Source organism: Salmo salar, chromosome 26 (genome assembly GCF_965601325.2).
Source record: "Salmo salar chromosome 26, fSalSal1, whole genome shotgun sequence".
Classification (NCBI taxonomy): Eukaryota; Metazoa; Chordata; class Actinopteri; order Salmoniformes; family Salmonidae; genus Salmo; species Salmo salar.
The window spans coordinates 30,615,170-30,737,065 of record NC_138316.1 but is presented as its reverse complement, the minus strand read 5'-3'; the positions used below and the strand labels follow the sequence as shown (position 1 = coordinate 30,737,065).

At 43.6% G+C, this 121,896-nt stretch overlaps 2 protein-coding genes across 2 annotated transcripts; both read right to left on the bottom strand.

Moving 5' to 3' along the window:
- Positions 1–18,280: 18,280 nt before the first annotated feature.
- On the bottom strand, positions 18,281–29,614 carry pcat2 (Lysophosphatidylcholine acyltransferase 2). Its single transcript, NM_001173913.1, is given in 13 exon segments — positions 18,281–19,817; positions 20,279–20,420; positions 20,734–20,832; positions 21,236–21,389; positions 21,652–21,777; positions 21,874–21,956; positions 22,170–22,224; positions 22,513–22,606; positions 23,856–23,916; positions 24,659–24,771; positions 25,799–26,016; positions 28,764–28,906; positions 29,401–29,614. Coding segments are annotated over 13 exon segments (1,575 nt in total). The 5' UTR covers positions 29,512–29,614; the 3' UTR covers positions 18,281–19,641.
- Positions 29,615–30,925: 1,311 nt separating this feature from the next.
- LOC106562416 (72 kDa type IV collagenase) lies at positions 30,926–53,928 on the bottom strand. The gene is made up of 13 exons (XM_014127292.3): positions 53,325–53,928; positions 52,655–52,881; positions 51,512–51,660; positions 50,851–50,979; positions 50,449–50,622; positions 49,481–49,654; positions 44,963–45,136; positions 44,523–44,678; positions 44,163–44,289; positions 38,549–38,685; positions 34,713–34,872; positions 34,196–34,305; positions 30,926–31,969 (listed from the first exon to the last, which is right to left on the bottom strand). Exons 1-13 carry the CDS (start codon positions 53,478–53,480, stop codon positions 31,863–31,865), a joined length of 1,980 nt encoding a protein of 659 aa, XP_013982767.1. The 5' UTR covers positions 53,481–53,928; the 3' UTR covers positions 30,926–31,862.
- Positions 53,929–121,896: the final 67,968 nt, after the last annotated feature.

Genomic DNA, 121,896 nt, shown 5'->3' with positions numbered 1-121,896 from the left:
CATATGATGCCAATAGATCTTCTTTTACATGTTTTTTTCTTCTTAGAAATGAATCAGAAAATGACACAAAGCCAGTCAGTATAATAATGGTTGACTTTTTTGGATTTTACCTGCTATTTACAGACGTTTATTTCAACTACTTAGAAAGAATATTAAACCAGCCCATGCCTGAACTTGTAGCACCCAGAACTGAGAAATGGCTGTGCCAGGAAATCACTTCTAAGCAAGTCAAAAGCCCACCAGGATACAGGGTATTCTGCATGCTGCTGTGAAGCAAATTTGTCCTTCAAAGTGTTGCACATAAGGGTCTAGCAAATGTGTACTCGTACACACAGCAGTGTTCTAGAATATTGGATCGTTGGCTTTCATACTTATCGAACTCTCAGCGCAGCTCAAGCAACTTCTCCAGCTGTCAACACATTGAAATGAATAGAGGACTTGTGGGGAGGTGCGTGTTCTTGCGTGGGACTCCGGCCAGACTATTGCATCTCAGAACCATGATTTACGCTTTATCGAAGATTCACATTCTTTTGAAGCTCTGACATATTAAACTACTGGTATGCTAAGTGTACAGTTGTATTTATGTTTGTGTACAGGAAGCAGAGAGTCTGCTTTCTGTATGAGCCCTATGCACTCTCCTTGTGTCACATGTGCTCCCTCTCCGGCCTCTAGGTCACCAGGCTGCTTGTTATGGCGCTGTAACGGCCGTCGAAGGGAGTAGACCAAGGCACAGCGTGTTGAGTGCTCATCATGAATTTATTGTACTGAGAACACATAAACAAAGAAACAAGAAACCGACAGCCAAACAGTTCTGTCCAGTTAGCAACACCAAACAGAAATTAACCACCCACCAAACCCAAAGGAAAACAGGCTGCCTAAGTATGGCTCCCAATCAGAGACAACGATATACAGCTGTCCCTGATTGAGAACCATACCCGGCCAAAACAAAGATATACAAAACAGAAAAAAGGACATAGAATGCCCACCCTAGTCACACCCTGGCCTAACCAAAATAGAGAATAAAACCCTCTCTATGGCCAGGGCGTGACAGTACCCCCGCCCAAAGGTGCGGACTCCAGCCGCAAAACCTGACTCTAAAGGGGAGGGTCCGTGTGGGCCTTCCTTACGGCAGTGGCTCTGGTGCGAGACGTGGACCCCGCTCCACCTTCGGCTTGGCCCACTTAGGTGGCGCCTCTGGAGTGGGTACCCTCGCCGCCGACCCCGGACTGGGGACCCTCACAGTGGGCCCCGGACAGGCGGGTGACTCTGGCGACTCCGGACTGGAGGGCGACTCTGGTGGCTCCGGACAGGCGTCAGGCACAGGACTCACCAGGCTGAGGAGACTTGCAGGAGGCCTGGCTCTGGGCGCAGGCACAGGACTCACCAGGCTGGGGAGACTTGCAGGAGGCCTGGCTCTGGGAGCAGGCACCGGATAGACCGGATCCTGGAGACGCACTGCAGGTCTGGAGCGCACGGCCTTCAGGCACAGGGTAGGCTGGACCTAGGAGACGCACTGGTGGCCAGATGTGCTGCGCCAGCGCACTTCTCTCTGGCTGAGTGCCAACTCTAGCACGGCAACGCTGAGGAGCCCGTATCGACCGCACTGGGCTATAGCTGCGCACTGGTGAAACAGTGCGTAACTCAGCATAACAGGGCGCCTGCTTGATCCATCGCTCCCCATAATAAGTACGGGGAGTTGGCTCAGGTCTCCAACCTGACTTACCCCAACTCCCCGTGTGCCCCCCCCCCCAAAAAAATGTTGGGGCTGCCTCTCAGGCTCCTGTAGCTCCCTTAACTTGTCCTCCCAGAATCGACGTTCCGACTTCCATGTCCATCCTTCTCCCCGGTGCTCCAATCCACGCTACTTGGTCTTCTTTTGGTCGGTGGTTCTGTAACGGCCGTCGAAGGGAGTAGACCAAGGCGCAGCGTGTTGAGTGCTCATCATGAATTTATTGTACTGAGAACACATAAACAAAGAAACAAGAAACCGACAGCCAAACAGTTCTGTCAGGTTAGCAACACCAAACAGAAATTAACCACCCACCAAACCCAAAGGAAAACAGGCTGCCTAAGTATGGCTCCCAATCAGAGACAACGATATACAGCTGTCCCTGATTGAGAACCATACCCGGCCAAAACAAAGAAACACAAAACCTAGAAAAAAGGACATAGAATGCCCACCCTAGTCACACCCTGGCCTAACCAAAATAGAGAATAAAACCCTCTCTATGGCCAGGGCATGAGAGGCGCACACCTGTCACCATCGTTATGCGCACCTGCGCATCATCGGACTCACCTGGACTTCATCACTTCCCTGATTACCTTCCCTATATATGTCACAACCGTCAAAAGGAGTGGACCAAAGCGCAGCGTGGTAAGTGTTCATCGTAGTATTTATTTCCCTCAGAACACTACAAACAAAAGGAACACATAATGAATACGACCGTAACGTCTTGTAGGCTTAACAAGCAGTACAAAATAAAGATCCCACAACTACAGGTGGGGAACAGGCTGCCTAAGTATGATTCCTAATCAGAGACAACGATAGACAGCTGCCTCTGATTAGGAACCATACTTGGCTCAAAACAAAGAAATAGACATCATAGAATGCCCACCCCACACCCTGACCTAACCACATAGAGAAACAAACCCTCTCTCTCAGGTCAGGGGGTGACAATATATCTCACTTATTGTTTCTGTTTCTTGTCTGTGCATTGTTTGTGTTTCTTGTTTTGTATTATGTTTTCATTTATTTATTAAATGATTCACTCCCTGAACTTGCTTCCCGACTCCCAGTGCACACGTTACACCTTGGTATAATAGTCCCATGGGAACCCTCCTGTGCGATATGACCAGTCCACCTGGTTCCCTGCAGTATTCAGTAAATATTATCAGGGGACTTCAAAAGACAGATATCAAAAGGCACGCACGAACACACACCACACACACACACACACACACACACACACACACACACACACACACACACACACACACACACACACACACACACACACACACACACACACACACACACACACACACACACACACACACACACACACACACACACACACAATTGAGGAGACTTGCATAGACTGATATAAGAGGAAAGGTCATGCTGGGGTTCTTTCTCCCGTACTGGGGAGTATTTAGGGTGTGATAAAAAACATGAGCTGGGGCACACCGAGAAACATGATTTAATGTGGAGGTGCTGACTAACGGTGAATAAACTTTAAAATAAAGCACAGTGATGCTGAGACGTTGGTGATTTACCCAATAAATGACTGGGAGGTGATATATGGAGTGTGCGACTCTCTTTATTTTGATCGTTTATGGAGTATTTAGGGTGTAACACAGGAAGTCAGGCATCAATAGTCTTCGTTAGTTCAGTAAATATTCCCTGTGGTTGTTTTTGTTGGACAGGGGAGGAAAGCTTATTGAAGGATGAGTGTTTTTCCTCTGCGGTCGGCAATCTCCAGGAAAGACACACATGTTGGATCAGTCTCAATGGCAGACGTTTGCTGTTGCTTATAAGACCAATACTGTTTATCTATTTGATATATATAATATGCCGTTAGCTTTTCCACCGGCATGTGCCGAAACATATTGCGTACCTTACGATGTCACAACACTAGAATAGGCAGCAGAGTTGTTGTTGTGAGATTACTGCAGGTCATTATCTCTTAGGCAAGTGAAGAGACAGGAAACTTTAGAACATCAGTCAGTGTGTATGTCACGACTTCCGCCGAAGTCGGTTCCTCTCCTTGTTCGGGCGGCACTCGGCGGTCGGCATCGCCGGTCTTCTAGCCATCATCGATCCACTTTTCATTTCCATTTGTTTTGTCTTGTCTTCTCACACACCTGGTCTCAATTTCCCTCATTACATGTTGTGTATTTAACCCTCTGTTCCCCCCATGTCTTTGTGCGGAATTGTTTATTGTAAGTGCATGTGCACGTTTTCTCTGGTGCGCGACGGGTTTTGTACCCATTTGTTTGTGATTCTGGTTACCGGTAGTTTTATGAATAAAACTTCTCCGTTGATTACCAAGTTTTGCTCTCCTGCGCCTGACTTCCCTGCCGCCAGTTACGCACTCCCTTACAGTGTAATGGTAGTGATAGTACAGTATGTTCCATACATCCAACATTCTGGGATTAAGGGGGTGGGGTCCAGTAGGACCACATTCCATTTTTATTCAGTGAGGGTCACAACACCAGCGGTTGTAGCCGAGGCAAAAGGCAAGTCATGATGACAACGTTGTGGGTCTAACCAAGGCTAAACATGACCACATGACCAATATGACCATTAGACTCAGAGGAACCAATGAGAGCAGCTTGTGGGCACCGAGGGTGCAGTTAACAGCTAGACCAGCATTCCTTTCTGCTACAAAACACTTATTGTCACATGGGCACACTCCAGGGAGGATGTGCCTGCCTCAGTGCACATGTTTCCTGTTTTCTCCCTGGACCACGGCAGTAACTCTCCCCCCACCCCCATTACAACCATCATAACCACCACCACCAGCAGACCTACACTGGACCCTGCCCTACCCCATAAGCAACCACATAGATGAGGGCTTTGAAGATGAGGTGTCCAAAAGATGGCTAGGGTGTCCACAGTGGATTGTTTTGTCCTGTCCCCAAAGCTAGTGTAGTGGGCCACACAGGTATCTAATCATAGCAGTAACCTAGCAACTGGACATCTTCTTGATTAAGCTGAACACAAGACTAAACTTTATTTTCAAATATCTAAACTTTAATTTGCTGGAAATGTTGTTTCCATCAATCATGTATTTCCATGACCTGAGGTTAAACATTAACAGCTCATAGTAACCACAGACATTTAAACCAGACATCTCTTTATTCAAGTATCCTGCAAGGATTTAATAGACCTGATGAAAACTATATTTCCTGCAAATTGAAGTTTGGTTATATGAAAATAAATGAGCAATATGCACAATTTCCCATGCAGTTCTGCTTCTTCTGTGAATTGATTGTGCACTTTGTCAAAGCCAGGTGTCCGTTGTCTCTGATACAATAGAGTCTTCCCCTTATCTCTATACAGAGGCTGATAATAAGAACAGTGTAATTAGCAGAGAGAGACAGACAATGAGAGTGAGAGAAAGCAAAATAGAGAAAGAGACGGGAAGAGAGAAAGAAATGTAGATATGAAGAGAGTGAGACTGAGAGAGAGCGAAAGAGAGAGAAAGAGAGAGAACGAAAGAAAGAAGACTGATCCAACATGTGTGTCTTTCCTGGAGATTGCCGACCGCAGAGAAAGTACAGATGTATCTCCTCCTCCTCTCAGAGGACACCAGATGCTCTCCAAGGTTGTCCAGCCTCTTTAATGATCAGGCCTGGATTCATCTGTCATCTGACTTTACCACATTGACACGGTCTAGGACTCTAGGTCCCTTTGTCTTTCTGTGGCACAGTGTGAATGACAGTATACTGTAGGTCAGGTATTCCCAAACTGGGGTACGCACAATGACGTCGGGGGTACGCCAAATAAAAATGTGATTCACATAAAAAATTGAAAATAAACATTCTTATTTTTTTTCTTCACATTTTCAAACAGTCCATTTATATTTCCCATCGGGGCTATACATTTGGGTGAGGTTTTATTCTCGCCTGAGTAGCCTCGTTTCACTGCCAAAAATAAAATTAAACCATCTAGTGTTCAGAGACGTAACAACACAAATACAGGTAGCCTAGTGAAATTATTAACATCCAATCACATTAACCGTTACTCTCTCACGGGAATTCCACTAACGGTCCGTATGTAGCCAAACATAGCTGCTGCTCATTCCGTTTGCTCGAAAATGGATAAATGGTTCAGTAAAGTAAGGCCCACGTCCATAGAAACACATACCAGCTCTACTGGTTGTATTGCTACTGCCAGCAGTACTACACACAGTACTGCATCAGTGACATGGCAGGAGATGTTTTGAAACAATTACTGCTTCGCATACAAGCCAGTGAATTTTATGCGTTACAGCTGTGCGTTACAGACGTGGCGGGCCTGGCACAGCTCCTGGTATATGTCCATTACGTTTATGCGGGGTCAATTAAGGAAGACATCTTCTTCTGCAAACCACTGGAAACCAGGACAACAGGAGAGGATATTTTTTAGGTACTGGACAGCTTTGTGACATCAGATGGACTTTGGTGATCAAGATGTGTTGGTATCTGTACTGATGGCGCAAAAGCCATGACAGGGAGACATAGTAGAGTGGTAATGAGCGTGCAAGCAGTTGCTCCCGACGCCACTTGGGTACACTGCAGCATCCACTGAGAGGCTCTTGCTGCCAAGGGAATGTCTGACAGCTTGAAAAACGTTTAGGACACTACAGTGAAAATTGTTAACTTTATTAAATCAAGGTCCCTGAGCTCTTGTGTATTTTCTGCACTATGCAATGATATGGGCAGTGACCATGTAACACTTTTACAACATACAGAAGTGCGCTGGTTATCAAGGGGCAAAGTATTGACACGTTTTTTTGAATTGAGAGACAAGCTTAAAGTTTTCTTTACTGACCATAATTTTCACTTGTCTGACCACTTGCATGATGACGAGTTTCTCACACGACTAGCCTATCTGGGTGATGTTTTTTCTCACCTGAACGATCTGAATATAGGATTACAGGGACTCTCTGCAACTATAATCAATGTGCGGGACAAAATTGAGGCTATGATTTAGAAGTTGGAGCTCTTCTCTGTCTGCATTAAGAAGGACAACACACAGGTCTTTCCATCATTGTATGATTTTTTTGTGTGCAAATGAACTCAAGCTGTCATATAGCGAAGCACCTGAGTGAGTTGGGTCCTCAATTACGCAGGTACTTTCCCCGAAACGGATGAAACAAACAACTGGATTCGTTATCCCTTTCATGCTCTGCCTCCAGTCCACTTACCGATATCTGAACAAGAGAGCCTCATCGAAATTGCAACAAGCGGTTCTGTGAAAATTGAATTTAATCAGAAGTCACTGCCAGATTTCTGGATTGGGCTGTGCTCAGAGTATCCTGCCTTGGAACACTAATGCCCTTTGCAACCACGTACCTACACAACCGTTCAAAAGTTTGGGGTCACTGAGAAATGTCCTTATTTTTGAAAGAAAAGCTATTTTTTTGTCCATTTAAATAACATCAAATTGATCAGAAATACAGTGTAGACATTGTTAATGTTGTAAATGACTATTGTAGCTGGAAACGGCAGATTTTTTTATGGAATATCTACATAGGCGTACAGAGGCCCATTATCAGCAACCATCACTCCTGTGTTCCAATGGCACGTTGTGTTAGTTAATCCAAGTTTATCATTTTAAAAGGCTAATTCATCATTAGAAAACCCTTTTGCAATTATGTTAACACAGCTGAAAACTGTTGTTCTGATTAAAGAAGCAATAAAACTGGACTTCTTTAGACTTGTTGAGTATCTGGAGCATCAGCATTTGTGAGTTCGATTACAGGCTCAAAATGGCCAGAAACAAAGAACTTTCTTCTGAAACTCAGTTTATTCTTGTTCTGAGAAATGAAGGCTATTCCATGCGAGAAATTGCCAAGAAACTGAAGATCTCGTATAACGCTGTGTACTACTCCCTTCACAGAACAGCGCAAACTGGCTCTAACCAGAATAGAAAGAGAAGTGGGAGGCCCTGGTGCACAACTGAACAAGAGGACAAGTACATTAGAGTGTCTAGTTTGAGAAACAGACGCCTCACAAATCCTCAACTGGCAGCTTTATTAAATAGTACCCGCTAAACACCAGTCTCAACGTTAACAGTGAAGCGGCGACTCCGGGATGCTGGCCTTCTAGGCAGAGTTTCTCTGCCCAGTGTCTGTGTTCTTTTGCCCATCTTAGTCTTTTTATTGGCAGTCTGAGATATGGCTTTTTCTTTGCAATTCTGCCGAGAAGGCCAGCATCCCGGAGTCGCCTCTTCACTGTTGATGTTGAGACTGGTGTTTTGCGGGTACTATTTAAGGAAGCTGCCCCCAAAAAATATCTGCTATAATTTTCTTTGTTGGGTTGCTAAGAGCAGGCCAGCCTTAAAAATTGACAGGACAGAGATTGGTACTCATTCTAGTTAAATAAAGGTTAAATAAAAAAATAAAAATCTATAAACATGTTTTTATAGAATGAACTGGCAAATGATTGAGGGAGATGTCTTTCCAACTAAGAGAAGTAACTCTTTCCATTAGATAGTGGGACACATGCATGACGAAATATGTTCCATTGATTTTTGTTATTCCCAATGTATGTACTTCAAAGGGACAGAAGGCTGTGTATTGCATTGTGGATGGCCAGATAGCTAGCAACAATGACTATAAACTGCCATGTAGTGAATTGTAAGTGGAACGTTGCAGCTAGTTTGGTCTTGTTATTGATACCATGTCTTGTTTTGAGGTGTTTTGGCTGATGTCACATCTATGCAAATATGGCTTAAATTTGCAAACTAGCTAACCAACAACTGTAACAATGTATTTAAGAGACAAGTGCTCATTGTGCAACTTAATGTATGTTTTCAATAAACATTGGAGATGAAATATAGTCTACATGTTACCAACAATCTAAGCCAACCTACAGGTACTATCATTTTGAGACATATAGTTAGTAATGGAATAGACATTCAACATCCATATTGTTATTATTTCATTACTGCAATCTTTTAAGTCGTAGAAGTTAAGCAATGCTCTCTGACATAGCCAGACATGTCTGTCTACAACACCAAAGTTAGATAAATATAGACATCCCTGTACAATTTATTGTTGTGATTCTATAAGATACTTAAGAATGAACTCTTGGCCCTCTCCTTAACATTTGTGTTTGCAACGACAATGGCTTCTAATAATATTACAACTGTTCTGCTTAACTGTTCCCAGTTAATGTCTCCTTGCCAGAACAATGTCTTCTTTCACCATCAGACTACTATAACACATGATGTCACTGTTTGGAATAACATTGTAGGATTTTCACAGAAGACAGATCCAGTAGAAAATGAATTGGCAACGGCTCCTAAATCTTGTGGACCTGAGCTTGAACTTGGAGAGTCTCACGGCAGAAAAAACCCTCTGATATGATATAACATATTAGACATAATCGATTTATTAGACTTAACCTCCAGAGAGGTTTGACTTTTGGCATATTATAGACAGAGTTCAAACATAAATGATGTTCATTTAGAGATGATATGATCCACCTACACAAGGCTCAGGTCACAACCCTATCAATTTACTGGAATATTAGTATTAGGCTCTGGACTTTCACAAACATGACAGACAGAAACTCCTGTCAGACATATTACATATAACGTATAACATGACATGAAGCACAACAATATTGAATAGTGCTGTTTCATTATGCTGAGAAAGTACATGGTGAACGTTATCTGGGTAAAAAGTTACCCCCTTAATTTCATAACTAAGGGCTGGATTTAATCCAATCCGCATTAAAATGCGATTGAGCCGACATATGCTGCATTTACTGTGAATGCAGTCCGCGAGACCGCGGCAACATTGCCTTTAATTGTCAATCAAGCTATAAAGTGGATCTTCAGCACTATGGATTGAATAGAGCCCTAAAAATATATATCTCTAGTAGGAAAAACTGCATTTCATGGAGATGCAATAATGCAAAGAGGATTCTTAAAAAATTATCTGATTGATTGCTTCTGCGGACATGTGTCTTTTATACAGGTAACAAGCTGAGATTAGGAGCAATCCCTTTAAGAGTGTGCTCCTAATCTCAGCTCGTTACCTGTATAAAAGACACCTGGGAGCCAGAAATCTTTCTGATTGAGAGGGGGTCAAATACTTATTTCCCTCATTAAAATGCAAATCATTATATAACATTTTTGACATTAGTTTTTCTGGATTTTTTTGTTGTTATTCTGTCTCCCACTGTTCAAATAAACCTACCATTAAAATTATAGACGGATCATTTATTTGTCAGTGGGCAAACGTACAAAATCAGCAGGGGATCAAATACTTTTTTCCCTCACTGTATTATTTTGAGATGAGAATGCCTATGAGATGATATGCATAAACAGAGTGAGATCACAACTTGGATACACAATTGCTGCTGCTCAGCTCTGTGTTGCCAGCCAGCGGGCCATGGGCAGTCCTCACTCAGTCACTCCTCAGCTCTTCTAAGAGTTTGTTAACGGTTCAAGTATGTTTCCTCCACAGCTGTTTTTTGTTCTGCAGTACCGTGTCTTGTTTTTTCTGCTGCCAGGGTGCGTTGACGTCTTTCAGAGGTCAAGCGGGTATCTGCTTGACCTTGCCATATGGGGTTACATGTGTGTGAGCAGGGATTCAACTCTTGCAGATTTGACCATGCGTTTCCTGTGCTGGTACAGTACTACTGTACTGGAAGTGTCACTGTCTTGAGACATTGAGTTGAAGTACATTCTCTTGCCAGCCATAGAGCCCTCTGTGGAGAAAGAATAGGGTGAAGTGACCACATGAGCCCAGGTGAGGAGAGGTCTAGCTTCTGAAATGCTGCATAAAGGCATGATGACTGTGCAACAAAATAAGAAGACAATGGGTTGCTATCTTCCAACCCGTTCTGCTGTCAAGTAAAGATAAGTATCAACAGGAAATTCAATTTTCTCTTGATTTCTCATTGACGTACACCAACTGTGATTATCAAAAAATAGAATCCTGAGTCAGGGTGAGTCAGGGGGGTTGTGTAAGTTTGTAGGCATATGTCTTTGCTGTTCATTTTCCATTGAAACATATCAATATATCAAGTCAGAATACAATGAAGTCTTACGTGACACGGCATCATAATGCTCGTACTCCAGTGTTCAGGTAAGAAAAGCAGTCTGTTCAGTCTAAAAAGCTACTGTAGCCCAATTATTGTTGTTTATTATGATGAGTGAGTTACAGTGCGTCATTGAAACTGAACCCACAATGAACTCTAGTTATCTGGCTATTTATCCCTCCTATGATAACAAACCCTAGCTTTTTTGTATTAGAAATTAAGATACAGTAGGTCCTCAGAGCCTCTTGTGTCCTATATTCACATGGTAAATTAATGTGTTGTAGCCTATTGTCATCAAGAACCAATATACAGGACTATCTTTACTCAATCTTGACATCATGCACATAATAACAATGAGAAGCTGTTTCCTAAACAGTTCTAGGAGTTTCTTTCATCAACGTCTACAACAGTATATCATCTATGTCTGTAGGCTATATGAGACGTCTGTGGAACAGTTGAAGACCTCAGAACAAAGAATTTATGGACTTAACCTCCAAAACAATGACAAGTAAATCCATGACCAATGCCTGGTAAGTCAGTTCTAGGAATATAAGTACAGTAAACCATTTTTGTAGCTTAAACCTTAACCCTACTCTACACATCTTGTAGTTATACAGTTACAGCATCATCTCCCCTATGGCCATGCATAATATCATTGCACTTGCACTATGAGGAAGCCCTTTGAAATCCAATGAACTCATGAGCAAGGAGAAGTGGCGCTTCAGCAATTTGCTAAAAATGTTGACCTCAGGGTACAGTATGACTAGAAAAGCTTCTGCCCAAGAAGACGCAATGTACATTCAGGAACCAGAAGAACACACTAACAGAAGGTTATAGTTACGTAAAACATTGGTTGTGTCCCAAATTACAACCTATTCCATATATAGTGCACTACTTCTGACCAGGGCCGTTTGGGACACAGACTGTTTGAACACTTTGAACCCAGTCAGAGTGGTGGTGGTCACAACACCGGTGCTAGTTCCCACCATGTGCAACACTGCAACAACATCCGTGATATCGCTGCCAACACACAACACAAACAAGAGGAGGGAGGTGGAGAGAGACAGGGAAGGGGGGAAAGGCGGAGACGTGGGCAGAGGGGATATGTGGCTACCGCACGCACATACACACACACAGAGAGAGAGAGAGAGAGACACAGAGAGAGAGAGAGACAGAGAGAGAGAGAGAGACAGAGAGAGAGAGAGAGCGCTCTGTAGTGTTTGTTTCCCTGACTCAGAGTTATGGAGTATACTGTAGATCGTATCTCTCCCTCTTCTCTAATCCTTTCTAGTTCTCGTCCTCTGCTCAGCAGCGTTTCTCTCTGGGATCTGTTACAGCCATACCACAGGCTTGAGGAAGTGGACTTGATGTTATCCTGTCCATCTGCAGCGGATTTCCTGGGAGGCCGAGGCGAGGACCGGCGATGTGTGTGTGTGTGTGAGGCCCCTGGAGCATCGTCCGACCAGGCTCTCTCTCTCTCTGTGTGTGTGTGTGTGTGTGTGTGTGTGTGTGTGTGTGTGTGTGTGTGTGTGTGTGTGTGTGTGTGTGTGTGTGTGTGTGTGTGTGTGTGTGTGTGTGTGTGTGTGTGTGTGTGTGTGTGTGTGTGTGTGTGTGTGTGTATTGACAGGCATCGGTCTGTCCATACCACTTACACCTGCAGGCAGGCAATACAATATTGTGAAATAAAAGTACAAAGACAAAACATGGAGGGGTTCATATGCATGTTTTTCATTTCAAGCATTTGTGAAACACATGCAGTGCTATTATAGTAGTACTACTATATGAATCAAGGGAGAAACAATAAGAATACATAAAGTAGCTATTAGATAATGTAAAATATGTGTTTGTTCTCTGAAAGAGTTACAAAAACCCAGGGATGGGAGTACAATAGGATGCTTCTGTCAAAGAAGGAAACAATCCATCTATAAGCACTGTTTTATCCTGTATTTTACAGGGAGGTCTTTTCATGTTACAATTAGTTACATACTCTGTAAAGTCCCTAAGTGTGTTATCCTGTGGCAGAGTGTTTTCGTGATCTGATAAAAAAGTGCAATAGGTGTTTGTGCCAAGACTTGAGTAGGATTTCCGTATTCCTTATCTGGTAGATTTCTATCCATGTCAGGGCATCTGGTTATGGTAGCTCTGAGCTCTATTCTGCTGTTCTACAGTGGCCATACAGAAGATGGAGTGGCACAGAGAATACGATTAGATAGAAAAAAACAGTAGACCCTTGGTCCTTAAAGTAACTACTATATTCACTACATTCCAGCTGTCAGTCCCCCCACACACTTACAGTATTATAGGCTTACACCCTGCACACCCTGCATAAACTACCTGCACATCCTGCATAAACTACCTGCATACTCTGCATAAACTACCCGCACACCCTGCATAAACTACCTGCACACCCTGCATAAACTACCTGCACACCCTGCATAAACTACCTGCACACCCTGCACAAACTACCTGCACACCCTGCATAAACTACCTGCATACCCTGGGTAAACTACCTGCACACCCTGCATAAACTACCTAAACACCCTGCATAACTACCTGCACACCCTGCATAAACTACCTAAACACCCTGCATAACTACCTGCACACCCTGCATAAACGGCCTAAACACCCTGCATAATCTACCTAAACACCCTGCATAAACTACCTGCACACCCTGCATAAACTACCTAAACACCCTGCATAAACTACCTAAACACCCTGCATTAACTACCTGCACACCCTGCATAAACTACCTAAACACCCCTCATACAATATATGATTCTAACCCTAAACACCTGTCAGCCAATTCAAGCAATTCTACTGAAATTCATGCAATTTTGCATATTCTCACCTGTTCTGTCTTATTTAACCCTTATTTTAACTGGTCAATTGAGCTGAGAACATTCTCTTATACAGCAACAACCTAGAGAATTGCAGGGAAGACAAGAGACTTTGAATGGGTCAATAGTAAGCTTGGCCAGAGCCCAGTTGGAGCTTGCCCTGTCCATCCAACAGGTGCAAAGTCAGTCGGTTAGGGTATGTGTTGGCCCTTTGATGGATTGGGTATTAACCTGTCCGTCCCTGACCACCTTAGTTTACCATACTCAAACTTAGATGTGAAAAGGAGGCAGCATGTTTTAGTAGCCTAGAGAGACAAAAAGGTCCAAACCCACAATCTATGGTCCAAACAGAGAATATACATGTGTAACGGCTGTGTTTGGAGAGAGTGGACCAAGGCGCAGCGTGGTAAGTGCTCATCATGAATTTATTAAAGATCGAACACTTTAAACACTTTAAACAAGAAACCGACAGCCAAACAGTTCTGTCAGGTGCAAAACACTAAACAGAAAATATCTACCCACAAAACCCAAAGGAAAAACATGCTGCCTAAGTATGACTCCCAATAAGCAACAACGATGTACAGCTGTTCCTGATTTGGAGCCATACCCGGCCGAAACAAAGCAATCCCCAACATAGAAATACAGACATAGAATGCCCACCCAAATCACACCCTGACCAAACCTAAATAGAGACATAAAAAGGCTCTCTCAGGTCAGGGCGTGACAGTACCCCCCCCCCCCCCCCCCTCCAAAGGTGCGGACTCCGGCCGCAAAACCTGAACCTATAGGGGAGGGTCTGGGTGGGCATTTCTCCACGGTGGAGGCTCTGGAGCGGGACGCAGACCCCGCTCCACCACTGGCTCACCCCACTTCACTGGCTCCCCTAGAGCGTGATCTCCTGCCGCCGACCATGGACTGGGGACCCTCGCAGCGGGCCCCGGACTGGAGGGTGACTCTGGCTGCTCCGGACAGGCGGGCGGCTCCGGCGGCTCCGGGACAGGCGGGTGGCTCCGGTGGTTCCGGACAGGCGGGCGGCTCCGGCGGCTCCGGACAGGTGGGCAGCTCTGGCGGCTCCGGACATGCGGGCGGCTCCGGACAGGCGGGCGGCTCCGGACAGGCGGGTGGCTCCGGACAGGCAGGCGGCTCCGGCGGCTCCGGACTGGCGGGCGGCTCCGGCGGCTCTGGACTGGCGGGCGGCTCCGGCGGCTCCGGACTGGCGGGCGGCTCCGGCGGCTCCGGCGGCTCCGGACTGGCGGGCGGCTCCGGACTGGCGGGCAGCTCTGGCGGCTCCGGACTGGCTCTGGGCGCAGGCACAGGACTCACCAGGCTGGGGAGACATGCAGGAGGCCTGGCTCTGGGCGCAGGCACAGGACTCACCAGGCTGGGGAGACATGCAGGAGGCCTGGGTCTGGGCGCAGGCACAGGATTCCCCCGGCTGAGGAGACATGCATGAGGCCTGGCTCTGGGCGTAGGCACAGGACTCACCAGGCTGGCGAGACATGCAGGAGGCCTAGCTCTGGGCGCAGTTACAGGACTCACCAGGCTGGGAAGACATGCAGGAGGCCTGGCTCTGGGCGCAGGCACAGGACTCACCAGGCTGGGAAGACATGCAGGAGGCCTGGTTCTGGGCGCAGGCACAGGATAGACCGGGTCCTGAAGACGCACTGGAGGTCTAGAGCGCTCGGCCTGCACAACCCGTCCTGGCTCGATGCCCATTCTAGCATGGCACTTGCGGGGGGCTGGGATGTTTTGCTTTATCTTGGCCAGGTCGCAGTTGTAAATGAGAATTTGTTCTCAACTGGCCTACCTGGTTAAATAAAGGTGAAATAAATAAATGTAAAAGTCCCACAGCCCACAGAAGAGATTGGTAAAACAGCTTTAGTTGAGAGGAGAGGTATTACCCTAGTAGAGGTTTTACATTGGAGGTATTACCATACCCATACCCAGCCAGCAGCCTCTAATTAGGACCATCTCACTGCATGGCAGCCATTGTCCCTGTGTTTGGCATCTCAGTAAGACAGACAATAGGGGCCGACTGGCTAGAGGGCCCGTCAAGCTAACGATGGTGGCAGCCGAAGGTAATTGGATAGACTTTAGCCTCCTTAGGCCAGATATTAGAGAATGGTAATCAATGCTATACTTTTCTTTCACAAACGATTAGATTTTCTTCTGCAGTTAGGTTTTGTCACGATCGTCGTAATGAGCAGACCAAGACGCAGCGTGAGTATAGTTCCACATATTTTGAATCTCTGTGAAACAAACAAAACCATAAAGAAACAACGAAACGTGAAGTCATGACGTGCACACAGGCAACCAAACACAAACAATATCCCACAAAACACAGGTGGGGAAATGGCTACCTAAATATGATCCCCAATCAGAGGCAACGATAAACAGCTGCCTCTAATTGGGAACCATATTAGAACACCCCCTAGTCATACTAGAACACCCCCTAGTCACGCCCTGACCTACTACACCATAGAGAACCAAGGGCTCTCTATGGTCAGGGCGTGACAGGTTTAAATCCCATTCATTTAAATCCCCTTCTTTTCTGAGGGACAAATCTTCAGAAAGTATTTTTTGGTCCATAGTCAACTGAGAGATTTACACAGAAAGAAGAGAGTAAAAAACAAACTACACGGAGCTAACTAATGCCCCTGACTGTGGGAAAAGAAGAGCAATTAATAAGGTATCAACCGTATCAACAGCATAGCTATCCAGCACAATGTGAAGAAATAGGCCAAAACATTAATTTACAATTAAAAGAAAACTCTCTATTATATATATATATATATTGTGGTAATCTGGACACTAGTAAAAATGAAATTGAAATAGTTAACTAAAATGCATGTTGGTAAATAGATGGCAGTGAAAAGATGTTGGGCCAGTTTGGCTGCGTCTACACAGCCAGCCCAATTCAGATAACTTTTTCTACCAATTGATCTGTTGACCAATCACATCAGATCTTTTCACATCAGATCCCCTTTGGGCTCCCGAGTGGCACAGCGGTCTAAGGCATTGCATCTCAGTGCTAGAGGCGTCACTACAGACTCTGGTTCTATCCCGGGCTGTATCACAACCGGCCATTATCGGGAGTCCCATAGGCGAGCACACAATTGGCCGGTGTCGTCCGGATTAGGGGAGGGTTTGGCCAGGTAAGGCCGTCATTGTAAAATAAGAATTGGTTCCTAACTGACTTGCCTAGTGAAATAAATAAATAAATACATGTGCTGATCTGATTGCTCAAAATAACAATTAGTGAAGAAATATTAGCTGGGCTGCCTGTGTAAACGCAGCCATTGTGTGATACATACATCAGTATCTCCATCATGGGGTTAAAAGGTTGTATTTGTCTCCCAGTTTACAATAAATGTTGTAAGTAAGAATCAAGTAACAAAAGCTAAAAGCAAGCATTTTGTAGATGTGCACTGCACCACCTCTGCTGACATGAATCTTAATTATAGCCACAATCATCCCGCGGCCATCATACAATAAGAAATTTAATCATCCCCAGCTTCCAATTGGCTTGTTCAACTCCTATCCTCTTCCCTTGGAGAGAGGGATGATGCTGGTCAAGTGGATGACTGCTGTCACCTGGTGGTGGGTTGCAGAACAGAACATGCAGATAAACCACTGAACCAAAATATAAACGCAACATGTAAAGTGTTGGTCCCATGTTTAATGAGTTGAAATAAAAAAAATCCCAGGAATGTTCCATATGCACAAAAAGCTTATTTTTCTAAAATGTTGTGCACAAATTTGTTTACATGCCTGTTATTCAGCATTTTTTCCTTTGCCAAGATAATCCATCCACCTGACAGATGTGGCATATCAATAAACTGATTAAAGAGCATGATCATTACACAGGTGCACCTTGTTCTGGGGACAATAAAAGGCCACTTTAAAATGTGTAGTTTTGTCACATAACACAACGCTACAGATTCTCAAGTTTTGAGGGAGAGTTCTTTTGGCATGCTGACTGCAGAAATGTCCATCAGAGCTGTTGTCAGAGAATTGAATGTTCATTTCTCTATCAAAGGCTGCCTCCAATGTCGTTTTAGATAATTTGGTAGTATGTCCAACCGGCCTCACTGCAGACCACGTGTAACCACGCCAGCCCAGGACCTCTAATCCTGGCTTCTTCGCCTGTGGGGGACTGGGGATGCTTTGGAGTATTTCTGTTTGTAATAGAGCCCTTTTGTGGGGAAAAAACACTGGCTCCCCAGTGGCTGGACCTATGCCCTCACAGGCCCACCCATGGCTGCACCCCTGCTCAGTCATGTGAAATCCACAGATTAGGGCCTAATGAATTTATTTCAATTGACTGATTTCCTTATATGAACTGTAACTCAGTAAAATCTTTACAATTGTTGCATGTTGTGTTTATATTTTTGTTTAGTATATACGCCATCCAGCAGACACTTTTTATACAACGAGATTTACAGTAAAGTGAGTGCACACATGTATAGTATGTGTATGTGATCCCTACAGGAATTGAACCCCCAACCTTGGAGTTTCTCATGCCAAGCTCGAATCAACTGAGTCAAACAACCATACATTTACATACACACAAGTCAGTACACTAACAGGGAGAATACACATAATTAGAACAAGAAAGTTGAAAGCAAAAAGACTAATTACAGAAGTTTAAAAGCTATAAAATACAAGTCATCGAAGAGTTAAAATTGTACTAGATTTTATTGCAAAAAAAGAAAGTTTGCTGTGTTCACAAAAATTAACATAATTGCAACAACGCGCTCTGCTAAATAAATAACAATGCACACTAGTTAACTTGAAACCATACATACCCCCTGGAATACACTGTTGTATTACTAGGCACACTTGCCTTTTTGCTCACAAATTGCCTTATTTTTCACTAGATGCTTGGGCTTTAGTTTGGCTAAAGCCATAAGGATCCACTGCTGCCTCAGCAACATCATTCTTCAATGGAAATGCAAATAGAAACAGATGCAAAGCAAAACCTTTAGCTAATTATACAGCAGCACTACTTACAGTGTGTGTCCCTGAGCAGTGGAAAAACTGTAAAGCGCAGCATGTATCGTTATAGCTTGTATTACTGCTCCTTTGCTAAGGTTGCCAGATTGGGTTGATATCATTAGAAAAATGTATTAATGACGTTTTCTGCAATCCAGTCATACATTAAAGACTTTCAACTCATACAAAAGCAATGTTTGGCAGCCTTTCCAGTTATCTTCAAAGAAACTCTGTAAAAAACAGAGGTGAACAGGAAGTCACATTAAAGAGTATAGGATACAGTCATCTCAGAAGGGTATCCAGGTCATTTACATACATTATGGGCTGGCACTAGGTAGTTTTCATCTGAAGAGGCAAAACTATGACAAAACAATGGGATGCCTTAAATCAAAAATCAGCAGGGGAATCTACAAAAAGAATTGGTAAAAAGTTCAACATTGCTATGAGCAACTTCCTAAAAGCATTAGGATTAAGTGGATATCCGTATATTGCTCATCCTTCCTATGACCACATTACTGACATCAACAAGGATCTGAAAAAATATACTTGGAGGTCTATGATTCCACCCCATCTGTACATAAACACAAACACTAGCTCTCACAAACCTTGCTTACAAATCTTTTTAAGGCACTAAAAAATCATAGAAAGAATTTAAGCAAAAAATATATAATTTATTTTGCAAAAAAGCAACATTATTTTAAACATACATCATCCTATTTCCTATGTGGTCAACACAATACTTTGCTATGCTGTCAAAATGAGGTTCCAGCTCTCTAAAATCAGTGCAATAGAAAAGACTGTTGTGGTTCATCAGACTCAGTAGTCCATCTGTCTGTGTATTCAACTGAGAGCTCCGTCTCTGTACATGATCTAGATCGACAACATTGCAGTCAGCAAGTACAGACTTACTGATCAACAAATCACCTTGGATCTTAAATAACCGTATTATTAACAGTAGATCAGCCAGTTTGCTCCGTCCGTGATCAGCTACTGAGCAAAATGTATGGTAATGCTCTCGAACACAACGACAGTCTCTGCCTCAGACTTAGTCGTCCTTCTTGTCAGAGATGCTCTCTTCCTGGTTGTCCTCAGAGCAGATGTGATTGGTGGAGGAGAGTTCTGACTCCACCCCCTGGAGGGCCTGGTACCGCTGGAGCTCCAGATAGGTGGTGAACAGCTTGGCATACTCTGGGTGGTTCAGGGCAAATGCCTGGAACTCGGCTGGTGAGAGAAATGGAGAGACAGAGGATCAAATCAGAACTTACAGTAGTATATCTGGTATATTATCAATGCTCACAATACCTGGAATTCAGTTTCAGAGAGGATCAAATCAGAACGATATTCAAATTGTCAGTGACTAAAGAAGCTATTCTGTTACATCATAAAAATTCAACTAAAATTCAACAAAGTTGTTGTTTAAAATGGGCTACTTTTGGTGAAAGTAATGTTAACTTCCCATGGCAATTAAAAACAAAGGATAAAAAAAAAAACGAAACAAATATTAATATCCCACTTTCAAATCCATATAGTATCTCTCTTTCTATATTTCTAGAATGGAGAGATCCAAGGCTCAACCTGGCCTTTTCTATGGTGTTCCGTCAAGGCAAGCAGTCAGCTTCCTTTAGTTCATGCTGGAGTCCTCCACTTCAGATAACCTTTGACCTTCACAAGGGTCTACTTACAGAAAGTGATGAATTCAGAGCTGTCTGTATCTATCTCCTTAAAGAGTTTGGAGACATTGAGGTCACACACGCCTAGAGCAGAGCGAAGCATGGAGGAGAACTCTTCATGAGTGATTCTTTGGTCCTCGTCAGTGTCAAACAGCTGAGAGGAGAGGGAGACAATTAGTTAAGCAATGACAACACATAGGCTTGCTTATTGACATCGAGATTGCTCTTATGACCATGTGGCTTTCAAATCTACTTCATTTTCCTCTCAGACAACTACAAAACACAGTAGTTGTCACACATATTTGACTTTATCATAGCCACTGATTGCTCCTCTATTGCTTCCAAACCACGGGTAGACCTCACAGACAGTCTGCGTCAGCTACATACCAACACCCCAATGTCATGTGTTGGACAGCTAAATGTGACACGGCAACATTCGCAACAAGCAGGGTTTTTATTGGCCGAACCTGGAAAGCTGTGCGGAGGACCTCTTCAGTGTTAGCTGGCCGACATAAGATGGTTACACCGATGACATACTCTCTGAAGTCAATGGTGCCACCTCCATCCTAGAGAGAGACAGAGTGACAGCTAAGTGTCACTTAACAAAGCCAGACTACACATTGCATTCAGTGGACTACAATACTCTTCAAATACAGTATGTTTTTTCCTTTATTTCTTCAGACAGTTTGTTTACCCTCTCTATGAACAAAGCAGTGGGGGACAGCATACTAAATCCTCGGTTACTTAGCCCATCCAGTCACAGGTTGGAGAGAACAGACAGAATAGCTGTGGTCTGATTCTCTACGCTTTAAAAGATTAGTGCAGTCGTCAACTTCCCTTTGTGGATTTCAAAGGAATGTTGCAAGAAATATGGTGTAGACTTCCTCCAGCCAAGCTTGCACCAATCCAACACAACCTAGGAAAGCCTCGAAGAGAGATTGAACCGAACTAGATGTGACTGGCTCTCACCCTGTCAAAGAGAGCAAACAGCTCCTGCAGGGCGGGGCTGATGGGCAGCTTGAGGAAGCTGGCGAACTCCTGGATGGTGATGCGGCCTCCTTTACAGGAGCAGGCCACGGCTGCAAAGCCCTCCAGCTCCTTCTTCACGTTGTCCCACTTCAGGCTGAGGGGGACCGGGGAGGAAAGGAGGAGGGCAGGACACAAGGACTTACTCAGGGGAGGAAGAGGGTGTAGGTCTGTGTGTGTGTGTCCAACTATTACCAATTGCCGGTGTAGCAGTTAGCCAAATAAAGCAGTATTGTCTAAGGCAGTGTTACTTCAGTGTGGAGTTTGCCAGTGGGTGACACAACAGTACATAACAGGACATAGTGTGTTGCCACAGTGGCAATAGCACAGTATTAGAGCGGCAGAGGAGCCAGTCTTACTCAAGTTTTTGGCTGATCTTAGTGAACTCCACTAGACCAGCCTCCATGGGCAGGGTGAGCTCCCCAGCCGAGATCATCAGTCTACAGTCCTCATATGTGTGGTCCGTCACTGGCACACCCAGGGCCCTGCACACACATAGGGATAGCATTGAAGAGATGGGTAAGAATAGACATAAGGAAGCTACTATTAAATGCTGTAATACCATTCACACACACACTTACTGGGCCATAACATTTCGTACTGTCCTGGCAAACAGCACAGGTGTTTTCTTTTCCTCCTCAGTAGGGGTAACTGGAGGAAGAAACTGGAGGAGAGGGCAAAGGTCAAAACAGGGACTAACCAGGAAGTACAGGCTAACTGGGGGGCTACCTAGATAATGTCTTTATAACCCATTCATAAGCCATACATAACACCTTTATAAACCATACATAACACATAGGTACTGCTAATGAATGTGTTATGAAGTCATTATCTCTTGGCCTAAGTAAGTATTCCTGTGTAGTGTGTTAATACTAACCTCTATCTCTACATTGGTGTAGAGCTGAGACAGAGTGAGAAGCAGCAGGGTTTTCCTGAAAGAACGTCACCACGAATCATCATCACCTCTATTCAAAGGGCATAACGGTAATCCCATACAACAAGATTGAAATGTAAGCCTACTAAACTGAAAAACAATTCATCGCTCAACAGTGAAAATCTCTATTCCCAGAGTTTGAGGCCTAACTATGGCCCATGAGGAGAAGTTACAGGAACATAGTTGCAATCTGAGAGACTGTACAGAAAACAACAGGGGAAATGTAGCGTTGAAGCGTTGAGGCAACACTGATGATTGTAATCCACTGAGTGCACTGCAGACTTACGAGCTGAAGCCTTGCCAAGTCCAAGTCACAGTGTCCAGTCTGTTGGGATACCTCATGACCACAGGCTGCACCGGGACCCCAGGGACGAAGGCACCTGACGGGGAGAGAGGGACAGAGTGAGACCCTACTGACTACTATTCTAACTTAATGAGCACACACGACCTATATGTGCAAACACAGGAGCACAGACAGCCTACTAATTGGACAGAGTGCAGCCGATGACAACTCATTTACCCAGAGTACATGTCCAACCAATAACAAGACCAGAAGCTGGATTCATCTAACCCTGATCAATATACCAATCAGTACTGTAAGGAAGCCACTAGTATTAGGTCTGTGGGTTTGGCTATTGGCACTTTAGTAGAACAAAGTAATTCAGTTAGGTGCAAATGTCTATGCAAAAAGTGTAACATGCCATAGAGTGTAATTGATGGTCTTGTATGCTGTTATTTGCATTGATTATTAGATGCATTCTCAGGTTTACAGCTTTAGGATTTAACTGTAGCAATTGCTACTGTACAATTCACTCAGATCCTAATAGCCTAGTTATTTGTATTGAGTGAAGATAATCAGTCACTCATTTCCTTCTGAAGTTCATTATCACATCGTGCAATCTATTCCATGTCGCTATGGCTACTGTTCTGTTTCAGGAAGTAATGGATACACTCAGGCCTCTTCACTCTGGAGAAGGCCATTGTGTGTGCATCAGGTGACTGACCACACAATGAGGCACATAGCATGTAGCATACTGGGAGTAAATGAAGAGGTGTTGTGTCAAAACAGTTGTAACAGTATTACTTCCGTCCCGCTCCTCGCCCCAACCTGGGCTTGAACCAGGAACCCTCTGCACACATCGACAACAGTCACCCTCGAAGCATCGTTACCTACCGCTCCACAAAAGCCACAGCCCTTGCAGAGCAATGAAAACAACTACTTCAAGGTCTCAGAGCGGGTGAAGTCACTGATTGAAACTCTACTAGCGTGCACAGCTAACTAGCTAGTCATTTCACACCGGCTACACAAGCACCCCAGAAAGAAGCTAAATGAACACCATTCTGCAACCACATGATGGCCCTATCTCTGCTATTTGTTTACAAGTGAATTTGCATTAAGTAAATGACACCACTAGTGTGGATGGTACTGTGTGTCTCTCCCAGCAGAATGTCTGGAAGGCTGTCTGTCTCCACTATAAACAAATGACAACCAGCCTGTTAAATGGGAATACAACATGGACATTGTAGGGTCCCACATGATTTTCATACCCTATCAACGGTACACTGTTTGGTATAAGTTGATACCCTTGATCTATTTAAAAACAAACATGGTAGTGAAGTTCAACCTACCTTGTTTGAAAGTGATGAGACATGAGCGATTTGTACAAGTCCCCTCAGGGAAGACCAGGATCTGGAACATAAATAACTAAATGTTTCTTTTAGGAAAGAGAGATACCTAGTCAGCTGTACAACTGAAATGTGTCTTCTGCATTTAACCTAACCCCTCTGAATTAGAGAGGTGCGGTGGGCTGCCTTAATCCACATCCACGTCGCCGGTGCCCAGGGAACAGTGGGTTAACTGCCTTGCTCAGTGGCAGAACGACAGATTTTTACCTTGTCAGCTCGGGGATTCGATCCAGCAACCTTTTGGTTACTAGTCCAACGCTCTAACCACTAGGCTACTGACAATGTAGGTGGATCTAGTCCAGTGTTTCATTCTATGCTGAATGAAGCAGACTTTCTATAACAAAGAAGTAGCAACAGAAATTGTGTTTGAAGGATATGTCACACGAGAGGAAGTTTACAAGGCAAATTCTTGGTGTGAAAAGGCGTGATGTTTCATTCACAAGCTCCTTGTCAGACTACAAGCTAGACAAGACATGATAAATTATGATACAAAATGTCAAATAACTGTGTGTATGTGTGGATGTGTTTAACTATACTTGTGGGGAACAGAAGTCCCCATAAGATCAAATGGTATTTATGGGGGGTTTAGGGTTAAGATCAGAATTAGTGTTAGGGTTAGAATTAGGTTGAGGGTTAGGAGCTAGAGTTAGGGAAAATAGGATTTTGAATGGGACTGAATAGTGTGTCCCCACAAGGTTAGTTATTCAAGACTGTGTGTGTGGTGTGTGTGTGTGTATGCGACAGACCTGTGGCCAGAGGCCTCCAGACTTGGCTCTGCTGTCTATCTCCATAATGGTGTTCTTACGGGAGTCTGGGTCCTGTCTGGAGACCAGCACCGGCTGGAGACACCGCACAAACCCTGGATGGAGAAAGGAAACACACATCAGATAAACTCACACACTAGTGCTGAGCAATTAGTGTTTTTTAGTGTTTCGATTATGATTATTTTTTGAAAGATTCAATGCACTATGCATTATGTGGGTTGAATGCTGTTACACAGAATAAAACAATTATTAAAAGTCCCATGATGGTAGTGACTGCACATTACTGCTTATCACTTATTAACCATAATTTATTCACATTACTTTACTTTAATAAAATATTTCAGTTGTGTATATTACATTTGTTTTATTTGATGGCTTCATTATTTCATTTGAAGTCTTCATCTCATCTCTATAGAGCTGCTACCTATGCTGTCTGACAAAATCACTATTTTGTAGTTCTTCAAAGTAAATAAGGCATACTTTATGACTGCTGAATACCAATCACTAAGATTATGTATTTTTAGTTAGAGATGCCTCACGAAGCATCATCTGCTCTCTATATCACCTCCCGATCACGCATTCTTCTGTCTTCCGCTGCAGGCGTAAAAGAAACACAGACCGGACAAGCAGACGCGCAATAGATTATGGTCGTTGTAGTTAATTACCACGGTTTATGCACTAAACTACAAATAATATTGGCCTGTTGGAAACTACAACTCCCTACTACATCACACAGTTCAGGTTGGATCTGATTTCTCTCTAGAGAATGTATGAGAATGTGTGCAATGTACGCAGTGAGCTCACAGAAGAAAAAAATAACTAAATGGAAATGAAATAATTGAGCCGCTGTTGGTCAATTAGTTGTTTAAAAATGTCAGTTAATCGCTCAGCACTAACACACCATTACAGGCTGGAGGCACCGCACAAACCCTGGAGAGAGGAAACACACACATCAGATAAACACTAACGGAAATTAAATCTGCAAACAGAATCAGCATAAATACCCACACTTATCGTTGACAGACCCACCCACACTGATCGCTCACTCACAAACACACACTCTAAAAAAAGAACCTGACCCTAACCCTCTACTAAAAAAACCCAGACAGAAACAACACTCACTGCCGAATATAGGAGTGGCGAGGTTCTCAGTGCGGGACACAGTGGAGGGCAGGCCTGCTACGATGCACACAATGCCATCAAAGAAGGTGGAGTGTGGGGCCACAGCCAGAATGGGGGCCTCTGCACTGCTCACCTGCTGGCCCTTCACCACCACCCTGAAGCCCATGAAGAAGTAGTAAGACCTCCCCAGGAACGCCATCACACGCCGACACATGAACCTGGGGAACCAGAGAGTCAAACATCAACAGACATGTAGCATGAAACTATACAGATTAAACTAACAGTTGTATACTGTCAGGAATATTCACTTAGAGACACTGAACATGGATACATATAGCCTACATCTGAATGGACCAATATTACTGTCAACATAGATCTGTGTGTTGTCAGGACCTCAACTTAGCCTTTTGATGGTCAGTAGTACTGTACTAAGTTGTTATGAGCTAAGTTGGTGCTCCATGTTCATCAGCTAGTTATTGTTGACAACTATCAAATAAAAGAGACCTGAACACGGGCGATAAACAACCAGCAGCTGCATGTAGCTGTGGTCACGTCATATCAACACATACAATCAAAGAGAGAGGGAAGTGGGCTGCTTTTGAGTCACAGAAGAACACATTTGGTTTATTTATCATGTGTTGAATCAGGCCTCAGGTAACATATCTCTAGGACCCCCTCCGTTCTGAGGAAATAAATAAATAAAGAAGAGTGTTTACTTCGATACAGACAAGATCTAATGAAGACTGCTTCAGCTACACTCAAACTGGACAGTTTTATCTCCATCTCTGCATTCAAAGACTCAATTATTTACACTTACTGACACTTGTGGCTGCTTTGCATCATGTACTGTTGTCTCCACCTTTTTGCCCCTTGTGCTGTTTTATGCGCCTAATAATGTTTGTACCATGTTTGTGCTGCTACCATGTCGTGTTGCGTCGCTATTGTGTTGTTGTCATGTTGTGTTACTACCATGCTGCGTTGTCATGTGTTGCTGCCATGCTGTGTTGTCGTCTTAGGTCTGTTTATGTAGTGTTGTGGTGTCTCTCTTGTCGTGATGTGTGTTTTGTCTTACTTTTTTTTTTCCCAGCCCCTGTCCCTGCAGGAGGCCTTTTGCCTCTTGGTTGGCCATCATTTTAAATAACAATTTGCTCTTAGCTGACTTGATTTGTTAAATAAAGGTTAAATAAAAACAAATAAATAAATACACAGAAAGGGCTGATGTAGGCTACATTCCTTAAAACCTCGACAGGATCGGTGTCCCCCCCCCCACGGGACGGTTAATGTGATTAGCATGAGGTGATTAGCATTTAAGCTTTCAAAGCTTAAATTCTTGTATATAACTGCACTGTCCAATTTACAGTAGCTATTACAGTGAAATAATACCAAGCTATTGTATGAGAGTGCACAATTATAAACTTGAAAATGTATTAATAAACCAATTAGGCACATTTGGGCAGTCTTGATACAATATTTTTAACAGATATACAATGGTTCAATGGATCAGTCTAAAACTTTGTACATATACTGCTTTGTACAAAACGCTTGTTTTTTTTCTAGTGGACAAAATCTAAATTGCGCCTGGGCTGGAAAAATACATTATGGCCTTTCTCTTGCATTTCAAAGATGATGGTACAAAAAAACGCTTGTTTTTTCCCTTTGTATTATCTTTTACCATATCTAATGTGTTATATTCTCCTACATTAATTTCACATTTCTACAAACTTCAAAGTGTTTCCTTTCAAATGGTATCAAGAATATGCATATCCTTGCTTCAGGTCCTGAGCTACAAGCAGTTAGACTTGGGTATATAATTTTAGGCGACAATTGAAAAAAAGTGGTGGATCCTTAAGAGGTTTTAACAGCTTTACAGTTCGTGTTTAGTTGAGGATGAACAAGAATTAGTGTGAAATTACATAGTTGTTACTCCTCCCTCCATTTCTCAATGTGTGAAAATCCCACAGCTCTTGATGTATAGGGGCATTTCCATGGTAACAGAGTGATGCTGAGACAGATTTTTCACTTTAAAATCTAGGTCAAACAAAAACAATGACTGCAAAGTTAAAGTTGCACTATGCAGGAATCTCTACGCCATTTCCTGGTTGCTAAAACTATAATAGTTAGCCTAATTTCAGTTTAAATGACAAAATAAGCTAGTATAGTGTAGACAATCATTGTACCGTCGAAACCGCTGTGACATATAGTTTCCATAATCAAAATAATAGTTTTTTCAGCTGTTTGAAACTGGTGTACAAAACCGAAAGTAATAGACGGAAAAACAAAACTTAACGGAAAGCATAGAAATAGTGCACATAGAACAGATCTACAAATTCCTATACTTGCTTTCAAGTAGAATGATAGATCTATAACTCATATTTCTATGTGAATTTGGTCCGTCGCCCAAACATTTACATATTTTCACTTTAAACAAACCATACAACTATATGCACAATGACTACTTTGAACTATTTCCACAGAAAATGTTACAAAAACACAGTGCACATGCAACATTTGGTAAAAGAATGATGGTTTGTGCTGTTTGTGCAGTTCTGTTAATGAGGAAATGCCCCTATGCATCAAGAGCTGTGGGATTGAGAAACACAGGAAGGAGGGAGGAGTAACAACTAAGTAATTTCACACTAGCTTAATTCTTGTTCACCCTCAACAAAAAACTAACTGTCAAGCTGTTAAGGAATGTAGCCTACATCAGCTCCTTCTGTGTAGCTGAAGCTGTCTGTATTGTCCAAACCCCCAGCTAGCTTATCTTCTTTCTTTTCTCAAAACTCTGTTACCATGGAACTGCCCAGAGGCCTAACTACTTAAGTCATAAACAACAATGCTCTATACATCCTCTGGAACTAATGACTAAAGTACTCATAGTGGATGCATAGTTGAAATATAGTTATACATACAGACCAATGGCAGTATGTCAGTAGTGGCACAGGATGGTGTTTTGCAGTATATTTACCGTCTCCATCCAGTCATGGGCGCCACTGCTCCTTTGAGAGGGTGCATGAATGTTGTTATGACAGCAACAGGCCATGTTACCATGAGAACCAGAGTCAGGAAGATGGCACGGATAGGCACCAGGAAGATTCCCCGGAATACACACTGCAAAGAGAGAGAAAAGAAACACATCACACACACACCAGGTTTATTAGAGATCTACAACTTGTTTAGGTTACCGACTTCATGCCACTGAAAGAGGGACTTTAAAGAGCCATTTTAAAACACACATGTCCTAACCAACATATAATGCGCAACGATGCAACCATTGACCAAGGAATATGCACGTTATAGACTTTTCATTCTAGAAATTCACATGGTTGGAGGAATTTCTAGAGGGTACACAAATGCCTCCATTGTTTGTGTTACACAATAACAAGGCATTACAAAAGGATTGTCAGGGTTTCATCGGCTTAGATTAGCTATGTACCTGTACTGTATGCTATAGTCACGCACCACCAGACACACACACACACACACAGCCGAGGAGCTAGAGGACACTAGTGGAGTAGAACTGTTTACGTTTGAATACCAACCCCCGTTCTGTGACCGATAAATTAATGAGTTAATCGATTTATTTACACTCTATTTATACTCACTTTGATAATGTCAGCCTTGGCCAATTTCACCTCCTGCACAAAAGGATTAAGGACGGCCGGAAGAAACAGTGATTGCTGCCTGGGTAGCGCGAACACTCTCCGGGGAGTCATTCTTCTCGCTCGGGTCGCGGTATGGCGTCAATAAGCTTTAGAATTGCACAGTAGTTCTGCAATCACCCCACTTCCTCGATTCGAATCTTGAGAATCCTGTTCGCTCTCCGAATGTTGCGATAACATCGTTCACAACAACGGTAGAGCGAGTGATCTGGCACTCTGCCTCCGACTACTTTTAGGCCCCACCTACTGCACTGGGTTTACGTGGGATTGTAACCTTTTGCCCAGTGAGCAGTGGTGGGGTGAAAACACAAATATCATTACTTGACACACTGGATAGAATTTACAAAAAAATAAATAAACTGAGCTAACTAGAATGCTATTTGACCCTAAACAGAGTACACCGTGGCAGAATACCTGACCACTTTGACTGACCTAAAATTAAGGAAATCTTTGACTATGTATGCTGTACAGACTCAGTGAGCATAGCCTTGCTGTTGAGAAAGGCCATCGAAGGCAGACCTGGCTCTCAAGAGAAGACAGGCTATGTGCACACTGCACACAAAATGAGGTGGAAACTGAGCTGCACTTCCTAACCTCCTGCCAAATGTATGACCATATTAGAGACACATATTTCCCTCAGATTACACAGACCCACAAAGAATTTGAAAACAAATCCAATTTTGATAAACTCCCATATCATTGGGTGAAATACCACAGTGTGCAATCACAGCAGTAAGATTTGTGACCTGTTGCCACAAGAAAAGGGCAACCAGTGAAGAACAAACACCATTGTAAATGCAACCTATATTTGTTTATTTATTTTCCCTTTTGTACTTTAACTATTTGCGCACCATGCCAATAAAGCCCCTTAAATGTAAATTGATTGGCTGAAATAAATGGTGTGAACAAGTCAAATATTCATGTTGAATTACAAAATGTATAATTTTGAAGCAACTTTACAAGATTAGTTAATGTACATTAGGGTGGCATTCAGACTAGATATAGGGCCTAAAGAAAAGAAAACACAGAAATACCCATAGAAGGATAAGAATAGTCATTGAGGTTTCTTTTCACAGCTTAGCAATTGGGGTCAAATTGTTGTGTTAATTTGTATGAAATTAACTAAGTCATATCTCAAGGGCAAAGGCATACTATGGCTGGCGTGATGACATGCTCTGCTCAATAATAAAAACCACAATAAACCGTTTTTCAGACCTTCATCCATCCACAAGATGTCACCTATTAGTCAAATATGGCATTTACATTGACCACAGAGGTACTGTATGTAAGGGCCCTCAGAATGGCTCAACAAGGACCTGAATACAAATGTACACTATGAAGTGTACTTGAAAAACAACGTTTTAGAACTACACCTATTTATAAACTATTAATTTACTGACAAATTAGTCCCATCTAGTAAGAAACGTTAATGGCTTTTCTCTCTCTCTCACACACACACACACACACGTATTGACCATCCATCTTTATTATTTTACAGACAGAGAATGACACATTGCACAAAGTATTATAAAAAAGCATTTGAATCAAAACAAAATGACTAGTATCAAAACAACAATACAAAAAGAGTATTACACAATACTTCTGTGGTACTTCTCTTGTCATGACTCCATCATGCAACAACAAACCAGATACAGTCTCTAGGCAGCCTGTGCCTTTCATCTCCCTGTACCATCAGTGAAACAATAGACAGATCCTACAAAATAGAGAATTTGGTCTCCATATTTGTGCAGTACCCCTGTATAGTCTAATACAAAGTGCTAGCCCTATATGAAGAATAAGGTGTGTCTATAACTACTTCTGAAAATAGTCTGAACAGAATGTAGAAAAACTGCATATCAAATATATATATAATATCATGCAAATAAGCATTTTCTATAAGCACCATTATCTGTCCAGACATATTGTGCAAATTCATATTTTCAAATGTATTCCACAACACTGAAATTACTATTGACTATTTCTCATTCTATTACAGTATCATGTACTCGCTAGATTGCAGACAGCAGTAAATATAGACAGCATTCATTCTTCAGATAATGCAATACTGCTCAGGTGAAGCTACATTTATACAGGAGAATATCTTCCAGTACAACACTGCCTGTCTCTATGTAGTGTGGACATACCTGATGTCTGAGTTTCTAATAACAAAAAACGGGCTAAAGAGATCAAAGTAAATCTGCATCATCATAACACAAACTGATAATATCACACCGTAATATAATACAAAATCCTGTTGCCTATGTTCAGCCTGTGTAGATGGTCCCACGGTGTGTTACAAGGTGTCATTAGTTTCTAGGCTAGGGTGCAGGATAGGCTGGTTGGATAGGGATGGGGGGAATCAGTCCGCTGAGAGCTTAGCCAATGTCTATGCGTCTCACTGTTGCTTAGTGACAACCCAGCCAGTCCTTTGTAATCTCGCCCAGTTTGACGATCTTCAGGCTACTGTCATCCATTTTGAAGTAGTGGGCACCTTTGAAGAAGTAGGTGTAATCTGGAAAACACAAACATTATGACGAGACAAGGTACATCAACATCATCACATTCAGTGCATCAAATATACATCTAATTTCACCTTGAGCAAGCCACGAGGCCTTACACACTAGAGGGCTAGTGTAAAATATGTCCCCATACTGTTTTTATTTACTTTTCTGCTCTTTTGCACACCAGTATCTCTACTTGCACATCATCATCTGCTCATTTATCACTCCAGTGTTCATTTGCTAAATTGTCATTCTTCGCTACTATGGCCTATTTATTGCCTACCTCCTCACGCCATTTGCACACACTGTATATAGACTTTCTTTTTTTCCCTACTGTGTCATTGACTTGTTTATTGTGTAATTGGCTTGTTTATTGTTTATTCCATGTGTAACTCTGTGTTGTTGTTTGTGTCGAACTGCTTTGCTTTATCTTGGCCAGGTCGCAGTTGTAAATGAGAACTTCTTCTCAACTTGCCTACCTGTTTTTATTTTTATATCTTAGTAACACACTATCGTCTCAGCCAGAGGAAGAGGACATGATGATGTCACTCGTCTCCTCAGTAAAAACACCCAATCAGGAATCAGCGGTGGAGGAGCTCAGGCTAATTAGAATGAAGACAGAGGTAGCTCTGTGAAGCAGCACAGGCTGGTTCTATCAAACACTGTTTCTTAGTAGGGAAGCGCGGAGTGTGATGTATAGTATATGTGTGTCAGAAGCAAGGGTATAAAAAACCCTGGTTAACTGCCATAGACTAAGATTTACCTCCTGTGTTATACTACTTCCTCCTCTCTCTACTCGCTCCTCCTGCCTCTACTCTCTCTCCTTGCTCTCTCTCTCCTCCTACCTCTACTCTCTCTCCTTGCTTTCTCGCTTTCCTCCTGCCTCTACTCTCTCCTCCTGCCTCTACTCAGTCCTTCCTCTCTCTCCTCCTGCCTCTACTCTCTCTCCTTGCTCTCTCTCGCCTCCTGCCTCTACACTCTCTCCTCCTGCCTCTACCCTCTCTCCTTGCTCTCTCCTCTTGCCTCTACTCACTCTCCTTGCTCTCTCCTCTTGCCTCTCTACTCACTCTTCTTGCTCTCTCCTCCTGACTCTCTACTCACTCTCCTTGCTCTCTCCTCCTGACTCTCTACTCACTCTCCTTGCTCTCTCCTCCTGACTCTACCCTCTCTCCTTTTGCCTCTCTACTCACTCTTTGCTCTCTCCTCCTGCCTCTACCCTCTCTCTCTCCCCTCCTGCCTCTACCCTCTCTCTCTCCCCTCCTGCCTCTACCCTCTCTCTCTCCCCTCCTGCCTCTACCCTCTCTCTCTCCCCTCCTGCCTCTACCCTCTCTCTCTCCCCTCCTGCCTCTACCCTCTCTCTCTCCCCTCCTGCCTCTACCCTCTCTCTCTCCCCTCCTGCCTCTACCCTCTCTCTCTCCCCTCCTGCCTCTACCCTCTCTCTCTCCCCTCCTGCCTCTACCCTCTCTCTCTCCCCTCCTGCCTCTACCCTCTCTCTCTCCCCTCCTGCCTCTACCCTATCTCTCTCCCCTCCTGCCTCTACCCTCTCTCCTTGCTCTCTCCTCTTGCCTCTCTACTCACTCTCCTTGCTCTCTCCTCCTGCCTCTACTCTCTCTCCTTGCTCTCTCTCTCTCTCCTCCTGCTTCCTCTCCTTGCTCTCTCTCTCCTCCTGCCTATCGGGCGTGCAATGATGTGCTATGATGTCAGAGGGAATGAAACAGTTTTGATTGTTTTAAGTAACGTCTTTGTTGTTGTAATATCTAAACAGACGTGGCAGTTTCACCACTAAGGATTCCAGCTTTAAGGCCAGGTGCCAGTTCATAATGAGAGGACTGGCTGGGTCAGGTTGGGTTCTAACTGCCAGGAATGTAAGCCTGCAGCCAGTGGTGTGTCGGTACAGCTCAGACTAAAGCAGGAAGCAGTGCTCCCTCCAAGTTCACACAGGCCCCAGCTACCTCTCTCTCTATTTCTCTCTTCAGTAGATATCCCACTGGGCACACACTGGTTGAAGCAACATTGTTTCCATGTCAGTTCAATGAAATTACATTGAAGCAAAGTGGAATAGACGTTCAATTGACGTCTGTGCCCAGTGGGTATCTCTCTCTCTATCCCTCCCCCTCTCTACCCCCCACCCCTCTCCGTCTCCCTCTATCCCCCCTGCTCTGTGTGTGTGGTGGTGTCACTCTAAGTGATGTTCAATAAAGTATGTATTATACAGTATTGTATTCTAGTATGCTTACCAATGCCATTCAGACTAAAGGCAGAGTCAATGCCGTCTGGGATTCCGTTCCAGGAGTCAGCGATGAGCTTGGGGAAGCCAGGGTCCATCTTCTTCTTGGCTTCATTGTACCTGGAGGGGCATGATAACACACAGAGGCCATGATATCAATGTTTAGTCATGAGTACATGATACTATGTTAAGTACATGATACTATGTTAGTCTGTTAGGTACGAGAAGATTGGGCCGTTTTGGTTGACAAATCACAGCAGTCATGCAAGAGTTAAGTACATACAGCAACAGTATCTTACATTATCCCTGTATTAGGTAAGAGCAGAGTGAGCTGTTTTAACAGTCCAGTGGAAGCTAAGGTCTCTAATTAAAAGCAGACATGGCTCAGCACAGCAACACATCAACACAGTGACGTCTATAGAATTAGAATGACTTTAAAGTAATTCTAATTCTATAGTGATGTCATCGTTACAATACTGAGTGGACCAGACACAGGCTTTGGTAGGGGTTGTGTTGTGGTGACTCACCTCCAGAACTTGTCTCCAGCGAACAGGTAGGTCTTCTGGCTCTTTCCGAAGGAGAAGGCTGCGTCAATGCCTTTCAGGTCTGTGGGCAGGCCTATAGAGGAGATTCTCTTGGGGTAGCCTTTCTCTATCTGGTCTGCATTGAAGATCCACATCTCATTGCCTATATGAGAGAGAGGAGGGGAGAGATGGCAAATGAGCACAGGTCAAGATGCTCACAGGAAAGGGTTTGTGAGGATAGAGTTTCTCTAAACTGTTTCCTTTTCATTAGCCACAGAGAGACAATGATCATAGAAGTTGGCAAGACAGCACAAACAGATCTGGGGCCAGGCTAACATTTGATCATGTCTTGTGGTTAGGGAGGACTGGATAAAGGATTGAGGAAATGTGACTCATAGCTTTACAATTGAAGGGCTGGATGGAACAGAAATGGTTCTCTTCTACAAGGCCAAGCATTCATCTTCTTAAATAGGAAGAGCTCTGATTTCATGGTCTTATAGGAGATGGAGCTTTTCTAAAGGAGAATGGCATGCTTCTACAATGCATGGCATGTATTATAAACCACTAATAACTACTTACACTACTAATGTCCAAAATGTCCAAACCACATACTAGCAGTATACTTGACTGAAATACTAAAAGACACTTATGATTCCCCTAACGGTGAACTTCTTAGAAATAGGATGTTATTTACTGGAAATTGTCACAGCCGTTTAACGGTGGTAGAGAGAGGAAACTGCCATGAAAATGTCATTGTGAGTTTTTCTGATCAAGTCAATAAGCACAACAATGAACTGCATATATGCAAGCGTGTAATTCTGGATTGTTCTCCTGGGTATCAACAGTGAATGACAACTAATCTACATACTCTCCCATACATATATACATACAAAACTGTATGTATGTATGTATTAGGGTTGAATGGCGGGAAACTGGTTACCGAGATTTACCGGGATAAATACAGTAACTGTGAGAAACCGGTAAATTATAATAAATTATTTATATGAACAGCGTGGCGTGAAATGGAATTGTTAAATGATTTGCAATTTCTACATCTGGCTTTTCTACGGCCTCTGAATGATGAATCAACGCTCAGGGTGGGGACAGACACCCCATCACAGTATGGAGCGCAGTTCACAGTGCATGTAGACCTCTCATCTCATCATGGGAACTTTTTTCCTTGTGACAGGGAGGCCTACATTTGCTTCAGCATAGTCTATGCTCAGTAATATAAAGACTGAATGCACCTCTAACTTACCCATCTCCACCTGTCTTTCAGAGGTCACCTTGTTTTTTAACTGGAAAGATAGAACATGTTTTGTATTGCAGCTGAATATCGTAGCTTTAAATCAGTGCCCGCGCAGTCTCTCTCTCTCTCCATCAACTCCATTAAAAATAGATCATCCTGTTCTAGATTGATATAAAGCCCTATATATAGATGTTCTAGCCTACCTCTATCAGGTAATACAGTCAATTAGGTATTAAACTTATATTTAGCTAATTTAAAATGTTTATCTTTATTTAACTAGGCAAGTCAGTTAAGAACAAATTCTTATTTTCAATGACGGCCTAAGAACAGTGGGTTTACTGCCTTGTTCAGGGGCAGAATGACAGATTTTTACTTTGTCAGCTCGGGGATTTGAACTTGCAACCTTTTGGTTACTAACCCAATGCTCTAACCACTAGGCTACCCTGCCACCCTGATATTTAGCCAATTAATGATGGGTGATGCATAATAAGCTTATAACTTATAGCCTCTGTCTCTAGCGCAATACGCAAGCACCTCTGCTCCCCTGGCCTCCTTAAAAAACGCTCCTTAGCTCTTGGAGACCCATGCAGTAAAAGCTAGACTAGAATAGCTCGCTGGAAAATAGACAATTATACCAGTAGACTATTCGAAGAGGGATGCAAGCTCTTTTTTTGCTGAATGTTAAATACAGCAGCCAATAGAACTCACGGTAGTTTGAAAGAAGAGCGAACTCGCGATGGTGGTTGGTTATAACAGTTACATATTCAGAACTATAATCATTCAATCTTTATGAAGAGAAGTGAAAGCCTTCTGTATCTAATTCTGCTCCTATGTTATTCAAGTCATTAGAATGATGAAGATAAGGACATCAAAACTTATTTCATTTAACTGTTGAAAGCGAGGAAGGAATGAAGCGTCAGCCTACTAATTATACAAATTCCAAAATTAAAAATCACATTTCTAGGCTATACTTGTAACTTTGTAGGCCACATGTGCTGCTTCAGAATTGCATGTTCTATTCTGCTTTATCATGGTTTGAATGATGTGCGTAATTCCAGTCCATATAATACAATACAGTACAGTAATACAGTTCACACTCAAAAAGATTTGTCTACGGGAGATAGTTTCATTTATCTACCAAAGAGAGCATATAGCTAGCTACAACTAATGGGAATTTATTGGATAACGGCACAATTATTTGGGCGTTTTTGGGTTTGGGTTCACTAAATGTGGTTAATGTAGGGCTCATAAAATGTATTTAATATATATGTCTCATTAAATGTATTTAATATAGCCACTCCTGCGTTGTCTTGGCTGTGTGCTAAGGGTCGTTGTCCTGTTTGAAGGGGACCCTTCATCCCAGTCTGAGATCCTGAGCACACTGGGGCAGGTTTTCATCAAGGATCTCTCTGTACTTTGCTCCATTCATTTTTGACTCGATCCTGACTAGTCTCCCAGTCCCTGCCGCAAAAAAACATCCTGATGCTGCCACCACCATGCTTCACCGTAGGGATGGTGCCAGGTTTCCTCCAGACGTGACGCTTGGCATTCAGGCCAAAGAGTTCAATCTTGGTTTCATCAGACCAGAGAATCTTGTTTCTCATGGTCTGAGTCTTTAGGTGCCTTTTGGCAAACTCCAAGCGGGGTATCATGTGGCTTTTACTGAGGAGTGGCTTCCGTCTGGCCACTCTACCATAAAGGCCTGATTGGTGGAGTGCTGCAGAGATGGTTGTCCTTCTGGAAGGTTCTCCCATCTCCACAGAGGAACTCTAGAGCTCTGGTCACCTCCCTGACCAAGACCCTTCTCCCCCGATTGCTCAGTTTTTGCCAGGCGGCCAGCTCTAGGAAGAGTCTTGGTGGTTCCAAACGTCTTCCATTTAAGAATTATGGAGGCAACTGTGTTCTTGGGGACCTGCAACGCTGCAGAATTTTTTTGGTACCGTTCACCAGATCTGTGCCTCGACACAATCCTGTCTTGGAGCTCTATGGACAATTCCTTCGACATTATGGCTTGGTTTTTGCTCTGACATGTACTGTCCACTGTGGGACCTTATATATACAGGTTTGTGCCTTTCCAAATCATGTCCGAAACGGCACAGTGATGCCGAAACATTGGTGATTTACCCAATAAATTACTGGGAATTTATATATGGAGTGTGCGACTCTTTATATTTATAGTTTATTCGCCGTTAGTCAGCACCTCTACACAAAATATTTTTTCTGTGTGTGCGCCAGCTCATGTTTTTCAATCAATTGCATTTACCACAGGTGGACTCCAATCAAGTTGTAGAAACATTTCAAGGATGATCAATATAAAACAGGATGCACCTGAACTTAATTTCATAGAAAGGGTCTGAATACTTATGTAAATAAGATATGTTTTTTTTATTTTTTATACATTTCCCCCAAAAATCTAAAAACCTGTTTTCGCTTTGTCATTATGGGATATTGTGTGTTTTAAAAAAAAGCAATTTTAGAATAAAGCTGTAACATTACAAAATGTGGAAAAAGTCAAGGGGTCTGAATACTTTCCAAAGAAACTGTATCTCAATGGTGGATGGCACAACTCAGTCTCCCATACATACATTACCTGCAAAGAACACAGTCTTCTCCTCCAGTGGGTTTTCATAGGCAGCGTCGATGGTAACAGGGAGCTCAGGCCAGTAGGTGGCTACCAGCATGGGACCTGAAGGCTTGCCCCGGAAGTTGGTTGACCTGAATATGAACCTGATAGAGAGAGCAGAGAGAGGAGTTACCTACTGGTTCAAATCATGTAAGAGGGGACAGAGAGGAGAGAGGGGAGAGTAGAGGGCGCTGGGGAAGAGAGGAGAGGGGGGAAGGGGAGACGGGAGAGAAGCAGTGAGAAAGGGGAGAAGGAAAGAGGGGCGAGTAGGAAAGAGGAAAATAGAGAGGGGAGAGGGGGAAAGAGGGAAAGAGAGGGGAGAGGGGAAAGAGAGAGGGGAGAGGGGAGAGGAGGGAAGGGGGAAAGAGAGGGGAAAGAGGAAAAGAGAGAGGGAAGAGGGAAAGAGAGAGGGGAGAGGTGAAAGTGAAGGGCAGTAAGAGATGCGAGAGGGGAAAGTAAGGGGGAAAGAGAGAGAGGGGCAGTGAGTGAGAGGGAGAGTTTCAGCAGCGAAGCCACAATAGCCTGATTCATTCAGCATCTGGTTCTCGTTAGGACCGGTGTTTATCGAAGCCAGGGGAACAAGACCCATCTTGCCCAGATTTCCAACAGGCAGCTGCATGAGCAACAACAGCAGCAGCAGCTCCCCAAGTCTTTTCCATTGACCTATTTTTCAAAGAGCCAGATATTTCTCAGATAGCCTGTTAATGGTTATAAAATGCTATGCAGATATGGACAAAGTAGTCATATGATGATCTGCTATAGCAATCTATTAAAGGTTGAGGTATGTTGAATTAGTCCCACAAAACAAGCCAACCTGACCCCAAATCAGACAGGAAGACAATTCATGTCCACCTCTGATTGTGAGATTAAAATATCTGGGACACAGAGATTTCATCATTTCACTCATTTCATTTTACATTTACATTTGTCATTTAGCAGACGCTCTTATCCAGAGCGACTTACAGTAGTGAATGCATACATTTCATTTCATGCATTTTTTGTATTTTTATAAAAAGCTTTCAAATGAAACAAGCAATTTTACACACGGTAAAAAGTAGTTATCTTGACAATACTGCGTTCCAAAAGAGTAGCAGATTTTAACATGAAACATGTTTGGCTTTACCTTAGGCATCCCTCTCAAGTCCTGTACACTGAGAAGGGACAATAGCAGATAAGGTCAGCTCTAGCAGAGATACAGTGAGCTCAAAGTACTGGGACAGCGTGTTTTGTTTTGGCTATGTACTCCAGCACTTTCGATGCAGACGGTCAGCTTTAATTTGAAGGTATTTTCATCCATATGAGCCGTTTAGAAATGAAAGCACTTTTTGTACATGGACTCTTTCCCCCCCCCCCCTCCATTTTAGGGGCCCAAAAGTATTGTGACAAGTTCACTTGTGTGTATAAAAGTTTATTTGGTCCCATATTCTTAGCACACAATGATTACATCAAGCATTGGATTCATTTGCTGTTTTGTTTGTGTTTCAGATTATTTTGTGCCCAATTTGTGTTAGGAATATCGGACCAAATACATTGGTGAATTTGTTCCAATACTTTTAGTTCCCCCATTTTAGGGGACCATGTACAAAAAGTCAGTCGTTTCAAATTCAAAGTGCTGGAGTACAGAGCCAAAACAAATGGTCACTGTCCCAATACTTTTGGAGCTCACTGCATCTCTAAATATACGGCCCTGGACGACAGGTTTAAGAAATGTCTTTGATTGGACAACAGTAATGTCTAAAGTGTTCGCACAGATGCCAATGAGCAACGTGTGAAGTTATTACATTAAAGGCCTGGTTCATTTCACTCATTCTTGTCACATTCTGGATGCATGTGTAATACACTTCCTGCATAAAATGCAGCCAGAGATGTTAGAGAAACCTAGCTAGCAGGGCTGTCTGTGTTCAGAGTCTCGATCCCATACAGGCCCACCTCATCACCGGCCAAACCGACCATGACTGGGCCCAGTGTCGTCTGGGTTTGTCCGGTGTAGGCTGTCATTGTAAATAAGAATTTGATCTTAACTGACTTGCCTAGTTAAATAACGGTTAAATAAAAAAATCACTAGGCCAGTGAACAGTGACAGTGTGCGTGGGTTCAGTTCAGTGGATTATTCTGCAGACTTCCCACCCAGCCCTGTGCTGAGCCATTGACTGTAAATAAGGTGCTGAGCACACAGTGAAGTTAGACCACCACGATGTCTTACTCATCCTTCATGTCCAGATCTGCTTTCCATCACCATGCTGAGACAGGAGAGATTAGAGAGAGGATTCTACCTACACCAGAGAGATTAGAGAGATGATTCTACCTACACCAGAGAGATTAGAGAGAGGATTCTACCTTCACCAGAGAGAGGATTCTACCTACACCAGAGAGAGGATTCTACCTACACCAGAGAGAGGATTCTACCTACACCAGAGAGAGGATTCTACCTACACCAGAGAGAGGATTCTACCTACACCAGAGAGAGGATTCTACCTACACCAGAGAGATTAGAGAGAGGATTCTACCTACACCAGAGAGAGGATTCTACCTACACCAGAGAGAGGATTCTACCTACACCAGAGAGAGGATTCTACCTACACCAGAGAGATCTGCTCTCAAAAAAGTGTTAGCTGGGTGACAACACTTTTAAACTGATGCACACTGTGTCCAGTCTAGTAGCCCTCCAGACATTACACTGACCCACTAAACTGGTGACTGCCCTCCAGACATTACATTGACCCACTAGACTGGTGACTGCCCTCCAGACTCCAGACATTACACTGACCCACTAGACTGGTGACTGCCCTCCAGACTCCAGACATTACACTGACCCACTAAACTGGTGACTGCCCTCCAGACTCCAGACATTACATTGACCCACTAGACTGGTGACTGCCCTCCAGACTCCAGACATTACACTGACCCACTAAACTGGTGACTGCCCTCCAGACTCCAGACATTACATTGACCCACTAGACTGGTGACTGCCCTCCAGACATTACATTGACCCACTAGACTGGTGACTGCCCTCCAGACTCCAGACATTACACTGACCCACTAGACTGGTGACTGCCCTCCAGACATTACACTGACCCACTAGACTGGTGACTGCCCTCCAGACATTACACTGACCCACTAGACTGGTGACTGCCCTCCAGTCTGTGACTTCCCTATTTATCTGTCTCTGTATTTTCACGGCTGCCTAAAAATAGGGAGAAGCAGAACAAAACAAAATGGATGCACACAGAAATTAATATCCTAATGGGCCCTAGGCTATTTTTATTAACCTTGATATTGGTTGACAGCTCCATGAAAACAATTTTTTGTCTGAGGAAACGAAATGCCAATAACCTTAGTAGTCTCTATCCTAATCTTTGCTTATTGACTTGAGTCTCCATCTCTCCTCACTCTTTCTCTCTATATTGAATCTCTCCTCACTCTTTCTCTTTATATTGAATCTCCTCACTCTTTCTCTCTATATTGAATCCCTCCTCACTCTCGCGGTCTCTGTTCCATCTCTTCTCACTCCTCTGCTCCATGGCTCTGATAGCTAAACCATCTGGTGACCTAGAGCCAACAATGAATAACTAGGGACCAAAGTCATCCCACCACTGAAACCTGAGATACAGCCTAACTGGCCCTCTGAGTCCAGATATCATGCAGCTATGGGTTTGCTATTGTAACTCCTCCATAGAGATGTAGGATCTTAATTTGATCACGCTTTTGTTGATGAGAATTTTCCTGCACGGCAGTTTATTCAAGTTTTAAAAAGGCTTCTAAAGTTTGTAATTTCCACTTTAACATTTCAGACTCGATTTGCACAAACTTAAAATGTATCAACCCCTACAAAAAAAATGTCCATTAATTATGATTCACATATTTATTCACATTTCCTTTTGCTTCAGGATTATTTCCCTACTGTAGCAAACTGGCTGAAATGAAGATCCTATAGCCGTAACTCCCTCCGTAATGGCATTTCCCTCCATCTGAGAGATACACCCCATAATTATAGCTATCATTGAATATGTGTCATTGTTAATGACATCATGATATATGTGATATCTAGAACTAGAACACCGCTAATCATTTTGAATGAGACAATGATCTTGCTGATGAGGAAATGGAGAATCTCTCCAGAAATCCCCAGGTCCAGTGTCTTGTCCACAACACATCACTGTATAGGTATTCTGCCAGCTTTTATCATAGTTGTTGGATATCTTGTGGATTTGAATTCTCTAGGATGTTTGAGCAGCAGACAACAGATGATATACCTAAAAAAATAACCAAACTAACCCAATCAAAGATATGACTTAGAGGCATAGTCAAATCATTTCTAAACAAACTATTGAGAGAGATTCTACTGTTAAAACCAGACTCCGGTTTTAATTGGCAGTCCTCCATCCTTTAACAGTTAATATTCCGTTGACACATCAACCAAACACTACACTGTTTATACAGTAGTTTAAAGTCCACAGAACAGCCTTCAGCATGATGTTTGTCCCTGTTCCCTGAACAGTGTCAATGCATGGTGAACCACAGCGAGTGAAGACTTAACTCCTAACTAAAGCAGGATTCTATGAACTAAAGCAGGATTTGTAAGCAGGATTTGAGGGTGGTTTCCCTCCAGCCCCAGACTCAGGGTGGGCAGGGGGCAAAGCCAGGCAGGATGAATGACTGCAGTCTTTTGAGTCAAAAAAGTATACTTGTTTGCTTTGGACACCGTTCCAACTCAGCAATGACAGATATATAGTAAAGCTCACCTTAAAACTTTGAAGGCTAAAAGATGTGGCGGCAATGTCTGAGAAGGAACATATAAAATGTCCAATGAAGCCTAATCTAAACCTGCTTTTCAGTCAAAATGTTGTAATTTGGATTGCATGCAATAGCTTATTGTTTGGGTTGAAAGTGTTCCTAACATAATTTGTCCCAGACAGGATTCATCTGTTGTGGTGAAGAGTTCATGTTTCAGAGGGAAAGTACACCGAGTCATGGAAAGCTGAGAATGAACCACAACAGATAATGTAAGATGGAGAGATACAGAAAGCCTATTCCTTTTCTACACTACATAGGACAATCCCAGTTGAAGTCTGTACCCTGTACTATATAGTAGGGTCTGGTTTACAATCTCATTACCGGCAGCCATTTTGGTTTACCATAGTTGATACAGGATTGTGAGAGTGGTTATTATTACCAGCTGTTTCATAACTTTATACTTATCACAGTATGGGATAAGCATTAGAGCTCAGACAGAGATAACACCACCCCCTTCATTCAAACAAAACAACTGATTGCCAAGAGAAAATAATTCATTCTGAGACCAAACAAAGCCCCCTATTACACTACCCATTGTTTGTGGTGAAATGATTTAGTTGTGGATTGTGAGGTCTAACATGTGGACTCTGATCTGCTCCAATGACTCTAACCACAGAGTCTTCGGGTTATATGTTCTTTCTGCCTGTTTCCTGTGGACAGATCAGTGGTCAGATTGGTCTTCTCTAAAAGCATGTTGTCAAACAAAGTGTATTACCTACAAGTCAAATGTTGCTCTAACCATTGGCGATCAGAAGTAATACTGTAGAATCCCCAGTAAATCATTTACCTGTCCTTGAAGAAGAAGGTCTCTCCTCTGATCTGGGCCACAGCATCAAACACCACAGGTTCATTACAGATGTCCATAGGAGTGACTGGGCCCTGGGTGGGAGGCACGGGCTTGTCTGTACCAGCACCTGAGAGGAAAAGGAGAGGCAACATGGTGAGCCTTGAGTAGATGAGATTGATATCCTTCAACAAGGAGAAATACATTTGTTACCTGCAGGACATTCACCAAAGTACACTGGTTATGAACGGCGGGTGAAGTCATGGTTACACGTTATTTTAAAAGGTACCTACATAATGACTTCATAACACATTCATAACCCATACATAACCCATAAGCAGTACATAAGAATTTCCAACTGACCATAGAGCTCCTGAATGCCCTTGATGTCGTCGTTAGACAGTCTAAAGTTCTTGGTGAAGGTGTACATGGGGGCCATCAGAGCACCAGGGTCCTGGGAGTGCTCCAAGCCCAGGGCATGGCCAAACTCATGGGCCGCAACCAGGAACAGACTGTAGCCTGGACAACACCAATAGGAGTGAGAGATACAGCAACACATATTCAAAGCATAACAAGTCAAGATATAGTCAGGTGAATGAGAATAGTTTCCATGTTGGGAAATTCCTGATGGCCACTTTCCCTTCATTCTGCATAGACAATGAATGACTAAATGCATTAATGAATAAAACAGAATAATAATACAAATGATTCAAATAAATAAACATGAATTGTCATTGTCCACTAAACTGCTAAAACCACCTACAAACAAGCATAATGTCAAAGGTTATCGATTACATATTTACCTTGATCAGGACAGAAGCCCCACTTGCGGTCATCGTCGTAGCTCTTGGTGGAGGCGCACCACATCTTGCCGTCGCTACGTCCAGAAGCGGTGCAACTGTCATAAGTGTCTCCAAGGAACGTGAAGGGGAACACACAGGGGGAACCCTCAGAGTTTCCTCCAACGGTGGACATGGCTGCATGGGTGAACAAAAATACATATTTCAGAATCAAATGGACTTTTCTTAATGTGCCGATGAGGTAGTGCTTAAAGATATCAACTTGATTTGGTTTGAATTGCTAAATGGATTTTCTTGAGAAACTACCATGACTGTAATGACATTGACATCAGATGTATTTTGTGTCTACGGTATATCCAAAACAAAACCAAATACCACTCTCCAAAAAGTGGCTTTTCTTTTCCTGCATGATAATATTATATCTGGGTTGGTACAGCACTGGGCTTGTGTAGTTTGTTAAGCAGCCTGTTTCTTATTCAGTGATTCTTACACACACACACACACACACACACACACACACACAAGACTACACTGCACGCCAGCATTCCCAACCAATTAGAACCAGATGAAAACCTCAGCCTTAAACCCCCCCCCTCTCCCTTTCTCTCCCCATATCCCGCTCTCTCACTCTCCCGACTCTACCCCAAAGCCCCAAGCCAGCCCCACTGACACAATGGAAAATAACCCCAGCCAGCAGCCACTCAGTAAAATACTTTTACAGTCATTCAGGAGACTAGCTGCTGCAAGATTGGAAACCATAGGTCTGGAACATTATAACATTATCCTACACCAATACATGGAGGCATCAGCACAGCACACCTTGACTAATAAATGCAAGCACCCACACTAGTGATGCGCAGGTTGACTCATAACCCGCAGTCCCGGGAGGATGGGTTTAGGGTCATTAAATTTTGTGTGGCTGAAGGGTGGGAGGGTAGGCGGGCGGGCTGAATAAAGAGAAACAATACCTTTAAAAAATCCATAAATGTATAATTCTTGTGCAATATATATAGGTTACATTGAGGTTTTTCTTTCATTATTTTAGGCGATCTGGTATTAGTGCATAAGCCTAAGCTTCAGGACTTAACTGTACGTGTGCCAAATAGCCTACACCGCCAATCACCAAATAATGCTTTTGGGAATGGGCAGAAAGCCAAATAATGCTTTTCTTAATGGGCAGAAAAAGTTTACGTCAATACACAGAGACAAGAAGGACATTGTCGAAGTTGAATTCAATAAGACAAAAGCTGCGAAAGGAGAATTGAAAACAAATAGGAGGGAGGGCCAGAAAAGTAATGTTCAGAAAATATTTGGAGAAGTGGTAAAAGAGGATTAGCAGTAACATAGCAGTACCGGCTATCTTATGTGTGATGATTGTGAGGTGGTACACCAATTCCACAGCCACAAGACGAGACTTCAAATAGGCCTATGGCATGTCAAAGGAACTGTATCCTACTGTTAAGATTGGTTAATGGAAACTGAAATCTGGACACTGACTGTAGGTCTATAACCTCTCACATAGCCTTAAAAATAACTCCTGCAGAATTAAGCATTTCCTTTGACCTCAAGGCTTGGTTTTTGCTCTGACATGCACTGTCAACTGTGGGACGTTATATAGACAGGTGTGTGCCTTTCCAAATAATGTCCAATCAACTGAATTTACCACAAGTGGACTCCAATAAAGTTGTAGAAACATCTCAAGGAGGGACAATTGAAACAGGACGTACCTGAGCTCAATTTCAAGTCTCACAGCAAAGGTTCTGAAAACTTACACGACCGTTTAAAAGTTTGGGGTCACTTAGAAATGTCCTTGTTTTTGAAAGAGAAGCACATTTTTTGTCCATTAAAATAACATCAAATTGATCAGAAATACAGTGTAGACATTGTTAATGTTGTAAATGACTATTGTAGCTGGAAACTAGCTAATCCAAGTTTATCATTTTAATAGGCTAATTGATCATTAGAAAACCCTTTTGCAATTATGTTAGCACAGCCGAAAACTGTTGTTCTGATTAAAGAAGCAATAAAACTGGCCTTCTTTAGACTAGTTGAGTATCTGGAGAATCAAATCAAAGTTTATTTGTCAGGTCTACAACAGGTGTAGACCTTACAGTGAAATGCTTACTTACAGGCTCTAACCAACAGTGCAAAAAAGGTATTAGGTGAACAATAGGTACGTAAAGAAATAAAACAACAGTAATAAGACAGTGAAAAATAACAGTAGCAAATAGTCCGGGTAGCCATTTGATTACCTGTTCAGGAATCTTATGGCTTGGGGGTAAAAACTGTTTTATCCCCAAGCATTTGTGGGTTTGATTACAGGCTCAAAATGGCCAGAAACAAAGACCTTTCTTCTGAAACTCATCAGTCTATTCTTGTTCTGAGAAATGAAGGCTATTCAGAAACTGCCAAGAAACTGAAGATCTCGTACAACGCTGTGTACTACTCCCTTCACAGAACAGCGCAAACTGGCTCTAACCAGAATACAAAGAGGAGAGGGAGGCCCCGGTGCACAACTGAGCAAGAGGACAAGTACATTAGAGTGTCTAGTTTGAGAAACAGATGCCTCAAAAGTCCTCAACTGGCAGCTTTATTAAATAGTACCTGCAAAACACCAGTCTCAACGTCAACAGTGAAGAGGCGACTCCGAGTTGCAAAGAAAAAAACATATCTCAGACTGGCCAATAAAAAGAAAAGATTAAGATGGGCAAAAGAACACAGACACGGGACAGAGGAAGATTTAGAAAAAAGTGTTATGGACAGACAAAAAAAAGGTGTTCGGATCACGCAGAAAAAATGAAAAGATGCTGGAGGAGTGCTTGACGACATCTGTCAAGCATGGTGGTGGCAATGTGATGTCTGGGGGTAATTTGGTGGTGGTGAAGTGGGAGATTTGTACAGGGTAAAAGGGATCTTGAAGAAGGAAGGCTATCCATTTTGCAACGCCATGCCATACCCTGTGGACGGCTCTTAATTGGAGCCAATTTCCTCCTACAACAGGACAATGACCCAAAGCACAGCTTCAAACTATGCAAGAACTATTTAGGGAAGAAGTCAGCTGGTATTATGTCTATAATGGAGTGGCCAGCACAGTCACCGGATCTCAACCCTATTGAGCTGTTGTGGGAGCAGCTTGACCGTAAGAAGTGCCCATCAAGCCAATCAAACTTGTGGGAGGTGCTTCAGGAAGCATGGGGTGAAATCTCTTCAGATTACCTCAACAAATTGACAACTAGAATGCCAAAGGTCTGCAAGGCTGTAATTGCTGCAAATGGAGGATTCTTTGACGAAAGCAATTTTTGAAGGACACAATTATTATTTCAATTAAAAATCATTATTTATAACCTTGTCAACGTCTTGACTATATTTCTTATTCATTTTGCAACTTATTTCATGTATGTTTTCATGGAAAACAAGGACATTTCTAAGTGACCCCAAACTTTTGAATGGTAGTGTATGTAAATAAGGTATTTCAGATTTTTATTTTAATACATTTGCACAAAATTCAAAAAACCTGTTTTCGCTTTGTCATTATGGGGTAATTATTATTTTATTTTTTTAGAATGAGGCTGTAACGTAACAAAATGTGTGCACTGTATAATGACAGCTACATGTATCTAATTATAGACAAGTTGGCTAATAAATAGCCCACCAAAATGTTGTAAATTATAAGCAGACATACATCTAAATCAGGCAAAAGAAATATCCTGTACCCTCTGTCAAAAAATTGTTCTGCCGTCTTTGACAGTAGCCTATATATCACGTCTTCCGCCGAGGTCGGTCCCTCTCCTTGTTCGGGCGGCGCTCGGCATTCAACGTCACCGGTCTTCTAGCCATCGCCGATCCACTTTTCATTTTCCATTTGTTTTGTCTGTGGGTTTTTCACACCTGGTTTCAATTCCCCCATTACCTGTTCATTATTTAACCCTCTGTTTCCCACATGTAATTGTGCGTATTTGTTCCATGTTGATGGCTGTATCTGACGGCTGGTATTTTGTTGCCGGGTTTGTACTATGCACCCGTGTCATTTTCGTGGTACCAGTATATTTCACGCACCATTGTACTGTTTCTATACTGGTGGTTTTCATGTATTAAATGCCTTGTCCACGCATCTCAGCTCTCCTGCGCCTGACTCCTTTTCACCAGTTACCCAAAGCCTCGACACTATAGCGCATTTTCTACATTCACGGGTTAGAGTTGGGTGAGGGCCTCAGACTTTCACTATCACATATAGTCAGGCGGTTGCGGATGGGTTAATAGCAATAGTGGGCGGGTGAAGAAACAGCTGACCCGCGCACCACTAACACACGCTAGCACGCACACACACAACCTGGCTCAAGTACAATCGAAAGCACACACATATTTCAATATAATCCTCAGATGAAGGTTTCCATGCAACAGTTAGGTCTGTTGGATGCATCAGTGCCCTTAGCTGTTTGGGTTAACACAGCTGATGAGGCTTGTATGCTATATGGACGGAGAGACCCCTTCAGGCTTGGGCAGTATGAACTGGGAACCTACCTGTTTCAGGGCAGAACCCGTAGGACTTGTCATTGTCATAGTTCTCAGTCGTAGCACACCAGCGGTAGCCGTCGTCACGCCCCTGAGTGGTGCAACCATCATAGTTCTCCCCTTGGAACGTGAAGGGGAACTTACAGGGAGCTCCGTCCGCGTTTCCACCCAGGGTGAACAGCACTGTAACACAGGAAGTTGAAGGAATGATCTATATAGAGTTTACAGTAGGTTTTCATCATTTAATAAAATGCCATGGCAGTTACGTTGAGCCTGAGTTTGAGTGATTTTACAGAGTCAATCTTAAGCTAACTGAACCGCAAAATCATTCTTTGTCAGGGTGTTACACATCCACTCTGTCCAGACTAAAATGTTTATTGCTACAGTATATCAACAGTCTATAAAACTATCAACAAGATAAATGTTTCACAAGACTTCACTGAGTACGCCATTTTCTCAAGATCAAAGGATAACCAGTTAGGAAGTTTCATAAAGACTGTTGGTCTCATATGAGTCGACTGTAAGCCTATATGTATCAATATGTCTTTGCGCTCATTTATGGTGAGTCTATACCCTAATGTCAGTACCATGGACAGCAACACAAACACACAGACAAATGGATTGATGAAAAGCTTCATGAATCTGGCCCAGCAACACAGAGAAGTGAGAGTATTTTATGACCCAGACAACAACACCAGTTTCCCAGAATGGACTCCCACCCACTTGGTCCAACAGCAACACAGCTTGTTCTAACTAATCACAAACCTCTCACCTGGAGTAACTCCTGGCCTACTCCTCGTCAGAAACTATAGCTAAAACACCACAATAAACGTTCCTTGAGGGACTGCTGAATGCAACACTTAACTTTATACACTCCATGTAGATATCAAAACGCATACTACAACTCTTTTGCACAATACATTCACAGGAACTCTTTAGAGGAAAATGAAAAACACAGCATTTTGGCTCATACTCACATTCATGGGGACAGAAACCGTATTTGCCGTCGTCGTCAAAGTTGTATGTGGTGGAGCACCAGAGGAATCCATCATCACGGCCCTGATTGGTACAGCTGTTGTACTCCTTCCCCATAAACATGAAGGGGAACTTACAGAACTCCCCCTCTGCATTACCAAACTTCACCTTCACAACTGTGGAGAGGAGGGGGATGGGGTGAGGGGAGACGTGATGATCAAACAGAGCTGTATCCGATACTGTGTGCTTCAGCCATTTCATTGGTGAAATGTTAACCGCAAATTGCTTTAAAAACGTGGCATGTATGACCATGAAAAAATAGGTGATAAGTAAAAACAAGTAGGTTTATATATTAGATCAGGATGAACTCTTATTTACAACTCAGACAGTACAGTCTCCAGTACCTTGTCCTTCTCCCAGGGTCCACTGCTCGTCGTCATCAAAGTGGGAGTCTCCCCCGGTGCCTGGCCCAGGAGCAAAGGCATGAGCCAGCAGACCATCTTTACCATCGAAGGGGTAGCCATCTCCATGCTCTGTGGATTCACATAACAAGGGTTAAAACAAAAGGACTCAAGGCACAGATCAGTATACAATTACAGCCTTGCTGGATGGATTCAACTCAGAATAGAACTGTCTCTAAAGTAGCTAGTGTTAGACTTCAACAGTGTAGATCACGTATGGGATGGTGCCATGAAGACATGTAATGAAAACATGTCATTCTGGACTTGTTTTGACCTCTATATGTTCGCCACGAGAATATTGACTTTATGTGAGACACAGGGAACCCAGAGAAAGAGCAACTAGTAACTCACACATAGGCAGGCCTACGGTACTATACTATACGATTAGCAGCACTGAGCACCCATCATCTAATCTAGTTCCCAGCCACTTCCGCCCTTTTGCACAATAGCCGGATGATGAGTAGCCTCGTTAAACCAGTCTGAACGAAGGTGAGAGCAGAATTAAGTCTGGTTTAACTAGGCTACTCATCATCCGGCTTTGCTGACGTTTCATACAGAACATTCAGCAGAATATAAACGTCTAAACTGTTCTGTAATACCGTACCGTTGCGGCCAAAGTTAATCATGATGTCAGCCTCTCCATCCATGAGGCGGGTGAACTTGAGTGGGGTGACGTCACTCCACACTTTGAAGGCCCTTAAGAAGGCGTCATCAATAGTCTCCTCGTCCAGGTCAGGAGAGTGGCCTAGAATCCTGAGAGGTGGAACACAGAGACGAGAAGAAACTGAGGAGGAGACTCATTAAACAGCTCATCCCTGGCTGAAGATGTGCTGCATCATACATCTTACATAATGGGATATTACTGTGTGATTGACTAGGTATGCTTGAGGAAATGCACGTAATGCAAGCAGAGGGACCAATGTCAGCATATAAAACCCTCAAACGTGAGATTCACCTATGTCAAAATGCAGAAGACAAAAGCTTGTACACACCACTCTCTTCTATTTACAGGACGAAAGCAATAGAGCAGAGCTTTCCTAAACCTCCCTTCTGGAGAAAAAGTCCATCAGTCTTCAGGCCTTGCCTATGACTCATGTGGTTGGAATGCTTCATGAGAGAGTCCAGCAACTAACCCCTGCTATGTGAGTCTGTCTGAGCATTACAACCCTCTGTCTCTTGTTGTTTTGGTTAACTTCTCCCCATCTTTGTTTTTCCCATGGTTCATACAGTGAGTCTGTCTGAGCATTACAACCCTCTGTCTCTTGTTGTTTTGGTAAACTTCTCCCCATCTTTGTTTTTCCCATGGTGCATACAGTGAGTCTGTCTGAGCATTACAACCCTCTGTCTCTTGTTGTTTTGGTAAACTTCTCCCCATCTTTGTTTTTCCCATGGTGCATACAGTGAGTCTGAGTGGTCATGAGGACACAGAAAGGGCTGATGTAAACAACAGAACTTTTCTTAACCTCAAATTAAAAATATCAAAACAAGCACACATTGTACAGGAATCTTGGAGTTAGCAGATTGTGGTTGGGTTGGTGGGCAGCACATAGTTGAGGTTTTCATCTCCCCAAAACAAGCTGCAGGCGCTGGAGGAGTCATTTCCTTTGTTCAGCAGTCAGCACATTGCACAGCAACATAGGGAGTTATATGGAGTACAACCCTATTGCACATGGGGTTCAAAGCCTATTGCACAACTCCCTATTCCAAAACACTATTTGGGCCAAACGAACATGTTTTGACCACTGACCTGTAGGTGATGGCGTTTTGCTGCCACTTGGGTTTCCTATGGAAGAAGTTGTATTGGGCAACATCAGGAACTCCACAGCGGGGCTTCTTCATGATCTCCACTGTCTTGGGGTCGATCTCGCCCGTCTCTTGTAGCGAGAAGAACTTCTGCATTTTCTTCAGGGTGTCCTTCAACACCATGAGATTACATCTGTCTTGTGGGCAGCCATAGAACTTGTTCAGATAGTGCTGCAGAAGGGAATAAAAGACAAGCCTATGAGTTGATATAGGCTCTATTCTGATGCCTTCCTATTCTATATAGTGCATTCATCCATGTAGACATACTGTATCAATGAATGCATGAACATTTGTGTGCATTACACAATGAAACATCTCCACTGGGCACAGATGTCAGTTCAATGTCTGTTCCACTTGGTTCAATGTAATTTCATTGAAATGACGTGGAAACAATGTTGATTCAACCAGTGTGTACCCAGTGGGTATCCAACGATCAGGTCTGAAGCCAAAACATTATGAGTTTCATGAATGATGTCATTTTAAAGTAATTCACAAATGGTCGAATGGCATTTAAGTTCTATCTTCCTTAATTAATTGAAAATAACCGATAAAGTAGTTTGAAGCAAAAGTCACATTACATTCCCACTATGAAAAGTTGTTTATGGAACACTTACCAGAGCCACTTCTTTGTCTGTTTTTGGACTATCGTCTCCCGGGAACTTGATAATGGGCGAGGGAGCTGCAGAGGTTTTCTGGAGAAAGGCGATTAACTGTACCAACAACACTTTGAGGACAAGGTGTCGGGGGCTAAATGCCGTGTGGCACCCCATCTTTCCCCGGTGGAGAATCGCTGTGTATGTAATCAGGATGGAGAAAAACAGAACGCGTCTGGGCTGGATGTAGTCCTCTTTCCTCTTCTGTTGCTTTATCTTCTCCTCAACGGGACATTCTGCACTGCAACCCAGGTCTGCTAACTCAGTTGTGCTTACACATGCAATTTTTTATGCTGCTTGCCACGGGAAGTATAGGCTACAGACTGCGCAGTCTCCCCAAATCCGGGAACGTTGGATAAATGTAACCGGAGACCTGTTATAATTACGAGTTTACTGCGTAATTCCTAGCCTCCCTTGGCCTATTCGTTGTATCTGCGCATACATTGAAGCGGGTACAATGATGGCACGAATCCAGCATAAATAGTAGATAGATTGACAATGAAACCAAACAGATAGGGAAAATTCAGCATAAAGAGCGCGCCTTTCTAGGTTACCGACGAACAGAGGCCATGGGACTACAGGGAATGTCTTGTAACGTTTCGATCACAGTACGCAGCATCATCTGGATATGTATTCAACAAAAGTTCAACATTCAACTTCTCGCTACCAATTCTGTCAAGCCGTCTACGCATACAGTTTGACGCATACATTCGATAAATCCAACGTATGCACCACACAGAACGCACCTTCTGCTACCATTTCTGTGAAGCCATCTATACATATAGTTTGATGCATATGTTCAATAAATCCAACATATGCACCACACCGAACGCACTGCAACTACCTCTGCAACGCAATGCTGCAAGACAAATGTAGCTTTCATTGGAAATGAACTTAATTCTGGTGTACCAAAATGCAGTTACTCTGTCGGTGTGTTCGAAGCATAAGTTTTAGCAAATGTTTATGAGCTCCTATACACCGCATTCATCCACTCAGAGGACCAAACACCAAATAAGGAAAGAGACAAATGTTGCGTCAAAACAACCACTTTAACAGTGACAACGAAATTTGTAACGTTGTAATAAAGATAATCTAACGTTTTACCTAATTATATATAAGGAGGGCATTTGCACAACATGTTTCACAACAGCACACAACAAAATTCCAGAGACATATTGAGCAACCAACTGATACCAATCACGACCACACCCAGAGACTGATGGCGGACTAAGCACTCACAAAAATGTCAAGACATGAAAGCACCCTAGCCACACGAACTGACCACTGGTGTAAAGAACAACATTCCATGAATATCGCAAGCACCCAGACACGAATTACCAGAAATACACACACACACACTTAGGTGTGTTGGACTCCGAGGACAACGGACACTGCCAAGGGCCAATGGGAAGTCGACACCACCTGGAGAGTGGACCGTCCCTCCACTCATCGACCAGTCAGGAGAGCGGACCTACTAGACTCAACGTCAACACACTGTTATTTCATTGTATAAATTGGATGTACACTATGTTTCGGGGCTCTCTTCTGCTAGTTCCCTATGAGCTAAACGAAGGAGTCCGTGCATGCTTTGCCAAATATCTTTGTCTCATAATAAACTGCCTTACTATAAACTGAATCACCCGGTCCAACGTCTTGACTTGGTCTCCTTCTCAAATAACTAATCATCAACAGAATGTAGCCTAATATTGCTAGAAATAGTTAAGTTTAACAAAATGTTAAAACCACTGAAAAAGTTGGAACATCAGTTCAAAGGCGCTCTCTAACCAGGCCCTGAAGTTGAGAGTTCACCTGTTCTGTCCTGGCTCCAGCGCCTCTTTTAAGACATTTGTGATTATGTTAGCAAAATGTTTACCTGACACCTGTTGCTGCAAGGAACAGTAAATGTTGTATCCTAGGCCTAGGTGTGGCTTACTACTTCATTCATAGAGAGAAAGGTGCTATCTTGAACCTAAAAGTTATTCAGCTGTCACCATAGGAGCACCCTTTGAAGAACCATTTCTGATTCCAGGTAGAACCCTTTTATTTCCAGGTAGAACCCTTTTGAGTTCCATGTAAAACTATTTCCAGAGCGTTTTAAGGAGTTCTACCTGGAACCAAAAAGGGTCCTACCTGGAACCAAAAAAAGGTTCTCTTATAGGTCAGCCGAAGAACCCTTTTGGAACCCTTTTTCTAAGAATGTACCTTAGCAAGCTTAGACCGCCTACTAATACTGTATCTTACCATAACAAAAAATACGATATTTTTTAATGTTATGTTGACCAAAAAAATATGTATAGCTTCAAATCATGATAAGAAAAGCAATGTTGCTCTCATAGACTAGGCTACATCAAGCACTAGCTATATCAAGCACTAATTCCATGTGAACATGTCATGGAATGCACTTTATTCTGCTCTTTTTTTCACAGCTTCTGAGAGTTTTCTGTTGGACCTTTTGCTGTTCGGACTCTCATGGTGAACAGTGGTGCCAATGCCAACCAATGGATGCAAAGTAAATCATCCCTTAATCTCTTCACACAGCCTCTGTGCTGATCTTGTGCGACTGTCTTTTTATTCCAAAATGTGCCTCTTGGAAAATGTATTATGGAAAATAAATGATCATCTTGGAAAGTTAGCAGTCTATAGCAAAACGAAGGCATTTTCATAATTCAACCACGATGGTGACAATACATCATCTCTAGTGTTGTCATGGAGATTAGAGCCGATATATCGATATTGTGTGACAATCCCACCGATAACCGATATTCAAAAAAGTTAATCTCATGCTTATCTGAACACTTGTGGCCATTATCATGATGTCATTATTGTCACTGTGTAAGAAATCAACATTTGAAGCTAATTTCTTGGACAATTGCTCTTTTGGATGGCAATTTAAGAGAACTCAGTGTGGAACAATGTCACTTTTTAATTTCCTGCTGTAATTGGCAGATATATATATATATATATCGGTATCGATACGTTTTGTCCTCCATAAAATCGCAATCCGACCCAAAAACCCAATTTCACATGGCCCAATAATAGGCCTATGTTCATAGGCTCCTCAGCATGACAGGGATGGTAGAGTATAGCAGCCTATACAACATAATGGCGGTTTGTTGAATGTGTCGAATGGCTCAACAATAGACATCGAGCAGCTTCTGCTTTGATCTTTTCCTTTCATTAGGACTTTACTTACATTTTGCATTTATTTAAATTGTAGTAGACCAAGGAAACCACCAGAGAAAGTCATAAGATGTAACCCACTACAACATTGCATACATGGAGGTTCTCTCAGTCTGGGCCAGATTATGCTCCATCTCTAAATTCTCAGTGTGATGCAATATGAGGTGAAAGGCTGACATCTGGTGGTCATGCTGTGTAAATACATTATGTACTGAAAGAAGTGCAGTCAGGAAAATCATGGGGAACTATTTAATTGGGCACCACACAAGGCAACATAGACTTTGGCTAGCTGTCATTATCTCACTTAGAAATGTGTTTTGTTTAAAGACATAGTAATTCTTGACTCTTGTTTGCTACCTTTGTTTCCATACAGTATTGAACCAATGGCAATCTTGGCCCATATCATCAAGCTGAATGCAGTCCCATTAACATCGTATCCTTGAGCTGTTGTTATACTCTAGAGCAGATATATAGTAAGTAGCCTTCCACGAGCCAGAGCAGCTCATAGGAGCAGGAGTCTGCCCTGTTCGGTGAGGCAGCTTGATGTACAACTACACCCCCTGGACAAGACACTAATCTATCTATCTCCTTAATGCTAAGTGCCAAGCAGTGACTCAGTCGGGGATCGAACTCCCAACCATCCAACAGACATTTAACCACAAGGCCACTGAGTTGGTATAGATAAATAGGCCAATAGTATTTTCTCAAATTTAACCTCCTTGATGCTTCATCATGAAAGGGTTGTGGATTTGTATCATTTCCCTCTAGTGGCTGAACAAAGCCATGCATCTCTTTCTCATCAGTAGCTCACATAGAGCAACACTAGGCCAGCCGCATCACATAGGCTCAGGATCTCTAAGAGATATCCTAACTCCATTTGACATCTCTTTGTTTCTCCTATCACTGTGGATTACCCCTGACAGTATGACTGTGGACTGACTCCTTAATAGAGGAAGCCAAAGGACTTTACCCAGAGATCTGACAGACAGACAGACGGATATACTGTAGCTAGCAAATAGGATTTCTGTGGCTTATCTCACAAACCAATTTCCTGTGCTTTTAGCCAAGAGTACAGTTAATTTTTCATAGCATAGGCCTGTTTGTGGCTGAAGCAGAGTAAATGTAACATCAATTTGCCTACAATATTCTGGGCCTGTCACTGCAGAGCAGGGCTTCATTTCATGCACTGATACATGCAGCCATCTGCGCAGACTGACACGCAGGAAGTGGGACACACACACACACACACACACACACACACACACACACACACACACACACACACACACACACTACACACACACACACACACACACACACACACACACACACATACACACACACACACACACACACACACACACACACACACACACACACAGTCTCATACACACACACACACACACACACACACACACACACACACACACACACACACACACACACACACACACACACACACACACACACACACACAGTCTCATACACACACACACAGATCTCTCACATCTCTGACAAATAGAGAGGGATGCCCATTAAATGTACATGCACCCTGCCTTTTCCAAATAGAAAATGCTGAGGCGTGTAAACTTGGGTAACAGCTAAGTGAATGCCTTTGTGCATATGAATGCAAATTTGCGGGGGATACGGGCATAAAGAGATTGAGATGATAAACTTTGATTTGCATGTAAATTGTTTCTTTTATTCTCTGTTTGTTTACTGCCACAGCTCCTTTAGATTGAAGGCAGCGACTCTCAAGTTCTCGCTCCTCCGTGTGTGTGTGCGCGTGTGTGTGTGTGTGTGTGTGTGTGTGTGTGTGTGTGTGTGTGTGTGTGTGCGTGTGTGTGTGTTCTTGTTGTTTTGATTGCAAATGTCTGCATGTGTTGATCCCCTCCTTTGTATTTTATGTCGTCTTGATGGTTGACTTTTAAAGGGAAACAAACCTGATTGTAATAGAATATGCCGTATAGTACTTCTATCATTTACAATATATAACTTCATACATAGCACAGGGCCTAAACATAAGCATAAACATCCCACATATATTTGATTTAATGGCTAGCAGATATTTTATTTCCATAGGGAAGATGTTCAGTTTGCTTACTCTAGTCTTCTCAAATCAAATTGTATTTGTCACATGCTCCAAATACAACACGACCTTACCGTGAAATGCAAACTTACGAGCCATTAACCAACAACGCATTTCAATAAATAGAGTTAAGAAAATATTTACTAAATAAACTAAAGTATAAAATGAAAAGTAACTCAATTAAAATGACAATAACGAGGCTATATATAGGGTTACAGCTTAGTCAATGTAATTTGTACATGTACAAAATGACATGTATTTAAGTATTTTTGTTGTAGTAGTAGTGACATTAACATTAGAATGTTCCAAAAATTTGAATTTAAGTCAAATGTTTTAATGATATTTTTTCATATATACACTGCTCAAAAAAATAAAGGGAACACTTAAACAACACATCCTAGATCTGAATGAAAGAAATAATCTTATTAAATACTTTTTTCTTTACATAGTTGAATGTGCTGACAACAAAATCACACAAAAATAATCAATGGAAATCCAATTTATCAACCCATGGAGGTCTGGATTTGGAGTCACACTCAAAATTAAAGTGGAAAACCACACTACAGGCTGATCCAACTTTGATGTAATGTCCTTAAAACAAGTCAAAATGAGGCTCAGTAGTGTGTGTGGCCTCCACGTGCCTGTATGACCTCCCTACAATGCCTGGGCATGCTCCTGATGAGGTGGCGGATGGTCTCCTGAGGGATCTCCTCCCAGACCTGGACTAAAGCATCCGCCAACTCCTGGACAGTCTGTGGTGCAACGTGGCGTTTGTGGATGGAGCGAGACATGATGTCCCAGATGTGCTCAATTGGATTCAGGTCTGGGGAACGGGCGGACCAGTCCATAACATCAATGCCTTCCTCTTGCAGGAACTGCTGACACACTCCAGCCACATGAGGTCTAGCATTGTCTTGCATTAGGAGGAACCCAGGGCCAACCACACCAGCATATGGTCTCACAAGGGGTCTGAGGATCTCATCTCGGTACCTAATGGCAGTCAGGCTACCTCTGGCGAGCACATGGAGGGCTGTGCGGCCCCACAAAGAAATGCCACCCCACACCATGACTGACCCACTGCCAAACCGGTCATGCTGAAGGATGTTGCAGGCAGCAGAATGTTCTCCACGGCGTCTCCAGACTCTGTCACGTCTGTCACGTCCTCAGTGTGAACCTGCTTTCATCTGGAAGAGCACAGGGCGCCAGTGGCGAATTTGCCAATCTTGGTGTTCTCTGGCAAATGCCAAACGTCCTGCACGGTATTGGGCTGTAAGCACAACCCCCACCTGTGGACGTCGGGCCCTCATACCACCCTCATGGAGTCTGTTTCTGACTGTTTGAGCAGACACATGCACATTTGTGGCCTGCTGGAGGTCATTTTGCAGGGCTCTGGCAGTGCTCCTGCTGCTCCTCCTTGCACAAAGGCAGAGGTAGCAGTCCTGCTGCTGGGTTGTTGCCCTCCTACGGCCTCCTCCACGTCTCCTGATGTACTGGCCTGTCTCCTGGTAGCGCCTCCATGCTCTGGACACTACGCTGACAGACACAGCAAACCTTCTAGCCACATGCTCGCATTGATGTGCCATCCTGGATGAGCTGCACTACCTGAGCCACTTGTGTGGGTTGTAGACTCCGTCTCATGCTACCACTAGAGTGAAAGCACCGCCAGCATTCAAAAGTGACCAAAACATCAGCCAGGAAGCATAGGAACTGAGAAGTGGTCTGTGGTCTCCACCTGCAGAACCACTCCTTTATTGGGGGTGTCTTGCTTATTGCCTATAATTTCCACCTGTTGTCTATTCCATTTGCACTACAGCATGTGAAATTTATTGTCAATCAGTGTTGCTTCCTAAGTGGACAGTTTGATTTCACAGAAGTGTGATTGACTTGGAGTTACATTGTGTTGTTTAAGTGTTCCCTTTATTTTTTTGAGCAGTATATATTTTTTTAAGTGTGCATGAAGGTGTCTGTAATAGAAAAAAAAAAAAAGAAAACGGTGGGGGAGTGCCAAGATGGAGGCGCGGTGGCTTCAAAACATCGCCCCTTGTCAGTCATCTAGTGTATGTATAAATCACTGGATGTGACAAGGGATGGGAATGGGACAGACTGGACAGACTGGACATGAAGGGTTTCTTCTACTGTATCAAGCCTCTCCAGCGGTACTTGGTCTGCTCCAGTACTACTGATTGACCCCAGTCCAACAGAAGACACACTCACACACTCACTCACACACACACACACACACACACACACACACACACACACACACACACACACACACACACACACACACACACACACACACACACACACACACACACACACACACACACACACACACACACACACCATTCCTTTGGTCCAGTGGCTCTTCTTAGAAGCCATGCAGATCCTCTGATGAATCACCACACCAAACCTCTTCATGATTCTCTAAACGTCCAACATGGTAAAAGTCACAGTTCCTCTACATACACTTCCACCCTCTCCTCTCACTCAAAGTTGTAGAGAGGTTCTGGTGGTAGTAGAACTTAGGAGGATGGATTGGCATACACAGCTTTGAGTGAAACAGACTGGGACTGGGAAAGCCATGTCCCTCCTTGCATGCCTTAGTATTCGAGTCGATGTGGTGAAATGGAATCGTAGTTGTTATGTTGAGAGCAATTAAGACTGACGCAGAAAGGTTGGCAATCAGTCTGGTAGGATTGGTTGTTTGAAATGATTAAGCAATGGTTGCTGAGTAAACAAAACCCAACATCTTCCCCCTGACCAATTCATTTATTTTAGGTAAGTTAAGATGGCTAAGCACTGTGTTAGCGAATAGTATGACACATATTATATCACTCAGTTTGAAACATTGTGATGATGAATTATAGAACATAAATCCATTATCTTGGACATATTTTATTTATAAGCGCTCTAAGTCACTCCAGCACTACTGGGTCATTATTGTTGCATATTGTGTCACTGCTCCTCTCCACACCTGGGTTCAAATACTATTTAAAAACATTTACAATCCTTTATATGTACTTGGTTGAGCTTGCCTGTCACAATTAACCAATGGAATAGTCCCAAAAGTGTAAACCCTTCCCATCTGGCACTTTTATATTATACACTTTTATTAATATTTCACGTATTTGAAATATTTCAAATAGTATTTGAACCCAGGTCTGCTCCTCTTGGATGCTTGCAAACTACCAAAGTTCGTTGAAATGCAATGAATCACAGCTTTTGACTGACTGACGTGTTGTATGTGAAATCTGAGTGCCCGGCCCAGAGAGCAACATGAACAGAATTGTTTTATTTAATGCTTTTCCCCTCCATTCTGTTTCTCTTTTAGTGTTGACGTGTAAACACTGATGCAATAACGCATTCCATTATAGCGCTGAGATGAAGAGACGTGCGTCTCGTCTCCCATGGCTCCTCTCCATCTCAATAATAGGTCAACAGCTGTATTTAAAACATTTATACATTTTTGGCAGTTGCAAAGGTTAGCAGCGGTGGCGGCGCTCCGAGATGCAATTGGAGCTCAGATCAGCAGTGAATCTCTATGGAGATGAGGGAGGAAGAGGTGGCTTTGATGAGTGCAGCATGTAAATGATTTGTATTGTGTTTATTGGACAAGGGGCCGACCCTGGCCCTGCGTCACTACCAGGCAGAGATCCTCATGCTCCTGCTGCTCCACCCTGTGGTGGGGCCTCGCAAATACACCTCATAGAAATGACCAAGAGAGAGCAAGGCATCAGAACCTAGTCTTTGGGTTTTATTCTCTCTCACTCTCACTCTCTCTCTCTCTCTCTCTCTCTCTCTCTCTCTCTCTCTCTCTCTCTCCCTCTCCCTCTCCCTCTCTCTCTCTCTCTTTTATTTGTTTTCTTCCTTAACCTCCATGACTGTCAGACAACAGGGATTTAGATTAGGCATCAGAGTTTTTAACGTGAAGTAGTACATATATCATTTCGTCATCTCAATACAAGACAGATTAACAATCAGAATCAGCACCACTAGGCAATGATGGCACCGTTGGGCCTGTATGTATATGTTTTAGAGAAATTCAAATATTGATGCCTTTTTCACGTCTAAGACAAATTACTCTCAAAAGATATCCCAGAGAGGTACGTACCCAGACATGGAAATGAAATATGAATGGTTACCTTGAATTGCTTTTAGTAATTGTAAAATATTCAAAGTGGTATTTATGGAATGGAAAGCCTCACTCCCCTGCTTGCTATGCACAGGCTGGCAGGCTGACAGTAGGGGATTAATCTTTCAGTGGTTGTTCTGATTCGGCCGTCACAGAAGAAAATGAATAGCCTTGATAAGTCATGTTCAGGTTTGGATGTACCTGCACCGCTGGTGAGGGATGTGAATGAAATATGATGGAAGTGAGTGAAAGCATTCTGTCTGACAGTCTGACAGTTCTAAGAGCTCTGCTGCAGATTAGCTCCTGATGCTGTTTGTACATGTCAGGTGGGGACAGGGAAAATTGTGTTTCTAGTGATTACTGTTTGTGAAGGAAATTAGCATGATGAGTAGAAATTACATGTAGTCAATCAATGGTCTTAATGTCTTTACCTGTGGCCTGTGTATGATTTAAAGAGCATATCACATTTTGTTTTAAAGAGCTATAATGTATTTTCCAGAGTCCTATTTCTGATCTCAAGCTAGTAATTTAGCTTCCTTCCTTCTTCAAAAGATTGACATATGTCATAAGTGCTTTGTGATAGAAGAACACATGTGAGATTCCTTATTTTAGTAAATGCGCTCCAGTTGTTAGGTTTGACCTATAGTAAATCTCAAGAGAAAAAATCATGGTAGAATAGTAACTAACTGATGACTGACTCTTAATGGAGGGTATGTATAGGCACTTTAGAAGGACATGTTCCCAGGCCCCATTACCTTGTCTCTGGGGACAGGGAGAGCAGATGCCGAGGCCCAGGCTAGGAGAACACAAATCCCTCTTTGAACATGAGGTGGTGGAACATCTCTCTAATCCATTCTCCCTTCTCTCCTTCTTTCCAGGGGGCTCGTATCATCACCTGGCACTAATGTATTCCAACCCTAGTCTGTCGTCTTAATAATGGGTTGTTTTTTGTGTATGGGAGTGTGACGTGTGTGTGTGGGTGTGTGAGACTGTGTGTGTGTGTGTGTGTGTGTGTGTGTGTGTGTGTGGCTGTGATTGTGCTGTGATTGTGATGTGTGTGACACTGTGTGTGTCTGTGTGTGCTTAGTGGCTGAGATGACCTCATCATTGAGTATAGCCTGTCTGCCTCTCTCTAGTCTACTGTGAGGTCTCCAGCAGCTTGTCCCTCAGGCTCTTAATTCAGAGAATGTGTAATACACCCAGGTAAGCAGGTTTAATCTGCTTTGGGCTTGCATACAGAGCAGACGGAATTTGATTTGATTTGATGTGTATCTACCCGCTTTACATCAAACAGCACATTTCAACAGCTGGGCTCAATATGAGTTTTGACATGTTTTTTTTCTCTTTTCTTTTAAACTTAAATCTCCCTCACATCCGAACTGGTTCAAACAAATCTCCCTCAGTCACCTTATTGGCCCTGCTTCCTGGAAAAACGTAATAGCTTTAAAGCTCAATATGGCATTGTTATGGTTTCGTACCCTCTGTCACAAATTCCAGACAGAAGTGAATTTCCTATTCCCTGTCAATAACACCCAGAGTATCACCTCTGAAAGTGAGGAAGCATGATTCAATAAACCTGTCACTTATTTTTTTCACTTTGACCCCTTGTTACCCTTGTTAGTCCAGGGGAGTTGGATTACTGTTGCTTTTCCACCATGCATGTAACCTTTATAGCCTTCCCAAGAAACAGAAACACATCAGACTGGCTATATCAGTTCCTCTTTGGCCTACACTGTCCACACACCCCAGTCATTGTGCAACTGTTTTCAGGCCTCTCTCAGAATCACACACTGGTAAAGAAGTCGCCTGTGCTGGACATTTTTAATGTTTGTGCTTTTCTAATAACTAATTTCTGTGTTCTATTCATGTGCTTTTCTAATAACCATTTTCTATGTTCAAGCAAGTGACTGACTGAACGAAGCCTCACTATCAGTATCTGCAATTTGGCAGTACGCCCAGACCTTTGTTTTGAGAACAAAAGATATCTCAGTTTCAAGGTCTCGGCTTAGAGAGAGCCTTGTGAGGTATTGGTCTGTCACATGTTATGAGCCAGTATTGTTCAGTCACATGAATGAAACAAAACATTATTGATGAATTAATTATGCTAAATCATGCAAATATAACTTGTCTGTGTATTGCCGTATACAGCATAAGACAACTGCTGGGACTGCCCCAGCAGAGCTCCTGATTGACATGTGTACTATGGTGCATTGAGTTGGTTGGAACCTCTCCAGGGTGCTCATAGTAATAAAGGTTGATTCATTTAAGATTGACTTTGAGTGTACCTGGTTGTAATTTCCATGACGCACTGTGTATATATTTTACCTTTATTTAAATAGGCAAGTCAGTTAAGAACACATTTTTATTTGTGCACCACCCTATGGGACTCCCAATCACAGCTGGATGTGATACAGCCTGGATTCAAACCAGGCACTGCAGTGATACCTCTTGCACTGAGATGCAGTGCCTTAGAGCACTGCGCCACTCGGGAGCCTTATATCACTGATTCACTTTTAGTCACGTAGCCTTAAACCAGTGGCCTTGTTGATCCAGATACTATTACTGATCATGCAGCTCTTCAGACTGCAGAGGCATGCTACTGGATGTTGTCACCACAGAGACTGGCCTGGCCTGGCCTGCATGGTAGGTTATGAAAACAGCGTTGTGTTGTGATGCGTGTTAGCAGGCGGCGGCCCGGAGGTGGTTCCATGTATGAGCCAGTGTTCTGGTCATGGAAGCCCATGCCTCCTCCTATTTCTGCAGCCTGTGATCTAGGATCTGGGTCCTGTTGTATAGGCCTGCCAGTCTGTGGCCCGTAGGCCCCCTCTCTAACTAAGCACCAGATGGCACGCCACCTCTCTCTCCTTTCTCCGCCTGCCCGCCAGGGATGTTAGTTTACAGGATATTGGAAAAGACCTGTGTCAGGAAGTGGAGGCCCACAGGCCATTGTGGAGCGGAGGTGGTGTTGCTCTAGATTACTGTATCACCTCTCTCCAGGTAACAGCAGAAGTTGTGTCTGATGGGTGACAGGTTTGTGTGTTTGGGGGATTGTAAAGCACTGGGATCAGAGCCTTGTGTTGAGCACAGGAGGTTGGTGGCACCTTAATTGGGGAGGACGGGCTCGTGGTAATGGCTGGATTCGTGAAATGGTATCAAACACATGGCTTGATGCCATTCCATTCGCTCCGTTCCAGCCATTATTATGAGCCGTCCTCCCCTCAGCAGCCTCCACTGGTGTTGAGATACCCAAATATAAGGATGTCTTGAATGAACTCTCTATATCTATATAATAAAGATAGGTTGTGTATTATGCTTTTGCGTTATGTCTGTGTATTAGGTTTGTGTAGTGGGTTTGTGTAGTGGGTTTGTGTAGTAGGTTTGTGTATTGGGTTTGTGTGGTAGGTGTGTGTAGTGGGTTTGTGTAGTAGATTTGTGTAGTAGGTTTGTGAAGTAGGTTCGTGTAGTGGGTTTGTGTATTAAGTTTGTGTAGCAGGTTTGTTATCCTCTAGTTTTCAGTGCATGTTTCTTAGTTGTGGTATGAACATTTTATTTCTATGTAAAATAACTAAAGGCACATGACAGGCATGTTAGACAGAGTGTATTTTATCTTTAATATGGGAATGTGACAGGGAATGAAATGAATCAGTGCTCTGTGCTAACCCCAGCAACATTAATATGCAACCCGGATAGACGGCCTAACTGTAATTTATATGATATTCCCAGAAGAATCATTATTATTCCCAGGTCTTGGCAGGAACATTTGGCCTATAAAGAAATTAACTTTGTCTCTTTGCTAAGTACACCAATACATCAGGCTGTAATCTCTTCCATAGATGAATCATATTTCATATTACGCAAGGCGAATGTATTCATATTGCATATTTTTCTAATTTCTCCTGTCTGACCATCTGTATGTATTTAGTCTTACCAAGATGAATCCTCTGATCCTATTGGGTCAGGGCTGGAGGCAGGTGTTTTGATTACACCAATAGGAGTAAATAAGAGCTGGTGTCAGGACGTAATCCTACACATCATTTTTTATATCTCTGTAATATATCAGGGACAGTGATTTCCCTCACCAACAACATTGTTAGACCCGCTTTGGTGATTACGGTGTGTGTGTGTGTGTGTGTGTGTGTGTGTGTGTGTGTGTGTGTGTGTGTGTGTGTGTGTGTGAGTGTGTGTGTGTGTGTGTGTGTGTGTGTGTGTGTGTGTGTGTGTGTGTGTGTGTGTGTGTGGGGGAGTGTGCGTGTGTTGTGTGTGTAGTGTGTGTTTTGAACAACGGTGAATGGGTGGGGGTGGACAATATGCCCTGAAATTTCCTACAGCATTGTGAATATCACTGACGTAGGAAATTGCACTCTGTGTCCTCAGATCAGAGTGCTTAATCATTTAAGAGGACCAATCCTTGAAAGGATTACAGGGAGGGGGTGAGAATGGGGAAGGCAGGGGGTGAGGAGGGGTTTGAGAGAGGTGGGAGAGGGGGGATATCGAGGCCTATTGGGTTTGAGAGAGGAAAGTGCAGAGGTCACAATTCTACATACCTCTGTTGACCCAAATTCTACAATACCCAGATTTTCCCAGGAAATGGAAGTATTAATTCTGATCTCTTTTCTCAGGTTAAATGTGTAACCTTTTTGATTATAGTACTACACAAGACAACTAGATGATGAAATTGGTCATGTCAGGTTATGTATGATTTGAGGTTTACTTGACACAGGTCGTGCACAATGTGCACACTCACCTAACAGCAGACAACACTAACTGCAGGTACAGTATGTTTGTTACTGTATGTCCGCAGTCTTACAGTACATTTGCACTCTGCAATTCACTGATGTTCTACACTTGTCTGGTCTTCCCTAAGGCATCTCCCCTAGTGTTAGACAGGACGTGTAGATGGAGGTACAGACAGATTGCTACTGGTGTTAATGTAAACGATCGGCCTGTCAGGCAGAGCTTATGTTTCTTAATCTCCTGCTTCTGCCTTAACATGATCAAAGTGATGCAAATAGAAGCCTGTATTGATTTACGGCACCAGGCCTGTTTATGCATTTATGTCACCTATCTGCAGTTCCCATCTGTGTTTTAAAAGTCCTGTAAAACTGCCTGGAACCCATAGATGTCAGTCTCCGTAAAGCAGTGATTCTCTGGCCCCATGGGTCGCATGTTCCTGTCACAATTAGGTTATGAGTGAGGATTTAGATACAGACAGATGATTATTTTGACCTTATGTTTGGTTTGGGTTACAGATGGGATGCTATTCAGACTATAATCCCCCAGTTCCTCATCCTGTCAACCTTTACTCATACCCTACTTTCTGTCTGATGTGTTACAACATACAGTAAAGTACCCATATTGGGTCTTCATTTGAGCCAGTTTGCTATAGCAGGAAAATAATCCTGCAGCAACAGGAAATATGAATTATTAAGTGGATTATATTTAATTGACATTTTTGTAGGGGTTGATACATTTTTTTGTAAGGGAAAATCAAGTCTGAAATTTTTAAGTGGAAATTACAAACTTCAGAAGCCTTTATAAACCTCAAATTCTCTACACGTTTGACATTTCCTGCATTCCAGGAAAGTTCTAACTCCCAGGCCCAGCGATCTGAACAGCACCCATAGGCTCCTCTAACTCCCAGGCCCAGCAATCTGAACAGCACCCATAGGCTCCTCTAACTCCAAGGCCCATCAATCTGACCAGTACCCATAGACTCTCTAACTCCCAGGCCCAGCAATCTGAACAGCACCCATAGACTCTCTAACTCCCGGGCCCAGCAATCTGAACAGCACCCATAGGCTCCTCTAACTCCCAGGCCCAGCAATCTGACCAGCCACAATGAACTCTCTGTCACAATAAGGCATGCTGATTAGGACAGCCATTGCAGGAAAATGAAAATGAATTCATATGGCTCTGGAGAAGTGTCGTATGGAATTGTTGCCAGCCAGGGTCAGCCTTCCAGACGGATAGTGTATGCAAAGTAATTCATCCACTCGCATTATCCCAATAATGATATATTTCAGGGATTATGAATTGGGATGTTTCCTCGCTACAACGCTTTAAATTATATTTAGGAGAGGGGCGTTAAGATTACTGCTGCCCTTTAATTTCAGAGACGGAGCACGTTGTCACCATCTGCATGAAATCTTATTCTAATAGCAAAGAGCAATTTTTGGGGTATAATCACCTAGGCGACCATTACACCAATGACCCGGCCCGCCCGCCTTCCAATCACATTCTTCAACAGAGCGTTTAGTGCCTTTGTGGGGGAATGTGTCGTGCGTTAAGACTGGTTGAATTAGAAAAGAAAAATGAAAGAGCGGAATGATTTTTATTCATGTGAGTTCCTCTCATGGAACATTACTGCACTTCATTTCTACCTTTGGAAATCTATGCAGAATGAGAAACGTATTCATTTCCAACTGCTTCTGCATGATTGTATAGCCTCTCCTCTTCTCATTTTTTCACGTATTAACTAACAAATGTGTTTTTCTCTTTGCAATAAATCCTGTGATCAATCATTGATTCTTATAACAGTCACACTTTGTTGTAATATGTTTTCATATCTGCAAAAAAGTAGCTGAGTGTAGGTCTAACATGTCAAAGTAGTACTGTACATGTCAAAGTAGAAAGTCTATTCCCGCTATAGCTCTGTGAGTGGGCAGTGTATAGCCTTCTATATCAGATTTCCGGCTTCAGTAAAGGTGTGTATTTTCCACACGCTAGGCCCGTCAATCAGGTAGTGTGTGTGTGTGTTCGTGCGTGGATGGATGGTGGCCGTCAGGTTCCTAATTGATGACTGGTGGGTGAGTATCGGAAGCAGTCAGCTGGCAGCTGAGGAGAGATCCGCTGGTAGGTTGGTACCCCCTTCTATCAGATGTTTCTTTGAACCTCCAGATTAGGAGGTGCAGACACACGTTTAGACGCCACATGGGGGAGCACAGCAGTGTCGCCCTGCACCCCCTCTCCTTCCTTCCTCTGGTCCAAAATCCAGGGACCCCGCGGCATACTACAAAGGCAACAGTTGAGTCTAAAGACGGGAAATGTCCCACTGTTTTTCTCCCAGCAAATATGTCTACCCTGTGATTCTTGGCTTTAGTCTCTAAATGGAAACAGTGTTGTTTCTTTTCTTTCACACTACAGCCAGCAGCTAGAGTAGAGTGCCAGAGTAGTTTCCTCAGGATCTGTTTGAGCCCTGCGTCGCCCCCTAGTCTGCCCCCGCCTGGCCTTCATTAGGCCTGCTTATTGGTCACAGACTAGACTTGTGTGTTATTCCTCACGCGAAAGGTGCCGAGGAAATTGCTGAGTCCTATCGGTCGTAAGACATCTCCTGGCTGCGATTTCCTGGGTTTGCTTTGCACGCGTGGCCGGTGTCTGCCTGCCCGATGGCAGGGGGGATAAAGAGAGCTTACAGAGAACTGGGGCTCAGACTGGCCCTGGCAGGCCCCTCACACACCACACAGGCCTCAGCCTCACTGGAACCTGATATCGCCACATCATCAGTGGGCCGGACACACAGCCCTGAGGGGCTCCACTCACTCTGTCCTATGTTTGGCTTTGCTAACCCTTGTACCTTTGAAAGTTCCTGTGCTCACACTTACAGGAAAATACAGAAACAATATATAAATTAATGTGCTGAATGTAAACATCATGTTTTAATGTAGTTAGTAGATTATTGTTAGATGCTTTTCAAGCTCACACACTGCATTATTTGTTTACTGCTAATGCAGTCTGCTATGCATACAAAATGTGCTCCGACAACTTTAGGCCTATTCATCATGGGAACATATAACAACGCTAGAACATGCTTCCATACTGTGTTCCACCCTGTGTCAAGACTATTCGTGTACTGTGATCCAGTAATGGAAGTATGTCATGTCATTGCTATACTGAGCATATGATGTGTGTGTGTGTGTGTTAGTGTGTGTGTGTGTGTGTGTGTGTGTGTGTGTGTGTGTGTGTGTGTGTGTGTGTGTGTGTGTGTGTGTGTGTGTGTGTGTGTGTGTGTGTGTGTGTGTGTGTGTGTGTGTGTGTGTGTGTGCGTGTGTGCGTGTCTATGTGTGTGTGCTCTGTGCCCTGGACGAAGATGAAAAGTTGTGTGGACTTGTAACCCCTCTTCCCCCGCCGGTAATCACCCGGGAGCCCTGTAATCCCTGGTGCATGCAGATGCTGCTGCCAGGAATATTACTGTTCATAATATTAATCTGCTCTCATATTCCTTTCTTTTACCAAGATGAGGCTTCCTCACGCGCCATGTTCTTATGGGAATTAACTGTACTACAAGGGGATTCATCCAGAGGTAGATTTCTCCTCCTCGTCAGAGAAGGGATCAAGCCTTAACCCAGCCTGAGGTCGTTTCAGTATCAGTGATTTAAGGAACGGAACACCCCCTCGCCAAACCGTCCTCACATCTCCATATCCTCATAAACACTCCTCAGAGACATGAAAGACGACGTTCCTCCACAGTAGGGACTCTCTCCAATCCACGTCCCGGCCCACATGAATCATGTCAGCTGAATGCCGATCCAGAGGGAGGTGGGCTAAAGCTGCTTTAAGGTGCTATGTCGTCCTCCCAGCAGGCTGTGATACCTGGCTTAGCAGCAGGTAAACCCAGTACCACAGGCTGGGGACAGCTACTATTGTCTCCATCCAGCTGATCAAAGACACTGACACAGCACCCGTATCACTAGAACAGGAATGAATGGGAATCATCATCACCCAGGCAGATGGGTTCAGTTCAGGCGTGTGGTTGAAACCTCTTTCCATCAGTCTTTAGACTATCATTTGGTTGTGTACTATCGGTTAAACATGTCTCCCGGAGGCAAGGTGGATTTGTGCTTTTTCATGTATCTTTGAACAACTGCCGGTCGAATGGTACATAAATGTATGAAGACTTAGTGAAGCTAATGACTGAAATTAGTTTAACCATGGAGTGGCTTTCATCGAGGTGTGATTACACTCATACTGTTAGCATTACTCAGTGTTGTACCTCTCACTCCCCCTCTCTCTCTTGTTTCATCACTGTAGTGGAGTGAGTTCATCCACAGTGCTGCTTCACATCACAACACAGTAACTAATAATTGCTTACAGATATGTGAGTGGATCTGTAGTCTTGCGAGCTGGAACAACAACCACAATCCCACAGTCCCACTGTCCTCAAATGGCTTCCTACTGTTTATTAGTTGATGGTTTCCTTCCATTGATGGCCTGTGCATGTACTTGCATGAAATGTTTGAGTTGCTGTGGAATTGGATGCAGTCAGTCCACTGTGGAACAGACTGGCGGGTGTATATATAAATGCAATCAGGAAGGGGAGGTGAGATGCAGAGTGTGTGTGTGTGTTTATGTGTGTGAGTGTGAGGTGCGACTGCGGAGCAGAGGTGGCAGTGGCGTGTGAAATCTGTTGGGCAGGATTGACAGCAGGATGACTGATACCTGTAAAATAAAATATACCTCTGAGAGAGGAGATGATTCTCCTTTGTGTTTTACAAAACACCCTCCATGACACCGCTGAAGGATTGCTTCATCCCTGAGGAGAGAGAGAGAGAGGGAGAGGGAGGAAGAGAAGAGAGAGAAAACAAAGCCTATCCGAAGTTAGGCTGATATGATGAAGAGAGAGAGACAGAGCGGCCCAAAGCCGACACATTCTGATTGTTTTGATGTCTGGGAAACACACAATCAATTATAAAGGCTCAGTGCATAGTAGAGCTGTTTGTTCTGTTTCCAGACAGAGCAGAACAACTCAACTGATAACTTGTAATGGAAAATCATTCTATTGAAACAGTGGAGCATTTACATGGCTCTACGTTGATGTATCGACTTCACTATGTAAAACCTATCGAGTCGATTAGAACATCAACATTATTTCTACATTACCAGGATGTGTTTCCTTGCTAGATTTTGAAGGAATGGGACAAAGAAGAAAGGTGGAGGGATGTGTAATTTCCCCTATTGATCCATGATGTGAACTCGTGTTGGTCTGGGTGTAAATGACCTGGCACCTGGTAACCCCTGGCTTCTCTCTACAGGCATATTAGTCACCATTAGGTGCTCTGGGGTCACCTTGCTATGAGCTTCTTTATCCCCGATGGAGGTGACATAGTCAGAGTGCCACTTTGCATAACATTAGACTAGTGTCTTAACCTTGAACCAGGAAAATCTATTCTCCCATAGTTAGTGAAGATTTACAATACACTGCTATAAGGCCTTTGGGATTTAACCATCATCGTCACACTATCTGAACCCCTATCTCCCTTTTATGTATATCCTGGCTGTAGCGTGGGTGGGTGGGTGCGTGGGTGGGCGGGTGGGTGGGGGTGCGGGTGGGCGGGTGGGTGGGTGGGGGTGCGGGTGGGCGGGTGGGTGGGTGGGTGGGTGGGGGTGCGGGTGGGCGGGTGGGCGGGTGGGTGGGTGGGGGTGCGGGTGGGCGGGCGGGTGGGTGGGCGGGTGGGCGGGTGGGTGTCCTGTTAGCTATCAGTATAAATGCAGACCACCAGCCATGCATCCACTGGGTAATTATTCAATTTCCAAGATAAATCTGGTGTATAGTGTCATATCCATCATGGCTGTCACCTCTTATACAGAGAGGTAGGGCACTAAATGGAAGGCTTTTTGCTCATATGCACTTCTATATAGTCATCAATTCTGAGCAGTCCATTCATTGTTTCGTTTGACAGACGGGAGCTAATAATGAACGATCAGCCAATGCCCCTCAAACTGAACAGAGGAGTCAGAGTGAGAACACAGAGGCCTGTGTGTGTGTGTGTGTGTGTGTGTGTGTGTGTGTGTGTGTGTGTGTGTGTGTGTGTGTGTGTGTGTGTGTGTGTGTGTGTGTTGTGTGTGTGTGTGTGTGTGTGTGTGTGTGTGTGTGTGTGTGTGTGTATTTGGTGCCATAATTCTGTGGGCACATACAGTATTAGACAGGGCCTGTTCCCATTTCTCTCTTCCATCCAGAGAGAGAATCCTATCCTCGTCTCCGCTTTCACGGTTGCTGTCCTGTGTCCTGTATACATGCAGACAATGTCCGAAATGTGTAACGATCAATATTTTGACCAGCTATCTAATCAAGAGAAACCACCTATAAACAAGTGTTAACAAAGGTTTCCGTCTGATACCAGCGTGGGTTTACAGCGTGTATACATTGGGAATGGATGTGAAAACAGTGGTTTGGTCTTCAGACCGTGTCTACAGGGGGATCCTAAACCTTGTCCCTGCCTTGTTAGACAGTAATAAACATTGCTTGTCCACTCAGGAGCAACATGGGAAAAAGATTTAGGCGGAGGCAGTGGGATGATGTTTTTGTGATGTGTTGTTTTGGTGAACATCAGATTAGGGATGTTACTCTTGATGTAAAGCTAAAGAAAGGCTTTTGGGCTGATTGGGGTCACGGCAGGTTATGTGATGTACTGAACAGCTATATTCAGGCAGTATTGGGGAGATTTGGGTTAGGCTAAAAGATGACAACAATATTTCCTCTTTCCTTAATGTTTTTTAGGCACTAATGTTGTGAAATGTATTCAAAAGACACAACTGAGTCCTATGCTCAGTAATGTTATGTTGTGTCTTTTGAATACATTTTGGGACTATAGTGCATCAATGACAAATTATAATCTATTATTCAGGCATCAAAATATTGATGTAGACAAAATAAACTAAACAATGTTTTTAATACAAACATTGTATGACCTCATAAAATTATAAGCAAACCATGATTTTCTTTTTTACAAAGAACAAAAATGTGATTGGCTCAGTCAATGACTTTCATTTCTCAGAAAGATGGGTTTGTGTTGAAAAGGGGGGATCATTTTACTCCTATGATTGAAAAACAGCCTGAAAACATCCACCATACAACTAATGTGCTATTTGGTGCCAGATACAAGACATCTCATCTGACACTCTTTGATATTAGTTGTTCAACAAAAGAGGGAGCGACAATTCATTGTAAAAAAGTGTAATTTAATGACATACACTGGCCTATGTATTAGGGATATTAGTTTAGAATATGGATACCCTCCACATCTACCACCTCCACAATCACACAATAGATAGCAATAGCCCCCGTGATGGTAGTCTAGGAGGCCCAGGCTGGCTGAAATGCTAAGATATGTCATGTGTTTCATGCATGGCTGCTCCTGATGTATTTACAGTAATTGATTCTTTTCAACGATTTCCAAAGCCGCCTTGAGATCCCGCTGGCTCTAGCTCTCTCTTGCATGTTTTAAAGGGGAGTGCAGTCACGTCACGCATGGCTTAATTCCACAGATACGCACGCCACGGTGAGCCGCCTCTCCGGTAATTCAGTCTGGCCTTTTCACACGGAGGTGATCACCTCGCCCCTGGACAGGACACAGGGGTAACAGACACAGGGGTAACAGGGGTGCAGGGGGGCTGGGACTGGCCCCTATAGAGCCCCATACTGTGGCTAATGCCCACACCACTCACACACACTCCTGATCTCTGGTTAATCCTTACACACACACACACACACTGATACACCCACCCACACATATACACTAATACACACAGACCTAGACACCCAACCATACATCTTCAACAACAAAACCTGTCATCATATTTTCTTCTATGCCATATTAACATAGGTTGAGTAGTGACACTGTAAGGAGGTTCTTTCTCTAGATGTGCATTGTGTTGGGGTCACATGTGGCAGGTGAGATAAGATGGCTGGATCTTGACTGTTCCTCCTATGAGCATGAGAGAGGCCAATTCAGAATCTTGACTTATCAGAATGTTGATGAGGGACTTGAAGTCTTTTGTGACTCTTACATTCATTCAAATAAAACTGAGTGCAATGAATATCATCAACATAAATTATCAAATTTAACCCTATGAAGTTCAAGATAAGTTCAAACAAATTCCAAGATTGTTTTGTTTAGCTTTTGTTTGAAATGGCACACCTATATGTCATATTGTTCTAGAGTCTACAGTAACCTATATGTCATATTGTTCTAGAGTCTACAGTAAACTATATGTCATATTGTTCTAGAGTCTACAGTAACCTATATGTCATATTGTTCTAGTCTACAGTAACCTATATGTCATATTGTTCTAGAGTCTACAGTAACCTATATGTCATATTGTTCTAGAGTCTACAGTAACCTATATGTCATATTGTTCTAGTCTACAGTAACCTATATGTCATATTGTTCTAGTCTACAGTAACCTATATGTCATATTGTTCTAGAGTCTACAGTAACCTATATGTCATATTCTTCTAGAGTCTACAGTAACCTATATGTCATATTGTTCTAGAGTCTACAGTAACCTATATGTCATATTGTTCTAGAGTCTACAGTAACCTATATGTCATATTGTTCTAGTCTACAGTAACCTATATGTCATATTGTTCTAGAGTCTACAGTAACCTATATGTCATATTGTTCTAGTCTACAGTAACCTATATGTCATATTGTTCTAGAGTCTACAGTAACCTATATGTCATATTGTTCTAGAGTCTACAGTAACCTATATGTCATATTGTTCTAGAGTCTACAGTAACCTATATGTCATATTGTTCTAGTCTACAGTAACCTATATGTCATATTGTTCTAGAGTCTACAGTAACCTATATGTCATATTGTTCTAGAGTCTACAGTAACCTATATGTCATATTGTTCTAGAGTCTACAGTAACCTATATGTCATATTGTTCTAGAGTCTACAGTAACCTATATGTCATATTGTTCTAGAGTCTACAGTAACCTATATGTCATATTGTTCTAGAGTCTACAGTAACCTATATGTCATATTGTTCTAGAGTCTACAGTAACCTATATGTCATATTGTTCTAGAGTCTACAGTAACCTATATGTCATATTGTTCTAGAGTCTACAGTAACCTATATGTCATATTGTTCTAGAGTCTACAGTAACCTATATGTCATATTGTTCTAGTCTACAGTAACCTATATGTCATATTGATCTAGTCTACAGTAACCTATATGTCATATTGTTCTAGTCTAGAGTAACCTATATGTCATATTGTTCTAGTCTACAGTAACCTATATGTCATATTGTTCTAGAGTCTACAGTAACCTATATGTCATATTGTTCTAGTCTACAGTAACCTATGTGTCATATTGTTCTAGAGTCTACAGTAACCTATATGTCATATTGTTCTAGAGTCTACAGTAACCTATATGTCATATTGTTCTAGTCTACAGTAACCTATATGAATGTCTGATATACAGATAGTAGCCTTCCCACCCAGTGAAATGATGCACACACAATGCAAAAACTGACATATCCAATGGCTTACAACTCCTCCTGTACACTACAACAGCTTTTATATGTAGTGTGTTGTTGCTGGTAAACAACAGAGAAGTTATTTTAGAAATGAGGCAATTAAGCAGATCCAAAATGAATACAACCCCCTTCTGAAGCCAGCACATGGCGGGCGATGTCATTTGCATGCCTTTGAATAGCTAATCTCTGAGGGGATTTCCTTCACATGGAATTCTCAATGCCATGCGCTCTTTGTTTTAAACACAGAAAACAAACAAACAAAAGCAAGCAGCATCCTGGGTACAGCAGAGTAGTTTCTGCTCCCCCCTCCTCTCCTCCTCCAACCTCTCCCCCTCTCTCTTTCTCTCTCTCTCTCTCTCCTCCCTCCTGTCTGGTCAGATGACCTACAGTAGACTGACAGTGGCTACAAAGACCATTACTCATCAGCTCTTTAAAAAAAGAAGGCTGGACTCTTATTAGATGAACAGAGAGAGGAGGGAGAGAAAAATAAAAAGTGTGGTCTCAAGTTGAGCGCAGATCTTTTCTTTGGGTCTTAATTAGAAAGCTCATCCATCATGGTCGGAGCGTTTCTATTCATTGCGGTGATTGGGGGACATGACAAATGAATGTGGGAATAAACGGAGTGTCAGGGCCAAGCGGGAGATGGATGTTCTCCTGGCAAGAGGAGAGGGATAAGTACAGTGAGCGCTGGCCGCTAGCCAAGGCCCCCGTGCTCCCATCTCTCCACGGATCACCCTCGGGCCAGCACCAGGAGTACAGCACATCACGGTCCTCCCACAGACCCCACCTCACCCCCTATTTATTAGTAAATGAACACCTTGTCAGAGATACGCTGACTCCCCCCTCTCCCCCCTCTCCCCCCAGCTCCCTCGCCACCTCCCCCCACCCCACTCTCCTAACTCACCTTCATGAGACTAAAATAATTGGACGTCAATCACAGAATTAAAGAGCTGTGTGTGTGTGCGTGTGTGTCTGTGCGTGTGTGTCTATGTGTGTGTGTCTGTTCGTGTGTCTGTGTGCGTGTGTGTGTGTGTCTGTGTGTCTCTATTACAGAAGTGACTTCTCTTAGAACTTCTGTGGTGTGGAACTCAACACCCTGAGAGATGTAGCAACATGAAAGTTGAAGAGTCGTACCAGTTGTTGACTCAACGTAGTTATAAAACGGACGTATTGAACATTACCCAGCCATTTAAAGTGAATAGATTAAAGACACTTTAATAGGACAATGCTCTGCTTTATTCTGCCCTGCTGTGTTCGCTGCAGGACTCAGTCAGTCAGAGACCCTATGTGCCCATTGAAGTGTTAACTAAGCAGGCAGAGCAGAGAGAGCAGAGATAGTAGAGGAGTAGAGGGATGGGAGTTCAGAGTGTACTTGTATTAGACACCATTAGAAAACAGTCTGAGTGACACACTGTAATGCTTGTTCTTCTCCAGACTTTATTAGCCAAACTCACTTTGATCATATAATACAGGAGACAATTGTTCATCTAGAAATGAAGAAAAAATAATAAGGTTATAATGATCAATGTACTCCCTCCACTTCATTCATCCAGTCCACCCACTTTTTTGCATAGAGGCTCGGCTCTCATAAAATTTTGAATTGGTTTTTCAATTATTGGAGTGCCTCTGCTCTCTCTGGCTAAACAAAGACTTTCCTGCGGAGCCATTGAGATGAAGTTAGATTATGCATTACCGCAATATCCAATTTAATAACTCAGATTTCTCTTTATTGTTTTCCTGTTTTCATTGTATTTCAGCTTCAACAGCTGAATCAAGTCAGCGTGCTGTCTGGCGTAGACGGGAATTCTGCCGGCGCTGCCACTCTGCCACTAACAAAGACATACACACATTAAGACCCAAAGATCCAATGAGACAGTAAGAGTGACTGCACAATCATGAATAAATACAGTGTCTTCAATGAGGCCGACAATAAATTGGATTCATAGTTCAAGCGGTGAGAGGAGAAGAAAAGGCAAAAAAAAATAATGATTACATTAATTATGAAGAAGCAAATGAATATTAGTCACAGACTCAAATGGCTTTTAATATATTCACGATCGTTGTCAGTTTGTCGGTTTAGCTTTTATTAATGGTATTTCATCACACAGCCAGCTGTTCTTGTTCACTTCTTGGTGTATTGCCTTTTATTCCACAGTTTGAATTAGTAGAGTTTTACATGCAAATGAGAAGGTTTCTTTTTGCATTTTCCATTTGATCTGTTCATCTATTCTACTGCCTACTGGTTACAGGCCTAAGGTTGAACATTTGGTGAGACTTGTTTCTACTGTAGTACGGAAGTAGATTCACACCAAACGAATACAAATAAAAACCTGGAATCTAATTGTTACAGCACACTCGCCATTAAAGAGCAGGTGTGTATCTTGAGAAATGTGTCAATCTCCCAAAATGTAAGACTTAGAAAAAATCTAAAGCTAAAATTAAACTTCTGTCTCAAAATCGAGTGTCATGATGGATTTTGTGCAATGACAGGTGAACAACCTTTGATATCTCTCACTGCTCTAGAATCAGTCATTCTTCTAAATGGGAATATGTCAATGATGTCATATTGAATTTGGAAGCATTAAAGTGATGGATCCATGGATCAGCATAAACAACTGCAGAGGTAGTTGGATGTTCTGTCTATCTGTCATATCACATCCAGACAGTTTTAGTCTAAGACAAAGGAAACTGTAGAAAGGGATTGTGATCGCAGCAGCCGCTCTTTGGCACATTGGAACAAAACCCCTTACCTGAATGGTTTATCCTAACACTCTCTCTCTCTCCCTCTCTCTCTCTCTCACTCTCTTTCTCTCTCTCTCTCACTCTCTTTCTCTCTCTCTCTCTCCCTCTGAAGAGCAGACATTAGAGTGATTCTGCCTCTCCTCCTGTGTGTGTCTGAGGTGCTCTGGTGAAACACCTTGGGAATAGCTGGGGCAGCACTGTGGAAGATAGTGGATTGTGAAGCTCATGTCCCTGTGTTTGTAACCCAGAGAGAGAAATAAGTACTGCAAGAAAGGGAAAGAGAACACTACAGGGTTTTTGGCCTGAGGCTATCTAGTACAGGGCTCCCCAAGCGGTAAGGAAGTGTGGAGACATTTGTGAACACAGATATGCATTTTGTTGGAAGAACATAACTGATGCAAAATTATTATAGCGTCTCATGACAAATAAAACAGCGTCCTGCCTTCGTATTATGTCCTACTAGGATTTTCTGGTGTTCCTCTATGATTTTACTGTCCTCCTGCATGCAACACTTCACTTTTTAAGACATGCCTCAGATAGGCTAAAAGCAGAGAGACGGTGTAGATTATAGATTAAGGCCATTTGATAATAACCTGTCATGTGAGTATCCCTCTGGTATATTGGCATTGAAGGATGTAAGTGACAAGCTCTTGAGCTTTTGAGGACAGTTCTCCATAGTACTTTGGAGTTTCTTGAGGTAATCAGTATTTCTACAGTATATTCTTATATACTACAGTATATTCTTACCAGAGGGGCGGCAGGAATTGTGAACACATCTGTTATGTTATTAATTTCACATAAATCTTAAGCTCCTCGATGCTTGAAATGAGGCTTCATTCAAGCCAAATGAATGAAACATGATTGTAAGATTCTCACGTGGATGGGGGCTGTCATACAATATACTGTAGAGTTGCCTATAATCATTGTGTATTTCAGTGTCAACCAGGAGAGGGTGGTGGGTGTAGAGCAGAGAGACCTCCATAAAACAATGTCTTGAGATCAGATCAGTATCTGTATCCGGCAGGAGGATTAAAAGGCCATGAATCTGGTGTGTGAGATGAGTTAGATGACTCGTTGGTCCTCACTAGAAACAGACACCAGATCTATGATGAGTAATAAATCACTTTGGTTATGCTTTAATTGTTCAGATAAGGGAGAGGTGTGTACGTTTGTGGCAGGATGTCTGTGGAGCCCCTTTCAATTGTGAAAATATTCAGACACACACACACACACACACACACACACACACCTGTCACACCACTGTCTGGAGCAGTGTCATCACATTCCTCTGCAAGGCTTGTCACACACTCACCTGCCCCCGTATGAGCTCTGAAATAGTTGTTTTGTAAAATCCCATTCCAGTGTTGAACTCTTTCACCATACATGTGGTTTACCCAGTGTTAATCCACAACTGTCCTATAAGGTTCTTTATCTTTTACATCAGTCAAGGGAACATAACATAGAGGATTTATCTCTAGTTCTCCACCTCTCCTCACAAGCCGCCTAATTATTTTTGATGCAAACACAATACAGGCAGAGCGGTGGTGGTGACACAACACACAGTAGAAATCAGGGGTAGACATTGATTGCGTCCCAAATGACACCCTATTCCCATAGGGCTCTGGTCAAAAGTAGCACACTATATAGGAATAGGGTCCCAATTGGGACACACCCCTCATTGTTTGGCTGCATGCGCCCACGACTTAATTAAGATTCACAAGGAGCCCGTCTCCTTTGTTCCAGGCTGTGTCTGCAGCACTGTTCCTCAGAAGTGAGCAGGAGTAACAAATAATGGAGTGCTGCAGTAACACTTCCTCCCAGCCCCAGATAACCCTTCTCTAGAGGTTTAGCCTACTTTACTTCTCAAACTGACAGAAATGGGTTGTCTCAAATACAGCATGTTACGGCGCTGACTCCAACCAACCGCTTCATTAATGAAGTAGCCTGGTCTGAAAACAAACAATACAACAATACACCCCACCCATGCACGCACACACGCACACAAACGCACACACAACCCATCTAAAAAGTGTCACTTCAACCAGCAATCTGTAATTTTGGACTCAAGGGGTTAATTGCTTGCTGTGGCATCAAAGGAGAGTTTTGATGTGCTTTTTGAGGGCTGTCTTTAGCCGAGCTAGGGAGGGAGGGAGGGAGAGAGAGGGGGAGAGAGAGAGAGAGAGCGAGAGAGGGAGAGAGAGAGGAAGAAAGGGGGGCACTTTAGATTTCACTCCCGGCATAGCAGCGTTAGCAGGCGTCTCCTCAGGTAATCCTGCCTCTCTAAGGCATTATTGAATTTTCTTGTTTTTCTTCTTCTCTTCTTCTTTGTGGAGACGGGAGGGGTAGTGGTAGGTGTGTGGAGGAGAGCAGGGGGTTAAAGAGAGTGAGCCTGACTTCTGAAGGGTCTAGCAGCGGCTTCTTGATTCTCATTCACCTCTGCAGATCCACGTCAAAACACAGCCAGACCTTTTAAGGCGCCAGGCTTTGAAGTGAGGAGGAGAGCCTCTCAAATCCAAGCTCTTTGACACAAATGCGCCGGCCTGAAAAATTTGCAGCCATACGTGTCTCCCTGGCCTCTTTGATGTCTCCCCTGGCCAGGCCCGCTCCGCTCCTCTCTATCCTCTCCCCTGGTTGTAACACAGAAAGCAGACAGAATGCAGCCTGACTCCTAGATTAAGATGGTGATTTCAGGGGGATGGCAGCAGAAGCAGTCAGACAGACTAGAGCACCTCTTTTCCAGGCTTTTGTTCAGTTATAAGAACCTACAAGAGTTTCTGTCTTTCTTGTTAACACTGTTTACTTAGCTCTTCTAAGAAAGAAAAGTTGGAACACCAAGTTGGAACACAGTGAAACACCAAAAAAATGAATCTCCTTCAGAAGGCAGGACTGGTTACCATTAGATGCTGGGATGGATTTAGTTTGGTTGGGTTTAATTCAGTTTTGCCAAGACTAGGTCCAAATTGATAAAGGGGAAATGTCTCAGAGAGAAATAAGACTACCATACTTAATGAGACAGGAGGTTGGCATCAATGAGCAAAGGCCCAAGGGCATCAATGGGCAGAGCATTCATCTGCTCCCAGTGCAGATACAAGGAGGGAAAAATAGTAGGGCCCTACTTTCTCCTCCTTAATACTTCCAGTTCCTTATGGTCCCTACAGTACTTCTCAGTGGAACAGAAGGGTCTGAGAAAACGAGGGTAGATAAGGTAAAGAGCAGACCCTCCTTAGGACTCCTAATGGCCCTACTCAGCAGTAGAAGGCCTTGACAATACTCCAGTCTGCCCCAGGAGGAGAAAGTAAAGCTCCTTGGTAGACGAATCAGGAGTATTAACCTCAACCACACAATGCTCTCAAGCGGCTCCCTGTACTCTACTATTGTAATCTGGCCTGATTGGATGGGTTTGATTAAAATGGAAGGGGGACACGAGCCGCTCTAAGAGGAAAAGACCCCAGCTGAGATATGCTAGGCCCCCCCGCGTCCAACAGGCCTGTCCTGTCCTGTCAGATGGCTCAGTGCTTAGCTCCAGAAGCAGAGTTTAAGGTCATTAATCCCTTTTGTCCCTTTCTCTCCATCCACATCATTGGCACGTTCTCTCCCTGCAAGCAGATTTGGGGATACGACTGCTTTTTTTGTAGCCTGGTGGTCACAGATCTGTGTTACTGTTGTGCTGATCTGTTTGTTTATGGGAGTTGGCAAGACAGCACAAACAATTCTGGGATCAGGCTTCTATGGTTGAACATTCCCAAGGCTGATACAATGGAACGTTCCCAAGGCTGATACAATGGAACGTTCCCAAGGCTGAGATATTGGAACGTTCCCAAGGCTGAGGCAATGGAACATTCCCAAGGCTGATACAATGGAATGTTCCCAAGGCTGATACAATGGAATGTTCCCAAGGCTGATACAATGGAACATTCCCAAGGCTGATACAATGGAATGTTCCCAAGGCTGATACAATGGAACATTCCCAAGGCTGATACAATGGAACGTTCCCAAGGCTGATACAATAGAATGTTCCCAAGGCTGAGATATTGGAATGTTCCCAAGGCTGAGGCAATGGAACATTCCCAAGGCTGATACAATGGAATGTTCCCAAGGCTGAGATATTGGAACGTTCCCAAGGCTGAGGCAATGGAACATTCCCAAGGCTGATACAATGGAATGTTCCCAAGGCTGATACAATGGAACATTCCCAAGGCTGATACAATGGAAGTTGTTTCGATGACAAGGGAATTTTTCTAAATGAAAAGGCCTGACACCTTCGACAAACAGGTATGACTATCAGTGTCTCCCCATGAGGAAATCAGGTGTGTATTAAATATTTGGCTCAGAGACACACTTCATCTTGTTGTCAGCTGCTGTTCAAACACGCGTCACAATGATTCCGTCATATCAATCTCACTGCAGTGGGTATCAATTAAATGTCCCTGTCTGTCAACCGTCATCACAGCTTCATTCCACTGTGTGGATACAAAACCTGAGGAGGATCGTGGTTTGTCTTCACAAAAAAACCCACATGAGTTTAGTGTCTGAGTGAACTGTGAAGACACCTCTACACGGGTGGATTTCGAGTTGTTTTCCCTTTTCACACCAGTGTGTGTTACTGTTTCCTCCAGGTCCCCTCTCCTCACCGGTGGTGGGGTTTGTGTGCCTCCTCTGTAGGAGGACTCCCGTTTAGAGGGCCTTTGTTGTGCCTTCGCCTGGAGGTGGGTGTCGGAAGTGATCGCAGATCTCTCCTCCTCCGTTTGGCATCTGACTACAATCAGAGAAATTGTCGGGCAGGGAGAGATGGTGTGTGTGTGTGTGTGTGTGTGTGTGTGTGTGTGTGTGTGTGTGTGTGTGTGTGTGTGTGTGTGTGTGTGTGTGTGTGCACATAGAGATGGGTTAGGTTTCAGCTTCCCATCAGTCTGTAATGGTTGCCTGTTAGTGAGTTGAGTGAGGCAGGGGGTAGGACGGGCTGTGAGTGGCTGATGGGTACCGGTGCTCCGCAGGCGGCCTGCCGCTTTGCTCAGATCTTATCAGAGACCAGAGGAGGTGGTTGGTTCAAGGTCTGGGCCACTGGGCTGCGCTGGGAGGGTCCTCTTCACGTGTCAGAGAGGAGAAAGGAAGAAAGATTAATGGTGTGTTTGAAACAGGAGGCCTGATCCCTGTCGCCTCACCCCTCGCCCTGTCTATCAGGGAGGTGTGTGTATGTGTGTATGTGTGTGTGAGTGTGTGTCTATGTGCTAGCTAACAGTATGAGTATCACATGGAACAGGTCGTAGGGGATTTCTGTACCTCTCTCATGATTGGAGTGGCATGTCGTATGTTGGGGTCATTGAGTGATGGAGTGGTAAGGAGACAGCAGCCTGGTCCAGTTGCACTCGCTAAACAGCTCTCCCATTCATAACACTGTTTGAACCAGGCCTCAGGAGGCAACCGCAGATGAAAAGAGCCCTAATGGACATTAGTGAGGCTCAACATGGCTACTAGTCTTAAGCTTTCACAAGCTATTATTTAATGAGAATGTGAAAGGAACAGCTACATTTGGTTTTAATGTTAAACTAACCCCCCTTCTTAGTTTCTGTCTGTCTTTATGTTTTGAAAGTTCTTCGACATCACCCATACTGTGTGAAACATTTTGGGAAGAAAAAAAAACATTTTTTTTCCCTTTTAGTGGGATTTGTGATGGAGAAGAAGAACCATGTATGGGCTAGTTCTGCTAGCACTATGACATGACAGTGCTTAACTCCTCACGACATTCACAAAGAGTTTCTGTTGTATTTCCTAATCTAAGACTTGAGTTCACAACCACAGAGGATTGTCTAATAATTATTCCTAATTATCCCAGAAATGGTCCTACCATGTCACGGCAGATTAGATCAAGGCCAAGGGAGGCTTAGGTGTTAGGAGAGGCGGTCTCTGTCTTTCTCTCTCTCTGTCTCTCTCTCTCTCTCTCTCTCTCTCTCTGTCTCTCTCTGTCTCTCTCTCTCTCTCTCTCTCTCTCTCTCTCTCTCTCTCTCTCTCTCTCTCTCTGTCAGTCTCTTGGACTATGTCAGGATTATTATCTTTGGCTGTGTGACACTTGGGCTTTTGTCCAGCTAGGCTTTACTAAAGGCTTTTATCTTTTCTTAACGGGCCTGGAGAAAAGGTTCCAAGGCTTACCTTTCAGTTACATTGTTGATCTCAGTTACATTTGGAATATAGACGATAATTCAAGGCATGTCTTTACATTACAATTGCATACCTAGGTAACTACAAGATATCATGTGTAATTACCTTATACTAGGTAGATAATTACAGATAACTACATAGCTCTTACCACGGTTCCATGTGTTTTCTACATGAACACAAAAGAGAGCAAAATGGTTTGTAGAACTACATAACTGCATGCTTAGAGCTTGTCACAGAGTCATTACTTGGAGTTATTGATATTCTGTAGATTTTGGTATGTGAGTTACAGTTATATAATGAAATACAGTTTGAACTAATATAAAGTTAACACAAATTCTAGTTTGTGCTTTTGAGCAAGTTTTCGTATAGTTGAACATGTTTTTTCTTTGATTAGACTTCATCAATGTTTATACCAGTCTGTAAATGTTTAGGATTTATTTGCATGCAGAAGCTGAATGTGTGAGATTCCCAGGTTTCAGAGTGTTTACTAAGCAAATAAATGAAGTAATAAAGTAATGTAATTTAAGATTAAATGAATATGCTTCGTGCCGGAGCGCTTGCCTCAGGGGTCCATGAGAAGGCTGGGTAAAACCGTCAGGGTTGCCAGATTGTGAGGAACACTTTTCTAATGAACACTGTTTTCTAAGTTAATTTAATTGGAGAGAGCAGCTCAGGGACAGGAGGGAGAGTGAGACTGTGTGTGTGTGTGTGTGTGTGTGTGTGTGTGTGTGTGTGTGTGTGTGTGTGTGTGTGTGTGTGTGTGTGTGTGTGTGTGTGTGTGTGTGTGTGTGTGTGTGTGTGTGTGTGTGTGTGTGGGTAGGAAGCCATATGATGGCAAGGTCCTTGGTGGAAATGAATGCGTAAGAGTCTGTTGTATTGTAACTGTTCAACAGCCCCAATCATCTCACCTTACACACAATCCAACTGACAACTGAGGCCTGGTACCTGGCTCTTTGTGCCTCCACCACAGAAGCACCAGCACACCTCCCAGTCCCCACAAGGTTGTTTTGTTGTGTTATGCAAACAGCAAATCCCAGACTAGATTGGGTTTTTCTCCTTTACTTTCCATTCCCCTATGGGGATTCAATTAAAACCTATTTTTTGGCTTTCGTCAACATAGTTATAAGCATTTATGGTGTAAACATGTTGACAAATGGTTCTTTGTTGAACTTTGTTGCCGGCAACATTTATTCAGTAACAAAGCAGTTACTTGAGCTGGCTCACTGAGCTTGCTTTTTCATTCAGAGTAGTGATCAGTTGTCTGCACGCCAGCCAGCCAGACGCCCCACAGCTCCAACACCCCATCGCCCTGCTGCCCCCCCAGCCCCGCGGCCCAGCGGCCCGGCCAGTAGCCCACCCATGACGGGGGCTTCTCTCCATGAAGGAACTTATTTATAATTGCAACGGAGGCAAGGTTTCCTAAAAGCATTTTCTAGCGCTTAATGAAGTTTACTGGCACACCGGCAGGGCCGAGGACTGTAGCCAAAAGGTTTAGTATTCTTTAGTAACATGTTAATATGATTTGTCTTGGCATATGGCACAGAAAAAAGGGGAACTGGCATGGCTAGTAGCCATGAGCCTGAATCCCAATGCCAAATTTGTTGTCAATGTGTTTTACTTTGAAGGGAGGAGGGGTTGGAGACATATAATGTAAAATGTAATTAAGTCCCATTGTTGTTGCGTCTCTACAGGGAGGGTTGGCGTGAGGCTTTGAGTGAGGGTTGTATAATTATGAATGATATTTCCTCTTTGGCCCTGAGACACTTTTGTCCCTGCCGCCAAATTGAATTTGCTCCACACACCCTGTTAAGATGTGAGATAACGTTTGACCTGGATTGTCATCACCAGCATTCACCAGTCAAAGACTCAAAGCCAAAAACCCTTCTCATTCATTTAGCTCTATTCACTTAAAAGCCCTGCGTCTCATCGCCCTTGCTAACACGATGATCACTGAAGTGACCGCCCTGCTAGCTGAAAAGCTGAGTGGTCCCATCAGCGTAGTGTTACAGCCATGTACCTGGCTCCCAAAGCCCTGTGCCCTTGTCTCCGCGGCCCTGCTTACTGTACCTGTTGAGAAATGCATTAGTGGTGGCGCTATGCTAGGCTAAGAGCTAAAGCAGTGAAGCAGGGTGACCTGTGAGGGTTTGGTGACGGTGTGAATGGGATCCGCAGACCTGAGTGCTCCCTCTCAGTGGATGTCTCACCTGACCCAGCCCAGATCCAGCCCAGATCCTGCCCAGCCCCAGCCAGGTAGCAGCCAAGTAGCACAGCACAGATCAGCCTTTCATAGGCCTCCGTTCAGGGGCTTCAACCTGCACCATTTGATCCCCTTGAATTCCCATGAAATCGTTCTCTTTTTGATTCCTTCTTAACTCGCTCTCTGTGCTTTCCACTTTGTTCAGAACGCAGGGTCAGGTTTCCTGCCATGAATGATGGTGTGTGCGTTTAGGAGAAAATTGGTTTACCTCAAACAACGATATGCCTGAAATAATTAGGCTTTTGTAGCCTAGTCAGAAATAAATAGCCTAAAGCATTTCAGATTTGAGAGATTTTTATCTAGATGTAGTTTTTAAACAAATATCGACGACCTCCTACATGGTGTAATACTGTACCAGTGAATGGAGAGGGGCTAATGGGACAGTCAGAGGTAGAATAGAGAGGCAGAATACAGCTGCTCTGAACATCCACTGCTGCTGCAGTAGCCTATGTTTTTCACTGGTACACACAGAATAACAGCTGTTAAATATTGTGTTGTAAATAAGCCAATGGCTCCAAAATGTACACATGCTTTTAAAATAACTATAATCAACAGATAATTTCACCTGTTCCTCTGGATCCCACATAAACCCTAATGAACTGTGTGTGTGTGGTCAACCCCCCTCTACAGTTCTGTCAGTGAATGAGCCCCCCTCCTCACCCTAATGCCTCTACACCACCCTCTAACCAAGTGTCTTGTCACTATAAATCTGTTGCTCTCTGATAAGTGCATTATTATTGTAGCAGAAGGTCAGTGAGCTGTGTATGTGTGTGTTTGTGTTTGTGTTTGTGTTTGTGTTTGTGTTTGTGTGTGTGTGTGTGTGTGTGTGTGTGTGTGTGTGTGTGTGTGTGTGTGTGTGTGTGTGTGTGTGTGTGTGTGTGACCTGCGTGTGTGGGCTGACTGGATCTGTCAAAGGGACGATGAGGCTAAATGATATGAATAGGCCTGTCTGGCTGGCTGGCTGGCTGACTGGCTGGCTGGCTGACTGGCTGTGGACTTCAGAGGCGTCAGAGGCCCAGGAGGAAATGACAGGTTTGTTTAAAGGCTGATTATCCCCTGGTGTAATGAGCAAAGTGCACCCATAAATGTACCCACTGCAGGCGCCTCCAGGCATCGTGGACACCCTGTTTCTCTTTAACGCCCCTCTTTAACTGCCTGGTAGGATGGCGGTTAAGGAAATTACACCCCAGGTACTAGACACACACTCCCAGTATGTCCCAAATGGAACCCTATTCCCTTTATAGTGCACTTCTTTTGAAGTGCACTATAAAGGGTCCATAGGGCTCTGTATAGGAAATAGGGTGCCATTTGGGATGCATATTCCAGGCTCTATGCTAATTCATGCCCTTTTCATCACTGTTGTCCAACGATTCCTACTGCGAGCTTTGTTTGGGTAATTATTGCTTTAAATACACACATTAAAACAGCATTATTATGTTTTAGCTCAGAGCAGAGTGAGGGGGAGTTGAGGGAGTGGAGTGGAGCAGGGGGTTGCTATGGAGATGGATCTGTTAGTAGTTTAGTGGAGACATTTAACTGAGATGAAAAGACCTTATCATCAGATGAGAGGAAGACAAAACCCCTTTTTGATTAACCCCCATTATTAAAGGAGTATAAACAAAGTTAAAGTCCTACTCCAGTCTCCTTTTCACCTCATTTAACACCTGATTTACTGAACAAAAGGCAAATCCCAATAGGGGATTCAGGTGCCTCCTGACCTCTATTGTTCCTCAAGCAAGAGGGCAGCCGATGACATCAGCGGGCACCATCAGACCAACTCCTTGAATGTCCTAATACTTGACATTTGCAGTTGTGTCTAAAAAACACTACTTTGCTCAAAACATAGTTAGTGTGTGTACTTTACTGTATTTATCCTTGGGATATTGCTTTTTTTTTTAAGACAGGCCAGGCCCAGCAGATAAAGTATAGATGATTGACTCCATATTATGTGAATGCATTTCAGTTATCCAGTGTTTAGAAGAGACATGGGTAACAATGCCAGGAGATACATAATTGACTGAAATGCATTCAGAAGAGTGCATACAAGTACATAATATATAATCCATTGTTACCATATGAGTTCATGATCACACCCATTAGCTGATATGTTATTTTCAGGGGATTTACACAGCTAGCTTCCATGCTTACCCTCTTACTTGACACATCACCAATACAGACAGAGCATGAAGTTACTCCCTGTGACCCAGATCACAGAGAAAGCATTTCCTGACATGTGTCAGTACCCTTCCTGGCCTGAACCCATGTATCCGTGGCCAGTTCAGCATGGGTGCCCATGGCACTCTCTCTCCAACACGAACAACTGAGAGGCCTCTTAAAGTCCATGCCAGTTGCAGATGCCCACCACACTGCAAGCCTGCCCAACCAGCTCCTGCTCTTTTCCCCTCTGACAGCGTTCGGACGGGGGCCCGACGCAGGGCTGCAGGTGGCCCCATTAAAAGGGAAAGTGTGTCACTGGAGCCTCAGGGACCATGGACACACCAGGCGGTTCCTGTGTTGTACCCAGCCCAACCTGGCTCAGACTGCCTCCCTGCCTGGGAAAGGCCTATGGAGGAGGCAGACCTGGGCTCAAATTATATTTTGAAATCTTTGAAATACTTTCAGTGTTTGCTTTAGTCTGTATGGAGTGCCAGATGGCAGGGTTTGTGGTATTTGAACCCAGGTCTGTGTGGAGGAGGGATGGAGCAGAAGCAAGCAGAACCAGGCCCAGGAACCAGGCCCAGAACCTCACAGCTATCTGTTCCACAAGCATAGATCAAAGCGATGGGGCTGGCATATCCACATGGGCCCTCATACTCATCACAGCGCCATGTTCTACCAGCTGTTGAACAGGAAGAGCCCCACTCCACCCAGCCTGGTTGGGGGAAGAGAGGGACTTGCTGGTGAAAGATTCATAGGCTGGATGTGCCATTAACTCTTGCATGATTGATGCCCCGCGCCACTAATATGTCCAGACTCAAAGTTGCACAAGAGAAGGAACATATTTAAAAACATATCATCTTGTTAATTTTCTTTTTTTCTCTCTCTCCCAGCCAGCAGTGAGTTTGGCCCATGTACAGTACAGTACTGTAGTTATGGCACTCCCTCTGAGATGTCACTCACTCTTGTGAGCAGCTCTCCAGCACTGTTTGGCAGTAGTTTGGATGCTAACAGTACAGTACCCTTCATTGGCCACTGTGGCACAGCAAACTGTGTATATACTGTACTGTAAGTTAGTAGTTTGTTCTGGCTTAGGGCCCTTGTTGTCAGTATAGAGGAGGTATGATGTCGTAGACCCTAAGCCTCCTGTAGACTCTCTGGGTGGGCTGACGATGTTAGGATGAAACAGTCAGAGGTCACCAAGCGCAACATAGCTTCAGCGTGTAAATCAGCTAGAAAGATGTGTCGGCATCGATTAATTGTCTCTGGCCCCCTCCCAGTTAGGGGGAGTGATGAGCTCTACAGCAGAGTCTCACAACTCAATCGCTGGTTGAAAACTGTTTTCTGCCCCTCCCAAAAGATAGAATTTGTAGATAATTGGCCCTCTTTCTGGGACTCACCCACAAACAGGACCAAGCCTGGCCTGTTGAGGAGTGACGGACTCCATCCTAGCTGGAGGGGTGCTCTCATCTTATCTACGAACATAGACAGGGCTCTAACTCCTCTAGCTCCACAATGAAATAGGGTGCAGGCCAGGCAGCAGGCTGTTAGCCAGCCTGCCAGCTTAGTGGAGTCTGCCACTAGCACAGTCAGTGTAGTCAGCTCAGCTTCCCCCATTGAGACCGTGTCTGTGCCTCGATCTAGGTTGGGCAAAATTAAAAATGGCGGTGTTCGCTTTAGCAATCTCACTAGTATAAAGACCTCCTCCATTCCTGCCATTATTGAAAGAGATTGTGATACCTCACATCTCAAAATTGGGTTACTTAATGTTAGATCCCTCACTTCCAAGGCAGTTATAGTCAATGAACTAATCACTGATAATAATCTTGATGTGATTGGCCTGACTGAAACATGGCTTAAGCCTGATGAATTTACTGTGTTAAATGAGGCCTCACCCCCAGGTTACATTAGTGACCATACCCCCCGTGCATCCGGCAAAGGCGGAGGTGTTGCTAACATTTACGATAGCAAATTTCAATTTACAAAAAAAAAAACAACAATGACGTTTTCGTCTTTTGAGCTTCTAGTCATGAAATCTATGCAGCCTACTCACTCACTTTTTATAGCTACTGTTTATAGGCCTCCTGGGCCATATGCAGTGTTCCTCACTGAGTTCCCTGAATTCCTATCGGATCTTGTAGTCATAGCAGATAATATTCTAATTTTTGGTGACTTTAACATTCACATGGAAAAGTCCACAGACCCACTCCAAAAGGCTTTCGGAGCCATCATCGACTCAGTGGGTTTTGTCCAACATGTCTCTGGACCTACTCACTGCCACAGTCATACTCTGGACCTAGTTTTGTCCCATGGAATAAATGTTGTGGATCTAAATGTTTTTCCTCATAATCCTGGACTATCGGACCACCATTTTATTACGTTTGCAATTGCAACAAATAATCTGCTCAGACCCCAACCAAGGAGCATTAAAAGTCGTGCTATAAATTCTCAGACAACCCAAAGATTCCTTGATGCCCTTCCAGACTGCCTCTGCCTACCCAAGGACGTCAGAGGACAAAAATCAGTTAACCACCTAACCGAGGAACTCAATTTAACCTTGCGCAATACCCTAGATGCAGTTGCACCCCTAAAAACTAAAAACATCTGTCATAAGAAACTAGCTCCCTGGTATACAGAAAATACACGAGCTCTGAAGCAAGCTTCCAGAAAATTGGAACGGAAATGGCGCCACACCAAACTGGAAGTCTTCCGACTAGCTTGGAAAGACAGTACCGTGCAGTATCGAAGAGCCCTTACTGCTGCTCGATCATCCTATTTTTCCAACTTAATTGAGGAAAATAAGAACAATCCGAAATTTCTTTTTGATACTGTCGCAAAGCTAACTAAAAAGCAGCCTTCGCAAATGGAGGATGGCTTTCACTTCAGCAGTAATAAATTTATGAACTTCTTTGAGGAAAAGATCATGATCATTAGAAAGCAAATTACAGACTCCTCTTTAAATCTGGGTATTCCTCCAAAGCTCCATTGTCCTGAGTCTGCACAACTCTGCCAGGACCTAGGATCAAGGGAGATACTAAAGTGTTTTAGTACTATATCTCTTGACGCAATGATGAAAATAATCATGGCCTCCAAACCCTCAAGCTGCATACTGGACCCTATTCCAACTAAACTACTGAAAGAGCTGCTTCCTGTGCTTGGCCCTCCTATGTTGAACATAATAAACGGCTCTCTATCCACCGGATGTGTACCAAGCTCACTAAAAGTGGCAGTAATAAAGCCTCTCTTGAAAAAGCCGAATCTTGATCCAGAAATTATAAAAAACTATCGGCCTATATCGAATCTTCCATTCCTCTCCAAAATTTTAGAAAAAGCTGTTGCACAGCAACTGACTGCCTTCCTGAAGACAAACAATGTATACGAAACGCTTCAGTCTGGTTTTAGACCCCATCATAGCACTGAGACTGCACTTGTGAAGGTGGTAAATGACCTTTTAATGACGTCAGACCGAGGCTCTGCATCTGTCCTCGTGCTCCTAGATCTTAGTGCCGCTTTTGATACCATCGATCACCACATTCTTTTGGAGAGATTGGAAACCCAAATTGGTCTACATGGACAAGTTCTGGCCTGGTTTAGATCTTATCTGTCGGAAAGATATCAGTTTGTCTCTGTGAATGGTTTGTCCTCTGACAAATCAATTGTAAATTTCGGTGTTCCTCAAGGTTCCGTTTTAGGACCACTATTGTTTTCACTATATATTTTACCTCTTGGGGATGTCATTCGAAAACATAATGTTAAATTTCACTGCTATGCAGACGACACACAGCTGTACATTTCAATGAAACATGGTGAAGCCCCAAAATTGCCCTCGCTAGAAGCCTGTGTTTCAGACATAAAGAAGTGGATGGCTGCAAACTTTCTACTTTTAAACTCGGACAAAACAGAGATGCTTGTTCTAGGTCCCAAGAAACAAAGAGATCTTCTGTTGAATCTGACAATTAATCTGGATGGTTGTACAGTCGTCTCAAATAAAACTGTGAAGGACCTCGGCGTTACTCTGGACCCTGATCTCTCTTTTGAAGAACATATCAAGACTGTTTCAAGGACAGCTTTTTTCCATCTACGTAACATTGCAAAAATCAGAAATTTTCTGTCCAAAAATGACGCAGAAAAATTAATCCATGCTTTTGTTACTTCTAGGCTGGACTACTGCAATGCTCTACTTTCCGGCTACCCGGATAAAGCACTAAATAAACTTCAGTTAGTGCTAAATACGGCTGCTAGAATCCTGACTAGAACCAAAAAATTTGATCATATTACTCCAGTGTTAGCCTCCCTACACTGGCTTCCTGTTAAGGCAAGGGCTGATTTCAAGGTTTTACTGCTAACCTACAAAGCATTACATGGGCTTGCTCCTACCTATCTTTCCGATTTGGTCCTGCCGTACATACCTACACGTACGCTACGGTCACAAGACGCAGGCCTCCTAATTGTCCCTAGAATTTCTAAGCAAACGGCTGGAGGTAGGGCTTTCTCCTATAGAGCTCCATTTTTATGGAATGGTCTGCCTACCAATGTGAGAGACGCAGACTCAGTCTCAACCTTTAAGTCTTTACTGAAGACTTATCTCTTCAGTAGGTCCTATGATTAAGTATAGTCTGGCCCAGGAGTGTGAAGGTGAACGGAAAGGCTGGAGCAACGAACCGCCCTTGCTGTCTCTGCCTTGCCGGTTCCCCTCTTTCCACTGGGATTCTCTGCCTCTAACCCTTTTACAGAGGCTGAGTCACTGGCCTACTGGTGTTCTTCCATGCCGTCCATGGGAGGGGTGCGTCACTTGAGTGGGTTGAGTCACTGACGTGGTCTTCCTGTCTGGGTTGGCGCCCCCCCCCCCCCCCCCCCCCTTGGGTTGTGCCATGGCGGAGATCGTTGTGGGCTATACTCGGCCTTGTCTTAGGACGGTAAGTTGGTGGTTGGAGACATCCCTCTAGTGGTGTGGGGGCTGTGCTTTGGCAAAGTGGGTGGGGTTATATCCTGCCTGTTTGGCCCTGTCCGGGGGTATCATCGGATGGGGCCACAGTGTCTTCTGATCCCTCCTGTCTCAGCCTCCAGTATTTATGCTGCAGTAGTTTATGTGTCGGGGGGCTAGGGTCAGTCTGTTACATCTGGAGTATTTCTCTTGTCTTATCCGGTGTCCTGTGTGTATTTAAATATGCTCTCTCTAATTCTCTCTTTCTCTCTTTCTGTCTTTCTCTCGGAGGACCTGAGCCCTAGGACCATGCCTCAGGACTACCTGGTATGATGACTCCTTGCTGTCCCCAGTCCACCTGGCCGTGCTGCTGCTCCAGTTTCAACTGTTCTGCCTGCGGCTATGGAACCCTGACCTGTTCACCGGACGTGCTTGTTGCACCCTCGACAACTACTATGATTATTATTATTTGACCATGCTGGTCATTTATGAACATTTTAACATTTTAACATTTTGACCATGTTCTGTTTTAATATCCACCCTGCACAGCCAGAAGAGGACTGGCCACCCCTCATAGCCTGGTTCCTCTCTAGGTTTCTTCCTAGGTTTTTGGCCTTTCTAGGGAGTTTTTCCTAGGGAGTTTTTCCTAGCCACCGTGCTTCTTTCACATGCTTTGCTTGCTGTTTGGGGTTTTAGGCTGGGTTTCTGTACAGCACTTTGAGAATATCAGCTGATGTACGAAGGGCTATATAAAAATAAATTTGATTTGAAAAATTTGATTTGACTGGCTGGCTGGCTCACTGGCTGGCTGGCTGGCTGGCTGGCTGATTGACTACCTGGCTGACTGACTGACTACCTGGCTGACTGGCTTGCTGATTGGCTGATACTTGGCTGGCTGGCTGACTGACTGGCTGGCTGACTACCTGGCTGACTGGCTGGCTGACTGACTGACTACCTGGCTGACTGGCTGACTGACTACCTGACTGACTGACTGACTACCTGGCTGACTGGCTTGCTGATTGGCTGATACTTGGCTGGCTGGCTGGTTGTCTGACTGACTGGCTGGCTGACTACCTGGCTGACTGGCTGGCTGACTGACTGACTACCTGGCTGACTGGCTGACTGACTACCTGACTGGCTGGCTGACTACCTGGCTGGCTAGCTGGCTGACTGGCTGGCTCCCTATCCCTGCTGCTGTAGTCCCTAATAGTCTCTCCTCATATATATTAAGTTGAGTGGTTACTGACATTTTATATTGCTGACATTTCATATGGCAATTCATAAAACAACCCACAGTATTATTAATACAACTGAAAGGGGGGTTCCCACTCCCCAGTGTATACAGTATAGCTACTATACTAGTATTTAACCAGTATTTTCATCAATATATTATATTGAGTTCAGGGGGGTTTCACACCTCTAAATAACAACAAGGCCCCAAACTTGAGTTATTGCTGACATGATGTTTTGGTGCTGTATGACTGAAACATTCTGGCCAGCCCATCTCATGTATTTCTCTTTTCAATAAAGTCTCTCCAGGGGGAAGGAGGTGTAGGGAGACAGACACGTGCGGCCCTTTGGCCGTCTGTGACTGTCTACTCATTAATTAGTCCAGGGAATTCCACCAGGCCGGCCGTGTTCTGAAGGGGAGTAGAGGTACCAGATGGATCCTAGGAGGGGGTTCAGAAGACAGGGAAACAAAACGGACAGAAAGAGGAGCGAGAAGAGAGAGAACAACAACAATTGCATCATGGTCACTAGAGGCAAAAAGAAAAAGCCCCCCTCCCTCCTTCTCCTCAATCCCCTGTACCAAACCTTTAGCAGTGTGCCAATGTGCCCCTAATAAGGTTTATTTATGAAACGCTATAAAATGTTACCAAAATGTTATCAAAATGAATTTGTGAAAATGGTCATAATCTGTCCATAAAGCCAGCTAGGCTGTGTTTGACCCATAAATACCCTGTTTGTATGCTCATAAATCTCCCTCTCTACCCTCTCTACCCAGTAGTAAACACAAAGCTAAAGAAGCTTAAGAAAAGATAAAGAAATGAATTTGTTTCTCAATGAATGAATACAGTTAATGTTGTTTTTTTCAGTTCATATGCTCCTTGATTTGCTTTTCTGTTATTGTTATTTTTGACACTTCATCTTTTATGGGTTTGAATTCTCCAGAGTAAAAGGGAAGTAGCATTTTGTCATGGCTTTTAGACATAACATTAAAACCACATGGCTTATACTGTTGTTCATTTTTTGGGGGGATTTTCATGAAATTGTTTTTACTTAAACATAGTTGTTTTGCATTGAGGTGCGTAAACATGAAGATATTTTAGTCTTGATAATCTCACAGAATATATAAGATTTGGGGGTATTATTGTTGAATAGTGTCATAGTCCATTTCTTGAATGTTAGTGCATGCATCTACACTGTCTCTGAGCACTAAACTGCTGGTCCTCCATTTTGCAGACCTCAGAATTCCTGTTTATTATATTATTTTTCAAATAATGTAAAAAGGGGAAAGAGAAGCCAGTAAAAATGAGAGACAGAGATCGAGAGCGAGACAGATATGAGGGAACAGAATATAGAGACTGAGACAGTCCAATAGTCAATGAGAGGAAGCAGGTGGGAAAGAAAATGAAAGAGAGAGTGAGAGGGAGAGAAGGAAGCTCTCCAGCAGCTTTGAGTGGTCTTTGACAGCACCATGCTCCTACTCCGACCATACGGCCTGTCTCTTTAGCTAACAACACACACACACACACGCACACACACACACACACACACTCACACGCACACCCCCCCCCCCCCCCCCACACACACACACACACACACACACACACACACTCTAACACGCACACGCACACACACACACACACTCTAACACGCACACGCACACCCCCACACACACACAAACACACACACACACACACACACACATACACACTGTGTCAACAGTCCTCCTAGCTGCTCAGACCATACGGCCTGTCTCTTTAGCTAACAGGCCAGCTGTATGGGGAATGTCCCTGGGCCTGACACTTTGACATGGGGCGCCACGTTGACAAATAGCTGGAGTTTTCACCTCCTGCCACACTGTCTGCTTCCTGCTAAATCAGTTGGTGCTGACTGTATGAAGGGAGTGACAGATCTGCTGTCAGAGCGGGCCGGGCCGGGTGGAGGCGGAGGGGAGGCTGCTGATCCAGGTCTCTCTGGGTGGCGGGCTCCAACAGAGGGGGCCCGAGAGCCGGGTGCCCAGCCTGGGCTCAGCCTTTACAGGACGGGATACTCCTCCTGGTTTATGGTGTGTTTGAGTGTGTGTGTGTGTGTGTGTGTGTGTGTGTGCGTGTGCGTGCGTGCGTGCGTGTGCGTGTGTGTGCGTGTCTGCAGCCATACTGTACTGTAACTCCCAGCTGAGACGGCTTATCAGTCTTGTATCTGGGCGGCACTGCTGTAATTGCAGCACAGTGTGGCGCTGTAGCAGACAGACACATACACATTCTGAGGCTGACTGAGGCTTGGTTATGTTAGGAGGACTGTTGATTGTGTGTGTGCGTGTGTGTGTGTGTGTGTGTGTGTGTGTGTGTGTGTGTGTGTGTGTGTGTGTGTGTGTGTGTGTGTGTGTGTGTGTGTGTGTGTGTGTGTGTGTGTGTGTGTGAGTATGTGTGTGTGTGTGTACTGTGTGTGTGTGTGTGTGTGTGTTTGTACCAGAGTGGTTTAAGAGTCGCCAGGACCCCATGTTATTATGGGGATCCTTATTGATTAATCCCCATGCCTGTATAACCTCCAACTCACTTTGAGGTGTCCCCGGTGTGCCTGGTCTCTCTCCCTCCGCATCCTCGGCAGCAGCAAACACACTGTGATTAATGCCCATCTCCAGTGTACAGCCCACCACACACATACACACACATGCACACACACCACCGTCCACCATAGAGCAGTGTGTCAGGTCAGATTTGTCAGCTCACAACTATAGATTATTTTATGTCTGCTGAACTTTTGGAGCTACTGGTGCCTCCAGTGTCTATAGTGCAGGATTGTTAAATCTCTCCTCTCCCCCTTCCCCTCCGGACCCCCTCCCCTGGGTGAAGAGATGCCAGATGCATTAAACAACCCACTTAATAGATAAGATACAGTATGCTTGACTTTCTTTTTTCATCCCTCTCCCATCCCCCATCCCTTTCTCCTCCACTCCTCCCCTCATATCTCCTCCACTCCTCCCCTCGTATCTCCTCCCTTCCTCCCCTCATATCTCCTCCCCTCCTTCCCTCATATCTCCTGCTGCTGAGATGGAATTGGATCAAAGAGGAGGAGGGGGGGGGGGGGGGGGACTCCCTCATCGGGTTTTGTTGAAATATTTATAGGTCAGGGTTGACTGGCTAAATTGAATATCTATGCCGATCTCACTTGCCTGTTTAACTTGCGCTTAGGCAAATATGTTTCCTAGGTGATAACCTTTTATGTACCAGTCTGACTTCATTGAAATGCATAGAGATAAAAATGTGTCACACTTCACAGAGGCAGCTAGGCAGCCGACGTCTCGACTCCATTATTCAAATGATAATTGACCTCCACCTATAGCTGCTTATAAGCTTCTATAAATATTCTGTAGTCAATCACTCCATCCACAGTTTGAGATAGGGAGAAAATTCTGTTCTGTCATTTACATTATAAACCACTGGTGAATGTCAAGTACCCCGGGCAACGCTATTTGGTGCAGAAGAATGGGGAGAAAATATATGGCCAATTATTATTTCCAATCTTTTTAATAATGTAAATGCTGTTGATGTGTGAATTACTGGCAGCATAGCTCTCAGTCTTCTGTGCTTGGTTCAATTGGGTTATTTTCTTCATAACAAATTAGTTGATGTTAATCTTCATATATAATTTTCATTTCTCTGATATAATGGCTTCTAGTGGCTTGCTGTCAAAGGGTGATAAATTGACAACCACTTTCACAGCACTGAAATCGACAATGCGGAAATGTTTTGCTGTGTGGGTTGCCAAGACACAGACAAAGGAAAAAAACGTAATCTTCTTCAGCGTTCTCTATAGAGGGTACTCATAGTAATGAATGAATACACTAATGCACACGTGCATGCACGCTCGTGCGCACACACACTCTACATAAATATGAATATGATCAATTCATGCTTATACAATTTTTCGATTCTTATTTTACAGCTAAGTAATCATAGCCAATATTCAATATGAAAGCCATTTCATAAAAACCATCAATAGCATAGCTATTATTCTCCCTCTGAAAGCTAATATCGTCGTTGAATCTCCCTCTAAATGCCTAATACATTCCACCGTCAGATCTACTGTACTAAGTGTGAATGAGCAATGTGTGTAAATGTTGTCAGTAGTTTCATCTGTGAAAACACATTAGCCAGGGGTCTGATTTGCATAGATTTCCAAATGGAAGGCGTCAGGCGTCAAGCCTCACTCCTGCTCAGCTCCACTCCGCGCCTCAGCGAGCCTTGTTTGTTTAAAGTCAGCCAAAGCTCTATAATTAGCAGTGTTTAATTATGGAAATGGCTGCTGAGGAGAATTTCAAACACACTTCTTCCCCAGATCATTAGTTACACAGGGAGGGCAAAAGGAAAGGAAAAATATAAAATGCTTTCAGCAATGAAGGGTTCATATTTCAAGCTTATAGCTACTAAAAGGGTGTACTCAGAAAATCAATTTTTTGAAAGTCCGTTCAGCACTAAAGGGAGTTCCATGCAACTAAGCAATTTTGAAATAATGTCGGCTGGTCCTGATTCATGGTTGGTAACAGGACTTTGCTCTCCTTGCCTGAGACATTATCCTCTAAGCCCAGTTCAAAGGTCAACCCCTGGTTTAAATCAACCTCTGTTTAGCATAACTCGATTCTTAACGGGCTGCCGGCAATCCAGCGCTGAATAGATAAGTAGTGTTTCAAGAGGGATTGGTGTGTGTAGTGTGTCTCTGTGTGTGTGTTTCTCGTGTGTGTGTGTGTGTGTTTGCCTGTGTGTGTGTGTCAATATGGGAACTGTAAGAGATCAAAGCATTAAAGAGCTGTCTGGAGAGACTAGGAAGGGACTGGACTTTGGGTGTCAAACCTTACCTTGACCCCATTTAGTTGAGGTTATTCTACACCACAGGATACCAGCCATGGAGCCTGGTCACAAGCTCACACACTTAGAATAAACTAAACATACAATCCTCTCAATGCATAACACAGACTCAAACCAAAATCGCCGTTGGCCAATAAATCTCGTCCCTATCACCTCTTTGATGGTCCCCCACATCAAGCACTAAGCAAGGGTCTTTCCTGGCCTGGCGTGATGAATATGGCCGCCACATGTGGGGACTGCAGCTAGCCTGGCGACGCTCTACTCTGAGGACCCAGGCAGCTCCATCTGCCACGTGGGATACGCCAGGTCTTCTAAGCCTGTTCTGGAAACCACATCAACACACACACACACACACACACACACACACACACACACACACACACACACACACACACACCACACACACACACACACACACACAGGCTGTGTGTGTGGCGCACATGTCTGTGTGTCTGTCTTTATTGTGTGTGTGCTACACAGCCTTGTAGTTCTCAGAGTCTCAGTAGTGTATCTTAACACAGTGACGTTCCAGACACGTTGGTGGCTGGTGTGTGTTTAAGTCTGGGAGTTCACACTGAGAGACTACAGCTGGGTCTACCACCACCACCAGGCTCCACAGCCCGGCCCCACAGCCCGGCTCCACAGCCCGGCCCCACAGCCCGGCCCACGCTCCTCACACAGGGGATTCCCATTAGGCTGATTGATCGTTTCCTCCCCTCCACCCTTTGATTCATGCATTAGATCTGGGCTTTAATGAGCCACCGGCCGTATGGCACTGTACTGGACATCTGTGGTCTGATGAAGTGTACAGTATTTGGCTAATAGAAACCACATACAGTATATACTGAGATACACTGCCAGGACCATCATTATTGACACCCTTGATAAAGATGAGCAAAAAACACTGATATATTGAGCTATATTGTATGCTCCATTTTTGTGTGGAAATTATATTAATTTATACCAATACAATTAAGAGAGCTCTATTTTCATGTAATCTGACCATAGCACCGCCTGCAGTTTGATAAACGGCGTTGGCACTTGGATTGGAACTGGTGCTATGGTCAGATGACACGAACATAGAGCTCTTTGGCTACTCACACCAGTGGTGGGTTTGGCATTGAAAAACAACCATATGCAGAAAAGTACCTCGTACCTATGGTAAAATATGGTGGTGGATCATTGATGTTATGGGGTTATTTTGCTTCCACTAGTCCTGGGGCCCTTGTAAGGTCAACAGCATCATGAAGTTTACCCAGTACCTGGACATTTTAGCCCAAAACTTGTTTGCCTCTGCAAGGAGATTGACACTTGGCCACAAAGGATCTTCCAGCAAGACAATAAGTCTCCACACTTGAACCTCATTGAAAACCTGTGGTTTGAATTGAAGAGGGCCGTCCATAAGAGCAGATGAAGGATATCAAGGATCTGGAAAGATTCTGTATGGAGGAATGTTCTAAGATCATTCCCAACGTGTTCTCCAATCTCATAAAACCTTTTAGAACTAGGCTCAGTGACGTTATCCTCACCTGGGGAGGCTCAGCATTTGTAACATTTATTTTTTACTGTCTTTTTTGCTCATCTTTATCAAGGGTGTCAATAATGGACCTGACGGAACAGAGTCAAAACAGTTTGCCAGGGAGGGACGATTGGGGACTTGTGTGTGTGGGGGCAATGTAATGTCTTTGTGTGTGTGTGTGCGCGCATATGCATGGCCCCGTGTGTGCGTTTGTGAATCTTATTCAGTTTCCATATAGTTGTTAAAGGAGTTCCTTTACCTTGTGTTGAGGTCATTTCATTATGGTTAGGGAAAAATATTATTCACTCACATTCTACTTTGTCTCTTAAACACACCAGACCTGTACTCCTCCTCTGTCTGACTGCATACGACCAGGAGGAGAAGTCAGACCTCTACTCCTCCTCCTCTGTCTGACTGCATACGACCAGGAGGAGAAGTCAGACCTGTACTCCTCCTCTGTCTGACTGCATACGACCAGGAGGAGAAGTCAGACCTGTACTCCTCCTCTGTCTGACTGCATACAACCAGGAGGAGAAGTCAGACCTCTACTCCTCCTCCTCTGTCTGACTGCATACGACCAGGAGGAGAAGTCAGACCTCTACTCCTCCTCCTCTGTCTGACTGCATACGACCAGGAGGAGAAGTCAGACCTGTACTCCTCCTCTGTCTGACTGCATACGACCAGGAGGAGAAGTCAGACCTGTACTCCTCCTCTGTCTGACTGCATACAACCAGGAGGAGAAGTCAGACCTGTACTCCTCCTCTGTCTGACTGCATATGACCAGGAGGAGAAGTCAGACCTGTACTCCTCCTCTGTCTGACTGCATACAACCAGGAGGAGAAGTCAGACCTGTACTCCTCCTCCTCTGTCTGACTGCATATGACCAGGAGGAGAAGTCAGACCTGTACTCCTCCTCTGTCTGACTGCATACGACCAGGAGGAGAAGTCAGACCTGTACTCCTCCTCTGTCTGACTGCATACGACCAGGAGGAGAAGTCAGACCTCTACTCCTCCTCCTCTGTCTGACTGCATACGACCAGGAGGAGAAGTCAGACCTGTACTCCTCCTCTGTCTGACTGCATACGACCAGGAGGAGAAGTCAGACCTGTACTCCTCCTCTGTCTGACTGCATACGACCAGGAGGAGAAGTCAGACCTGTACTCCTCCTCCTCTGTCTGACTGCATACGACCAGGAGGAGAAGTCAGACCTGTACTCCTCCTCTGTCTGACTGCATATGACCAGGAGAAGTCAGACCTGTACTCCTCCTCTGTCTGACTGCATACGACCAGGAGGAGAAGTCAGACCTGTACTCCTCCTCTGTCTGACTGCATACGACCAGGAGGAGAAGTCAGACCTGTACTCCTCCTCTGTCTGACTGCATACGACCAGGAGGAGAAGTCAGACCTGTACTCCTCCTCTGTCTGACTGCATACGACCAGGAGGAGAAGTCAGACCTCTACTCCTCCTCCTCTGTCTGACTGCATACGACCAGGAGGAGAAGTCAGACCTGTACTCCTCCTCTGTCTGACTGCATACGACCAGGAGGAGAAGTCAGACCTGTACTCCTCCTCTGTCTGACTGCATACGACCAGGAGGAGAAGTCAGACCTGTACTCCTCCTCTGTCTGACTGCATACGACCAGGAGGAGAAGTCAGACCTGTACTCCTCCTCTGTCTGACTGCATATGACCAGGAGGAGAAGTCAGACCTGTTATCCTCCTCTGTCTGACTGCATATGACCAGGAGGAGAAGTCAGACCTGTACTCCTCCTCTGTCTGACTGCATATGACCAGGAGGAGAAGTCAGACCTGTACTCCTCCTCTGTCTGACTGCATACGACCAGGAGGAGAAGTCAGACCTGTACTCCTCCTCTGTCTGACTGCATACGACCAGGAGGAGAAGTCAGACCTGTACTCCTCCTCTGTCTGACTGCATACGACCAGGAGGAGAAGTCAGACCTGTACTCCTCCTCCTCTGTCTGACTGCATACGACCAGGAGGAGAAGTCAGACCTGTACTCCTCCTCTGTCTGACTGCATACGACCAGGAGGAGAAGTCAGACCTGTACTCCTCCTCTGTCTGACTGCATATGACCAGGAGAAGTCAGACCTGTACTCCTCCTCTGTCTGACTGCATACGACCAGGAGGAGAAGTCAGACCTGTACTCCTCCTCTGTCTGACTGCATACGACCAGGAGGAGAAGTCAGACCTCTACTCCTCCTCCTCTGTCTGACTGCATACGACCAGGAGGAGAAGTCAGACCTGTACTCCTCCTCCTCTGTCTGACTGCATATGACCAGGAGGAGAAGTCAGACTTGTACTCCTCCTCTGTCTGACTGCATACGACCAGGAGGAGAAGTCAGACCTGTACTCCTCCTCTGTCTGACTGCATACGACCAGGAGGAGAAGTCAGACCTGTACTCCTCCTCTGTCTGACTGCATACGACCAGGAGGAGAAGTCAGACCTGTACTCCTCCTCTGTCTGACTGCATATGACCAGGAGAAGTCAGACCTGTACTCCTCCTCTGTCTGACTGCATACGACCAGGAGGAGAAGTCAGACCTGTACTCCTCCTCTGTCTGACTGCATATGACCAGGAGGAGAAGTCAGACCTGTACTCCTCCTCTGTCTGACTGCATACAACCAGGAGGAGAAGTCAGACCTGTACTCCTCCTCCTCTGTCTGACTGCATACGACCAGGAGGAGAAGTCAGACTTGTACTCCTCCTCTGTCTGACTGCATACGACCAGGAGGAGAAGTCAGACTTGATGCTGGTGTAAATGTTCTCTGAAAGGTGAGGTGCTCATTTTTATTTAGTCTCCCACAGAGGAGTGAGACAGGTTTAGGGCTGCAGCCACAACCCTTATTTATGGCTGTGCTCCTTCATACATCCTCCATCATCCGTCTTTAATAGCACATACGGAATGATAATGATGATAACAATAATAACTACCATATAAAATACCTTTACAACATGTGGGCCTGAATGAGACACTGAATGTTTCTCTGCAGACGTAAAGGGCAAGAGCAGAGTTTTACAGTATTCTCTGGAATGAAACGTATATATCTAATACAGGGATTTTGGTCAAATATAGCCTGTTCAGGATGTTTTATATGTTGCGATTTTGCTGCAGTTCCATTACATGGTACATGATGTAGGTACTGTACAGTACATACAGGGTAGTGTTCTATAATGGTTTAGTAAATCTCTCTCTCTCTCCCCCCTCTCTCTTTCTCTCTTTCCCTTTCTCTCTCTCTCTCTCTCTTTCTCTCTCCTCTCTCTCTCTCTCTCTCTCTCTCGCTCTCTCTCTCGCTCTCTCTCGCTCTCTCTCTCTCTCTCCCTCTCTCTCTCTCTCCTCTCTCTCTCTCTCTCTCTGTCTCTCTCTCTCCCTCTCTCTCTCTCTCTCTCTCTAGCATTTACATTAGCAGGAAATGTGTGTATATCTATCTGCTTGCTTATCAAAACATTTCATATTTGCGGAAAGGAAAAAGAGAAAATATAATTTGGCCTCTCTCCTAGTGCAACAGAATGTCACAGGTTTTAACTGGCATCCCTAGACGGTAATATTTAGTATGAAAATATGATTTAAAATCAACCTTTTCCTATTTGATTCATGTGGCTCCAATAGCCTTTTGACTTGGCTTTCAGAGTCATGCTAAACTGCTAAAATGGCTGCAGTTCTGATTTAATATTGAGGAGAATTGTCTCAGTTCACGCTTATGGACAGCAACATCAAACAATCAAACATCAGGGTATAAATTCATTCTACATAAATGTTTGTGTTTCTGCGTGTGTGTGTGTCAATTCTTGCTTGTGTATATTTCTCTCTGTGTGTGTGTGTGTGTGTGTGTGTGTGTGTGTGTGTGTGTGTGTGTGTGTGTGTGTGTGTGTGTGTGTGTGTGTGTGTGTGTGTGTGTGTGTGTGTGTGTGTGTGTGTGTGTGTGTGTGTGTGTGTGTGTGTGTTTCACTGCGTGTGGGCGTGCATGCATGTGTGTGTATTTCTGTGTGTGTTTCAAAAGTTTGAGCTGAGATGAACTACAGATGAACTGAGCGGAACCATGCTCATAAACACAGGCTGTGTGGTGTTATGGAACAGGCAAAATAAATGACTGTTTGCTAAAGACATTAGATCAGACCTCAGCTCTCTCACTCTGCTCTGCTCAGCAACGCACCCGGGTGGCCCATGCTCTCCACAATGTGTGTGTGTGCGCGCGTCTGTATGTGTACATGTACATGCGTTTCTCTGTAAGTGTCTGCATGTGTTCGTGCGTGTGTGTGGTGTGTGTGTGTGTTGTGTGTGTGCACGCAGTGTCTGTGTGTGTGACGGCATATCCACTATCCAGTCTCTGGCCTCCAGCAGCAGAACAGTCTACAGTCTCAACCTGGCTGTAATCACACTGCTGTCATCCCTCCTGCCCTGTGCCAAACCTGTCACTGAACCTCCATATTGTACGTGGAGGGAGCGGTCTCTAGAGGTCACTGGAGTTCCATGGGTGACAGACACAGCTGGGGCCGCCACAGCCAGCACACCGCACACACACACTCTAACACAGCCACTTAGACAATAGAGAGGGATGAGGGGAGAGGGGAAAAGAGGAGAGAGAAAAAAGAGAGCCAATGTGTTTCCACAAAATACTGTCAAGTGGTGGCCACTGGCCAGCCACGCAGATCATACTCCCCCACCCTCTGACCTTGTCACCAGATTCAGGGGAGAAGCTGCTTCTGAGATCAGTGGAATCTAAATGAACTAGTGCTGCTTGGGTTGAACGGTGGAGGTTTTTACACACCTAGAATGCACCTGGCTCCAGCTCAGGTCTCAATGAGAGAAGGGGGAGGTTGGAAGGGAGTGTGTAACCAGTCTCACTGCTTCAGGATCAGTGGTGTGGGTTCATGAAGCTCATATTAAGAGGCACATTGGAAGAGGAAGTCAGCTGGCCTTTTATTGAAACACTGTCTTTTCCTCTGCGGCAGGCAGCTGAATTTCTCACTCTTACCATTGGCCAGTATCTATATTCAAATTTCACAGCACTTTCATGGACTTTTCTTAGGTACAATATTTCTTTAGAATTATACACCCATTGACAGTTCACAAGAGGTAAAAGAAAGGTGAAATAAAATAAAAAAATATCTTTAAAATACAAAAGAAGTCTCATCCATCCATCCACCCATCCCTCAATTTTGTCATGTTTTTTCAAAACTCTGTTTTAATCTGGTACAGTAGTTTAAAAAAGGAAAACATGAATCCTGCAGATCCTGCAGCCAACCAGGGCTTCTCCAGTTTCCCACTAATTCTATTACGATGGAGTTATTTTTAAAAGTCCCTTTTCTAAACATTTACTGTCAGGAGAACACTGGGAGCTGCTGTTCCTCATGCTTTGTTTGTGTTGTGGTTGTGGTTGCGTTGGGGTTGAACCCAGAACCCGCCTGCCTTCAGTAAGCTAGTGGAGAATACACGGACCGCCATGCCAGGATTAAAATTAGTAACAAATTTAATATGCTCTGCACTGGCATCGGAGGGGCCTCGGCACTGTTCAAAAATGTGCCGATAGATTGTCGCGGGGTCTCTTTGGAAGACCACAATGACTGAAGCAGAGTTTAGAAAGTCAATTGAAAGACAGGAAAAAAGAGCAGTGAAATGCAGAGCAGATGACATCCAAAGAGAAAGAGAGAGAGGGGGGGGGGCAGTGGGACTATAGCTAACCCAGGACCACCAACACAATACAAGCCGTCTGAGCCTCAGATCACACAATATGTTCCTTCCTCACTTGGAAGAGAAGAAGGGAACACGTCCCCATTTCATTGCTCCAAGCTCGTTTTCCTCTCCCCTATCCCCCTTATCCCGACGGCATGACCACAACCTCAGCTACCCCAAACTATTAGCATGACCTAAATGACAGAACCATGCTCCTGTTAATGACATAATAGCTGGGAAATATGATTTATGGCTTTCATTTTAAGGATCACTATCCACCATAACTCCTAATACAGGGTAAATGTGTGTTTTCAGTAACGCGGCCCTCCCATAACGCCTTATAGGCTGTTAAAGCATGGAAAAAAACATATTGGTGCAATAAATCTACATTTCAAACTAGACAGCTTAAAACACACAGCGAGATTACCGAAGGACCAATTGTGAATGAGAGAAACGAAACAGAGGGATTAGATGTTACTCTAGCTTTGATATTAAGACAGTAAGTTTGGTTTAATACTGTTTAAGTAATTTATTTTATTAACAGTGCTTTATTTTCAGATCTCTTGTTTCCTTTTTGTTCTGTGTACCATTGCCCAAATCATCAATCATATCGTCTTCTGTTTATTAAATATATCTGATATATGCATGAGTTTTCTTTGGAGTTTATAGTGTGAGTGAGTGAGAATTGAATGAATGTATTTAATGATTTATATGTTTGTAGGGAATGATTCGATGATGTTTGAATTTGGATTTTGTCAGTGGTAGATCTGTTACCAAAACCTTTTGAGGTGGTCAAACTCAAACATTTATCCTTCACCCTCAGCCCCTGTATGTTTTTATAGCCCAGCAAAGCGTAAATGTTTTCTTATGCGTGCTAAAGTTTTATTTATTTGGAAATAAAATTCGAGCATGTTCTGACTGACAGAGAATACACGTTAAGAAATCCCTGTCTCAAATTTCATCATTAGCAAATATGTTTGCCTTGATCAACTATGCTATCCACATATTTCTTCAAAACACTCCTCTGTGTGTTTGTACTGTGTGTCTTACCCTTTGCTAGTACTTCTGAGGGAGAGAGCAGGTCATTTGTAGTGTAGTTCTCACGCTGACCAGTAGAGGGAGATGATTGATTTATTTCTGCCTTTTTTAACACAGAAAGGCAGCAGCATTTGCCTTGTGCCTTCTGAAAGCCTAGTCCTTCCTTGATTATGAATAATTCCAAAGAAATGTGTCCCTTAATATTCTTAGACGACCACATGAAGGGGCACAGTGGGACTTTGAAGGCTCATTGATAATGGAGGAGATAATGATGTGTTACTGTTCCTTCCAGGACCAGATTCCTCAGGAACAGGTCATGAGCACTGATTAAAAGTGACTTAAAGTCAGGCCGTAAATATTTGTCAGCCACCTTTGAAAGGCAGGCGAGCCGTGGCTTTTTCTTCTCTGCTCACTTACCACATGAAGGGGCAAATGGAAACGCTTAGAGGTTGGGAGCCGCATCAGTCATAGCTGGAATAAGAGGGCCAATAAAAAAGGAGGTGTAATTATGATGCTCCGTCATTGGACGCAGCCCCGGGGTCCTTTTGGGCCTGTTTAGCTGTGTGTGCAGAGAGAGAGAGACACACACACAGAGAAAGAGGGAGAGAGAGAGAGAGAGAGAGAGAGAGAGAGAGAGAGAGAGAGAGAGAGAATCCCACCCGCGAATAATGGGACCTGATTTTTATGAGGAGCTGAGGCTGTGTTTAAGAGCGAACTCTGACAATGTGTGGTCTGTCTGTATGTCACCTCCCTCCCTCCTCCTCCCCCTCTTCTCCCCCTCTCCTCCCCCCTAGGCCCCAGCAGTGTGTGTGTGAGGAGCTAGCTGTTTACCTTGCTCCTTTAGAATGTGCAGCGTGTCGTGACAATCCATCTTAGATGCCTCTCAGGGCTGGAGGTGGATGGTTCCAACACTGTGTCATGACTACAGGCGTGCTACCATGACAACGCCTGATTATTTTTCTTCCACCGTAGTTGTTGTTGTTGTTGTTGTTGTTGTTGTGAGGTTGTTTAGTATTTCTTGCTCTGTGAGAACCCTGGTTTTTGTGTGGTAGCTGCAAGCAGTGATGTTTTTCAGTGCTGATGGCCTGATGATAATTTTACAAGTCAAAGTCAAAGGCACCTACATATTTAACATAATACGCTTGAAGATTACTACTACAGTTTCCTCCTTTCCAGCCAATATCAAACCAAATATGCCAATCATTGTAGTATCTCTCAGCTATCTGATGTGTAGAATAATCAAACGTACCAACAGTAGCATTGCTAGAATACACATGGAATCCCCACCTGAGCAGAACGTATTTCCACTCCATTAGTTTTGTTTGGCATGTAGGAAGGTGGGGGGAATAAGGAGGTTGACTGATGGTCACAGCAGGGCTGTGTTACAGTATGTCTTCAACACGCTCCTCTCCTCTGTCTCGGCTTGGGGCCTGCCTCTCTGTGTGAAACTCTCTGTGTGAAGCCCCGGCTCCAGGATTAGACACTGGGGTGCAAGTCAAATGATTGTTCCATCTAATAGAGAGATCTTCACCTGACTGACGTTTAAATCAGCAGCACACTTTATGTACGGTATGCTACAATGTCCTCAGAGATGATGTTTCTAAAGGTGCAATAACATCAGAAACATAGGCCCTACAGTATCTTAACGATTACAGAGCTCATCATTAGATTTACTCGATAAATTATTCCTTGGAAAGTGATAGTCAAATTGAGAATGACATATTTTGCCTGTTTGAAGTTATATACACTGCTCAAAAAAATAAAGGGAACACTTAAACAACACAATGTAACTCCAAGTCAATCACACTTCTGTGAAATCAAACTGTCCACTTAGGAAGCAACACTGATTGACAATAAATTTCACATGCTGTTGTGCAAATGGAATTGACAACAGGTGGAAATTATAGGCAATTAGCAAGACACCCCCAATAAAGGAGTGGTTCGGCAGGTGGTGACCACAGACCACTTCTCAGTTCTTATGCTTCCTGGCTGATATTTTGGTCACTTTTGAATGCTGGCGGTGCTTTCACTCTAGTGGTAGCATGAGACGGAGTCTACAACCCACACAAGTGGCTCAGGTAGTGCAGCTTATCCAGGATGGCACATCAATGCGAGCTGTGGCAAGAAGGTTTGCTGTGTCTGTCAGCATAGTGTCCAGAGCATGGAGGCGCTACCAGGAGACAGGCCAGTACATCAGGAGACGTGGAGGAGGCCGAAGGAGGGCAACAACCCAGCAGCAGGACCGCTACCTCCGCCTTTGTGCAAGGAGGAGCAGGAGGAACACTGCCAGAGCCCTGCAAAATGACCTCCAGCAGGCCACAAATGTGCATGTGTCTTCTCAAACGGTCAGAAACAGACTCCATGAGGGTGGTATGAGGGCCCGACGTCCACAGTTGGGGGTTGTGCTTACAACCCAACACCATGCAGGACGTTTGGCATTTGCCAGAGAACACCAAGATTGGCAAATTCGCCACTGACGCCCTGTGCTCTTCACAGATGAAGCAGGTTCACACTGAGCACATGTGACAGACGTGACAGAGTCTGGAGACGCCGTGGGGAATGTTCTGCTGCCTGCAACATCCTCCAGCATGACCAGTTTGGCGGTGGGTCAGTCATGGTGTGAGGTGGCATTTCTTTGGGGGGCCGCACAGCCCTCCATGTGCTCGCCAGAGGTAGCCTGACTGCCTTTAGGTACCGAGATGAGATCCTCAGACCCCTTGTGAGACCATATGCTGGTGCGATTGGCCCTGGGTTCCTCCTAATGCAAGACAATGCTAGACCTCATGTGGCTGGAGTTTGTCAGCAGTTCCTGCAAGAGGAAGGCATTGATGCTATGGACTGGCCCGCCCGTTCCCCAGACCTGAATCCAATTGAGCACATCTGGGACATCATGTCTCGCTCCATCCACCAACGCCACGTTGCACCACAGACTGTCCAGGAGTTGGCGGATGCTTTAGTCCAGGTCTGGGAGGAAATCCCTCAGGAGACCATCCGCCACCTCATCAGGAGCATGCCCAGGCGTTGTAGGGAGGTCATACAGGCACGTGGAGGCCACACACACTACTGAGCCTCATTTTGACTTGTTTTAAGGACATTACATCAAAGTTGGATCAGCCTGTAGTGTGGTTTTCCACTTTAATTTTGAGTGTGACTCCAAATCCAGACCTCCATGGGTTGATAAATTGGATTTCCATTGATTATTTTTGTGTGATTTTGTTGTCAGCACATTCAACTATGTAAAGAAAAAAGTATTTAATAAGATTATTTCATTCATTCAGATCTAGGATGTGTTATTTTAGTGTTCCCTTAATTTTTTTGAGCAGTATATTATATATTTATATATTTATATATTTCTACCTTGAATATAACATGCCACACAAATGTATGATCGTTCATAAGTCAGGTTAATAAAAGCAACATTACGTCACTCCACCCCCGGCCTAATGCCCTATTCAATACATTACTAGTTGTATGTTGTTAATACCTTGTTAGTGCATGTACCCCTATATAACCGTGATTGTCTCCTCTCCTCTGGACATTGTTTTGTATCTGTTCCTGGCAGGCTTTACCATGGTGTACTAGATATGAGACAACAAGGGGGCTTTCTCCTGAGTCGTAGGAGCACAGAGACATAGTACTGGGATTGTGGTGAGAGCTGTGACATGATACACCCTGCGTGCTTGTCAAATGGAGACTCAACAGCAGGCCTTCAAGCCCAACAGACGACTGACATAAAGGAGAAGAAAACAGAAGTAGAGGGGGAGATTAAATAAGAGATGGGGGGATTATTGAAAGGCATTAAAATGACACAGAAGATTATTCCGACATCGGCAGGCAGCAGCCAGCCAGAGACAGTCTGCTCAAGGTCACCAACTGGCTGAGAATTGCCACTTCAGGAGACAAACAGAAAAGAACATCAAGACAACAGGAAGGAGACAAACAGAAAAGAACATCAAGACAACAGGAAGGAGACAAACAGAAAAGAACATCAAGACAACAGGAAGGAGACAAACAGAAAAGAACATCAAGACAACAGGAAGGAGACAAACAGAAAAGAACATCAAGACAACAGGAAGGAGACAAACAGAAAAGAACATCAAGACAACAGGAAGGAGACAAACAGAAAAGAACATCAAGACAACAGGAAGGAGACAAACAGAAAAGAACATCAAGACAACAGGAAGGAGACAAACAGAAAAGAACATCAAGACAACAGGAAGGAGACAAACAGAAAAGAACATCAAGACAACAGGAAGGAGACAAACAGAAAAGAACATCAAGACAACAGGAAGGAGACAAACAGAAAAGAACATCAAGACAACAGGAAGGAGACAAACAGAAAAGAACATCAAGACAACAGGAAGGAGACAAACAGAAAAGAACATCAAGACAACAGGAAGGAGACAAACAGAAAAGAACATCAAGACAACAGGAAGGAGACAAACAGAAAAGAACATCAAGACAACAGGAAGGAGGCAAACAGAAAAGAACATCAAGACAACAGGAAGGAGACAAACAGAAAAGAACATCAAGACAACAGGAAGGAGACAAACAGAAAAGAACATCAAGACAACAGGAAGGAGACAAACAGAAAAGAACATCAAGACAACAGGAAGGAGACAAACAGAAAAGAACATCAAGACAACAGGAAGGAGACAAACAGAAAAGAACATCAAGACAACAGGAAGGAGACAAACAGAAAAGAACATCAAGACAACAGGAAGGAGACAAACAGAAAAGAACATCAAGACAACAGGAAGGAGACAAACAGAAAAGAACATCAAGACAACAGGAAGGAGACAAACAGAAAAGAACATCAAGACAACAGGAAGGAGACAAACAGAAAAGAACATCAAGACAACAGGAAGGAGACAAACAGAAAAGAACATCAAGACAACAGGAAGGAGACAAACAGAAAAGAACATCAAGACAACAGGAAGGAGACAAACAGAAAAGAACAACAAGACAACAGGAAGGAGACAAACAGAAAAGAACAACAAGACAACAGGAAGGAGACAAACAGAAAAGAACATCAAGACAACAGGAAGGAGACAAACAGAAAAGAACATCAAGACAACAGGAAGGAGACAAACAGAAAAGAACATCAAGACAACAGGAAGGAGAAAGAGACTCTGCCTGTGTCCCACATTGCAGCCTACTCCATATATAGTGCACTCTATTGCCTATATAGGGCCCATAGGTCTGTGGTCAAAAGCAGTGCCCTACATAGGGAATAGGGTGCCATTAGGGACTAACACTGTGTTTGAAGCAGGTACAATGTGGCGATCCAGCCTCTCCAAATGAGAGATTATCTTGTTCTTGTTCTATCCCTCCATGGGGTTTTCTTTTCCAATGTTTCCCTTTGTGTTCTTCTCATATCTTGTGATTGGGACTTCTTGACTGTTTCTATTACCGTATGTAGTCCATCACCAGTGCAGCCTTTCAACACATTACAGCCAATGTGGCATTTGAGAACCTTGCTGACCTGGCCATATAGAACCATCTAGAGTGTGAGGATGATCTAAGAAGGCATTTAAAACAGACCCTTTAGGTGCTGTAGTTTAATACCAAAATAAAACAATGTTTCTCTTGTGCATAAAGACCCCAATCCCCAGTTTACATCTAGGCCACTCTTTGTAGCCCAGCCGGGCCCTGTCATTGCATCAGTATGCAACACAGGCATTCAGAGTTATGAAAGCACCGTTATTAGGCCTAGTTACAGGGTGACTCTCCATATAGTATCACTGTTCTCCCATTCACAATGACCCAGAAGCTGGCTAGCTGAACTGAGCAGAGAGATGAGAGATGAGAGGAGTGAACAGGGCCTACTGTATTGTACCCAGCCACAGAGGAGGCCTATATTCCTATAGAGTTACACTATGTGTCAGGTCAGAGGACTCTTCAAACCCCTGTTCCCGGTCTCAGAGGGGAGGCCGAGCGGAAGGCCACCAGACCTGAGGACCCTGGGTAAGTTCCATATGACCCTCTATTCCCTATGGGCCCTGGTTAAAAGTAGTGCACTATATAGGGAATAGAGTGCCATTTGGGACACGGAGCCTGTCCCTGGGAACCTACTGTATTGGCATAACCTTTTGCCAAGTTCCATTTGGTTAAATTAGGATCAGAACAAGGACACTGAAGAAGGGGGCAGAGGGGTGTCCTAGTAGGCCAGTGTACCCAAAGGACAGCCCTGGGTCTGACGATGGTGGAGTGGATCAGAGGTCTCGGTTGCCTGAGTTTTAGACCAGCATGGAGCAGTGGGTAGTGAGTGGACATGGGCCAGGAGAGGTGCAGGTCACCCAGGGGGCATAGGATGTAGCAGGGGTCGCGATGCAACGTCTATTCCTGAGCCGCACAATGCCAGCTTTTCATCCCTGGCTCTGGCCACTCCGCCGAGCCCCATAATTATCTTTGACAAAACTCATTAGCAGAGACCTTGTAGCGACATCGGCGACCAGGAATTTCATGGAGGGAGGACATGCACCGAAACAATGTCCCACACACATTTCATGGCGCCCTTTGACAAAATGTAATGAAGTGTGCATATTGTCCCCCTCATCAACATTTGAACCCTGAGCCATCAGCACAAAGACTTTGTTTATGAGCCCTCCGAGCCCAGCGTGGGACACATCAAATGGCACCTCCACTTTGGCTCTTTTGTCAGGCCCAGGGACAAATTGTTGTTCTGGATGTTATTGTTATTATGGGTCTTGTTAGTATGAATTGGCCATTGCTGTCATGTCAGTTTGATTCATCTTCCATAGGGTGATTCCAAGCCAGGAAGACCCGAAAATATTTTTGGTGTCTCAGATTGTTCTGGCAATTCTCATAGAAACCTATTTGGGAGGAAGGATGTTTGATACGCCTTATAGATCTATATCACAAACCAGTTTTTAGAAAATCATGATGAACGTGACCAGTTTAGGACCCCTTTTTAGACCTATACATGCCTCCTGTAAAACCTTATGATCTGTGAACTGTACATGATACAGACAACATCTTGGTGTCATTATACTGTAAAACCCTATGATCTGTGAACTGTACATGATACAGACAACATCTTGGTGTCATTATACTGTAAAACCCTATGATCTGTGAACTGTACATGATACAGACAACATCTTGGTGTCATTATACTGTAAAACCCTATGATCTGTGAACTGTACATGATACAGACAACATCTTGGTTAATTATACTTCTTATAGTGTTATCTCAAATATGGAGTATGTCTAGATTCTGAAATACAAATGTTCACATTCATTTAGTCAACATTAAAATTATTAATATAAATATCTCAAATGTACCCTTTTTGATTTAGCTTATATTTAGACATATTGTTTGGAAGAATATACACTTTCCATAGTGGGCTCTTTGCTACTTTTGAAGATGTGACCCAATTTATACATAGAAATTGACATTCTAGGTAATTAACCAATCACATTCATGGTGACACCATTTACCAGATTTCAGCAGCCACTACTCTTAAACCTTTGGATGACGTCTACCATAGCACCATTTGTTTTATCACTGGTGACAGTGTTAATACTTACCACTGCATCTTGTATCAAAGGTTGGCTGGCCCTCATTAAAGTCCCGTAGATCAATTCATTACTCCCTGTTTGTTTACAAAGATCTGCTACACAAGCTTCTAATTTACCTAACTTCATTGCTAACGTATAAAAGAATGAGCTACCAAACCTGCTCGCAGTATTGGTTAACTCTTGAGGTCCCTCTGGTAAATCCTCCTTTAGTTTTAATGCCCCCGATTGTTGGAATAACCTACAAAATTCTTTGCATCTTGATTCCCTGGTGCCACTAGGGCAGTGTTGAATGAATTCATTGAGGATTGCAGTTGTTTCGATTGATTGTAGTGTTTTCTTTGTTGAAATTGTGTTGTTGAAGTTATGCCTATTTGTATTCTTCTTGTTTTAATTGTAATGTATATTGTTCTTCCTGTTGTGACAAAAAGTTTGTACTCAGGGCACCATTGGGGATGGGACCATGGTCTCAATTGGGCTACTCGAATAAGTAAAAGTTAATAAAAATAAATACTAAATTCAGCAAATCACCAGCAGAGCGCATTCCTTTGAATCCATTTTCCAATTCACTGTGTTGGTGGTCATAAAATGTATCACAACTTCAGTAGTAGGAGAGCACCCACTGTGTACGTTTGATGTACTTGTAGAGTAAATTGTTTAAAACAATGTCTAAAAATTTATCAAAAAGGGTAGATTTGAGATATTTATATTAATAATTTTAATGTTGACTAAATGAATGTGAACATTTGTATTTCAGAATCTAGACATACTCCATATTTGAGATAACACTATAAGAAGTATAATTAACCAAGATGTTGTCTGTATCATGTACAGTTCACAGATCATAGGGTTTTACAGTATAATGACACCAAGATGTTGTCTGTATCATGTACAGTTCACAGATCATAGGGTTTTACAGTATAATGACACCAAGATGTTGTCTGTATCATGTACAGTTCACAGATCATAGGGTTTTACAGTATAATGACACCAAGATGTTGTCTGTATCATGTACAGTTCACAGATCATAGGGTTTTACAGTATAATTAACCAAGATGTTGTCTGTATCATGTACAGTTCACAGATCATAGGGTTTTACAGTATAATGACACCAAGATGTTGTCTGTATCATGTACAGTTCACAGATCATAGGGTTTTACAGTATAATGACACCAAGATGTTGTCTGTATCATGTACAGTTCACAGATCATAAGGTTTTACAGTATAATGACAGCAAGATGTTGTCTGTATCATGTACAGTTCACAGATCATAAGGTTTTACAGTATAATGACACCAAGATGTTGTCTGTATCATGTACAGTTCACAGATCGATAGGGTGTTTACAGTATAAGGACACCAAGATGTTGTCTGTATCATGTACAGTTCACAGATCATAGGGTTTTGACAGTATAATGACACCAAGATGTTGTCTGTATCATGTACAGTTCACAGATCATAGGGTCCTTACAGAAGGCATGTATAGGTCTAAAAAGGGGTCGTGAAATGGTCACTTTCATCATGATTTTCTAAAAACTGGTTTGGGATACAAATCTTTATTTTACTAGGCAAGTCAGTTAAGAACAAATTCTTATTTACAATCACAGCCTACTGGGGAACAGTGGGCTAATTGCCTTGTTCAGGGGCAGAACGACAGATCTTTACCTTGTCAGCTCAGAGATTCGATCCAGCAACCCTTCAGTTACTGGCCCAATGCTCTAACCACTAGGCTACCTGCCGCCCCATCTAAAAACATCCTTCCTCCCAGTACAGAGAGAAACATAGCTCATTGAGGGGACGCTCATGTGATGTGCCGATGGATGGATGGATGGGATGGATGGAAAACCCTGATAGCCCACTTTCTACGCAAGTTAACCCTGCGTTGACCTTTGGTATCATAGCCAGCATAACAGACTAGAATGACAGGCATTGTTAGAGAGGTTTGTCCCTGTTATAATCATTAAGTGGACTGAGTTGTGACAGGAAAATTAATAATAAAACTCAGGTAGAATATTTGCACGGCTTGCTAAGAACCTACTGAATGAGATAGCATATAAATACTTTGACCTTTCAGTCTAAATTGACTCTAATGCTATCTGCAACGTAATGAACCTGTGGATAGCACTCTGACTGTAGACAGAAATAGACTGTAACTTCAAGGGAAATAGAAAACGTGTACCCATGTAGATAATCCAAAGGACTTGTCCTTGAACCCATATGAAAGAAGTGCTAAAACTAGCCTAACACATCCCTTCCTCTTCTCTCAGTCCAAAAAATAGATAACTTACCAGAGCCTTCTCTTTCCAAGATATTTATCTACAATAGGACCGTAAGATGCATTTTTGAATGGTATAGTTGAGCAAAAGGGGTAACTTGTGCCACCCTTGTTTCTAGGAAACCATACACAAAATGTATAATTTGACGAAATATTTAGGAAGAGGTAATCATTTCATGGAGTATGTGAAGGAAGAAATCACATGGAAAAAGTGGCAAGCAAGTTAGGTCCAAAAAACGGATTTTCACCAAGTCAAATAAATGTATTGTGTTAAAGGTTTCATTAGGCTTGTATCTATACCAAAGTAGATCATTTTAAGATTGTACATCAGTTGGGGTCTCTATAAGCTTCAATATGAGGTCCTAAACCTAACATGAAAGTGCATCCTTGTAGCTGTGTGGGGTAATATAGTCCAAATGTTTGCCTTGGAGTAAGTTGAGCCATTATCGATGGCGTAAATTGAGCCAATTTTTGAGCCAATGGGAAGTTGAGCAAATTGAACTGTTTTCATCCCCGGCCTAATGCAAGGCATTATTGCTGGGATATGAGGTAACAACAGGGCCTGGCCTATGTTAAAATTGTTTTAAAAAGTACAAAGTCTTTGTTAGGTGTTAAGCTTACGTTAAAAGATGATTCCAATGATTAAAAGACAAAAAAAGCTATTGTGAATGTGTTGAATTGTGTTAGGGAAACAAAGATAGACATGGTTTTAAAAGGTAGTGGTCATATTTCAGAAATTATATATACAGTGCATTCAGAAAGTATTCAGACCCCTTGACTTTTTCCAAATTTTGTTACCTTACAGCCTTATTCTAAAATTGATTAAATATTGTTTCTCCCTCATCAATCTACACATACTACTCCATAATGACAAAGCAAAAACAGGTTTTTAGACATTTTTGCAAATGTATTAAAAAAAAACTGAAATATCCCATTTACATAAGTATTCAGACCCGTTAGTCAGTACTTTGTTGAAGTACCTTTGGCAGCGATTACAGCCTCGAGTCTTCTTGGGCATGACACTACAAGCTTGGCACACCTAAATTTTGGGAGCTTCCTCCATTCTTCTCAGCAGATCCTCTCAAGCTCTGTCAGGTTTGATGGGGAGCGTCGCTTCACAGCTATTTTCAGGTCTCTCCAGAGATGTTCGATTGGGTTCAAGTCCGGGCTCTGGCTGGGCCACTCAAGGACATCCAGAGACTTTTCCCAAAGCCACTCCTGCATTGTTTTGACTGTGTGCTTAGGGTCATAGTCCTGTTGGAAGGTGAACCTTTGCCCCAGTCTGAGGTCCTGAATGCTCTGGAGCGGGTTTTCTGTACATTGCTCTGTTCATCTTTCCCTCGATCCTGACTAGTCTCCCAGTCCCTGAAGCCGAAAAACATCCCACAGCATGATGCTGCCACCATCATGCTTCACTGTAGGTGCCAGGTTTCCTCCACACGTGATGCTTGGCATTCAGGCCAAAGAGTTCAATCTTTGTTTCATCAGACCAGAGAATCTTGTTTCTCATGGTCTGAGAGTCCTTAGATTGCCTTTTGGCAAACTCCAAGCGGGCTGTCATGTGCGTTTTACTGAGGAGGTCTTCCGTCCGGCCACTCTATCATAAAAGCCTGATTGGTGGAGTGCTGCAGAGATGGTTGTCCTTCTGGAAGGTTCTCCCATCTCTGGAGCTCTGTTAGAGTGACCATCGGTTTCTTAGTCACTTCCCTGACCAAGGCCCTTCTCCCCCGATTGCTCAGTTTGTCCAGGCGGCCAGCTCATCATTAAGAATGATGGAGGCCACTGTGTTCCTGAGGATTTTCAATGCTGCAGAAATGTTTTGGTACCTTTCCCCAGATCTGTTCCTCGACCCAATCCTGTCTCGGAGCTCTATGGACAATTCCTTTGACCGCATGGCTTGGTTTTTGCTCTGACATGCACTGTTAACTGTGGGACCTTATATAGACAAGTGTGTGCCTTTCCAAATCATGTCCAGTCAATTGAATTTACCACAGGTGGACTCCAATCAAGTTGTAGAAACATCTCAAGGATGATCAATGGAAACCGGATTTACCTGAGCTCAATTTTGAGTCTCATAGCAAAGGGTCTGAATACTTATGTGAAAAAGGTATTAACTGTCTTATGTTTGCATAAATTTGCAAACATTTCGAAAACCCTGTTTTCACTTTGTTATTATGGGGTATTGTGTACAGATTGCTGAGGATTAAAAAAAAAAAAAAAAAAAATCGAAAAAGGCTGTAATGTAACAGAATGGGGAAAAAGTCAAGGGGTCTGAATACCTTCCAAATGCACTGCATATACAGACATGTGTAGGGGGCTTTAACATACCCTGTCCAGTGGCTTAACTTCCCACATACCCGGTGTAAATTGTGCCAAGAGGCCACTTTTATGGAACAAGATATGTTTTCAAAACTGTAATTTTTACATGAATTCTGATTATTTCCAGGGATACACAACATCCTGCAATATATGTAAATATATTT

Excerpts from the sequence above, each read along its gene's own strand:
- LOC106562416 (XM_014127292.3), bottom strand. The coding sequence starts at position 53,480 with ATGGGGTGCCACACGGCATTTAGCCCCCGACACCTTGTCCTCAAAGTG. Across the intron at positions 51,661-52,654 it reads CAAAACGCCATCACCTACAG|GATTCTAGGCCACTCTCCTG; the intron begins GTCAGTGGTCAA and ends TCCACCTCTCAG. Across the intron at positions 44,679-44,962 it reads GGGCTTCTGTCCTGATCAAG|GCTACAGTCTGTTCCTGGTT; the intron begins GTAAATATGTAA and ends GGTGTTGTCCAG.